Source organism: Netta rufina (genome assembly GCF_964035555.1).
Source record: "Netta rufina genome assembly, chromosome: 23".
Taxonomy (NCBI): domain Eukaryota; kingdom Metazoa; phylum Chordata; class Aves; order Anseriformes; family Anatidae; genus Netta; species Netta rufina.
Genome location: NC_140147.1, coordinates 7,080,920 through 7,211,819, shown reverse-complemented (window position 1 = coordinate 7,211,819; position 130,900 = coordinate 7,080,920). Strand labels below are relative to the sequence as shown.

Below are 130,900 nucleotides of genomic sequence, written 5' to 3'. Positions count from 1 at the left end.
AGGGGAGGCCTCATGGCAGCCTACAGCTTCCTCACAAGAGTGAGCAGAGGGCGCGTGTTGATCTGTTCTTTCTAGGGAGAGCAACAGAACCTGAGGGAATGGCATGGGGCTGCGTTCATGCTGGATATCAGGAAAATGTTCCTTACTGAGAGGGTGGTTTGATGCTAGCACAGGCTCCCCAGGGGAGTGATCACAGAACCAAGCCTTCCAGAGTTCAAGAAGCATTTAGACAATGATCTCAGACTTATGGTTTGATTCTGGGGAGATTCTGTGTGGAGTCAAGAGTTGTATTCGAAAATCTTAGTGAGTCCTTCCAACTCAAGATATTCTATGACTCTATAATTCTATAATTCTATGAGATGCTTGCCTTTTGACAGATCAGAGCCAAAGTTCAAGGCAGCAGTCCATTAGGGATTGGCAGAAAGCACTCATGATTCACTCATTTGGTATATTTTATTTAAAATTGTTATCAGCTGCAATAGCAACTACTTCCTCTCCTCTGGTGAAATCCTTCCAGGAACAGAGAAATACCCCACTTTCAGTAGAACAGGAATTATATGGAGACGTCCAATGAGTTTCACGCTGAGATATGTGAAGAACAGACACAGAGCATGTGCAACATGTCCACAAATAGTCTGGTTATTGCTGTGTCCATTATAGGCTGGCTCAGTGCACATAAAGCAATCATCAGTCATGGCATGGAAAGGAAAAGGCTATAAACAGGCTGAGTCAGTAGTTACTTCTTTTGACAGTGATTCCTGCATACAATAAGGTTTCTGGGATTAAATTCAGTTCTCATGTTGTCATTAATTCTCTGCAGAGGAAACGTCCATTTGCTCCAGGTGCTCATTAATGTGAATATTATTGACTGAATATTTGTATTCTTGATTAAAATTTATAGATCTGGTTCTGTTATCTGCTATCCTTCCCTTGCCTTTCAGGCTGTTATGAAAGTAAGTATGTGAAAAGAAGACCAAGAGAAAATACTAACTAATGAAGCACAATACACTTTTATTTTACTTACGAAACCAATCATGCCTGTCAAGTCTACTTATGGCCCTAACAATATGTTGTGCTAAGCAAAAATAAAATATTCAGAGCTGTGGAAAAAGCAGTCTATGGGAAATGCATTTTCCATTAATCTACCATAGACAGCTGCAGCATCAAGACTGCTTCAGGCAATGTGAAAAAGCATACGGACAAACAGTAGACATGTCCTCTGTCATGGTGGAACCTCAGCTCTGCTGTTATTTTCATAAACATCAGAGACTCTGAAATAACCTCTGCAGAAGGAAACAAGTCAAATCACAGAATTACTGGAAAGGATCCGTGGTCTCCAGTCCAAGCCCTTGCTCAAATCTGGGCTAAGCCAAAAGCTAGAGCAAGTTACTCAAAGCCTTGCCCAGATGAGATCTGAATTTCCATCTTCAGACAAGAATGGAAATTCATAAGAAGGTATATCTGCAAATTGCAATTTGAGATCATAGCAGGGAATGAAAAAGAGGATGGAAGTGTTGTTTCCCTGTGGAAGTAGTTCCACTGATAGCAAACTATTAGTGATTCCAGTAGTCCCACTGGCATATCCCAGCAGAGGGTATTTTAACAGCACAATGGGCAAGCAGACAGTAATGTGTTTATAGATGACTAAATGTACATAGATAGAGGAAGAAGACAAAACTGAAACTGCAAAATAATGCTTGTGAAAAAAAAAAAAATCAAATGATGACATCTCTAGTATATAATGCATGTGTCAAAATTCTACATCTAGTTGTCTCAGTGACAGAAAGTGGAGTAGAAAAAAGGAGAAAGGTCAACTTAAGAATGGAAGAAGGTCTGTTATTTTCTGGTTCATTGTTCATCGAGAAGAGTCTGACCTTGGCCTTTTGAGAAAGGAGAAAGAATGTACAGGCAATGATTATTTCTTCACCCTCCCAGGTACTGAACTATATAGTTCCTTGGGTTCCACTTTAGAAGACAGATGTAACAATTGCCTTCAGGAATTGTCCCCGAATACCATGACCTTTCAGACATAATAGAGACTGGCCTCACAATAACATTGGCCGACCCTCTCAGCACCCTTGGAGACATCCCATAAGTTCCTATGGACTTGCATATATCCAATTGGCTTGAATGCTACCTAGCTCAATCTTCCAGCGAGAGACACTTTGCTCCCACAGACTCTGCAAGTAGCATTAAGGACATGAGAGGTCTGAGGGTAAACTTTAGTGAAAACTAAGGCAAAGAAGGAACCAAGTACCTCAGCCATTTCCATGTCCACTAGGTCACCTGCCTGATTATGCAATGTGTGTGGTTTCTTTAGCTTTTCTTTAGCTGCCAATGTACTTGCAGAAGTCCATCCTGCTATTCTTCACATCCTTCCGTAGTTACAGCTCCAGCCATGATGGGTCTGATGAAGAGTGCCAGAACAGTATATTTACAAGTCAAGGTTAAAAATATGCCCTGGACCATTGTGTGCGATTGTGTCAGGCTGTCAGGGGTACAAGGCACACTCATTGGAGGAGCATGTGAGATGGAGGAACCTTAACTTGTCAGGCTTTTCTTTTGGTGCTTACTTCCCAGTTCCAAGGCACAGATTAAACAGACCTTAAGAGACTGCGTAACTGGAAAATATGAGTATCTGTGTGACATAACTCCTGATAAAATTAGCACAGTAATGAGGGACTGCATGTAAAGGACATATTGAAACTGTTTACCTAGCTATATAAAATGTGCCATGGAAAAGAAATAGCTTGCCTGCTTCCATGACTCTAGGGATTTACTGATTGATAATTCCTTTCAACACGTAACCAAAGCCAGCTAAGACACCAATGGCAAAAAGACAGTCTCGGAAAGTCTAAACAGAAGACCTCACTACAGAAACAGTTTGCTCTAGAAGGTTAAAAACCCGGAAAGACTATTTGTGCATGGCCAATGGTCCATTCTAAATAGGCTCCTTCAGTTTGATCAGTACACAACAAAGCAAATTTTAGACACCTACTATTGTTTTTACCACTCTCTGCTCCTTTTCTAGAGACAAGTGGCTTTGGCCAGTGTGTTGTAGGGAGATTGTTAGGGTCTGTGGCATCATTCATCAGCCTCAGAGACACCTGTCTGAGGATGAAATGAGCTACAGAGCCTGGATTCTGTTTACTATAGGGACTTGCTGTTGTTAATTGACTGTAGTACCCACAGGAGTGCTTAATGTGGCTGTATTGCTGACATCTATATTTATATCAACAAATCCCTTCTTGAACTACCCAGATTGTTCCATACTGCCCAGTGAGGACCAGTGCAGTCAGTCACAGTCCCACCATCAGAGCACAGGCTCCTCCTTCAAGAGTTACCTACAGCTCCTCAGCACAATCCAACTGCCAATTCATGGCTTGCTCTTGGCTTTGTGGCTATATGCAGAGCATTCATAACCCTGCCTTCCTCCCAGAACCACAGCTCAAAAGCTCACCACACTTTTGCAGACAGGTACAGAGGAATGGGTGATGCTGCCTCACTAAGAGACCCATAGAAGACTACACAACAAAACTAAGGTTCATCTACCCTCTCTGCTCTTTCAGTCCATGCTTCAAGGCCCGGACATGTACTGTCTATCCACGCACGTACTTAGAAAGGTGCCCATATATAGAATACATCCAGGCAGAGTGGGACCAACATTTAGTAGCAGTGATTGTCCCTCCAGAGCCATAGCAGTAACCTCTAGGAACGATATTTCCATGTAGCAGCCAGCCTCTTATTTCAATGGGAATCTGTACCAGAGGGCTGACAACCAGAGCTCTTACACCCAGAAGTAAGAAGGGCTTTGTTTAGCTCCTTGAACGAAGAGACAGACAAAGCAACTAGGTTGTTTTTATTGTGAGGTGAATGTTGACAATGAGGACAGAAGGCTACTTATTGAGCTTTTGTGTTATATTTGTATGATATGTTAGATAACATCTGAGTCTGGGCTGTTTTCTATTGTTCATGAATGTTAATAACCGTTGTGTGTTTTTTTTTTTTTTTCTCTTCTTTTTTTTTTTTTTTTATATTATTATTACTAGCTCCCTTTTTATAGCTATAGAACTACTTTCATTTTAATATTGTATTTAAATTCTGTGCCTTCAAAAAAATTGCTTCAGTATCTGGCATTGTCATTAAAGTAAGGTATTTTGGATGTTTCCCCTGGGTCTGATCCATTTTTTTCCCAAGAAGTTCAAGTAAGCGCCCCTGACCATACTGAGGCAGTTCAAAATGGAGCTATAGCACTTAAGGAATTTAGTAATTTGTTTCTTTTAAAATTCTAGTAGACAGCTAAAGTAGATAAATGCTTTACTCATGAAGTTCAACAGATAAAAACATTGTTCATTTTCATAACTCTTGTTTAAAATACCTCAGAAATCTTTAAGCATGGTTAAAAAATAAAATAAAATAAAATAAAATAAAATAAAATAAAATAAAATAAAATAAAATAAAATAAAATAAAATTAAAATAAAATAAAAAGAGTTAAGCATTAAAATAACACTTAAATGCCAAGTGAAGAAGCAGATACTTCTTATTTTGCTTTATGAACAAAAATGCTTGGCCCACAGCTCCCCAAACAGGGCTGTGATACCCAATGATGATGGCAGCTGTCTCTGAACAGCCTTTGAAGAGCAGCACACAGGCAGGTTAAAGAGCTGCTCCTTTTGGAGAATCCAAAGACACCAGAGAAAAAGTTGCTGAAGACAAAGCTGGCCTAAACAATTGGACCCCAAAACAGACCAACTCCAAATCCAGAGTACTCTGTGCTTCCTATTGTCAAGGGATAAATTGAAATTGGACAGGCAGAATGGTCCTGGGACTGGGCCCCTACTAGGAAAAGGAGGGATCAGCACAGCAGTGGGACAAGCACTAGCACAGACCCATGCAGCCACAGCACTTCCTAACAATGCCACGTAACTCCCCATATTTGCACATATGTTTCCTGCTGAGGCAGCTTGGCCTGGATTAGGTTGATTGCAGTAAGATTAACTCCAGAAAATTATGCTCCATTTTGTGCCTGGGCTTCATCTTCCTGCATTTCAAGCTTCGTCTTCCTGCATATTTCAAGTCACATCACCGAAGGCAAGGACTGTCTTATATTACTTATCTTAAGAATTAAGCACAAGGGAACCCTCATCCAGAAGGAGATCTCCAAGTGCTGCTCCCAGAGAACTGCAATTGCTGAGCTGAAGCTAGCCTAGCAGTGCTCCTGATTTGTGAATATTGCCAAAGAGCAAGGTGAATTCCGCAAAATAAAGTAGAGCTGGTATCTGTTAGACCATTGCCAGGTGAATCTCTAAAGGATATTTTCTAATTATTACTTCCTTCCTGTATTTGTTGTGCCAACTCTAACACTTTCGCACACAGTTGGAATCTTACCAAGGGTGAAATTTGTTGGAAAAGTGGATGAAGTAACGTGGCACCATAACTGCCTGTGGGACTCAAATACTCACCCATCCCTTGCTCTTTTTGGGTTTTGAGGCTGCAGTCATGCATATTCAATGTCAGTTGGCTTTACACTATATTCCTGGAAAAAGTTCATTTTGAAATCACTTTAGATCTTCTGTGATGCAGGAAAGCTTCTCAGCTGTTACCCAGCAGTCTGTAGACACTTCTGTTCTCACAATGGCAAGATCCTGGCTGTAGGGAAGGGATTTCTCCAATAGACAGTCTCCTTACAAGTTGCAAGAAGTAAAGAAAATAGGAGCAGTGCTCCATTTCCCTCTTTTGATTCCTATTTCTAGCTAGGAACAGAGCATACAAACGATCTTCCTTTTAAAATGAAGTGTTGGCATGTTGCTACATACTGCTTTGTGTAGAGCACAGCACTTCCTGCAGTTCATTGTCCTTACTGTGGGTGAAGTCTCACCCTCTTTTTCTTGTTTATCTTGTTACTTGTTCTGCTTTCCTTTGTTTCGCTTTTCTCATGAAGCAGGAATGACATCACTTGCTTTAAGCCTCTGCACTCTAGATGTCCAACTGAGTCATCCTGGAAAGTCAGTGAGAACCATAGAATGGCTCAGGTTGGAAGGGACCTTAAAGGTCATCTAGTTCCAACCCCTGCCCATAGGCAGGGATGCCACCCACTAAATCAGGTTGCCCAGGGCCTCATCCAACCTGGTCTTGAACACCTCCAAGAATGGGACATCCACAACATCACCTGTTCCTGTGCCTCACCACCCATTCAGTGAAAAATTTCCTAACATGTAATATAAATCTATCCTCTTTTAGTTTAAGAATAGTTACCCTTGTCCTGTCATTATCTGATTGAGCAAAAAGTTGCTCACCATTTTTTTATAAGATCCCTTTAAGTACTGGAAAACAGGAATGAGGTTACCCCAGAGCCTTCTTTTCTTTAGACTGATCAGCCCCAGCTCTTTCAGCCTTCGTAGGAGAGGTGCTCCAACCCTCTGATCATCTTCGTGGTCCCCTTTTGGACCCCACTTTAAGACCCACATCTTTCTTGTGCTGGGGTCTCCAGACCTGGATGCAAGACTCCAGGTGGGGCCTCATGAGGGCAGAGCAGAGAGAGACAATCACCTCCCTCCACCTGCTGGCCATGCCTCTCTTGATGCAGCCCAGGACACAGTTGGCCTTCTGGGATGCAAGCGTGCACTGCTGGCTCATGTCAAGCTTCTCAACCACCAGAACCCCCAAATCTCTCTCTGCAGAGCAGCTCCCAATGAGCTCTTCTCCCAGTCTGCACTCATGTCTGGGATTGCCCTGACCCAGGTGCAGTACCTTGCACTTTGACTTGTTGAACCTCATTAGGTTCACATGGACCCGCTTTTCAGGCTTCTCCAGGTCCCTTTGAATGGCATCCCTTCTTTCTTTGTATCAACTGCACCACTCAACTTAGTGTTATCTGCAGACTTGCTCAGAGTGCACTCGATCCCACTGTCTATGTTGTTGATAAAGATATTGAACAGTACCAGCCCCAGCACAGACCGCCAAGTGACACTGCTCATCACTGGTCTTCACTTGGACATTGAACCATTGACCACCACTCTCTGAGTGCAACCTTCAAGCCAATTACTTATCCACCAGATGGTCCACCCGTCAAATCCATCTCTCTCTCAAATTTGGAGATCAAAGAAGTAGATCAGAGAAATCACTCCCAGGATTTCCCTGGATTCTCTCCCAGGAAGTGATTCATCTGACCTAGGTCTTCCTTGGGTTTGGGTAACCGCACTTTTCTGTGAATGTTCACTGCTAAGGGAAGCTCTGAACCAGGCAAAACCCTCAGCTTTGCCCAGCACTTTCACAGTGCATCTAGAGCATCTTCCATTGCATCGCTGTCCCCAGCATCTCTCTTGCAGAAGAGCAGGAAAACCAACAACCACCTTCCTTTATAACTCTGCATTCACACTACTGCTTTAATGTGCCAACCAAGAGTAATGTACCAGGGAGGAGATACGCCAGGGCTCTGGCCCTCCAACCTTCCTCTGTCTCATTGCAAAGGATGATTGAGCCAGGATTGCTACCTCAGAAGAACTTCTCTCAGTCCTTCTAATCCAGCTCCACAAACCAATACTGTCCACCGAAAAACACTGCAAAGCAACAGAGCTTGATCCAGTGAGGAGATACAAAAGCTGAGCGCTATTGTACAGAAAGCTGCTTAGCCTGTAGAGTGGGGGTCTGCTGTCTGGCAAGCTCAAATTTCACCCCATTCCTTAGCTTCCTTCATTACACTCTTATTACATGGCATAAAAAGTCCAATCACCCTTTCTCCATCTTTCTCTCATGCTTACAGTGAGAGGAGCCATGGTCACTGTGTCAGACATTGTCCCTCTATCTTTCTTTCCATGGGAAGCAGGAAACTCTGGAATTTTTCTTGGGTGGGGTGAAGCTGTGGCCAGAAAAGGGAAGGAGATTCTGGCACATGGAAGCAGATTCCTTGACATGGAAAGAATGGCATGTATGAAGAATTGAGCTGGTCCATGGGTTTTGTTGAGTTAGGAAATCTGTGTAATAGCTGTGAACATGAGCTCTTTCCTGATGTCATGGTAATGCTGTGATTCCAAATATATGTGACACAAACACCACCATATGATTGGTGTTGATGCTCTCAGATTATCTGCCAGCCCTCTGTTCTACTTATGCCCCCCTGAAGAGCTTCTACTAAATGTGCAACACTGTTGTGATGCTGGCTTCACCCATGCCTTTTCAAAGGGCAAGAACAAATGATGCTGTCACACAGTGTCTTGACTGATATTAGGTCTAGAAGGAGACTAGATTTTTTTCTTGCATTCTCCGCTGTTCCAAACTAAAGACACTACTTCCAGTTTCCAAAAAAAAAGTTATTGGAAAAAGGAGGGAAGAGTAGAGAGAGCAAGAGGGCAAGGCATAGTACAGCAAGTTTTGCTTGGCTACAGGTTCCAATGTGAACGCAGGAGACTCAGAGCTAACTTGTCTCCATCCTGGAGCTCAAGGACAGTTTTCAGTCCTTTAGCAGAAGCAATTAATCTGAGAAGAAAGGAATCAGTGGAAAGAAAGAGAACGGAGGCACTGGGGACATGTCATCCCATTAGTCGCTCCCTGCTTGTTCTCGCTGCAGATGTAGTTGCTCTGTTGAAAATATCCTATCTACTCCTGGTAGCTGTCCTGTGTGTAGAGAAGCTGTATAAATCATTCAGTAGCATTTTGTTGGTTGGGTTTTCGTCTTACAGCTGAACCCTCTTATTAACTTTTGCTTCACTGGAAATATCTGGACTGCTGACTTTCATACATAACAATTACTGTATTTTGTACTTTGAAACCATAATAGGTAGAAAATCATTATTCAGACAACTAGAGAAACTACAAAACAAGTAAAAATGCATATCCAATATCTGCTTTGCAGTCTGAGTGTCTCCATTTCTAGGGTGTTTTTCAAGATGTCTTCCTGGTGAGAAGTGGGCTCAGACAGACAGCCTAGAGACTAGCCAGACAAAATCTACACATGACTCTTTATAGCAGTTATGCCTGCAGAACTGTGGAGATTTAGAATGGAATATTTTGTGTACTCAGAACCTTCCCAGAGTCACAGAGCTGCCACCCAGCTTTTGCTGGAACTTCTGGTTCACCTCTCAATGCCCATAGTGAAAAGCATGACACTTTGTTCAGTTCTCAAATGGGCTGTGATGGAAAACAGACAGCTGTCACTCAGGCTTCTCTTCCTGAGAGCTACACATGCTCTGACATTTATTTTGTTTCATTGTATATCTTGGTGAAACCTAAAGAATCTAACAAGATGTGCAAATGAAACTGCTAATAGCTAGCTTGTTGTTTTAGACACTCAGGTAATGGACCTTATCTTACAATATCAGGGCAGAGAGTTAAGGACCTGTAGGAACTGCTTTGCTAGAATCCTGTTCTCCTTTCAGGCCTTTTCATGTGGATTATCGTTTCCAGTGTCCCCACAGGCATGAAATAGTCTTTTCATAACTTGATATCCTGACATAATCATGCGGAGACCCCAGCCTGCAACTAGCCATGCCCATGTCAGAATTCTGCTCTATCTTAAGAAATCACAGCTTCAGAACAAATATTTTCAGGAGAAAAAAAAAATGCACAAGGTGCTGCACAAGAAGGATGGAGTTGTCATTAAGGAGGAAAACTCCAGAGAGATTTTCAGCTTCAGTATCTCTGAAATCTATGGATATGTGAACAAGAGAAGAGTCAAGGCAATCTTATTGCTAGACAAGGGCTGTGCTACCTTGCTATGTGTATCAGGTTCACTTTCCATGAGAAGGCAGGGTGCCATCACTTCAGATGTCTTAAAGAACACAGGTGCTGTGGGGATGGATGAATTACACCATTACACTGTTAGCTGTAAAAAATCGTCTGTGTTTGCCTAAGAAAACCTTCCTCTGAGGAGCAATTAGCAAGAAAATACAAAACAATCTGTTTTGTGTTACATGATCATTAGAATTAGAAGAAGGCTTAACAAAGCATGTAAATGACACTGCAAGTAACTGACAGGTCTTTGCTGCATCAAACAATGCCATAGTGAGAGCAGCATTCCTGCAATGATAAAGAACATTGCAAGACTTTTGTGAGACAAGTAATGTTATTCTGTATTTCACTGAATTTCTAATAAGCTATCTACACTTTTGCATGGAGCATTTGCTGACATTTATCCCAAATATTTGCTCCTTGATGTGGCTTCTCAACCTCTAGAGTCATCAATGAGCAAAGCAAATATCCTTCTAGAACACGAAAGGGGCTACTGTTCCAGGTCAGATCACAGAAGGTCAGGGGGTGGAAGGGTGCGTGATGGATTTCAAGCAGCACAAACCACAGTTCTCAGAAAAAAAAATAAAATAAGAAAATCAGACACCATCAGCACCCCCACAAATGTGTGTGAGCTCTCTGCAAAGTCTCTTGCAAAGGAGCATGAACTGACATGAGCCAAGGAGCCTCCCATAGCTCCTCATTCTCAGCAGAGAGCAGGCAATGCAGTTCAGCCTCAGCTGGGAAGAGTTCGTGTAGTGCCCCTTCCCCAAGGCATCAGCTACAGAGGATGAAATAGAGTGTTTCTGCAGAAGACTCAAAACAACCCAGCCTCCAGCTGACATTTCTGGGTGGTAGGTGACCACACATTTCCAAGATGATGATTCTGGAGGTTGCTGGGGTCACCCGTTGGTGGGATGTGTATGGACAGGTTGTTCTCAACCTCATCAATTGCATTCCAGTCTCACCCAGAGAGTGTGTGCTGCTATCAGCAATGTCTGTCTTGGTCAGCACTCTTATTCATTCCATGTGACTTCCTTTGGGAGGAGGCTTGAATGGCACTTGGCCCCCTAGAACACCATCACAATGGAAACTGTGAGGCCATGGCAGAGTCCCTCCTCTGAACTGCAGACCACCCTCCTGGGTGCACAGTTGGCACAACACCCACCTGAACCTCCTCATACCTTCTTCACCTCAGTCTGCGTGGACAAGGACAGAAGCCATTTCCAGTCTGAACAGTATCCTGCAAGGATCACTTTTTTTTTTTTTCTTTTCCTGGCAGGATTCAAAGCTGCTTCCCAAAGAACAAAACCTCCTTGCATCAAAAGTAGTGGAGTGAGCTCTGTCCTTGCTGAACTGCCACTAACACAGCATGGAAATTATAGAGAGGAACATCCATGACAGCACAGCTGTCTCCCTGGGAGGGTGGATAAGAGATCTGAATCATCAGCTGAAAGTACTCGTGTCTTTGCTAACTTAAGCACTTCAGCCAAGTGCCAGAGCAAATCCGGCCATAGAAGCTTTTGTTGGCAGTACAGATGATTCTTATCCTGTCCCAGATGGTAATCTTGAGAGGCAGCAAAGAAGAAGGTTTCACCACAGCTAGCTGCTGCATCCAAGAGCCAGTTGTTTCAGTCTGATCTGCACTATTGCTATTTTATTTATCTTAGGGGGTTACCTGAACATTCAGAAATAGTGCCTCAGTCTCTCAGTAACAGGAGGTTGATCTGTCCCTGTGGTAATCAAAGAGATTAGATTTATATAGGAATTACCCATGTAAAGACATGAGATTAACACCACCTACTTTAGGTGGTGTGAGAAACAGACAAAAAGAACCATGCAGCCATGTGATAAACATCTATCAAAACACTGCATCAGATCAATACATTTGCTTTTTCTGGCTTTGGTGATAAACCACAAAGGTTGAATGTATTTCATGGAGTTTCCTCCATAAGTAGATAGGAAAAAGAGATTTGACATTTCATTAGGTTTACAATAGTAGTATTAAAAATATCACTCTTCTGTACACCTTGTCAATCCCTAATCTGCATTGGAGCTTCCCTCCCACAAAATTCTTTCTGATTCACTCTACTGGCAGTAGGGTGTCAACATTTCATATGCAGTGCAAACGTTTTCCTGCAACAAGCCCATCCTTTGCTCTGACAGAGGGTACAAAAGAGAAGATCAATTCATATTTTATGTCAAACCCCAGCACATCTCACTGAAACCAAAATGGATTTTGTCCAAAAACCATCAGCCTGTGAGCTTCACAGGAAAGTAAATGAAAACGAGGTATGGTTGTGATTCCTTCCCATATGCTCTAATTCCATTAGGCATTTAATTCTGCTCAGATGGTATATCCAGGTGCCATAACATCCTATGCAGTGTGGGCAAGTCAGAGTTAGATCTAACAGGCCTGTACCGAACAGAATGACCACCTAAACCAGGGCACTGGACGCACTCCCTGCTGCTCATGAGCATTTTATCATGAGAGCATTATTATTTAAATAGAATAGAACAGAACAGAACAGTTGGAAGAGACCTACAAAGATCATCTGATTCAACTGTCAGACTACTTCAGAGATGATCAAAAGATAAAATGTATCATTAAGAGAATTATCAAAGTGCCTCTTAATCATGGACAGGCATGGTACATCAACCACCTCCAGGAAGCATGTACAGGGAGTCTTATGAAGTTTCCATGAAGTAAAGAAGTTTTTCCCAATACCTAGTCTGAACCTCACCCAATTTAGCTTTCAGCCATTCCCACACCTGCTATCACTAACTACAAGGGAGAAAAGATGAGCACCTCCTTCTCCATTTTCACTTCTTGGGAGCGATGCAGTCACTCTTCAACCTTCTTTCTTTCAGGGTTGACAAATTCATTGTCTTCAGCCTCGCCTCAAAGGACATGCTTTCCATCCCTTTTACCTGCTTTGTTGCCCTCCTATGGATGCATTTGAGTATCTTAATATCCTTTTTACATTCCGGATCCCTAAACAGCATAAAATACCCAGGGTGAGGCCACAACAATGCTAGCTATAGCAGGAGAATCACCTCTTTTGACCAGCTGGCTATGCTGTGTTTAAAAGTCAGTGAAAGTCAGTATCACCCCAAAAACAACCCTATGCCACCCCAAAATCAGGTTTGCCCTCTTGGCTGCCAGGACACACTCCTGTTGAGCCTGCTGTCAACTGGCACCCCCAGATCCCTTTCAGCTGAGCTGCTCTCCAGACACTCATCTCCTAATTTGTACCTGTATCTGTCCTCACGCCTCCCCAGGTGCAGCACCCATCATTTGCCTTTGTTGAACTTCATTCTGTTGATGATTGTTCAGTGCTCCAATCTACCTAGATCCCTGTGCAAGATGTCTTGTCCCTCTAGGGAGTCAACAGCACCTCTCAGGTTAGTATCACCAGCAAATTTACTAAGGATGCACTCCACTTCTGCATCCAGATCATTAAACATAAAAATGTTCAACATTTTTATCAATCCTAGAATCCTAGAATTGAACCTTGGGGAACACTGCTGGTGACCAGCTACCAGCCAGATGTAACATGATTGACTATGACCTTTTGAGCCCTACCATTGAGTCAGTTCATCACCCAGCCTACCATGTACCTGTTCATCTCACATGGAGACATGCTTCTTGTAAAGCCACTTGTATTTGTGGATCTTCGTTATAAAGACCCTATCTTGATCAGTATTGATCAGTAATGATGCTTTATTTATAAATTCATTACTGTAGTCCATCAATATCCTAGGTGTCCAAAGGTCCCATCTTGGTCAACAGAAGAGGAGTTCTTAATGCAGCAACAGGAGGTGAACAACCAAGCACTCATGGCCAGAATTTGTGAGTGAAGGAACTCTGTCAATCATCTGCTCCCCTTGGAGACACCTGTAGTTCAAACCAAGCCATTCTGACAAGTGCTATGCATCAGTTCACTTTTCTGGAGTAAAACCTGCAAAGTACCAGTAATAAAACAGACATTGATATTTTCCAAAGCTTTTTAGGACATTCCCAGTATCCGTCCCTAAGATAGCACACCAGCCTGGATCTTGTTCTATATAGCCCCACTGTACAGCAAAGTATGCACTTATGAGGGCCCTGGCTGCATCCCACCAATGTTGTCCTTGTTGCACACCTAGCAGGGCCCTTTTTGCAGTTATATGAAGCCCACCTTATTGGTACCACAGGCCCAGCTATGCTATATCCTACCTTTCCCCTCAGCAGGGATTTCCTCCTATTGGACACAAATCATTTAATCCAGTCTAAATAACTACAAAGGAGACATCTTTACCTCATCTAGACCAACTCTATGCTTCCTTTGCTGTCAGTCAAAATCTAGTCACTGAATCTGGAGGATGAGTCATAGATAGCTGAGATACAAGAGATGAATCACATCCTAACTGTGCCTGTTTCTTTCCCTGGTTATGAAGGATAAGTGTGACTGCCTGTGTTGTGTTTCTGCCACAGTTGTCTGAAGTTAGGTGATACGCCTCACTGACTAGAGATGGGGGCAGTAGTGAGACGACCTTGCAGAAGACTAGCTGGCGATGGTCCCAAGGCTGTTTGCCTTCCCCTGGCTCTGCAGAAGCAGCAGGTCCCTACCTGTCCCAGGAGCAAGAAGAAAGGACAGGAGGAAACTGCTCATACTGTGTCGAAGCTGACCCATATCCTTAAAGATCAATGCTGTATCACCCAAGTATTCCATGGCAATAAGCATTGCTTAGTACCAGGGGTGGGTGCAATTCACTGCAAAACTCTACAAGGGAACTGTCAGAGTAAGCCATATGAGGTCCTTTTATGATTACTTGTTAGAAATAGACATATATACATAGTCAGTGGTGTTGGGATGTCCTGGAAATTGCCATTTTAAAGCCACTTTGGCTGAGGTATCTGTGGGTCCAAGTCCAAAGGTTAAAATAGAAGCTTTAATCATCTGCTTTAGAAATTGAAAAAATGAAGCATAAGGACACGTAGTAGATTCGTAAATCCCAATCTGAGGGATTTTGGTTGCAAAAGACATGAAGGCATAAAATTATTATGAAATAAAAGGAGACGTCTGCCATTTTTATGTCTTAGAGACCAGTTGGTAACATACAAGGGACCCAGTCCTTTAGAGAAGTGGGCTCTGTTCTCACCCCCCCAGCCTGACTTACAATTTCCCCCTATTCTTAGAGTTCATCAGCAGACGTCTGGGAGGAGAGGTAGGATTTTCACCTCTGTGAGAAACATAATTGGAAATAGGAATGCATAGCTTGTAGATGGAGAACTGTCCTTGCCTTATCCTGCCTGAGAGGAGTCAGTTACTTGACGGGGGATTTGTAGTGATTTAATACAGGAGAATTTTTGCAACATCCAATTCATTGAATATTTCTCAAAACTCATTTATTTTCCACCTATAGTTTTGGAGTCTTCTTCCCACTGTAAAATGGAAAGATGAAGATGACTGCATTGGTTATATTAAAAATATATTGACCTTAAATTTCTAATTCTACAATGACCAATTTAGAGAAATGTTGTATTTTAATCACTCTTCTCTTCACTATGTCAGAAAAAAAAAAAATCTAGCCACAAATTTTGTCATTGGGAGAAGTGCATGCCAAAATTTTGTCAAATATGTTAAGCTTCATGAAGAGATAATTGTGTATAGCAATAATTGCAGATACTGTTTGAGGAAAGACCTGTGTGGAGAGGGCTGTGGCACAAGAGGAGCCATGAATGCAATGCTTTTGGCAAGAACAGGGGAAAGCAAACAAACAAATTAATAAAGTAAAATCCATCACAGCCTTGTATTCCTTGCAATGGAAACTCTTGGGACTTCAGTTAAAACCTGAATGGCCAATTTATTACAATTTTCTTTGCTATTTGTTTGGGAATTGCAGAATTACAGAATAATGTAGATTGTAAGGGATTTCTGGATGTGATCCAACCAACCTGCCTATAGCAGGGACAGCTTTTAAGTTGTATTAATTTTGAAATTAAATCAGGTTTCTGAGAGTTTGTATGCTGAATATCTTCAAGAATGGAGCCTCTACATCCTCGTTGGGCCCCCCTGCCAGTGCCTGACAAATCCCAGTGTGAAAACTGTTTTCCTGAACCTGGAGACAATCACCCTTATCTGTCTAAGACCTGAGAAAGCAAGTTCTAGCCTGTTGGCTCTTTTACTGGACTTAAAAGTTTGCAAGGAACTTGAAGTAGCTATTGATATCAAAGCCTCTTGCTCCTTCAAAGTCTGTGAAAATCCCAACCAGCCAAACAGCCCATTTTTTCCTCACATTTTGGAGTGTTTATGTTGTTGTTGTTGTTTTTGTTTGTTTGTTTGTTTGTTGTTTGTTTGTTGTTGTTTGTTTGTTTTGTGTGTGTGTGTTTTGTTTGTTTGTTTGTTTCAGTAGAAACTGGATGGCATGCATCCAAATTATTAGTGCCAGTTTTCTTGGTCAGAAAACATTAGCTGGCACTTCTTGCTGTGTTCTCTGGAGATGCCTGATACAGTCCTGAGTCCATGTGCTCTGACTCACTCACTGGAAGAGGCTGGAGGAGCTCTTACAACCAGATGATTTGCAAGCTCCTTCACATTTTTAATTTATCCTATTTGCCTGTGAGCAGGTTTATATGCAAGATCTTTTATAAAGGACCCAGCTTTCTTGAAGTTCTGCTATGTCAGAGAACATCCCATATGACCATACAAACTCAGACTCTGGTGCCTTACCCTCCTTAAAGGCACCAAATGCTTCACACACAATGAGAAAGACCCTTCCGGCTAGCAATAAAGAAAACAGACATTTTGTAGTTCAAGAATATCCAGTCACTCTGAAATCAAATTTGCAGACTCTAGAGTGCGTAGATCCACATGTATGCAGACACAAGGAATGAATGTCCAGGATGACTCCCACAGCATCAGATTGGCTGAGGTTTCATGGGAGCAGAGCAGTGGGCTGGGAGTCAAAACAGGCTCTGCACCATTTTTTCCTGGAGTGGTGGTGCCAACCTCTCTCCCTGTGATAGTTTCTCCTTTTCAGGGAGCCATGGGACCATTTCACATCCATGTTGGTCCAGCTGCAGAAATTGCTTGCATAAGGTCCAGAGCAATTCCTAGTCCACCAGCCATTAGGGAGAGACAGGCAGCATGGCCAAAGCTGCCTAAGAGGATGAAGAGGCTGGTGTCAGAGTGTCACAGTGTCTCTCCTGCTATGAAGTATTTCCTTGAGCCTCTCAGTTCATCCCTGTCTTCTGCTCATTGGCTCTATTCCCTGCTCAGCTCTGGGGCCACTTGTGCAATGGCTCATTTCACACCTGGACAGTCCAGCCTCTTTTCCTACTGAACTCTTCATTCAGCATGGCCTGTGGGAGTTGCATCCCCTCCCTGTACCATCCTCCTTCAACACCATGACCTACTTCCATAGGCTCTTTCACCATGGATCAGAGATATTCATCGCAAATGAGGGGAATTGTCATTGTCTTCCTCAGGTGCAGGCAGAAGATTGAGGCAAAGCCATAGAAAGAGGAAACCTTAAGACTGTCCACTGGCCTTATAGCCCTATGGCTACATGGGAGAAATGTGTGAACCACAATGTTCTTGTCAGGAATGGCATGGCTTCAGCCTGGACACAGATAACTTAGTATGTCAGCTTCATTGGTAGCATCAGAAGCCATTAACTAAGAGGTAATCCTCACAACAAGGAGATATATAGAGAGGGTTGGCCCTTGAAGAAAGGTGGATGGTCAATCTGTCTGAGTTCATGTAGCTCTGACTATCCAAATACTTCTTAGGCTTGTGCCTGACTCTGTCCACAGGACTCTGCAACCATGTGGGCATTAGAAGAGGTGGTATCATTCTTCTCTTCTTCCTCTGAGGATAGTATCACAGTGGTTTCAAGTCACATAAAGGACTCTGTCAAAAAAAATCCTACGTGCTTTGTCCCACAGTGATCTCCCCACTGGCTTTCAGTTTCTTTATCTTACTTGGACCTTGGTTTCTGGTCTCTCCACTAATCCAAGTAGTGATGTCTCTGAGCAGAGGGTGGGGTAGGACAGCACCTTGTTACTGTAAAGGCAGCAGTAATGTTGGAAAAATATTGTACATGAGCAGGTGATAAAGATGAACCATACCATGACACCATGTGGCAGGTCACACAGCACTAGGGGAAAGCCTTAGACTACTCCAAGGGTCACTCTTCTCACATATATTATCTAGCATGCAATGAGAGCTATTTGAACTTTTCCCCTCTATGTAGGATAACTACCACAAGAAAACTCCTAAGCCTTTAATTATCTTCTACAGGCTAAGTGACATGGGTAGATAAAATATTTGTTATAAGGGACTGAGGACTTAACTGGACAAAGTAGATCCAACCATTGACTCTATTGGAATTAGGCAGAGAATTATATAGGACGCACCTTGGTTTCCTGTCCTATATGGACAGTAGATGAGACTGTGTATCAGAGCCAGTTTGTGCAAGGATTTGAGAGTCAAGGTACAGATTGAAGCCAAAAGCAGATGCCTAAAGAAGAGTATGAGAGCAAGACAAGTAAACACAAGTGTTTCCAGGGAACAGACCCAATCCTCCTAAAATTTGTGGCATATGGACTTTCTGAGCCAATGATGGCATCTCTGTGTTTCACAGAATCTCAGAATAGTTGAGGTTGGAAGGGACTTTTTGAGATCATCTGGTCCAGCCATACAGCAGGGGCAGTCCATGTAAGAAGAGTCCAGAAGCTGCTCCATGGTAGGGAAGAGACAGCTCCAGCAAGCTCCACAAGGGACCCACTGCTGGCCAGATCTGTTCCCCTGTGGCTTGTGGAGAGGACCATGGTGGAGCGCATGTTCTTGTGGGAGCTGCTGCCCATGCAGGACCCATGCTGGAGCTCCTGAAGGATGGACCTCATGGTATGGACTCATACTAGAGCAATTCTTGAAGAGCTGCAGTCTACGAGAAGCCCATACACAAGCATAGAATCATAGAAACATAGAATGCTTTGGGTTGGAAGGGACCTTAAAGATCATCAAGTTCCAACCTCTCTGCCACGGCAGGGATACCTCCCACCAGACCAAGCTGCCCAAAGCCCCATCTAACCTGGCCTTGAGCACTTCCAGGGATGGGGCATCCACGGCTTCTCTGGGCAACCTGTTACAGTGCCCCACCACCCTCATAGAGAAAAATTTGTTCCTTATATCTAATCTAAATCTATGCTCTTTTAGATTAAATCCATTACTCCTTGTCCTATCACTACACTTCCTGACAGAGTCCCTCCCCAGCTTTCCTGTAGCCTTCTTTAGGTACTGGAAAACTGCTATAGGATCTCCCTGCAACTTTCTCTTCTCCAGGCTGAACAACAGTCACAGAATATCCTGAGTTGGAAAGGATCCGCAAGAATCATCAGGTCCAACTCCTTCAGTTCGCGAAGGCCAGCAACCCATGGGAGGGACCCCAAACCAGAGGAGGGGAAGAGAGTGGCCATGAAGAAGTGGCAGAGACAAAGCACTATGGACTGACCACAACCCTCATGTTTATGAAATTTGGGGTTTAAATGTAACATAATTAATTACATTGTATATTTTCCATATTATATTAATTACACTTAAAATGCAGACTAAAACCCAAGGCCACAAGAACACAAACTGGGAAACTGAAAAATTTGACCCAATGCAAGCAATTAAATGAAAAAGCTTATTAACCCCAGAATACAAAGCTAAACATTTAATTATGTGTTGAAAAATACACCAGGTTTATTCAAATATTTAAAATCTTCTTAAAATTTCTGCTTGGTTCAATCTGGGTTGAATTTTCTATCAGATGCTTAGATTGATCACACTGTCAAAAATTATATACTTTTGCCTGAGATCTAGGTGATGGTTGTTCATAGCAGGTTACACAGAGTTAGATGTCAATGGAGAACAACTTTTCATATGGCCATATACTGATAGGATGAGGGGAAATGGTTTTAAACTGAAAGAGGTGAGATTTAGATTAGATGTTAGAAGGAAATTCTTCACTCAGAGGGTGGTGAGGCACTGGCACAGGTTGCCCAGAGAGGCTGTGGATGCCCAATCCCTAGAGGTGTTCAAGTTCAGGTTGGAGGGGACCCTGGGCAACCTTATCTAGTGGATGGCATTCCTGCCTATGGCAATGGGGTTGGAACTGTATGGTCTTTCAGGTCCTTCCAACCCAAGCCATTCTATGGTTCTATGATTCTAAGAGATGTAGACATGCTTTGGGGAGTTGGCTCTTCTCTGTTGTGGAATGCAACCACTATGGGAACCAGACATTAGCATGATGATAGGATGTCTAGAAGAAGAGATTATTCTGTAGCACAGGCTATATTTGTCACAGTAGGTATGTGAACCCATATATAAAAATCAGTTGACACATACACAGTTAGGTTTTCTATACAAAGAGTAGATGAACTTTCTTATCCATGCACAAATATGGAACCAAATGGTATCATAGGGTTCTCTTCCACTAGAAAGCTGCTCTGCAAGACTTCACACTTGCTGACATTCAGGAGATAAACAGTAAGATTTTCACTGACACATGTTTCTGTTAGGAACCATTTGATACATCTAGACTGATTACTACAGAGTAAATGGCTCTTTAATCCATCGGCAGTGCTTTGGTTTCTCTCACCCAAACTAAACCTTCTCTAGAGTAACTCTGTGACCCAACTCTGGGTAGGTGCAATATGGTGGCAGGCCAGCAGGTCATCTCAAGAGGGTCTGACTCAAGCCTTGGTGACAGCTGGAACTTAGATTCTTGATTTCTCAACCAGCAAGTCATCCAGGCTAGGAATGATGGGAAAGAGGTGACAAAATGAAGAAGCAATCAGTGGTTTGTTTTACCAGGTACACTGATGCTGCTCTGGCCCCAAGTGTCAAACTGTCCCTGGTACTAACGTAAAAGTAGAAATAACAAGTTTTGCAGCAAGCAAATATGAGCAGTTGTGTGTGGTGCATAGTCTTCCTGTGGGTACAAGATCAATCTACCTCAATGTGCAGTGCTGTAGGAAAAGGGAGTACTTTTTACTGAAACAGTTTATAGAAACAGAGAGGCTTTCAAGCACTAAAACCTCCTGGAATCTCTAGGCGCAACTGCATGCATCTCATGGGGATAAGTCGTACATCTCTCACTAAAGATCCTCCCACTTTCAAGGTTCAACCCAAAGACATGTGGTTTGATCTGGCATAGGAACACTTGTGTAAATAGATTCCTGCACCTTTCACTGAAATATCATCAGAGAATGCAGGTATTCTAGTTTAATCAGCAATGAAAACCAGAAATGTTTCTTCTTGGACTGATGCAAAATATTTTGTTTGATCTGAAACATAGTGTTTGCCTTCTCTATGTCAGGGATGGGAAGGATGCACAAGGAGGAGCTTATTTGCCCCCTTTTTTGACACAATTTACTTTTCACTTAGAATGATTTTTAGATAAAAGTATCATTTGGAGGAAAAAAAAAAGTCATCATTCTGAAAATGTCAGAAATGCTTCTGTTTCAAAATGTCAGGAAAATTGTCATGCTGAGTCTCTGTTCCAAGGGAATATTTTTCTCTTCTCCAGAATCTATAAGAATTTGCTTCTTATTTTTTTTTCACATTTTTTTTTCACATTTCAGGTGTCCAGTCTGAGCCCTGATGTAAGGGAAGCAGCACAACCACCATGCTGGAAAAGAAAGGACCCTGTTATACATGTCACTGCCCTGCCCAGAGCAGGTTGCCTTGGAGCACCTCTACATACTGAACCGGAGAGCACAGGATTTGCTCTGTGCCACCCATAAAGACTAAGAAAATCTGGTGCCAGAAGGACCAGGGACCTTTACCTGTAGACATTTATGTCCCAGTCACAGGAGACCAGCACAAGATGTGTTTCATGAGTGGACACTTGTTGTGCAGGGAAGAAGGCACATGCTGCCTGCATTCTGAAAGGCAGGTCAAGTAACAGGGCCATCAATGTGGAGCAAGTATCTCCACTGTCTGACTGGAAGTGTAGTCCCTAGACTCCAGATCACCTCCATCTCTCTCAGTTGATTGGTAATCTTGCAACAGCAGCCAAGAAGTCCCAGAGAGCAGCAATTTCCCAGCCATGACCTGCAATTCCGCCACCACTTTGCTCCCACCCAGGATGCTGGCTGTTCTAACTCTGATTTTACTGGGTGATATGGTTTCCTTGTATTGGAGATTCATGTGACAAAATTCAGCTTGAGATCTGGGAAGGGGGAATTTATTTAGTTTAGCTCATCTTAGTTGACTCTACCTAGTTTAAATCTCACATCCACACATTCACAGGCACCAAGACACATCTGTCAGGGTGGTCTGGCTAGGATCACTCATCTGAGTTGGAGGACAATTGGCAGTACCATATCCTCAATGTGTCTCTCCTTTCTCCTTGGTGGGCTGGGTTTTGGGCAGGTTTTTCACAGCCTTTAAAAGTAATCAGGCATTGTGGTTACTTCACTGTCCATATATCTCAAAGTTGCTGCCCTTTCTTTGTGCTGCTTCATTTTGGGTATCTTATAGCAGCTGTCTGCCTTCCAGTCAGGATAACAGGAGGAGGAATAGTATATGTAAGGTGTCATACCTTCTTGCTATTCCTGTTGTTGGAGTGTGAGTGATCTGCTGAACTCATTTGCTTGCTCTTTTGATCCAAAAGACACTTTTCTCAGTTTTTACCAGTTTGATCCCTTGGTTATCAGTACAACACCTAGTACGACCTTAATGATTCTGTGATTCTGTGATTCTGTTTGCCCTAGTATTTCTTCTGGTGCTTTCATACACAACTATTTCCATTCATACAGATAAAGCTTAATATTTCTATTACAACTTACTGAATCAGCACTTATTTCACAGCTGCCCATATCCGTCTTTTTCATTGTCTTGTCAGTTAACACTTGACTCATCACAAAAGGGAAAAAAAACTCTTAGGTAGGTTAGAAAGGATGCTGTCATTAGGTCCTTAGAGGAGTTTTGCTATTTGAGTCAAAGCAGATCTTACCGTTTATGTCAAAGTTGATCCCTTCTCTAATTGATGATAACAGGTGACTTCCAAGCACTTGGTTCTGAAGCAACGATTTGTACATTCCAGCAAGTTTTGCCTTCCTGTAAGTGAAAAGCAACACTGCATTCTGTCTGCTCTGTTCCCCAAACTTCTGTTTACAGCTGCCTCTTTTAAACCTTCAGCATTGAGCCTATGTTTTATAGCTGAAAAATAAAATAAAAAAATAAAATAAAATAAAATAAAATAAAATAAATAATAAAAGCTGTAAGCCAAGGTAATCCAACTGTGCCATGCTTTTCAGTTTCCCTCAACAGGAATCTGGGGACTTTTGCTAATCTCTAGAGTTGTTCTGGGGACAACTGAGCTGGTGTCCATAATTTCCTCAGCAATGAAAATAATGAAAACATCACTGGTGCAGGAAAAGCAGTAAAGAAAGGGCTTCTCCGGGCATCTCTGTATAGTTTTGTTATTTTAAATAGTTGCAACACGTGTTAGCTGGGCTGTAACTTACCAGTTGGTATTAGGGGAAGAGTTGTGGAAAGGCAGAGAGAGTGGGTAGACATCATTCAGTCTAAGGCAGCAGTTTAGGGCCTGTGTACACTCAGTAGAGATGGGCACATTGGTAGAGATACTTCACCTCTTCTTGGAGTACTGTCTGTGGCTGTCGTTACACTGTCGACATTTATGTTATAGTTGCTTTGAGCATCTACACATTGAAGTCCATTTGCATGCAGCAATACACAATTAATATGCTACACTGTCTACATTCAGGGGAGTCTAAAGGGTTGCAAACTATCAAGCAAAACCCAAGTGGTTTCAGCAGTCCTGAACAGCTGCCAGTTAGTAAAACTGCTAGGAAAATTCTGTGAGACTGGAAATAAGTATTCTTTGCATGGTAAGGTAAAACAGCTGGAGAAGACAGAAGGAAAAGAGTATTGTATGAAGTAGAGGACCAAATAAATGGAATAACTGCAGTTCTGGAGATCACAGGATCTTTGATTGCTTCTGCACAGGACAACTCAGAGAGCTGTTATCAGCTAACTCTGATGGCTTTTCTTGGATGTGGCTGGAGACTAACATGAATTTGTGTGATTCTGATTTGGTTATTCCAGGGATGACATCCAAGCTGCTGCCAAAGGCAGGAACTGGTGTTACCTTCCTTCACAAAACACTGTTCATCTGATATACAAAGCTCTGTGAAAATGGAGGTCATTTGCAATACTGATGTCCTGGTTTTCCCCTCCCTGTCTCCATCAGCAAATAACCCTATTTGTTCCTGGTTGAACAGACACCCTCCTACTCCTCCGTGCATGCAAATCTTCCTATTTGCATCCTCAGTAAGTCAAAATTTTACACTTGACTCTCAGAAAATTGGACACTAACCTAATGGTATCCTTGGTTGGCCTGTTATATTGTTTCTTAGTATTTTTCAACCATATTCAGAGAAGTTCTCAAATGATTTCATTCAGTGACATCACGGGCTTTCCAGGAAAGGATTCCTCATGTGGAGTGTTTTGGTAATAGTATTTACAGTTAAATATTTAATTTTAAATTTAGCCTGCAGCTTATAGTATCAAAATTTTTGAATTTAGCTTGGATATATGAAAAGCTTCCTCCGTCATTTGAGTGAGTGTCCACATAGATGAACTTTCCTCTCAGGACATCCCAAAGCCCTAAGCTAACTGTTATGACTGTTCCCTTCCAGGCTCTTCCATCCAAAATTATCCTGTCATCCTATGATCTATTAAGCAATCCTATATAGTTGGTAAAATAAACTGTCAGACTTTTTTTTCTAGGGTTTCAAATGCTATCCAGAATTTGCAGGAGCCAAGTGCTAATTAAAGCCAGCCTAATGAGTGCTTTCAGTGAGTACATAAGCAAAACAGGAACTCTGAAACCTGGCAAGTAGAAAATGCAAAAGGACAAAGTGTGCAAAACATGAGTGCTCGACTAAGAATATACTGTGTGTTTGTTTGTTTGTTTGTTTGTTTTTATTATTATTATAAAGTAGCACTCAGAACCAGTCTTAGCATTTCCCATGCAACTGAACCAATGGCACACAGTCAGCCTTTCTGGACCTCTTATTACCCATCCTTGAAACACTCTTCAAGACAGTCCTGATCCTTGGACTAAGGGTACAATGTGGTGCTCCAGGCAGGACATCTAATCCTCTTGCCACCACCAAAGACACTGCCTCTCTCTTTGCCAAAACAAGAGCCACAGGAGCCAAACAGCCAAACAGGCCACACAGGAGCCAAAACAGAAAAAAATATTTGAACATCAATATAGGATTACACTTTTGTCAGTTCTACTACCTGAACTGGCTCCCTGGGGATTGGAAGAGGAGTAGTGCGGAGAAGGGAAGCAACAGTCTGTATGGGAGGAGGGAAAGGGAACAGTACAGCTCTGCTCAGCAGCACCCACTCTGTAGTTGTCTGCTGCATCATCAGACCATACACAGGATACTGAGAAAATCATCTTGTGAGGGTTTCAGGAGTGTCTGGATTGATGCAGCTGTTGGAACAGCAAGAACATTAACTGGAACATTTCCTTCTATTACATGTTTAAGAGTGTTCCAAAGTCCCACACTGAGGTAGGCTGCAGGGGGAGGAGGTCTGTACTTCTCGTTCTTAAGAGGTGAATCACATCATGACTCCCAAATCCCAGCACTCCCAGGCCTCAGCCCATCGTTCAGTCAAATATTCCCAAAAATACTGCATTGCTAATTATTCCCTCCAGAAATGCTACATGAATAATAGTAGGTATTGTCAGGAAAAGGAAAAACCTGTCGAACCAAATACTGGCAGATGACTAAGAGAGGCTTCTGCTGTCCCACATATGCCATCAGTGTGAGAAAAAAGAGCATGCCACCATGAGGAACACTGCCTGACCAGTACATGTCACAACAGGACACTGCTCTGGAGCTTCTCAGAGGAGGACACAATGAGGAAATGCTGGTCTTACCATTACTGAATATGACTCCTAGTATCATTGTCCCTGATGAATCATCAGAAATTAGTGCATGTGCTAATAACATCATCCTTGATGAAGAGTTCAAATACATTTTCTTGCTGTAGCTTTCCTTGTTTTATCAAACAGCTAAATTTGACCCGAGGACATGTGTCACCATCTTCCACAGCTAGTTGCTTGGTCCTGTTGCATTTCAGCTGTTGGAACATGTTGAGCTCGAGTATATGTGACCATTATAACACAGAGCAGTGCATACATGCAGCATGAGGCATCCTGAGTTGGTGCAGTACAGTTCTGGATGACAAAATTAGCATTTTTCCAGCTTTGATCTGGCTTCCTCAACACTGGGGTGAGCATTTGACAATCAGGATGCATACCACCATGATTTCATGGTGGCTGACCATTTTATGGTCAGTACAGGGAGCCTGCTGAAGTAAAGACACTTGGCACAAACTGCACTGCTTAATTTACCCTCTATGTTGATGCAAAGGCACAAACACCTCACTCAGATCTCTAGTGAGAGCACAAGATATCCAAGACCCATTCAGTTTCCAGTCAGTTGGCTAGTTCTGTGGCCTGTAATCCTGACTTGTCTCTTACATCATTCTTACTACCTTGTTCTTGGCTTGATAGGGTTGTTTCCATTAATTTTCCTGAACATACAAAAAAAAAAAATTAGTTTTTTTTTTTTTTACAACTTCTTAGGTTTCTTCCTCAGCAACATTGTGTCATAGGTACTACAAAATTTATGTCAGGAGAAAGGATGGGCTCACAAACAAGGTGAAGGAACTTGTTGGTGATGCAGAATCACTGACAGTAATCTCATGGAGGTGTGCTGAGAAACACTGCCGGAGCACATCACAACACAGAGAGACAGCTGATGAAAACAGCAGTTGAATTTAATTGGCAATGGATGCAGACAATTCTGAAGATCCACAATGGAGTGAAATCTATTAACATGTAGCAGGGGGTAAGGGGATAGTGGTTTTCTGTAATAAGGTATCTTAGTGCTCAGCTGTAGCTCAAATTCAAATGTTGGAATTGCTGGTAGAAGAATAGAGAACAAAACATGCAATTACATGCGTGTCATTGTCTCTTGTGTGTACGTATCTTTGCTGGGTGGAGTTCTGGTACTCTTATTTCAAATGGATAAAAGGTCTTTGAAAGTCAGGACAAAAGATAATCAGGCAATAGAGGACTACAATTGCAGAGAAGACAAAAAGGAAACAATTATTTACCTTCCTGCAATTCAAAGACTAGGGGCGTTTCAGCTGACCTAAACCAACCAAAGGGATATTCCATACCATATGATGTCACACTCAGCAATAAAAGGTGGAAAAAGGAAGAAGAGGGGAGGGATGGGCTCTCTTTGTGAAAACGTCTGTCCTCCCGAACATCAGCTATCTGCATTGAGGCCCTGCTTCAAGGACGTGGTCAAACATCACTCATTTGTGGGAAGTAGAGAGTAATTTCTTTCCTCTGCACTTCCACACAGCCTTTACTTGTTTGGGGGTCTTTTTGTTTGTTTTTTTCCCTTTCCCCTTCCCTTTTCCCTGGTCCCTTTTTTCCCTTTAGTTAAATTGTTTAGTTAATAATAATCTTTCCTTAATAATTATTTTTTCCCTTTAATTAAATTATCGTTATCTCAATCTGTGAGTCGTCCTTTCCTTTACTTATTCCCCTCCTCTTTTAAGGAGGGGGAGTGAGCGAGCAGTTGTGGTGTTCAGCTGCCTAGCATGGTAAAACCACCATACTGCCCACCCTGTCTCAAAAGTTATGGACCATGCCTGGGGAAAAAAAAAAAAAAAAAAAAGAAAAGGAGAGAAGGCTAAATATGATTCCAGTTTACAGGGAAACAAACAAAAGGTGATCTGGACAGCAGGGTTAGAAGTTTCCTCTCCAAAGACTCTCTTGCACTGAAGGCTAGTGAACCACTTGACAGTAGCTATGACTCCTCAACCATGCTTGGATGCTTGGTTTTTCCTTCAACATGTCTGTTCAGGAGAGAGATGAGCTGGGACAGCAGGACATTTTCTGATTTTGCTGCCAAGTCAAAATAAATTATCAAAAAAAAATCTAGTCTTGAAATCCATGAATTACAGAGGCATTGATTAGAGTTAGCTTTTAGAACTCAGTCTTGAAAGGTGGGTTTTCTGAGAAATGCATGATCGATTTTCTTTGTCATGCTGTGTTGTATGAGTAGAACAGCAAAGTATTGGCTGAATGCTGGGAAATGCTAGAAAGGTGTTTGTAACAGGGCATCTTGGCAAGTCACTTCAAGCTGTTCTAAAGACAAACTATCTATCAGCTAGTCATAATGCATTATCTTCTTCCAGTCTGGCAGCAGAACATGTATTTATATTGTACAAAATGAACAGGCAGCATCACAGAGAGTGCAGTAGTAGCAGATACTGGGGGTTTTTAATTCATCTGACAGCATCTTCAACTCAGGCTCTTACTTTTTTTATGGAGGCAAGTCTTTTGGCTGAAATACTGGGCACTTTTCTCCTTAAAATTTGTCTTTCTGGCAATCTGTGAGCAAACTGGATTCAATAAACTTATATCTGATATAATCAGATATAATAAATCAGATATAATCAGATATAATAAACTTATATCTGATTTTTCCACATACAGGAACGGACTTAGTCTCTTCTAACAGGAAATGAAAGAGAACGTTTTGAGACAGAAAGATGAAGGTCAGACCACGAGCAAGATCAAAGACACGATGAAACCATAAAGGTCCTGTGCAGTACCTGTGGGCAGAAAAGTGTAATGCAGCAATTAGCAAAGATAGCACTGCTTAGCTCTTCCTGTGTTTCAAAAGAGCCATCACAATCCTGAGAATGTTGTACCCCAGGGCCCGAAAAGGGAGAGAGCAGCAGCTGAATCATAGCTCTTCTTTGGGGTACATTAGATGGGTAAGCAAAGAAAGGCTGAGCTAGCTAACCTAAAGACAAAGATGACTCAAAACAAACGTATTTGTAGCTCATGGATAGATTCACCCTGGAAATCAAATGTGCCCTGTAATGAGATCAGCGAATGTCCAGAACAGCCTTACCAACAATAAAAAGCACTGCTGGATCAATGGTTTGACAAATAGGACAATGTGACACTGTTCATCTGTGAGCTCTGATACTGAAGAGTTGATCACTGAGATCTCTTTCAACACCACTTCTTTTGATTAGAGAAACAACAGAACAGATTTAATAAGTGTTGTCAAAAGATGCATCTCAACACACCAGTCATAGCTTTGGAAATTTATTTAAGTCCTATCTCCTCTGTGGCATGCTACATATTACTCCTAGTTCTATCAACACTTGACAGAAGCATCTGGATAGATGGACAAAATCTGTATATTTGAATGACTAAAAGTGTGCCACATCTTCAAACATTTAAGTTGTTTGTAAAATATTTGAGAAAATTGATAGGCAGTAGCCCTGCTGAATCCTTGATTTGTTTTACTACAGTTCAGGCATCTCTAAGCATTACTTTCTTCTTTCTTTCTTTCTTTCTTTCTTTCTTTCTTTCTTTCTTTCTTTCTTTCTTTCTTTCTTTCTTTCTTTCTTTCTTTCTTTCTTTCTTTCTTTCTTTCTTTCTTTCTTTCTCTCTTTCTTTCTCTCTTTCTTTCTCTCTTTCTTTCTCTCTTTCTTTCTCTCTTTCTCTCTTTCTCTCTTTCCTTCTTTCCTTCTTTCCTTCTTTCTTTTTCTTCCTTCCTTCCTTCCTTCCTTCCTTCCTTCCTTCCTTCCTTCCTTCCTTCCTTCCTTCCTTCCTTCCTTCCTTCCTTCCTTCCTTCCTTCCTTTCTTTCTTTCTTTTTTTTCCCACTTCTCTGGGCTGATGCAAATCATTTTAACTGCAGAAAGAAAAATGATTTGCCCTACCTGAGCACCCAACACCCAGTGTTTACCCCTTCTCCCAGCTGCAGAAGGATGGGCAACTTTAGCCACCCACGGATCAAAAACAATCAAAAATTTCTCTTCAACTTCTTGGCTGCCTGGTGAGCCAGAATCAAATGAAGCGTTATTTATAGCAAAGATTAAAACAAAGATGTTGAATAGAGTCTTTTTGTTTACAAAGACTTTTTTTTTTTTTTTTATGGTGGTACAAGGGAAGCAAGAACACAAAGACAATCTCCAGAGCACTAATGGCTACTGAAGTGGTGTCTAAATTTGGATATTCTTTCAGTTTCGCTAAGCTAGCTTTGTTGCAGGCTTTGGAGAGGACAGAGCATCATGGAACAGCAAGGACCAGTTGCTTTCTGAGGGCCATTTTCCCCGGAGCTCAGGGTAACCCCAGAAGATATCATCCACTCACCTTCACAGGGTGAAGTCTCGCAGGGTCTGAACACAATGGGCAGAGCTGGGAACTTGTAATTGAGTCCTCCAACAGCCACAGACATAGCAAGTAATGAACTATGTCCAAGCTCCATCCCTGGAGTTCAGTCAGGAACAAAAGGAGAGAGGAGAAGAGATGGGGCTGGAAACAAGGCTTCAACATTTTTTCTTGAGAAAAATTTCATGAGAATCATGATGGATTTTTAGTGCTAACAGTGATAAATTACTGCTTACATTTATATGTCCTAAACTAGCACAAAACCATTTACACAACTCCTGCTAGTAATACATGACTTTGCCCAGCACCTGCTATGATGGGAATGCAGCATATTTTTCATAGAATCATAGAATCATTTAGGTTGGAAAAGACTTCTAAGATCTTCTAGTCCAACCTTCACGGCGCAATCTTTACAGGATCCACAGATGATTCTCACATCTGATCTCCGGGGCATGATTTGTTATATTTTGAATCTGAAAATAAGGACTGTAGTCTCCAGCACCATGGCACAGATTTCCTCCCGTTCTTTGTGTCTTTACAAACCATGTCCTGTGCTCTGGGAGCCTCGTAGGTCAGATTTAGAGAGAATAAACACTCTGAAATGAAAGTGGGTAAAGCCTTGCACAGGACATTTAAGCCTTTGCTAACTGCCCAGCTCAAGCATGAGGCAGAAGACAGTGGAATAGAGTACAGTGGAAGCTGGCACAGCTTTGCTGACAGTCTCACACAAGCTATTAAAACCAGATTTTGCCAAGTAGAAGGAGAGTGTATTCTGACAGGCTCACCAGGGTGGGACCAAAGCAGCCATTTTTTAGAACATACCCTCCTATACGGGACACTGTCATCCAATTCTGCTAAGGAGGGACAGGAAGGAAAATCCTATCTGCTTTACTGAGTGCCTAAGGATTTGCATGCCCGGTATAGAGTGTTTCATATCTTATAAGCTTTCTAGCAACCTGTATCTCCTGCAGAATACTGATATCATCCATAGGGATAGGACTTTGGTGCTTTCAAACATCTGATTTCTGAAGAAGGGTTACAGAAATGTCCAGCTCGAATACACTGGTATCACAAAGACAGCCTACTTTTCTTCTGCAAGAAAGCAACAAGTTTTCTTATCACCAGATCTCCTTCCCAGAAAGGTACTCACTGAAATACTCTCAGAGAATCATGCCCTGCAAAATTATAAAAGCATCCTGATTATAAAAACAGATTGTCAGCAAGCTCCAGGATGTCAGGAAAAATTTTGTTAGCAGAAGATAGAGGGAAAACTACTGTTTCAGAGGAATACTGTACACTATGGAAATCACTTTTACTAGAAGATGAGAAGTCTCCTTGCCTTTTCTGAGAGGATCATGGGAGCAATTATAAAGGTATTAACCTTTATAATGGACGGAGTGGGAAAAACTGTCAGAAAATGTCTTCAAAAATGTCTGCTAAAGCATTGACAGAAGCTAATGCATGCCAGCCTGGGAACTGCAGCCTGGGAACCAGGCTTATGAGTCAAGAGCATCCTTGAAAGGCATAGGTCTTCCTAGGTGTAGATGTGTACCTAAAAACCTGAAGATAACATCAATAAGGGTAAAGTGAAAGAACTGTAACAGCTTATTGTCTGCAAAGGAGAAAATAGTCTGGAAAGTAAAATTTTGTCAGAGAGAATAGAACATCATCATCTATTGTTTGTCTCAGCTGAAACAGAAATTAACAGCCTCAATTGGCTGCTGTAAGAGGTGGTATCCTATATCCTCTTATGACTCTGAGATATAAAACAGATTCATTTTCTATCCAAAATGGAGCCTGTCTCTCTGAGAACTTCCTGTACTGCATGAACTTTTCTTTCTTACAGTATTTGCTAAACAAATTCAAATTTTGCTGGGGATGCCTGGCTGATTCTGAAATCCATGAAGCAGATCATCTTTAAAGGGAGATTTTGTTCATCATTTATTTGGAACCAGTCCTGAGCCAACTTCTGGGCACCATCTCTTCTGAAATTGTTCTGTCTTAATTAGACACTTTTGAGGTCAGTTTTCTTATACACTTTTTAGGTTGATTTAACAGACACACCCTTTCTGGGATTGTTTTGATTACACTTGGTAACAGTAATTTTATGAAACATATATCACAAAATCACAGAATCACAGAACCACAGAATGGTTGAGGTTGGAAGGGACCTATGGAGATCATCTAGCCCAACCTTCATGCTCAGACAGGGTCACCTAGAGCACACTGCACAGGACTAAGGCAAGGCAGGTTTTGAATACCTCCAGAGAACGAGACCCCATGACCTCTATGGACAACCTGTTCCAGCACTTTGTCACCTCAGAGTAAAGAAGTTTTCCCTCATATTCAGCCACTTCCTCTGTTTCAGTTTGTGCCCACTGCTTCTCATCCTATCACTGGACACCACTGAAAAGAGTCTGGTCCATCTTCTTGTAAACCCTCCCTTCAGCTATTTAAACACATTGATAAGATCCCCTCTCAGTCTTCTCTTTTTCAGGCCAAACAGGCCCAGCTCTCTATCTGTCCTCGTACGATAGGTGCTCCAGTCCCCTCATCACCTTTGTAGCGCTCCACCAGACTCACTCTAGTAACTTCTTGTCCTTCTTTGTGCTGGAGAGCCCACCAGAACTGGACACAACACTCAAGATGAGGCCTCACCAGGGCAGAGAAGAGGCATAGGATCACCTCCCTTGGCCTGCTGGCAATACTCTCCCTAACACACCCCAGGATACCGTTGGACCTCTTGGCCACAAGGACACATCACTGGCTCATGGTTAACCTGCTGTCCACCAGGATTCTCAGGTCCTTTTCCACAGAGCTGCTTTCCAGCAGGTCAGCTCCCAACTTGTATTGGTTATGGGGTTACTACTCCCTAGGTGAAGGACCCTGCACTTGAAGAGGAATGTTTTTTGCATTGTCCAGAGTTCTTTTTACTGTTCAACATATTTATTGTCCTTTTAGATGAACCTCTTTAATGATTTTTTGCCCCTCACCAACCCACCTCCACATGCTTCCATCTTTACCAAAAAAAATATAAACAAAATAAGGCATAATATGCCAAGCTCTAATATGAGCACAGTGATCCATGTGTGTGTTTTTAAGTCATTTGAAACACCAAGCACCATTCCCAAAACATTCACCTTTTTTTTTTTTTTTTTTTTTTTTTTTTTCTGGCAGCAGAGACATCTCAAGGAACATTGATCTCCTTTAGACTTCTAGGAACCTTTTTCTCCTCTTGCTTTGAGAGTTCCAGTGAACCTGGTTAGCTTTTAGAGCTGCATTGATGAAAAATATTTCAAATAAATTAAAAAACAACAACAACCAAAAAGAACAACAAGTCTTACTGACTGTAAAGCTCATTCATTAAATACTAAAAAGAGCGATGCGAGTCCAAGGAGTCCAAAATGCTTTCCACAGGTGGGTGAGTCTCATGATGTGCTGTGAAGAGGGCTAATCTCTTGTTCTCCCTTGGTAAGAAAAAAGAGAGGCATTTGGATCCAAATCCGGAGCATACTACAGCAGTAGTGCCAGGAGACATCTTGCTAAGCACTACCACAGAGTTATCAGAAATAAGGACTAGGTAGCTCTGGATACGCCACACACGGTGGCTTGTTCTTTCTGCTCCATGCCTTTGGTTAACATAACTAGGAGACCACTCTCCCATGAAAAATACCTAGCTGTGAACGTTCTCTAAATACATCAGAAGACTCAAGATCTCACCCACACCTTGGTGCAGGGCTGAGGCTTGGACCCTACGTCCCATGTTAGAATGCTTCTTCTCCTCAATGACCTTGTGTCCTTTGCGTTGGGTTTTTCCATCTCATTAACATCCCATAGGAGTAAAACCCAGGTACAGCCTAACCCACAGCCCAAGGAGACACAAAGACACCTCCACAGGATCACTGATGATAAAGGTTGATGCTCTTGGAGACACTTATGGAGATCAGGGGTCTGGGTCAGAGGTGGGGGGTCTGAGAGTCCACTGAGTGGTGTTATAGAGCATTGGGAGACTAGGGAGGGGGAGGAGGTGAGGCTCCCCATATCAGCTTGGGGGAAGTTTAAGCCTCAGTGTATGTGGCCAGAGTACCCCTGCAGTCTGCCTGCTGCTCCAAGGCAATAGCTTGAGGGGTGGCATGCAGGGACACCACATCACAGGTGAGTAACTTTAAGAGAAAAAACAGTATGGAGGCATCTCTCTTAGGTCCTTCCTATACCAGGTGCCATGTGCAGCCCATCTGTTGACATCTGCATCTCAGAGAAATTAGCCTTTGTCTAAACCCAACATAACTGCTATTTGATTTTTATGGTAAATACCATCACTAAAATACTTGCTACAGCTGAAAATTAATACTGAAGCTGGAAATGATGAAGGGCTGTAGAGGAACTGCAAGGTAGGCAAGGAGCTCACCCATACTGTGTCAGTGAAGGTAGAAGGGGAGGTAGCAGACTGGACGTACCTGCCTAGTGTAGCTCTTCAGGGGTGAATGTGGGTAACCATCTCCTTTGATATTGTTCTCTGAAGCATTTCCTTTCAGTGCCTGGTGATGGAGAGACTGTGAAGGGGCTGTTCTAGGTAGGACCCACACAAAGTGGGAAGATGTGGAAAAGGAGGAATCTGAGATCACTATGCAGAGGGCCAGCTAGTGGCCCTGAGAGCCAAGAGGGTTCTCAGGGAATTCTGGACTTCGAGGGCCTGCTTTTCAGGGGACTATTCAGGTGCATATGAGAAATGTGTTACTCCTAAATGGGAACTGTCTGAAATACATGCAAATCTCTACCTTGACAAAGGTACCAAATAGGTCTTGAGTCACACAGGTCTGTGTAGGAATAGAATTGGAATGGAAAATGGTACATGTTGTATTGCAGGAAAAGAATGGAACTAAGGTATGCAGCTGTGGTGGTTTTACCGTGCTGGGCAGCTAAACCCCACAACCGCTCTCTCACTCCCCCTCCTTTAGATGAGGAGGGGGAGAAGTAAAGCAAAGAACAACTCACGGGTTGAGATAAGGATAATTTAATTAAAGGAAAATAATTATAATAATTAAATAAAGACTACCATGAACTAAACAATTTAACTAAGGGGAAGTAAAAGGGAAAAGGGGAAAAAGGGAGGAAAACAAACAAACAAAATAAATGAAAGCTATATGGAAGTGCAGAGGAAAGAAATTACTCTCTACTTCCCACAAATGAGCGATGATTGACCACGTCCTTGAAGCAAGGCCTCAACGCACGCAGCCGGTGTTCGAGAGGAGGACCAACGTCTTCTCAACGAGAGCCCACCCCTCCCCTCTTCTTCCTGTTTCCACCTTTTCTTGCTGAGTGTGACACCACATGGTATGGAATATCCCTTTGATTGGTTTAGGTCAGCTGCCCTAGTGATGTTTCTCTCCTCACTTTTTGCCCACCCCCTAGGAGGGTTAGAGAAAGGCCCAATGCTGTGCCACTGCTGCTCAGCAGTAGACACAACACTGGTGTGATAACACTGCTGTTCCAGCTACAAGTACAGAGTACGGCACTGAATGGGCTGCTGCCGGGAAAGTTAACATTCCAGCCAGACCCAGTACAGCAGCACAGTCACACAAGCTGGATTGCTCATTCTTCTGTTCCCATTAGCACATACATTGTGCCCATCTGTTAACACTTTATTGCACTCTCTTCTTCCATTGCTTCTTTTTTCAGCCCGTACTGCTTCTGCAGCATAGAGGATGTGTTGCCTCCAGAGACTATTAAACGTCCCACCTAATCCTCTTTTCTTTTAAGTCAAAGGGACTGCACTATTCACAGTCAGAACTGAGGAAAAATCCTCCTTTCCTCAGAAGGCCCCTACAGATTGTCTTCACAGTTTGGGTACTAAGTCACCACCTGGATATGTCTTGAATAGTCTTTTTCAGGCTTGCTCTAAGTACCTCTCCACAAGATCCATTCGTATGAAAGTCTGTCAAGAAGGCTCATATGGCTGGGTTAATGATCATTGGATCCTTGTCTTTGAGCGATGCAGTTAAGGATCTCACAGAACTTCACCCCTGCCCCACAAAGTGTTAAGAAGTGTGCATGAGAAATCATATTGCTCTTATTCAGGACATCTGATCCTGCCCGAACAGAATTACCCTAAGCTCCTTCCTATACCTCGTTTTTACTCTTTCAGTTAACACCTGCCATCATGGCAAAACAGGATGGAATGCCTGATGGCATACATGTATATACAAAAATGTTGGATTTAATAAAGAACTAGACATACAACAGGACCTCTGATGCTTATGGCATTTGGATCTTATAACAGAATCTCAGAAAGACTTAAGCTGGTGTGGATCTCTAGAGGTCACTTCACCCAGTCTTCTGATCTGAACAGAACTATCTTCTGTGAGGAATGTTTCAGTAATTCTTGTCAATAGAGGGCTTGAAGGGTAAACCTTGAGTCTCTGATATTTGGGGGGGTTTCAGAATAACTGCTAACTATTGTGACTATTGCATGGGACACTATGCAAGTCTCTGATATACAGCCAAGAGATTAAGGAGAAAGGGAAAGCTGAAGGATGACTAAAAGACAAAGCTTGCATGGGACGCTGCGCAAGTCTCTGACATCCGGCCAAGATGGACAAAGGAGAAGGACAAGGAAAAAGCCTGGGAGGAAGACTACGAGCCTTCAGCACAAGAGGGACCACTGGAGACTGATAACGCATGCGCCAGTGGGAGGATTCCGATTCCGGGAACTAATTATAATAACTCTGCCTTTTCTAGAAGTAGTAACGAATATGTATTAGCCTAGGAGCATAAAAAACAGCCGCCTGATATAACCTGTGTGTGTCTTGGTGGAGCAAAAACTCCCGGCACACCCAGCATTGTTTGCTTACCTCTATTCGTTTAATAAATTGTAAACTTTGTAATCCTATTTGGGACTCAGTCATTTATTACAACTGGGGACTCATCCGGGATGGCTTTGGTTCCTGAATTCTGATTAAATTTAGGAGAGGCACCCCACCATTTGGTGGCTCCTGTTTGGGACTAATGCCATCTTGAACCTGAATAAAAGTAAGCAAAAATTTTGATTTTTTTATGAGCTCCCTTGCCAGCTGCACCACTGTATCTTGCCTGTAATTCTGCGTACGAAGATCCGAATGAAGACCACGGAGTCGTAAGTGTTTAAGGCATATACTATTCGGTTGGGTGGGATTTGGTTGCCTGTGTGTGTAAGAGTGTGGCTGAGATGGAACTTAGTTCCGAAGAAAGTGTGGAGGTCTTATAACTGCGGTTCCAATCTCCTGCAAGGGACTTGGCCAGTGAAGGACCAAATCAATTCCTATAGGATTCATGGGTGGGTGATAGGTCCTAAACCCACTGCAAGACACTCTTACTAAGGTAAAAAAGGGCTGTGGGAATTGCCATAGTAAAATCCCTAGGTGGGTCAAACAAAATTGAAGACCAGGGACCAGAAGAAAGGGAGCAAATTACCAGACATACTACCAGAAAGTCCATTAGGAATAATGATTAGAAATTGGAAGGATAGGGGCCGCAGAAAAGGAAAAAGTAAATTAAAAATGGTCCAGATAGAATGACCAAAGGAGCCTTTAAGACTACATGTCTTTTGGCCTGTTTCTGGATCCTTTGACGACTGGATTTGCCAGGCCTTAAGTATACATGTTAATTCAAAGAAACCTTTTAGGCAGGAAGAACGTGAGTATGCAGGATTACGGATCGGGACTTCACGTCCTTTTCCAGCCTCAATATTTACACTAAAAGCAGACAAGAAATTAGAAGAAGAAGAACAGGAAAAAGAAAAAGATGATAAATGGGAGCCATAGGATAACCTACCACCTCCATATCCTAACAATCCACCCCCGGCGGCTCCCCCTCCAGTGGCCGTGGTATCTACACCAGTACCACTGTTGCCCCTGCCTCCATCACCAACAGCACCGGAATGAGACTCCAGCTGCATGTACGAGAAGTACGACTGCCATATCTGAGAGAGCTTCTCTATATGTGTGGGCTGCTGCAGGGAAAGGTGACTCCATCTCAGACAGAGCCAACACACCCGAGTACCCCTTGGAGGCAATCAGGGAGGCATCGGGTTTGTGGCAATCCCATTAAATACCACAGATGTAAGGAATTTCAAGAAAGAAATGGGGACCCTTTAGATGACCCCCTCGGAGTAGCTGAAAAACTGGACCAATTCCTAGGCCCCAATACTTACACCTGGGAAGAAATACAGTCCTTTTTAAGAATCTTATTTACTGCTGGGGAAAGGGGAATGATTAGGCAAGCTGGAATGAGGATTTGGGAAAGACAGAATCAAGCAGGATCCCTGGGAGACCAAAAATGGCCAAACGTGGATCCCCACTGGGATCATCAACAACCCCAAGGAAGACAGAATATGAGGGATTTGAGAACATTAATCATACAGGGAATAAGGGGAGCAGTTCCCCGAGGGCAAAACATTAATAAAGCATTTAATGAACAACAAGGGAAAGATAAATCTCCAACGGAATGATTGGAGAGATTAAGGAAAAGCCTACAAATGTATTCTGGAATTGACCCGAATACAGTGGCCAGAACTGCACTCCTTACAACACAATTTGTAGCTAACTCCTGGGGGGACATAGGAAGAAAATTAGAAAAGCTGGAAGACTGGCAAAAGAGAGGATTAGAAGAATTACTTAGGGAAGCACAGAAAATATATGTTAGGAGAGATGAGAAAAAAGAAAAAAAGAAAAAAAAAAAAAAAAAGCCAAGATCTTTGTAGCAGCAGTAAGAAGAACTCAGAAAACGATCTCGTCTGGAGAGAGGAGGGAAAAAAGAATAGAGAAAACCCCTAGGGGGCAGCCTTGTCGAGAGAGATTCACAATTCCCGTCTGTTACTATTGCAACAAGGGACATATTCAGAGGAACTGTGGTAAGGGGGAAGAAGATGAGAAAATATTCAAAGAAGAATAGGGGTGTCAGGGGCTATATCTTCTGGGGACATAAACATCAACGGAGCCCTTGATAAAACTATTAATTGGTCCCCATAAAGAGGAAGTTATTTTTTAGTGGACACAGGAGCTGAAAAATCCACTACTCAAAAACTTCCAAAAGGAATAGAAGAAGGGAAGAGTTGTATGTCAGTAATAGGGGAAAAAGGAGAGCCTTTTAAGGTACCTGTCTTGAAAGATGTAGAAGCAGAAACAGAGAAGAAAAATTGTTTTAATGATTTACTTTTGCTCTCTGAAGTGAAGTACAATTTACTAGAAAGGGATTTGATTTTGAGATTAAACTTGAGCATTAAAAGCCAAGGGGACAAATTGCAGATTAAATTATACACTTTAACACAAAAGGATGAAGAAGTAATTAACTCTTCAGTGTGATATAAGGAGGGGGAAATTGGAAAGATAGAAATGGACCTCATAAATGTTCAAATAATGGATCCACATCATCCAATTAGAATCAAACAATACCCCATACCAATGGAGGGTCGAAAAGAATTAAAACCTGTAGTTTAATAAATGGTAAACTTTGATTGTAATCCTATTTGGGACTCAGTCATTTATTACACTTCAAAGATAGAGCAGACCTAACTGGTCTTGTCCAGTCAAATTTTGGAACTCTCTGAAGACTATACCAGCCCTGGCCACCTCCACCAGTGGCTTATGTCCTCTTCATGAACAATACTTTTCCTACGTGCAATCACAATTTCTGTTATTGCAACGTTTGTGAGCTGCTTCTGGTCTTTTTGCTGTGCATCTGTTGAGTTGAGTCTCCATTATGATCCTCCTTTCAGGTAGCTGAAGACAGAAGTTTGGTACTCGCTGACACTTCTTCTCCAGGCTGAATAAACCAGTTCCACCTTGTACATCATGTGTCATTTTACTGTGTTGAATTTTTTAAGATCCCTGTTGACCAATTCCTTCAGCTTATTTAGATATCTCTAAATGGCAGCTCTGTCTTCCCCAGGGTGGACTGCACCACTTCTGAAATGTTCCTGGATCAATGACATGGTTTAGAATCACAGAATCATAGCATATTGCAAGTTATAATCACAGAATCACAGAATCGCAGAATTTCTAGGTTGGAAGAGACCTCAAGATCATCGAGTCCAACACCTGACCTAACACTAATAGTCCCCACTAAACCATATCCCTAAGCTCTACATCTAAACGTCTTTTAAAGACTTCCAGGGATGGTGACTCCACCACTTCCCTGGGCAGCCAGTTCCAATGTCTAACAACCCTTTCGGTAAAGAAGTTCTTCCTAACATCCAACCTAAAACTCTCCTGGCGCAACTTAAGCCCATTCCCCCTCGTCCTGTCACCAGGCACGTGGGAGAACAGACCAACCCCCACCTCTCTACAGGCTCCTTTGAGGTACCTATAGAGAGCAATAAGGTCGCCCCTGAGCCTCCTTTTCTCCAGGCTGAACAAGCCCAGCTCCCTCAGCCGCTGCTCGTAGGACTTGTTCTCCAGGCCCCTCACCAGCTTCGTCGCCCTTCTCTGCACCCGCTCAAGCACCTCGATGTCCTTCTTGTAGCGAGGGGCCCAAAACTGAACACAGTACTCGAGGTGCAGCCTCACCAGAACTGAGTACAGGGGGACGATCACCTCCCTAGCCCTGCTGGTCACACTCTTTCTTATGCAAGCCAGGATGCTGTTGGCCTTCTTGGCCACCTGAGCACACTGCTGACTCATATTCAGCTGACTATCAACCATCACTCCCAGGTCCTTCTCTGCCTGGCAGCTCTCCAACCATTCCTCTCCCAGCCTGTAGCTCTGCTTGGGGTTATTGCGCCCCAGGTGCAGGACCCGGCACTTGGCCTTGTTGAACTTCATGCAGTTGACCTCAGCCCATCGGTGCAGCCTATCCAGATCCTCCTGCAGAGCCTTCCTACCCTCAAGCAGATCGACACACGCACCTAACTTGGTGACATCTGCAAACTTACTGAGGGTGCACTCAATGCCCTCGTCCAGATCATCGATGAAGATATTAAAGAGGACCGGCCCCAGCACCGAGCCCTGGGGGACGCCACTAGTGACTGGCCTCCAACTGGACTTGACTCCATTTACCACGACTCTTTGGGCCCGGCTATCCAGCCAGTTTCTAACCCAACGAAGTGTGCGCCAGTCCAAGCCAAGAACAGCCAGTTTCTTGAGGAGAATGCTGTGGGAAATGGTGTCAAAAGCCTTGCTGAAGTCAAGGTAGACCACATCCACAGCCTTTCCCTCATCCACCCAGCGTGTCACTTTGTCATAGAAGGAGATCAGGTTCGTCAAGCAGGACCTGCCTTTCATAAACCCATGCTGACTGGGCCTGATCGCCTGCTTGCCCTCCAAGTGCTTCTTGATGACTCTCAAGAGAATCTGCTCCATGAGCTTCCCTGGTACTGAGGTCAAACTGACAGGCCTGTAGTTTCCCAGGTCGGTCCTCCAGCCCTTCTTGTAGATGGGTGTCACGTTTGCTAGCTGCCAGTCAACTGGGACCTCCCCCGATAGCCAGGACTGCTGATAAATGATGGATAGTGGCTTGGCCAGCTCCTCTGCCAGTTCTCTCAGTACCCTAGGGTGGATCCCATCCGGCCCCATCGACTTGTGCACATCCAAGTGCCGTACCAGGTCACCAAACAGTTCTTTGTGGATAGTGAGGGCCACATCCTGCTCCCCATCCCCTTCCACCAGCTCAGGGTACTGGGTATCCAGAGAACAACCAGTATTGCCGCTAAAGACTGAGGCGAAGAAGGCATTAAGCACCTCTGCCTTTTCCTCATCTCTTGTAACTAAGTTTCCCCCCGCATCCAGTAAAGGATGGAGATTCTCCTTAGTCCTCCTTTTTGTGTTGATGTATTTATAAAAACGTTTTTTGTTATCTTTAACGGAAGTAGCCAGACTGAGCTCCAGATGAGCTTTGGCCTTTCTAATTTTGTCCCTGCACAGCCTCGCTACATCCTTAAAGTCCTCCCTAGTGGCCTGCCCACTTTTCCAAAGATTATAAACCCTCTTTTTCCTCCTAAGCTCAAGCCACAATTCTCTGTTCAGCCAGGCCGGTCTTCTTCCCCGCCAGCTTGTCTTTGGGCACGTGGGGATAGACCGTTCCTGCGCCATCAAGATTTCCCTCTTGAAGAGCACCCAGCCCTCCTGGACTCTTCTGCCCTTCAGAACCGCCTCCCAAGGGACTCTACCAACCAGTGTCCTTAGCAGCACAAAGAAGGAACCCCACAAGGATCGCCACAAGAAGGAACCCCACAAGGACCGTCAAGCATAATAACTTCTGTCTCCACACAGGACTGCCTAAAAATTAAACCATATATCTAAGAGCATTGTCCAAATCTTCTTGAACTTACAGCAGGCTCAGTGATGTGACCACTTTCCTGGGGAGCCTGTTCCAGTGCCCAACCACCCTCTTGGTGAAGATGTCCAGACTGAACCTCCCCTGTCACGGCACCATGTCATTCCTTCAGGTCCTGTCATTATCCCCAGAGGGCAGAGCTCAGCACCTTCCCCTCTGCTCACCTCGTGAGGGAGCTGCAGGCTGCCATGAGGCCTCCCCTCAGACTGCTCTGCTCTGGGCTGAACAAACCAAGGGAACTCATCCACTCCTCATACATTTCTCTAGACCCCTCACCATTCTTGTTGCCTTCCTTTGGATGCACAGCCGTCTTTTGAACACATCTCTGATTTAAGTCCATATTAACACAGCAGTTGATACTAAAAAGCAAGGTTTGTTCAACAAACCTAGCTCATGCCCAAGTGAAGATACAGTGGTCATCAATTCTAAAACTAGCAGAGTTTTAACCATCTGCTGTAATGAATAAGGTCATGTCCCTGGAGTGGCGGCTACAAGAATCAGTGCTACTGCACAAATTCAACAGGGCTCACTGCAGCAAGGATGTCTTTCTTGCCTGTGTTTTAACAATACGTGACAATAAAGTATGAGATACTGTTGACAACTTTATGAACAGGATCTCTCAGAGTGACAGTAGATGGAATGGAGACAGTTTGCCTCTGAGGCATGTCTTGGGATCATTCCTTGTTTGCTACTGGAAAGGTATCAAATGGTTTTCGAAGACAGCTTGGATGCTCCTCATCAAAAATTCAAAATGGACTGGAGCATTACAGAGGCACGACTGCTCTTGCTCTGGATAAGAAGACACTTGCTGGATCAGAATCAAGACTACATCTCCCTAGATGGCAGGGGAGACACAACAGTCAGGAAAGTGTTTCCCCAAAAATGAGGTCTGCATCTTGTTTCATATGTGCTGATCCTTGGAAATTGAAGCAATTGCACTGTGTCAGTTATGGGGACAGGGTTCTCTAGAAGGTTCTGGAATAGAGATGTGGCACTAGAGGGTGGTGGGTTGTGGTGCGGTACTAAGTTTGCCCAGGTGACCCCTGCGCACAAAAGCTAAGTGGAAACTGTGAACCTGAATGAAACTGCAGACAGAGACGCCACCTCTCCCTGGACTCAGCTCCAGCCTGGAGCCTGCTTCTGTGCGGACTCTCCATAGTCCAAAACCTCCTTCAGGCCACATCCCCCTGCTCCCTGATCATCTCCTCCACGGGCTGCAGCATGGAGATCTGCTCTGCTGTTGTACCCCATGGGCTGCAGGGAGACGGTCGGCTCTACCAGGGACCTGTCCACAGGCTGCAGGGGAACTTCTGCTACAACATCTGGAGCCCCTCCTGCCCTCCTACTGCACTGACCTTGGGGGCTGCAGGGCTGGTTCTCTCTCAGTTTCTCATTCCTCTCTCCCAGCTGCTGCTGCACAGCATTTTCTAGCCTTTCTTAAATATGCTCTCACAGAGGCGCAACCAATGCCTCTCATGACTCAGTTCTGGACAGTGGTGGGTTCCTTTTGGAGTCAGCTCTGATCTGACATTGGGCAGCTTCTAGACTCTTCTTGCAGAGGCCACCCCTGCAGCTCCTCACTACCAAAACCTTGCCACATAAGCCCAATACAGAATGTTACAGCTGGCCTCCTCTCAACAATTTACCAAAGATTTTGGGAGTCTAGGGAGATCCCTAGAGACAGGTTGGAGAGCTGGGCGATCACCAACCGCATGAAGTTCAATAAGAGCAAGTGCCGGGTCCTGCACCTGGGACGGGGAAACCCTGGCTGCATGTACAGACTGGGCGATGAGACGCTGGAGAGCAGCCTGGAAGAGAGGGATCTGGGGGTCGTGGTAGACAGCAAGTTGAATATGAGCCAGCAGTGTGCCCTGGCAGCCAGGAGGGCCAACCGTGTCCTGGGGTGCATCAAGCACGGCATCGCTAGTAGGTCAAGGGAGGTGATTGTCCCGCTCTACTCTGCGCTGGTGCGGCCTCACCTCGAGTACTGTGTGCAGTTCTGGGCACCACAGTATAAAAAGGACATGAAACTGTTGGAAAGTGTCCAGAGGAGGGCTACGAAGATGGTGAAAGGCCTGGAGGGGAAGACGTACGAGGAACGGCTGAGGTCACTGGGCCTGTTCAGCCTGGAGAAGAGGAGACTGAGGGGAGACCTCATCACAGTCTACAACTTCCTCGTAAGGGGGTGTCGAGAGGCAGGAGACCTTTTCTCCATTAACACTAGTGACAGGACCCGCGGGAACGGGGTTAAGCTGAGGCAGGGGAAATTTAGGCTGGACGTCAGGAGGGGGTTCTTCACAGAGAGGGTGGTTGCACACTGGAACAGGCTCCCCAGGGAAGTGGTCACTGCACCGAGCCTGGCTGAATTTAAGAAGAGATTGGACTGTGCACTTAGTCACATGGTCTGAACTTTTGGGTAGACCTGTGCGGTGTCAAGAGTTGGACTTGATGATCCTTAAGGGTCCCTTCCAACTCAGGATATTCTATGATTCTATGATTCTATGATCCCTGCTGACTGGAAGCTGGCCAGTATTACAACCATCTACAAAAAGGGCATGATAAAAGACTGAGGAAACTACAGACCTGTCAGTCTAACCTCAGTCCCTCAGAAAGTTATGGAGAAGATTGTCCTGGGGAATACTGAAAGGCATTTAAAGAATAAAACTGTTACCAAGCATAGCCAACATTGGTTCATGAGCAGAAAGTCCTGCCTCACCCACTTAATGGTGAGGTCACAAATGACAAAGGTCACCCACTTGGTGGATGACAGGAAGGAAAGGTAGTGGATGTAATCTTTCTGGAATTTAATAGGGTCTTTGATACTGGCTCTCACAGCATCCATCTGGACAAATAGTCCGACTGTGAGACAAACAGGTTCATGGCAGGCTGGTTGATGAACTGACTCAATGGTAAGGCTCAAAGGGTCATAGTGAATAGTGCTATGTACAGCTGGTGGCTGGCCACCAGTGGTGTTCCCCAGAGCTCAGTTCAAGGGCCAGTCCTGTTCAACATTTTTATCAATGATCTGGATGCAGGAGTGGAGTGCATCCTTAGTAAATTTGCTGGTGATACTAACCTGGGAGGTACTGTTGACTCCCTAGAGGGACAAGAGGCCTTGCACAGGAATTTAGGTAGATCAGGTGCTTGTGCTTAGTGGTGCGAAATCTATTTGGAGGCCTACAGCTAGTGGTGTCTCCTACAGTCAGTACTGGTTCTGGCTTTGTTCAACTTATTCATCGACCTGGACAATGGAATACAGTGCACCCCTCTGGATGTCATCCTGCACAACATGCTCTAGGTGATCCTGCTTGACAGAGGAGTTGAACTAGATGATTTTCAGAGGTCCCTTCCAACCTCAGCTACTCTGTGATTCTGTGGAGCACTGGACAATCATCAACAGAATGAAGTTCAACAAAGGAAAATGATGGGTGCTGCACCTGGGGAGGCATGAGGACAGCCACAGGTACAAATTAGGAGATGAGTGACTGGAGGGCAGCTCAGCTGAAAGGGATCTGATGATGCTGGTTGACAGCAGGCTCAACAGGAGCCGACAATGTGCCCTGGCAGCCAAGAGGGCAAACCTGATTTTGGGGTGCATTAAACACAGCATAGCCAGCTGGTCAAAAGAGGTGATTCTCCTGCTATAGTTAGCACTGGTGTGGCCTCACCTTAAATATTTTATGCTGTTTAGGGATCCGGAATGTAAAAAGGATAGTAAGGGACTCAAATGCATCCAGAGGAGAGCATCAAAGCACGCAAAAGGGCTGGAATTCCTAGAATCAGTAGGAACTAGTCTAAGTCCTGGTTCTTTCTCCCATGGATATACCATGTATATCACCCCTGGGGATTTTTCATCCCAGGATCCCCCAGATACACTCTCTTGTCGTCTGCCCTCAAGATTATTACAACTGCCTTGATCACAACATTTTTCTGGGGAGAAAAGGGGCACAGCACAATCTGCTCTGCCCTAAGCAACAGGTCTGTGGCCCTCAGTGCTCACCTATCTCCTCAGTAGAACTGGTTCACTACTTGGTGCCTGATCTTCCTCCCACCAGTGTCCCTGGCACAGCCAGTGCCCTCTTACATACACAAACCCTTGGGGCCATGCAACCTCCATGCATCTTCTCCACTGCCAATCCACAGACTACGGAGTATGTGGGCACAGAAAGATCAACTCACACTTTCCCAGGTTAGACTTGGAGCCAGTGTTGTTTGTGTCACAGATCCTGGGGCAATCCCACCAACAGATCTGCAGTCTGTAGACTCAAAGAGTTTCTAATTCCTCTCCAAATATAGCCTAAGGAGTGAAGGGGATGAGGATGTAAGAACTGCAACATTACTGTTTACATTGTGGCTAGATTTTACATTGTGCAAGCTATGACTGAGCTAACCCAGGTAGGGCTTTATTGAGCTTTCCTTCACCATTTCACCATCACCTCTTCTCTAATAACTTCTCCAAGATAAACATTTTCTACTGCAAATTGTCCTGCTTTCAGTTAGGACAGAGTTAATTTTCTTCCTCATAGCTGGTAGAATGCTATGTTTTGGCTTAGGATGAGAAGAGTGCTGATAACACCCCGATGTTTTAATTGTTGCAGAGCAATGCTTATACCAAGCCAAGGACATCTCAGCTTCTTGCTCTGTCCTGCCAACAGGCAGGCTGGGGGTGCAGCAAGAGCTGGGAGGGGACAGACCCAGGACAGGTGACCCAAACTAGCCAAAGGGGTATTCCATACCATTTGACGGCATGCTAAACAATACATAGGGGTGGCTAGCCGGGGGAGAGGGGCTGGACTGCTTGGGGGTAGGCTGGGCATTGGTCAGCAGGTGGTGAGCAATTGCATTGTGCATCACTTGTTTCATACACATTACTATTAGTAGTACTATTATCATCATTATTGTTATTATTGTTATTATTTTCCTGTCTTAATAAACTGTCTTTATCTCAACTCACAGGCTTCACTTTCCCTTTTCTCTCCCCCATCCCAGAGAGGGAGGGGGGAGGGTGAGCGAATGGCTGTGTGGTGTTTAGCTGCCAGCTGGGTTAAACCACAACACAAATGAAGGCCCCAAAGTAGAATTGTCTGTTCCTATTTCAAAAGTGATCAGACACCAGACAGCACCTAAGGCAACAAAACTTCACAACACAAAATCACTCAAGTGGAAAACTACGGTGACCCTTCTTTATTAGCCAAACGTTTTTATTTGTTTCTGAAGCCTGAGATACCCTTTAGGGATGCTAAAGGGATGCTAGCAATGGGAACACCATCGTGTGTAAGCCAATGCCTGTCAAGAATGGGCAACCTTCTTATTCCCAGTTATGCTTCAACATCATCACTGGCGAGGCTTTCCCCAATAGATCCGAGGAATTAAAGACAAGATGAAAAAGACAAGGGACCTCTTTCCTAGGAACAAATTCTTCCTTAATTAGTCATATGGTTCCAAAGACCTTACTGCAACAAAACATGCTGCACAGAGCGCCCATCTGCAATTGTAATTCTGTATTTGCCTTCTCTTCACTCAGGCTATTGAAGCCCACCACCTTGTGGTCACTGTTGTAAAGGCTGCTCTCCACCTTCGCACCTCTGAACAGCCCTTCCTTATTTGTAACAGATCCAGCATTGCATCCCACCTCCTACATTGACTATTGGCACAAAGTACTATTTCCAACCTGCTCCAGCAGTCCCCTAGATTGCTTGCACCCAGCCCTGTGGCACTTCAGCCCCATCAAGATGACTGAGGTTCCTGAAAAGTCTAGTTCATAGCCAAACTTTTGGCTTGACGAAACATCGTTAGTTGCAGTCTTCCCCCTTGTCACAGCATTCTTCATGTCACAGGCCTGAACTCCTCTCAGCAAAGCTGTAATACTAGCAGGTGCCTCCAGGAAGGTCTGTCACTCCCAAGAAAACAGAGCAGAAGAGGATGTAGAGGGGGGTTATATATATATAAAGGGAATATCCCATATAAGGACAATTTTTCCTTCTGCCACAGTCATTGCTAAAGCATAACTCAAATTTTTTGCCACATGTACTCCTTAGTAAACATCCTAACTGTATAGCTGCCATTTTCGCATCAGCATGATCCATCTGTTTTTACCTTCACTTTGAGATTCGCAATGAATTTGTTTTCTGTGGCCAACAGGTCAAGGGAGGTGATTTTCCCCCCTCTGTTCTGCTCTTGCGAGACCCCACCTGGAGAACTGCATTCAGCTCTGGGGCTCCCAGCACAAGAAGGATGGGAATCTATTAGAAGGAGAGCAGAGAAGGGCTCCAAAGATGATCAGAGGGCTGGAGCACCTCTTGTGTGGAGATGGGCTGAGGGAGTTGGGGTTTTTCAGCCTGGAGAAGAGAATGCTCTGGGGAGACCTCACAACAGCCTTCCAGTACTTCAAGGGTGCTACAAGAAATGCAGGGAAAGACTCTTCATCAAGGGTATAGTGATAGAACAAGGGGTAATATTTTTAAAAGGAAAGCGGGTAGATTTGGATTAGATATTTAAAATAAATTCTTTATTATGAGGGTGTTGAGGCCTAGAGAAGCTGTGGATGCCCCTTCCCTAGATGTGTTCAAGGTCAGGCTGCATCCAGCTTCAGGCAATGAGGTCTCATGGGAGGTGTCCCTGCCATGGCAGGGGTAAAGTCCCTTCCAACCCAAAACATTCTGTGATTTTATGATTATTCCAGTGCTAGGAATTTTTATTTATTTTGAGATAGATCTCTAGTTTGATCAGGTAAGCTTGAATGCAAATCTTGCTTTTACAGTTTCTCCTAGTTTAATGTATTTTTCAAATTTGTCTGCTCCATATTCTATCTTCCCTAATGCCATTGGTTATTAATGGGAGTGAATGAAGGACAAATCCATCCAGGCTCCCCTTTGCATGCACCGTCTGCTTTGAGGGTCACCTGGCAGCTTTTCCACCAAGAGCACAGCCAAGTGCTAGAACCAGATGCAGCAACTGACACTGCTGGTGCAGTGATGTGGGATGGAGCTGATCAAAAGACGTGCTGCTAGTTAGTGTCCCTTCTGATGGTCCCTTAGACCATCCTCACTTTCATTCCAGTGCCTCCAGGATGGCTGTCTTCACAAACTTGTATCTTAGAAGTCCTATTATGTGGTTACGCAAACAAACCTGAGATAGTAGATGTCACGGGCAGCAGGGCTACTGGTCTGCTGAGCTGGCTGGCACTGTCCCATCTCCTACAAACCCTCCACTGCATGATGCTCTGCATTGCATTACCCTACAAGTGAGAGTTTCTATGCTCTATGTCAATGGTGAAAACTTTGGGGTACATGATCAAACTCCTTACGTATCCTAAGCAACAAAGACATACTGGGGTAATCAGTCTCACTTGCTACCCCTTTTCGTAGAATCATGAGGCCTTTTTCCTACTCTCAGCCCTTCTCTACGTCCTGGATCATTTATAACATTGTTCTTTTAGCTTTTAAACCTGCAGCTTAATTGCAAGAGTGCTCTGCTATTTGTTGAGACGCTTACCTAACCAACTTTTCATTACCACTCCTATAGCAACACTGAAAACTGTTGTACACCATACATCCCAGTATCAGAGTAGGACACCAAATGACTTCCTCACACCAGCTGTCTGATGTAATGTACTTGTTAATGACCTCATATAAAACTAGCTTTTACCTCTTTCCTTCTGCCACCTGCAAGGAAGAATGAGATTCTTGCAGGGCTACTGAGTATTAAAAAGGAAACACTACTGCTCCTGCAACTTGGGATTCTAAGTCTCACCTGACTGCCTGTATCCCACCAGCTATCACAGAAGCACCTGCTTCTAAATCAATTAAGGGTTTAAAAATCCTAGCTTCTGCCTTTGAGCTACAGCCACAAAAACTGTTCCCAGCATTCTAATCCCTCACAATTCTCTCTGCCCAAAGCAGTTTTGACAGTTTCTGCAGCGTAAGCAGCAGGAGATTTCCTCTCTACAACTATCTTTTCATTCCTCCAGTGCAGGAAATGACAGCTGATGCTAATCCATCAGTGCCTTTATCTCCTGGCACCTGCCAGCTTTCCATGCAACAATTAGCAAGAGCCAGCACAGCAACATCAAATACAGCAGAGATACAAGCACCTGAGATGAGCACAAGCAGTTTAAATGCTTTGGTAATTAAATGCTAAAAGGAGTCTCTATTCCCACAAAGATCGATGTGAAGAAAGGAATAACAAGATGCATGTGCTATTCAGAATTCATCTCTGTGTTCATGCTAATGGTCCTACAACAGCACACTTTTTGGAAGCGTACCAAAGGGTTGTGCGCATTATTCACCCCAAATCTGTACACACCATTCTGACCCTTCCTTTTCATCTTTGTTCTGCTTGTCCTTCAATCTGTCCCCAAATAGCAGCCTCTTTCTCTAGACACAGCAAAACCAAATGTTACAGGGATGCCTGGCTTCAAGGCACCTCCCATCCCAGCCCACAGTAGGGGAAGGTCTCCACAGCAGGAGAGCAGCAGTCCCCCTGCCAGCACCACCAGAGAAGCCACCTCAGTCACCCTCATCCATCACACCCCTGCATGCACTAGAGTTGAGTCTGTAAAGAGCTGAGAGTCCCTGTTCCCTATCCTGGCAAAGAGGCTCTTGCTTAAAGCAGTGAGCAGCTCAGTGTCCATTTAAATGCATGAAAGAAATCTCTCCTCACTTTGTGCTCTTCAGTGACCCTCAGCCCTGCCAGATCACAGTCATGTCCTGCCAGCAGTCACACACAGAGCAGCTGAGCTGTGCATGTACAGGACACATCATCTTAACTGCACACGTTATCACAAAGGCAGCCATCTCCTGCCAGGAGCCTGCAGCTTGGCAGGCACCAGCATTCCCTGAACAATCCTCACGGCCTGGTCCTGCTCCTAAGCCTTCCTGGAGGGATAGTCCACATTTGTGCAACTGCACACATATCCACGATAGAAAGGGGAAGACAGCACTCTGAAAACCTACAGTTGGAGCCAGCTTGCCCCTGAGGAAGGCTGGTCCTCGGGAAAGAGGCCTGGCAGGGTCTTCACAGGTTGCAGGTGGCCATAAGCAGGCCACCCACCTTAGTCAAACACTGGTGGGTCTTGAACTCACCCTGATGGAACATAGCATGCCCAGTGCTTCTGGGCAGGACATTCAGACCATCTAACTAGCCTGCTAAGTCATGAAAAACTATATCATGGTTCAAAGAAGAGTGTATTTGGGGAGGGGTGCCTTGCCTGCAGGGCCTGGCCAGGCAGTACTCTGGGCACAGACATCGGGTTGGGCTTTGCCTGAAACAGGAGACTTTCTCAATTTAGCATACGTATCTCATACCTAAGTATGGATATAGTATATATATCCCTATATCAGCACACCACAGGACAGCCAAGTACCTTTGCAATTCTCCACACCTGTTGCGATCAGAGTCCATGCCTCCTGGAAAAATGCCTTTTTTTTTTCGCTAATATGCAATGAAGGAAGAAGAAAGCCAGACAGCTGGCCCCCAGAGATGGTCTACTCCTGTGCTTTCCTGGACTTCTCCAGCACTGTGCTCCAGAGGAAGCCCAACTGCAAGTCATGCATGAGGGGTTGGGGTATAACCCCTTGCAAGCATAACCCCTTGCAGCACAGAGACCAAGCCCATAGGAAACAACAATAATTTCAAAGTTGCATAAGGAATGAGTGCAATTGCACATTTAAATCATGAATCCTTGAACATTTTAAACACACTCAAGATGACCCAGAATTTCTGATCTGATCTGGGACATTTTAATTGTGCCCTGCAGGAGATAACTTGTATTTGCACACGGGTTCAAGAAGCCAGGGAACCTGCACACCGGAGAGTTGAAGCAAAACACAGGCAATGCCACAGGGTCCAGCCAGGGCACAAGAACTGGAGGTTTTCATAGAACTTCAGTGTGAAGACCTTCTCCCCTGAAGGCACTGCAGGTTTGGGAGTAGGAGGAAGTTGGGAGGAAGAACTGAGTGTGGGAGGCAATTATGGCAGCTGTACCAGACAGATAATAAAGCAGATCATCACAGCAGACAGTACTCAGGTAGAGGAGCTGTCAAGAAGATGTGGACAGTTTCACAACAGAAATAAAGAAAATTCAATGAAGTTCAAAGCCAGGAAACATGCTTCAAGGTTCTAGCCAGGACTGGAAGATCATGGATGCGTACACACACACAGAGAGAGAGCGCTAACTCACTACACTCATATGTATTTATTCTGGTGTCAGCATTTGGATACTACCAACAATCAACTTCCAATTAATCATGGAACTTACTCCAACAGTGAACTGTGAACAGTAGGCACAATAAAGAACAACAAGCTTGTCTCATCTGTTGCTTTTCTGAAGCTACTTAGAAGTTACAGGCAGGCTGATACAGGTCTGGACCCAAGCAGGTCCATAGAAGGAAAGGTGTTTCAAAGGTGATTAAATTGTGTGCACTGTCCACTATGCTCTGGGATATTCAATGGCTATTGGTGCAGAGGAGAAAGAAAGGGTTCATATCCCATTTAGCTCCTTACTGATGATTCATAGACTCATAGAAAAGACCTTTGAGATCATCAAGTTCAACTGTCGGCTTGACCTACCAAGTCCCATCATTAAATCATGTCCCTTAGTGCCATGTCCACGTCTCTTAAATTCCTCCAAGGATGAGGACTCTATTATTTCCCTCAGCAACCTGTTCAAACGCTTGACTATCCTCTCTATGAAGAAATTATTCCTAATAACCGATTTAAACACCCTCTGGCACAACTTGAGGCCATTTCTGAAAAAAAGAGACCATCACAGACCTCAATGCATACTCCTTTCACGTAGTCGTACAGAGTGATGAGGTCTCCCCTCAGCCTCCTCTTCTCAACTACAAATCAAATACTAATCTCTCTCCCCACTGTTCCCTTCAAGGGACATTGTGTATGACCAGTCACACATGGCTGCAACTTCTTAAAGCATAAAGTTTAAGAAAACCCATAGAAATGGTGGTGATCCTGCCTGTGAACTAAACAGACTGTTAAAGCAGAATCTCTCTTTCTCACAGAGGCTGTATACAGAGAAGAAAATATCAGTGTCTTTAAGAAATGTTCTGGTGAGTGCTGGCAGTCTCCACGGAGATGTATGAGGGGCTCTGCAAAACAAACTCTGAACTGTTCTCCTTCTAGCCTGTCCCTTTACATCAGCTCCAAGGGAGAACTGTAGCCAGCCTGCTTTTCTCATCCACACAGCTCAAGTCCAGAAGCTTGGCAGTGCTCATCTGCCACCCACAAGACAGCCCACAGCCCTCACTAGCTGGTCAGGTGGTAACCCTTCCAACTGGTTAGAACCCTAATTAATTTACATGATTAACAAGTCTTTTTGAAACTCCTCTGTTGTTTTTTGTTTGTTTGTTTTGGTTTGTGTTTTTTTTTTTGGTGTGGTTTGAAACACCACACCCACCAATTATTACCTATTTCCACACATCCAAAATTCAGGTATGTCCAAACTTTTCTTATCCACAACTGATTTGCTCCACTAGGAAAAATGTAGTTTTGGAGAGAGAAAAAAAAAAAATCACAAAAGTGTATATTGCCTTGCTTTGTTTTCCACATATAAGCCCTGACTGCTAAGCTTGAAAATGAGAAAGGATCACGTGCTAAGTGAGGAAATTATAGCAGCATATCCTCCTCACATGGAAAGAGCAAGAGAGCACTACATTTCTTACAGTCTGAAAATACTAACAAAACCACTGCTTTCTCTTCCTTTGCACACTGCAGACCTTGCCATTCTCCACCACATACAGATAGCAGTGGAAAGAGGAGAAGAAAGCATTCTGTCTCTTCTCAAAAATGCAAACCACCAGAACTAGAAACAAATAATGGATAGAAATGTGAAAAAAGAACGCAACATTACGTAAGCTATTATTAAGCCACGTACCTATGCTATTTACTTGGCCTTTTTATTCCTTTCCAGTGGTATAATGCCCAATTTGCCTTTCAGCCATTCCTGAGCAAAGTTGTCTGCCCAGAATCCCATCCTAGCTCCAAGCTCTCAGTGCTGATCAACAACAGCTAACACCAACGTCGCTGTCTCATACAGCAAGTTAGAGCTGTTTTTTTTTTTTTATGACTGGCACAACTTCATCCCTTGTTGCTCAGACCCTCAAATTCCTGAGTTCTCATCCTCACAACTCAGTATCCTCAGAAAACTTGGTTGCATGTAACCTACCCATCTGCCAAGACAGTTTCCATTCCCAATCTTGTCCTTCATAAAGGATACAGAACTATCCTAACATTTTGACTTTTTCTTCAATTTAAAAATCTCACTAAGGACCTCATTAAGCACCAGAAGTCCATCCTTCCTGTACAGTCTGCCTTTATTACTGAAATATCATACCTTCCTGTGGTCTTTCAATGCCACCTGTCAGACATTCAAACTTCTCCCCACTCCTACACGTACCAAATGCACTTGAGAAAGCTGCAGGTCATGTCTTCCACTGCTTACTACTGTAGTGTTCATGTAAGGTTAAAAACAATTATCACTCCACCTCTCCAATTAAAAAAAACTATTAGCAGCACTTAGTGCAACACCAGGGTACGGCAGAAACTCCATCTACTTTCCATTTTCTGACATCTGAGGTCAAGGAAACAGTTCAAATTTAATGTAAACTCCAATTCACAAGCTTTGAAACTTCCTGCTAGGGTAATCAGAGGTTATTTCTCCAGTTTCTCCTTTCTCATCCATCTGGAAAGTTCCTGTCCTGGACCAGGACACACTGAAAAAGATAGGCCCCTCCACTGCTGCTGCTGCTCTGAGCCCTGCACACCCACATGTATTCCTGTGCTTAGCATGGGGGGATTGGATGCTGTGAGCCAGCTGCTCATGTTTCAGAGCCTCCTCCATCCATCATACATTTATATTAGGTTAATATTGTTCTATTATCTGAAATGTCAATTCTTGGAGATGCAATACCGGGCAGGACTTAATCTGGTTTTATTGCATTATTTATATTTTAAGGAAGACCTTCAAAATACTTTATCAGTGGTCAGACCCTTCTTGTGTATTCCCAGCAGAGACGGAACTGGGCAACAGGAGCTGAACAAAGGAGCACACCAGCCCCACTAACCCTCACCACCAGGGGATGTGGAAGCCAACAGGAAGAGCAGTTTGCTACTTCTTTTCCCAAGCAGAAGCAACAGCCAACACTGCAGCTGTAGGACACTGCCCAGACATATTTCTCTTTTTTTTTTTCCCCCTTTCATTTGTGAAAGGAAACTACTGTGGGCACAAACACTGCAACACCCTTTTACTTACAACCAAAGCATTGGATTTTAGCATTTGGAGGGATAATGCTATTCCATTGGATCTCCTTCTTGATGACTACAGGTTTCAGACACAGAAAGGCTGTCTGAAGACCGTCACTTACGTAGTTCAAAGTGAAGCTCATCATCAAAAAACCAAAATGGGTTAGTAAATAACTTTTCCTCACTTGGCAGCAACCAGAATCCTCTGCAGAAACCACAGCAGCTCACAAACCTCTTGTGAAGCCATGGCCAACAGGCTGCAGGAGTTCCTCTCAAATCTCCCCTGCTAGGCCAGCCTAGCCTATGCATTGTTTTCATCTTCAGGACTTTGCCTTTGCTACCACCAACTTTTCAACATAAGGGTACCCCATGAGAAGTTGTACAGCCATCAGGTGAAAGTGGATCACGTAAGAAAGCAACATGGCTTCCACCCATTGTCAACATGTATGCCTTAGGCTGCTGTTAGCTCATCTTTGCCATTTTAAGCATTTACTTAGGAAGAGCACAACATGTCTTCAAACTCAGAAAGCCCTCCTGGTCCTGAAGAGGCAGCCCCCCCAAGCTCCAGCACTGGTGTTCACCCTCCCAGCTCTTTGTCATGGAGCCCAATCTCACACATCTTGGGTCACCCGTGAGGCTCCTCACAGTGATAACTCATCGCCTCTAGTTGAGCTTAGACCTTTCAGAGAGGAGCTGAGGGGACTGGGGCACCTGCAATTAAAACCTTATTTGTTCTGTGGTTCTAAGGAGGTCACGATCTAAGAGATTTTATTACATACACACATTTCCCCACAATATTCTGAAGGAAAACCATGTATCTGGTTCAGGAAACACCTTGGAAGAAACTTTACAATTTCCACTTTCTGATATATGGTGCTTTTTCCTGTACTTGTTCCCTACACAACTTTTTTTTTTTTTTTTTTGCCTTGTGATGATGTCCAAAGTGTGAATTTTCAAAAGCTCTGAGAGTGATTACAGGTTACACATTTAAACTAGATCGACAGGTTACAAATAATTCAGTACGCTATCAACAGGAAAACAATCATAATCACCTACTTTGCTTTAGCTTAACCTTTTTTCCCCTCAGCTTAAGGCAGTTCAAGGTTCCCAGTGTTGCAGTGCCACTCTGGCCCAGCACCATGGCAAGACCACAAAAACCTGGCAAATAGAAGTTTGTGGCTATCATGTTAGCTGTCCAAGCCCAGCCTCCACAACCATCCAACAAAATGGCAACACTAACAGATCTCAGCAAGCCAGGATGCTGGTAACTGAGACTCACACAGGAGTATGATCAGCAATGCAGGCCAGGAAAGAAAAATAATTACTAACAAATTTAAATTGAGTAATTTTCCAATTCCACTGCAAATCCCCTCCTGGATGAAGAGCAGGGAGCACAGAATTTCGGAAGTCACCATCAAGACTGCTGCTGGTTCGACTGGAAGCAGCTGCTGCCAGTGTTGCCCCCACAAAAGGCGGTCGCAGTCCTGCTGCTGTCCCACTTCTCTCTTCTGCACATGCTCTGGAACCAACCCAGCAGAACAGGCTGTACTCTGCCTAGGTGTTACCTTTATGGTAGTGAGACTCCCACACTTTCACACTTCAGTGTATTGTCAACTTTTCAGGAGGAAAGCAAAAAACTTTGAATACTTGGCCTCCATACTTCTTGAGACTTTGGTTAAAATCTAAAAGACAATGATTCAACCTTTGCAATTTCTGGGAAGAGGCCAGATCAATTAGCCCATGTTTCCTTAAGGACATTTCTAACACATTTACCCTCATCAATAAGCATTGCATAGACAATGATGTAAGCAAGAATATTAAAAAATATATTTCAGTTTGTAATTCACCAGATGAAAACAAAAGGTCCCATAAAGAGCTGTAAGAACCAGGAGAGTTGAATGTTTCACGACTTGTAAAAAGAAGTGAGAGCTACATGTCATTAAGAATTCCTGCGACAACTGATGAAGTTAAATTGCCAGAGAGAAAAAAAAAAAAAACAACTGATACCATATACCTTAAAGCCTGTCCAGTCCAGTCAAAGAAAGAAAGCAGTGGGGGTTGTGCATCATGTATGCCTTCCCTATAGGAAGAATAGCAAATTTTTACTGACATAAAATTGGCCATATCACTTTCAGAGCAATTTGCACACAGGGAACAAGATGTTCCTAAAAAAGATGAATTCACATCTTAAATATGAATTCATATCTTCAACATATGAATTCATCTTAAAAGGTGAATTCATATCTTACACCCATGCTGTTACTCCTGATAGAGTACTTGTGGTATTCAGCTTACACCACTTCAGAGATATGGGTGCGTTCGTACGGATTCCAACCTGGATATGCTTACACAGGCTTGCATATCGAGCTGGGTTGATTTACACAGCTCCAAATGCACTAGGTTGAAGAAAATCAAGGCAAAATTGGCCTGCATATTTAAATACATATCTTCAGCGTTAATGGTGCAGTGTTTATCACCTGGTAAATCACACACTTGAGAGCATACAAAACAACGGCCCTGAAGAGGGCAATATTCTCTTTACACTTCTCAGCAAACTTTATTCTTCACCTATAACACCTCATTGAATTCTTCACTTTACCATGTCATTCCTCAAACCGTAGCAAGTAACCCGATCAGCCCAAGGCTCACAATGAGAATTATTCCCAGATTAACTGCTGATTCAGTGTATAGTTCACAGCAGAGCAAGGAAGGATTTGCATATTGAATGCATTTTCTCAGCTCTCTCCCCACCTCAGAATGTAATTTACACAGGAGATTCATTTTGAATTCACAGGTCACTTTAGAAAGAGCAGGAATTCACACAAACATACAATGCGTTTATTCATTGTACAGGACAGCAATGGTTCCTTATCTGCAAGCAGCTAGTGATTCCTCCAGGCCTGTCCTTGTTGAAAAAGAACTCTGTTGCCCCAGGAAAGCAACAAGCTGTTATTCGTAAACTACAAGATTTAACCTAAAAGTTTTTTGTAATAGGAAATAGTTGACTGAATATAACTGTTAATCTCACCATCCTCTTCCAAACTTGCCTGCCAGCATGCCACACCAGTTTAGATGTAGCGCTGTGTTCAGAGGACTGCACACAAAAAATGTCGCAACACACCAAATCTAGGTAGTCAAGAAGATTTTGTTTGAAGATGGTTCGAACTGTGTCGAATTTCAGAACTTTCAGATCTTACTGTTTCATTTAATTTGCTTAACATGTCTGTCACGAGATTAACTACAATTCTGCTTTCTCTGTCAAGTCTCCAAAACAGTCTCAGGCCAGCTCCTGAACTTAAAGTGGTAGTAGGTGTTTTTAGGAAGCACTCATTCCTGCTGCTCAGCAAGATGAGCACATTGCATGTAAAAAAAGGATTAACAATGGGAAAAAGAACACCTGAGTAATTCTGGTAATGCCTTCACAACTGAAATGAAAAACAAAGCCAGACTAAACCACATGACATGCCAGAATATTTTTATAAAAGAAATTGTTTACTAAATACAAACATGCACACAGATTCTCACCTCTTGAAAACATATCCATACCAGGACACAGGCCAACTTCCCCCTTAATACCTGAAAACAATCAAATGGACTATTGCAGTATTGTGCTTCACATTAAAGACTGCTATAGTGCATTCTCCCCTTCTCATTCCTCATTGCAGGGTGGGGCGGGGCATACAAACAGGATGTGAAGATGAAGCCAAATTCTTGTTATTCATGTAAGTGCAAGGCAACTCGATCTTGTACTGCTGAAATTTCCCACAGAATTTGGCATTTCACAGGGGAGTAAAATCACAAGATGACAAATTCTAACTTGTTTCCATCATTGCTTTCCAAGCATACCTTCAGAATAAGTGTTGCTCCATGAGAAGTTTCTTCAAGTTAGCTTAAAATGTTTTTCCCTCTGCATAAAGGCTCTCCAAGAAAATACTTAAAGAAAAGCTATTAGAAAAGGTTTTGCTATGACAGCTTAAAATAAAAATTTCCACCCCAGTGAAGTGATTACAAGTTTCTCTGCTTCTCTTCCCCACGTAATTCAAAGAGAATACATCAATGAGGACAAGCAACACATGAGAACACTCAGACCCTTGGAAAACAGCCACAAAATAATGACTTCAAAAGATGTTTATTAGAAAAAATGGACATTACAAAAGGACCAGGTAGGAAACAATTATACAATGCATGTGTTGTTTATATAGTACACTGCATATAAGAAAGAAGACTTCATATACATGTACCAAACCCACCTGGAACTGCTATGCGTGTCACTTCTCGGATCACTTGTCACAACAGGCAGATGCTGGGGTTCTTCTGGAAGATAGCTAATCCAATGTATGTTTTACATTTACTGAAAAAGTATAGATTGTACACAATTTTATTGACACTTAAAACAAGTCTCATGTTTAAGAAATTCTCCAACTTTCTCCCAGATTATGGCATTAAGATACTGTATCTTCTAATTTTTATTTTTTTTAATTGAAGGTAATTTAGATTTCAAGTTCTCATGCTACATTTTTCCCCATGAAAAATAAAACCCTGTTTTCTACACATGGCTCTATCTAGCAAAGCACATCTAAGACTATTTGCTTGGTTAACTAAAGAAGAAGTCCATACTTCACTATCTGTCAGAACAAGGTTCACAAGCAAATGCTTTATAACCCAAATCAGAGAATCGAGATACATATGAGCTAACACTTTTCAGCAGTCCCGCACCATAAAGCAGAGGAAACTCAGCTGAACTCCTAAGACAGAAAAAAAGGCACTGGCAACAAAATAGTTTCCAGCAACAAGCACTGTAGAGACTAATTCTCAATCAGGAAAATGAACAGAGAACCTCACTGAACAAACTGCAGACTGTGTCTGTGTCTCAAAGGACAAAAAATAGTCACTGAATATCCTGAGTTTGAAGAGACCCAACAAGGATCTTGGAGTCCAACTCCCAGCTCCATGCAGGACAACCCAAAAATTAAACCATGTCTGAAAGTATTGTCTAATAGTTAGGGAAAGGCTAAAAATCTCAAATTGTTATCTTTGATATCTTAAAGAAACCCTGTTTCTTCATTTGTTTTGTCATGGTTTTAGCAGCTGTCCATTCAACTTTAAGGACTAGGTCAGAAAAAAAAACACACCAGATTTAAGGGCTTGAATGTTTGTTTATCCCCCTTCCCACGCTTATAAACTTACCTTCTCTGTTGCAGGGCAGCTCTTAGACATAATATAAAGACAAATATTTCTATCAACATTGAAATACTGAGAACAGAGCAAACCATGGCCAGAAGACACACATCACCTAAGTCTTCCCCATTTATGTCTGACTACTGGGACTACATACTAATACCTGTCAGAGTTCACACTGCAAGTCCTTGCTTTAGTGCCCATCACAGTGTCTGTCCTCCACCATCTAAAAATAGACGAGAGTTGAAATAATTACATTTCAAATAAGAGAAAGTTATAACAGAGCACACAGGCCCTCTAATCCTACAGCAAAAAAAAAGAAGCTGGAGGTAAGCAGATATGAATGCACAAACAAAATCTCTTATTATAAATAACGCATATAAAATAGACTTCATAATCCCAGGAAAGACTCTGCTGCCCTTATCATTAATGTGGTAAAGAATTTTATGGAGGTTGCTAGTAATACTAACATGTAAATAGGTAATCAATTCTCACATACATAAACCGTATAAATAAACTGCTGTTAGAACATGTTTAAACAAACTTCAATTAGAAGAAAGTGTTATATTTGTTCTCCTGCCTCTCTGGGAGCGTAAAGCCAAAGGTAAGTGAAACAATGCTTGACATCTGCACTACGTGCCAAATATCTTGAATTACTGAGGTACACTCAGAAAAATCCTTAGCAGTTCAAAATAACTATAACTATTGCATCTGCATAGCCACCTATAAATTAAAATTTAGGTATAATCTAGAAACAAGAAGGAAGAAGGCAGGCAATTGTTACCCAAGTACTACTTCAGCTCACTAAAAGAATGTGACGTTGCTGTTACAGCTGATTTAGGTTATTTTACACTTTAGTCTTTGAATACCAACTTGACTAAGGGTTTTATATGTTTAAATGTATATCCATGTTCCTCAGTTTTAGTCGTAAGGCTTTCTTCTCTTTAAATTCTTTGTATGTTGGAAAAATTTTTAAGCATACAGAATGAGATATCCAAACTACTCCGCAACAGATTCCCCCCCACCCCCCCTTTCAAACTGGCCATTCAAGAGGAGAAATTGTTCAGTTTATGTCAAAGATGCATCAACCTGAATATCCTGCATATGAAATAAAACGCAACAGTTACTTCACCAGTGTCTAGACAGACATTTCATAAAGTTGTGCATTTGTGATATTAGCTGTCACTTGCATGGTTTTTGGTTTTGGTCACTTGCTTTTAAAAAAATCCACTAGGAACAGCAAGGATCTAAAATCAAAAATGAATCTAACATATTCACATGAATGACAAATAACAAGGCTGAAAGAAATCTTATTGCCTACAAAAGCTTTATTTATGATACATGTCAACAAGGTACTACTGCAGGAGGCAATGGAGTTTATCACACTCCACTGAGAGCATCTTCTAAGCCTAATGGCCAAAGCAGTGAAGATGGAACTACTAATTCTGGAGAAATTATCAATTTTGAGATTCAGGAGTTACCTGACATCTCTGATCATGTTGTTTCCCTAAAAAAGGGGGGGGGGGGGGGGATTAAGCCAAAGAAATCTTCTTTTATTGAACGCTAAAGAGATCAAGGCTTGCAGAGCCATATACAAAGCCATGGTTTTGTATATGCAAAGCAGAGGCCAAAGGACTTCAAAGACAAACTCTCACCTCAGATGGATCTTGACCAGCAAATTAACTGTTCCAAAAAAGCAATTTTTGATGGATCAGTCTGCAGGTATAAAGCTCACTCAAATCAAGCTGAACTCTCAGACTAAATGAACTCTTGAGTCTCAAGAAACAATTTGCATAAAAAAATGATTACCGTACTTGAGAATCAAACAGAGCAAAACCCCATAGCCATTAAAGACTTGGTATCATCTTCTCCTGTATTGTTCTGGAAGATGGGAATCGAGTTGCACTCAGGAACCCTAAAAACAGCACTCCAAAGGTGCAAAGACCTCAGTGGAACAGAAGGCGGGTAGAATCAAAGGTGCTTTCAAAGTGCTGTGAAGCACAACCTCAGACATGAGCTAGGGCAGCCATACCTCTGCATTAACCAAGGCTCTCTAAGCAATGTCAGTAGGTTCTGTCAGTATCTATGAACAAAACCAGTGCAAGGAGTAAGAGGACTGACAAACTTACTTATCATAAACATAACATGGGTAGGAGGCTGGAAGCCGAAGTTCTGAGAAGCCATCGTGAAATGGGGAAAGGGTCACAGTCCAAAGGAAAAAATATCACAAAAACATATCAAGAGGTGAAAAGCTGCAAACAAGGCTACTTTTTTTTTTTTTGGTTGGTTAATTTTTTCTTTTTCCTCTTTTTTTTTTTTTTTTTTTTTTTTTTCCCCTCAGGAGCAGGAGATTCCCTCTCAAAGATCTTGAGAGAAACTGCAAGTTTTATTAAAGCTGGCCTATCTCACCTGGTACAGTTACCCGTGGATGTTACCAGGACCCATTTCAACTCAGAAGAGAGCCACAAAAAAGAGCAAACATACTAGCAGAAGGATGGAAATTGAAAGATGAAAATTTGCATTAGCAAACAGCTACAAAGGAATAAGTAGACATTAGTGGTGTTTAATTTTCTAGAATCCATATCATTGCTGGCAGAAGCCTCATTATTGTGGAATTTTAGAAAACATCAAAAATGGCAACTCCATATGAGCATTCTTGCACTAGATCTGGAACTAGATGTGGAACTAGATCTACACGGTGTTCATTACATATGCAGTCACCCCTTCCATCAGGCAAAAAATCAGGTATCTTGCAAATGGAGGGACATGCAAACTGCTTCACATTGAGCAACCTCAGGGCCATATTTCTGCAGTCAAGCACAAGATACATATGACCCACTGCTTTCATGGTTATTTCTACTCTGGCAACAGCTTAGACATTTTTGTGCATGACCTGCCATAACACAGATTTATCAGACCAGAATCATGATAATCCAGCAGACAGCTCAGTTTAGGAGTATCTCAATGGCTCCATGCAGCCTTCCTCTGGAAGCTGGGTCACCCTCTATGTGAGCCTAGCAAAGCAGCAGGTCTATCAGTAGGCACTGAGGTGACTCAGATGTCACCCAAAAACACGTAAGCACATTTTCTTGCAAATATTATAGGCAATTATGGTAACAACTTCCATATTTCACCTCTATTATACGCTAATCAAAGACCCAGCTTCCTAAACACTTAAGTTGAGAAGTACAGAAACTCAAGAAAAAAGTGAAATATTCAGGGCTTTTTTTTTTTTTTTTTTTTTTTGTTTGCAAGGAGAATTAGTTCTATGCTGTAAGGTAAATACGAATCAAGCCTTCTGAAAGAATACTGATGCAGTGCATGATGAACCACAAATGGGCTTGACAGGAACAGAGCTTAAGTCCAGGAAACCTAGAAAACACTTAGAAAAGGAAAAATATTTTTTAAAAATACAACAATAAATACTGAAAAGAAAAATAAAGAATCCTACAATCTCCTGTCATCATTTCTCCACCTTTCAGTTCCTTTTTTTCTTTTTCCCCCCAATGCCACCTGCAAAAGGGACACTGAAGAGATGTCCTCAGCCACTCCAGAACACCCAGAAGCTAGCTGCCTGTACACTCAGCTAAACAGCAGAGACACTGCAATCTGCTACAGCAGTACTGGAATGCCCAAAGTTCTAAATCAGGATACAACTTAAATCTGTGCACGATACCATAAGAAGAAATTAAAAATATTTCAATGAGAAGTTTGCCTGAGCTATTTCTGTTCAAAAAGCACTAGGACAGAATTAGCCTTGATGTAACTGGTGAAGTATAATTTGAATATACTGTGTATTATTTTAACAAGAACATGGTACAGAGCACAAGAAACCAAGATGCAATTGATATTTGTGCTCTTGTAAACCTCCCCTGCAGTTTACTGTTCTTCAAAACATCAGCTTCTGACTAGTGCATCTGTCAATTGAAGAGCAGTTCCATGCTTGAGCCCTACCTGAACTCTTCGCTATTACCCACCATATTTCCACAGGTGGAGATTCATCCACAGGCAAATGCTTATCTTGTGATTTCTTCATAAATTCAAAAACTTCCTGGATACAATTCACTTGACACTATCATACAATATTAGCACACTGCTATACCCACAGAGGCTCTAACACCAGACTGGGTGTAAATGAAGTGCTAGGAATTAAATATATCCAAAAAACCTGCAATCAAACTTTTTCAGTAGTATAAAGACATGTAACTTACCGGCCAGCTCAATTCATATGGCATCATGAACATTCTTCTGGGATTATGTGAGAAAAGATGAGAATGGAAGCTAAAACATTATTAGTAGATAAAATGGACCAGGCACTTACATAATGAAGGTACTAAATTAAAATGTCTCAACTTTTTTTGGAGCTTACTTTCCGATTGTCATTCAGTCAAGTATCATATGTTTTATTTATGCAACCATCAAAAAATGCTTTTACAAAGCCATGCTGTTTTGCTTCTCCTTCCATTCTACCATCACTCATCGACTTCTAGACAGCAGAAGCACACTACACTGGCTGAATTATCAATGACAGAACTGAACCATGAATACAACAAGCAGAGGGTCTGCCTGTTTAATCATGCATTACATCTCAATTTTCATCAGTTACTCTTCTCTCTGCAAGTAACCACAATCATTCCCAGTCTTTTGGTATTAAAGCCTGATAGTAGTTTTTGTTTGTTTGTTTTTCATTTGTTTTGTTTTGTTTTCCAGACACAGATTTTATAGTCTCAATTTGGAACAGAAAAGATTTAGTGCTAACACAAGCAAAGACTCTTTATCAGAAAGTCTGTCTTTGCTTGCAGTCGTGTGGTCTTGTCAGTCCCATGCTTCCCCCTGGAGGTCCTATCACATAACTAAATTGCAGTCCCTCAGTATGCAAAGGATTCATAAATCCAGTATCATCACCTACCAACAAATCCAATACTTGCCAAAATAGAATTATGTGGCTTCCACATTCCTATTCAAGATCCAGCTCAGTATTTGAATGGCATGCATTTTTATATATAAAGAAGTTATACCAGATATATTTGTGCTCTGTAGTATAGTAATTTACTCATTATTGGAAGCTTCATAAAGAATACAAGGTGGCTAAATAGATATGAAATGTAATGTGTTTGCACTTCACTCTTGTAGGACTTCACACTGAATGAAACAAAGCTACAGAAGATAACAGATATAAGTTATTTACTTGGTACTGTTCTGCTGGTTACCAAGATATGAGCAACTTGTCACATTTGAAAGTTCAGATTTCACACTAAGAAAGATATTTACCATATACTCGTAAAGCAGTTTATCACATATCTTTACTAAGAAAGCACGCTCCTCCTAGTGGGAGTAATGAAACCACAGAAGAGGTTAAAGTGGAAATATATAGTCCACAAGCATTCTCTTAAAAAAAAAATACACTAGACTTTTTACCTTAAAAACAATGTGCAACTTTATCAGACTTTTTTCTACCTACCCAACGAATATTGCTGCTACTTTGTCTTCAAATATCAGATTTAGAAAATTTAAGACATACGAACACAGGAAAGAGAGTACATCATCTAATTACACCAGATTTATTGTAATGTGGTTTTGATGCTACGGCATGCAATCCTTCGCCCATGCAAAATTCTCCTTGATTTTCAGAGACTTCACATGTGCTTTTGCTTCAAAAATCTGAAATGACTTTACCTGCCTAACTTATACATCTGAGAAATGTAAGGCATTAAGCACTCTAATAAATTTTACTTTTTGCAATGAGCACATTGTCAGGGAAGAAAGCTGAATCGTTCTGTGAGCAAACAGTCCAAACACGTTCTTCATATACATTATAGGTAGACTTATGTCAAACAGCAAAAACTTCCAGTGTGCTGACTACCAGCTGATTTCACAGCACCAAGTTAAAGCACAGTTATAGAATCATTAAGTTGGAAAAGACCACCAAGATCATCTGGTCCCAGTGCAGAGTTCTGAAACAGTACCAGCAACGGTATGTTCTGGGTCTGCACGAAGCAGGGCAAGTATTGAATTTATACCAGCGAGGCTGCATCAGATGCCACCCAGGCTAGGGCAAGCTTCTTGCAAGCTAGCCAGGAAGATGGTGGTGTGCCCCAAAGAGGGATCCGCACCGTAACAGCAGCTTCACAGGGACCTGAGGTAAAACTTTTACTGTATTTTGGGATGATCGTGTTTAATATAGGGAATGTTCTTCTTCATTGGTGGATAAAAGTGTTAATGATTTATAAAGGTGGGCCTACAAAGGAGCAGTTAAAATTGACTGTAATCTTTTTCCCAAAAATAATTCGCTGTGTTGTCATTCTGCTTTCTTTAAAAATTATTCTGTCCTGTAGTTGCACCTAGTTCTAGGGATATTGCAGGAGACATACGGTGATACCCAGGACACACCTGTGGTTCTCAAAGATACACCTGTGGTCTTTCTCAACACTCACACAAGTATGTGCGTGTACTGAATTTAAACAGACTGTTCAGTTCCAGATACCTGTTGAGGATTATTGAAGGTCATTGAATTAAACAACTATTAGTAAAGATCAAGGAAAAATGAAAATCTAGACCTATCTTTGAATCTGAATGATCACGTCATAGAATCACAGAATCATTAAGGTCGGAAAAGACCTCCACGATCATCTGGTCCAACCATCCCCCTACTACCAATGTCACCCACTAAACCACATCCCTAAGCACAGCATCCAATTTTTCTTTAACCATCCCCAAGGACGGGGGCTCAACCACCTCCTTAGGCAACCTTTTCTAATGCCTGACTCTTTCTGAGAAGAAATTTCTCCTTGTTTCCAACCTTAATTTCCCCTGGCACAACTTGAGGCCATTCCCTCTTGTCCCATCACTGGTTACCTGTGAGAAGAGGCTGAAACCCATCTCACCACAACCTCCCTTCAGGAAGTTGTAGAGAGCAATAAGGTCTCCCCTGAGTCTCCTCTTCTCCAGACTAAATAACCCCAGTTCCCTCTTCCCTCAGCCACTCCTCACAGGATTTGTGTTCCAGGCCCTTCACCAGCTTCGCAGCCCTTCTCTGGACACATTTCAGGGCCTTGATGTAGTGAGGGGCCCAAAACTGAACACAGCCTCACCAGAGCTGAGTACATGAGGACGATCACCTCCCTGGTCCTGCTGGCTGCACTATTCCTGACACAAGCCAGGACGCCGTTGGCCTTCTTGGCCACTTGGGCACACTGCTGGCTCATGTTCAGATGAGCATCAACCAACAGTCCCAGATCCTTTTTCTCTGCACAGCTTTACAGCCACCCTCTCCCAAACCTGTAGTGCTGCATGGGGTTGTTGTGGCCAAAGTGCAGGACCTGGCACTTAGCCATATAGAACCTCATCCCTTGGCCTCTGCCCATTGACCCAACCTGTCCAGGTCCCTCTGCAGGGCCTTCCTACCCTCTGGCAGATCGACGTTTCCCACCAATTTGGTGTTATCTGCAAACTTACTTAGGGTGCACTCAATTCCCTCATCCAAGTCATCAGTACAGATATTAAAGAGGATGGACCCCAGTACTGACCACTGGGGAACATAAAGAAGTTGTCCTTCAAAAAAATGTTGCAATGAACAAGAGCTGCCATATCTTTCTGTTCTTTGGGTGTGATTTCCTGTCTCACCCACAGATCTGTTTCTCTTGCTTTACTCCCTGTTTTTTAGCTGACAGGAACAGCAGTCACTATCTGCAGCATGTATATCCCAGTCCACAACTCATTCTTTCTAGCCTTTTGCCTTCTAGGACTGTCACTTTTTTTTTTTTTTTTTTTTTTTATTACTGTTATTTAACTCAAAGGAAAACTTACAAAGCAAAAACTTGCCAGGTGTTGTCCTCAGCTGGGGAAGCTGTCCATCATTACCAACCTGCTCTTTAAGTGCATCACCTAAAACCATTTTACCCATTTCCCTGTTGTGGTCCTGCTGCTCAATTCTGGGAACATCTCTGTGATTCCCTTGACTTAAACTACTTTCTCGTATGGAATGTCTGCCTGTTTAACACAGTAACACAGCCACACACAACATCAAGGACACAAAAACATGTTTCTAGTTTGTAAATTCAGACTACTGGAAGGATTTCCCTTTCAGAAAGTCAAATACTAATTAATGGGATCCACCACACTTAACCTTTTCCAATTAGTGGGATGAAAGAGCTTGTACAGGTCTTAGTGCTACAGCATCTACTTGGGACCATAGTTCTGGGGATGTACATCAAAAAGCAGTATTCTGGACCTTCTACAGCTATCATTCTCAACCCTATACAAAACCCACAATAAAATCAAGTCAGAAAATAAATGTTATCCTATGTTATCCTCAATGTTATCCTCACTGCCGACTAAGCACTAGCAAAAGAAATGCCTACATTAGAAAGAAGTGTTTCTTAGAAAGAAGTGTTTCTTGCAGTTTACACTGCAATGACAAACTCACAGTATTTGTAAAACCACACCATTAGATACTCATCTATCTAAGATGAGAGGAATTGTTTTTTGGGAGAACTTGCTTCTCACTCTTGATGGTTGGTCAGATGAAGAGTACTGGCAGAGCAAACAGAGGAAAGTGAAAAACCAAGACCAGCTCCTAAACTTGGTAAAAACTCCAGTATTTGGCTGGTGAAGTTTCTTCAAATGAACAGGTCTCAGACAGCAAGTTCAGAGGAAGGTGCCCAATTCAATGGCTAGTGGGAAGGAGCTGTTGTACTACATGGTACAATCCAGAATTGTTAAAAGAATACGACTTCTAGGGTCTTTAGTAAGCCTGCTCTTGTGTTTTACACTTCTTAGGCACACTATCTACCATTTATTTTCCTAATATGCTGGATTCTAAGCTATACCACTTAATATTAATCAACACACATGTATAGTGTTAGAAAGGGTAGAATATGTATCAATTGGCAGAGTATACATCCACAATGCACACCTTCAAAACCAAAAAGCAAAGACACAGTAGGGAGAAACAAGTCACTGTATAACATAACAGCTGGGTATGTAAGAGCAGTAAACAATGCTGCTCACTGCAGTTTCCTTGAAAGCAGGTGGGTAACTAAAGAGGCGAGCACGATGTTCCTGCAGAACTGCAGTAAGGTACAGCTTTACTCACTTCTGAAAACTTTCCCTCACAAGAGAAAGGTGGTACTTCTACAAGTTGAACTGCTCAACACATGCTGCTTTCACGGTGCTACCTTCCAGTGACAACATGAAAATGCAATGCAAACAAACTTGCCATATACCTGAATTAGCCATTTTCACATCTTCACTGATTTGGGAAGGATTTATTCAAAAACTGAAATTTTCTCCTTGAGAATTACATAGAGTCCACTTCACACTGGACAGGACACAGCAGAAGGAAGAAAGTGTCACAATGAGTGGCAGGATCCAACTATCATGGTAACTATCATGGTCCTGTGGGAACTCTCCTGGAGTTACCCAACTTGTGGGTCTCTAGATCGCTCCATATGTACCCCGGAGCTCTCCACAACATGGAATTGGATAATAAGCCAGAAAGGCCGGACACTATTCTCCTGTTTTGTATCTTTAAGAATTACTGCCATTCTCTATGTAAAGAACAAGTTTCCCATTGCTAGTGAGAAATGAGTGTACTCAGCCTTTCTGCAGAATAATTTAGTGGAGAAATTTCCTTGCCAATTCACCTTAACTCTTCCCTCTCCTGCAAACACTGAAAAAAGCCTAAATCAATAGAAAATATTCACACTCAAAATGCTGTAGTTAAAGGCATGTGCTTTCAGTTATAGCTGCTGCTTCATACAAGAGAAGCCTATCAAAAAAAACTGAGCAATTTTTCCTCAATCTGACAAAAAATCTCCACCTTGCAGTAAAAGTAATCACATAAAGCTATATTACCATACCTCAATCCCAATGCATTCAAATTTCTTGCTTTTATATAGTTAGAGAACAGAGAATTCTGAATTTTTATAAAAAGCTTGGCAGAAAATCAGTAAACTAAAAGGAATAGACACTCTAAATATTGCCTCTGAGAAGGATGGTGATTCTAGCTACAGAATTGAATTCTAAGCCATCAGTGTTAGACTCTGTAACACAAGAGCAATGTTTATTATATTTCTGAAATTCAGATTTAGTTAAAAATCCATTATTACTACTTCCTGGTTGAAGGAGTGGGAGGAGCACAGAACACAACACTAAGCGAAAAGCATTTATTGCTACCTGGGTTCCAGCATCCCTTGCGTCAGTCATCTCACTCTATAAATGTCTGATGGCCTCAGGAGGTTCTCAGACTGAAATGCGTAACACAACATAACTGATAGAGCCTATTATGTGTTTCAGAACTAACAAATTTTAAAAAGCAAGTAGTAGAAGGCTCAACCACGCAGGAAAACAGGAATACTAGACAGCAGAACTAGGTGATAAGACAGTTATAATCACAGCGACTAGTAGTTGAACAACTGCATTATTTTTCTTCTGTGCATATAAAAAAAATGCTGCATTTCTGCAGTGCCCTAAGATCTTGTCATATACTCTAAAATCACTTTGAGATACTCAAGTACTAGCACGTTTGTATCTCATCTCAGCAAATTCTATTGATACAGCCAGTCACTTCATGTTCTTTAGCTGTTTCTATTTTAAACCTCAGTTCAGTTGCTAAAATGATTCTTGAAGCTATTTCTAATGAAATTGTGAAAGATCCACATTCAAGCTGCCTCTCACACCTGAACAGCCCTGTGAATTCTGGAAGATGCAGTTTTCACTGCACATATCCTTGCTTGGTCCAGTGAAATAGATTTATTTATGACCTTTAGATTTTACACTGCACACCTTTTGAACACACCCAAAGCACACAGCTGAAGACATCTGTTTGACCTATGAGGAAAGGCTAAAACTATACAACTAGGAGTGAAGCAGAAAATAAAGGGAGTGGGGAGCACATATATTCTCTATAGACCTTAATCAGGTCTTTCTGAAAAAGCCTCAAGTACACTTCGGATGCGGTTCTCAAGAGAACTCACACTGCACCACAGTGCCTATGTTTGCATAAATACAGAAAAAAATAATGGCTCTTTTATTCTTCTTGAAGAGGCATAAAGCAAGTTTTGTGTACAAGAGAGACCACAATATTTATGTCAGAATATAGCCATCCTCACCAATTAATAACTTTTATTGAAAGGGGATCAGCTGTATGTATGCTCTTGAGTTGCTACATTTCCCATCATAGAATGTTCCATAAATCTGACTAGCTAGCACCTAGCTGCAGGACCACTAATGCAAATCACTCTACCCTTCACATATACAGAAGGTAGTAATGCCCAATATGATTTGTGGTAGCCATGGCCATCCTGGCTTTTTTTTGGTCCTCCTTCTGTTGAAGAAGGCCTTTAAGCACTAGATTTAATTAGCTTGTAAAGAAAATAATCCACTGTCTATATGACATCCATGGCCAAACATCACTTACAAAATTTGATCCAACGGCACAAGCTGGATCAAGATAGTTCTAACTTTTTCTGAATTGTCACATTTTGAAACAGGAAAAAAAAAAAAAAAAAAAACACTGAAAAAAGGTTAGATTAGAAGAAGCATTTTGGAGTAATCCAGCACTGGTATGACACAGTAAAGGCTGTATTCTCCCCAGCGGTCTACTCTCCTCTCTCACCAAGTCCTCCAAGACCCCCTTTTTCTAAGTTAAAAATTTTGGTTCACCTAGTTCTTTCTGAGGGCACTAAAATTCTCAGTAGCCTGTTTTGATTACTGATGCAAACTATTAACTGGAAAACAGATCTGTGCAAAGAAACTGCACAAATTAACTGAAGTAGATCCTTTATTTTTTAACATGAAGTCTTTTTTTTTTTTTTTTTTTTTTTTAAAGGCACTGTTCATATAGTGCTGCCAACAAACTTGAAAAATTGGTTACCCATCACTTTAAGGGAATATTTTCTATAAGCAATAATGGAAAGCTTTATAAAAGTATTTCAATGACAATCACTGTGTAAACAAAAGCCCCTCAGTCCACCACAGTCACTGACACCCACCTGCTCCCACACACACCCCCACAAGGGGTTCTCCAAAGATAACATTTATTGCTGTGTAAAGTTTTATGCAGTGTGCTTTGGAAAAAAAAAAAGGCAGAGATCATGCCTGTAATCTCTCTGGGAAGCCTTTGAAACAGCACTTTTTAAGCCTTCACTTGTCCAAGGGAATGCAGCCTTTATTTCTGTCTCAGTATACCAAGGTATGGAAAAGTGTCCTCTACTGACAACATACATGGTCTGTTCTGAAAGTAGTAGGACTCTTTTTTTTTTTTTAAATTATTCATGAGAATAGAACAAGCAATTAGAATTTTTCAAAGTAGCACTCTTCCTCATCTACACACTGCTGCCAACGAGTTTTCCAGTTTTCGTACACCTCCAGGAACACCTGGACCGGAATGCTGTTTAGCTCCCTTGTCACAGCCTCTTGAAGCGCCTCTACCAATGCATGATGCTTCCCCTTGAGCGTCGATTTTATTCGCGGGAACAGAAAAAAGTCTGGCGGGGCCAACTTGGGGCTGAGGCAGCATTGCCACCCTGTGCTGGGCAAGATACTCCACTACGTGGAACGCTGTGTGGCTCAGCGCGTTGTCATGGTGCAGCCGCCAATTGTTGACGATGGCTGGGCAGACACGAGCAATGCGTTTTCACAGTCTTGTGAGGACTTCCACGTAAAAAAACTGCATTAACTGCATGTCGATCAAAAAAGCAAATGAGCATGGACTTTTGCTTGGATTTGCTCATTCATGCTTTCTTGGGGCGCAGGGAAGCAGGGGTGTGCCATTCTGTGCTCTACCGCTTACTCTCCGGGTTGTATTCAGACACCCACATCTCGTCACCGGTCACTACATTGTCCAAAAAGTCGGGCTTCTCATTCACATGATGAAGAAGATCCTCGCAGACCACTTTCCGGTTGGCCTTTTGCTCCTCTGACAACACTCGCAGCACAAACTTCGCGCACACTTTCTTCATGGCTAAGTTTTCTTTCACCATCTCAAAAACTTGGGTTTGAGGAATGCTCAAGTCATCAGCAATCATTCTGATACTCATCCTGCGATCACGGTTCAGTGAATTTTTCACTCATGACACATTTTCGTTGGTCTTGCTGGTTGAAGGGCATCCGGAGCGGTCATCATCTTCCACTCTCTCCCTACCTTCTCGGAACAGCTTGTGCTACTCAAAAACACCCTATCTACCCATGGCAGCATCACCATAGGCCTCCTTAATCATGTCTTGAGTCTCTGGCCGTTTTACCAAGCTTTACACAAAATTTGATCGCGTATCGCTGCTCCAGTAAACACTCCATGATTCTCTGTGACAAGGCATTTCGACAGGTGTTCACAGTACAAGCGACCTGCTCTCTTCAACAGCCAACAGCCGATTTTTCCCAGCATTCCCAATATCCCCCTCCACCGATCCTGCGCGCGCAGACCGCCTCTCGTCCGCCCAGGAAAAAGCCAGTCCTACTACTTTCAGAACAGACCATGTACACAACCCGACCCACATCTCAACTTAATTCTTCATTAAATACATTAATAGGGTTCATATTCAAAGCTTTAAATGCAGAAAAGTGAGGCAAGAATCATTTCTTTTCTTGTATCTTTAAATGGTTCTGAACATAACTTGCCTCTTGCCTATCTGAAAACTCTCCAAGTTAACTTTTCTAGGTAGCTCCATGGCATTGAAAATGCCTACACAATCCAGCATACCAAGACACTGCTCCCCTTTCTCTCCAACACATTCAAAAGTGTTCAGATGGAAGCTCTGATGCTTTTGAGAAGTTAGTAGACAAGAACTAATCCTATCTATTAGCTCTTCTCTATCATGAAGGTGAACATGATTAGCAGCCAGAGAACAGGCTAACCAGTCTGTCTGAAAAACACCAAGCATACAGCTTTGATTTTCTCAACACAGTGCTCACAACAGACTGGAAAGATAAGCTGCAATCAAGTATAGGAGGGTAAAAGTCTAGTTTCAGGATTTCTTTAGTTCAATGCAATTTGCCACAAACATGACAGATGTCAAAAGCACATACACCACCCCATTACAGAAATCGGAGTTGAAATGTCTCAGTGTACTAACACATGCCACTGTAGCCTGAAGTTGTATCTTGTCAAACATGAGGGATTCCCTGTATTTCCAAAGGAAAAAAAACTATGTTGAGGCATCACATGCAAAAGTTCATCCATAAGTTTATTTATAGATTTGTCTCTTCTGTACAAATGATCCACTAACATGGAACACTTGGATCAGGTGATTTTGTTAGGCTTTGGAAAGAAACGTGGAATTGCCTAGCAGACCGCACAGCTGGCTCACAGACTTATAGTGAAGTTATTCTCATTCTCCTGATGTACAATACATAGAACCCACAGAAAGACAACCACAGAACAGTTCATTTTGAATTTAAGAATAATTTATTCCTTTGCACTAAAAAAAATCCACCTTCAGGTGTGCATCCCAACCTTCAGAGCAGAAGTTTCCAGTACATTTCTTACTCAGAGCAAGATCACAGACAAGCTTTGTAACAAAGACCTGGTGAGATCAGTGCAAGCATTTCTCTAAAGTTTATATGAAAGCAGGAAAGATTTTTTTTTCCTTTAACCTAAAGCAGGACCTCTCACAGCATCTGATTATGAGCTGCAGGCTTAAACTTCCTCAGCTTTATCGCTTCTCTACCTTTCCTAGAGGACTAGACCTCTTCTCTATTACCTTCAGAAGAAGAAAAAAAAAACATTTGCTCCTACTCCAACTGCAAACAACCTGAGTGCGCAGTCACAGCCAGCAAGAATGAAAATAGGAATCATGGGGAAGATTGGATACATTTCATGCCTCATGACTGGCAAAGGGGTAAAATAAAGTGATAAATATTAATTAATAGGTTAGACCTGCTATCTCACATGAAAAATCATTCACAGATAAACAAATTGTGAATATGTGAATTGAAATGTGAATGTGAATTTGTGAATGTGAAATTGTGAATATAAACAAAATGTGAATATTTTTTGTCAAGGTGCTCATAAACAGCTTATAAGGCTGGTTTTAGATGGTTATAACCTCTTCCAACTGTTCAAAGCAGAATACTCCACACTGAATGTCTGACCTCATCCAGATTCTCTGGGAAAATCACATTAACTAAGATGGCTTAGCTATTGAGAAAAATAGTATTTCAACATAATGGCATGTTAAATTCTTGCAGATAAGTTGTATACTGGCTTGAGTAGTTGTACATTTTAGAGAAGAAGTAAAATTGTACCTAAAAGTAAAGCGCATTACAATGTTTTTTTCCCAGCTGTGACAATTTCATAGACACAGCTGCACAATGCTGAAAAGGAAGAATTTCCTTCCTGTAATCTCAGTGTTGCTACTGCCAGCACCGAGCAGAATGACAAGGAGGAAAAAGCTCACCAAAAACAATAGGAAGAACAATGCAACTGCAACAAATTTTGTCTGAAAATGCACTTAAAAACATCTGGTTTTATAAAATTCACGTCTGGTCTTATAAAAGCAGACGTGAAACTTAAAGTAGGGTGCCATCCTTTTTGGTGTTCGGTCTATAGGTGCTACCAGGAAAAAGTTCCAGTTTTAAACAGTGAGGTTCTCTCTGAATGATCTCTGCCTCACTCGTTCAATAGACTGAATTTTCAAACTGGTTACTTAAAGTAGGATTCAAGATGGCACTTAACGACATGATTCAAATAATTCTTTAAAAGGAAATAGACCAGTTCCTAACCAGGAATTGGTTAAAAAAAAAAATAGGAAACATCAAAATCACTGCCTGTACAACTTTTATTCAGTTCTGCGTGCATACATCACGATACTGTCTTCAGTTCTACACTTGAACTATTTTTAATCACAGCACTTTTAGTCTACATGGTGTTTCACTTCCCCTATTTCTACAGATATAGAAGCAGCAGAGCAGTGAATTTTAAAAAGCAAAAAGACTGTTCATTGTTAAGATAGCTGAGTGTTCTCCCAAATAAGTTTTGTGATAGGAAAAAATCTAATGTTATTTCTACATGTTCTCTTAAATTCAAGTTAGATATGCATTTTCTGCACGTTCAATTTGTAAAGTCTCAAGGTATGTTTGAATAATGTCATGTAAGCAGGTATAGATGCATTTGATACTCACTCCTTGAAATTAAAATATGCATATAATCACGTCTCTCATAGTCTGCTGTTAAAGTTGAGGGAAGAGGGCTAATTATGTATCCCAGTTACAAAAACACTACATAAAGTTAATGAGCAAAACAGTAAGCTCACTTGTACTAAGGAAGAAAACTGAAGCTGTACTTGAAGTATATGCAAGAAGGGCAGAACTAAAGCTAGGTCTGCTCCTCAATCTTTACTTTTTTTTCTTCATTTAATACAGTTTGTGATTATAGATCAGACATACACTTTGAATCTGTATTTTGCAGTCATAAACCTCACCAGAAGCTGATGTTTCTGCTTTCTGATAGGAATACTGCCTATTGTGTATTCCTACAGTTATCCCTAAATCCCACATATGCAAAAGCTAATTTTTTTTTTTCCCTGTGACAACCTGCCATTTGCTTCAGGCCACCTGTGCATTTTTATGAACTGCTATTACACTTGTTACTATCAGTACTCTATGCGATTATACATCCTAAATAATTCTTAATTAACAGAAGAGATGCTCATTTGTTTAAAATCTTTAGAGTGAAACTACATCAATGACTTGGTGTGATCAAGACTGTCTTCAAATCAAGGTAATCCATGCAAAATTCATCTGGGATTAAGTAAATACTTTTTTTTTTTCCTGAAATCCTTATTGATACCTCTAACTCAACTAGTTAGATTTCTTCAGTATTGGTGTCAGTGCTACAACTGGCACGCTCATCAGTTTCACAGTAAAAAATGATTGAACTAGAAATCCCCTATAGCTTACTAAGCTCTTTTAACTTCTCTGGTCCTTCCAAACTACTGTATTGTGCACTCAGTAAAACAAAGATCTTGATGCAACTGGCTGAGCAAACATGCTATCCTGAGGGACTCAAAGATATCCAAGTATTTTTAAGTTTGATCTGCAATCCTTCCAAAACCTGATCTTCAGCTTTTGACATTTGTCTCTAGTTCACATAATAAACCTTCCACAAAAAAGTTCATTACTAAACTCCAGTGATTTTAACATGGCCAACTACAACTCCCCCTTGGTTTAGTGACAATTCTTTTGCAATGAATGCCTTGTAAGGGTTGTCAGAATCATAAGATTAAAGATCCAAACCTGTGATATGCCAGTTTTTTGTTTTTTGTTTTTTGTTTTTTGTTTTTTTTTCCAAGATAAAGCTTTTGTGTTTTTTTTAAAAAAGACACGAACCTACTTGGACACTTTTACAGCATTTAGACTTCAAAGAAACGTGCTGTAAGTTCTTTACTTTTTCATCATAGGAAAAAAAAAATCTAGCTTTGATTACAGAAAAAAATGTAAGCATTTAAAACCTTTTATGTTTCCAGCATCTCAAAATTAGCATCCATTTTTCTTCTGAAGTCACCTTTATTTTCAAACTAGTTTCAGTTGAAAGAACTTATGCCATACGCCTCTTGACCATGGATGAATTTAAATTCAATCATTACCTTCTGTGCTTGGGAACTCTCCATGGTATTGCAGATTTTCAACAAAATTCCAGTGATCAGGTCTGTGGAGGTCATCTCTTCCCTCCCTCCGCCCCCAAACCCTTTAGTCTTATTGAAGTAAATTAGAAAGAAAGTTGTCTTACCGATAACTCCAAGGTTAATGTCCCTTGCGAACCCCACCTAGCAAGTCGACATCATGACATGTCAGGTCAGCCTCAATCACGCTTCCCTGATAGTCAGGTAAAAGGAAGGAGTTAAAATACAAAATTGACACTTGCACATCTCTGGACATCAGAAAATGTGATGTATTATAGTCTGAACCAAGTTTCAGAGCTTCTGGTAACCTCCAGGTTGTTCAAACATTTCTTCAGAGGGATTCTCCTATTCTAAATTTTCAGAAATTCCTGATCAAATATTGCAGACACACATTGACTGCTTTGTTTGAATGAGAACAAAAATTTAAGATTCTCTTTAAAGCAAGTGATTTTTTTTCCTACTTTACAAATCTTATCAAAGTATGCCAAACTAAGCCACTCAGTTTCAAATTATGTTCTAAGCCGATACATTACATCTAAACAGCTTCATTCAAATTTTAAGTTAACAGAAGCTCCAAGTGTTTTGTTTGTTTTGTTTTTGAAAAGCTAAACAGGAAACACAACTTGGTACACTCTTTCTATAAGGCTCTAAGTTATTTAATTGCTTCACATGAATGACAATCCAATCTGGCAAACTTTCATTATGCAAGTAATCCTCAATCACACAATACTTACACATGATCAAAGATCACTCATAAAAGATTTGTAGGACGGGGCTCTTGTTGTTCCACATATGGGCTAATCTCATAATTTCTAGATTACTATTAAGTCTTGCTAAGAATTAATACATATACATTAGGGTCTACATATAGGCCCAATACATATGCATTAGGCCTAGGTGCCAAACATGCCTTACTAAGGAGTCGAAGCTCAAATTTTTGCTCAATACCTCAAATTTGTTCTCCTGCTAGCCTTATAATAAGAGTGCTTCTGTATAGTTCAAAATACAGAAATGGGCTTTATGTCCAAATGCAGAGGGTACAAAAATGATAGTCACCAAAATCATATGGTGATATTCTACTTAGACTTCTAAGTTTGTTTTGAAAATGCTTTAAGCAATGCAGATATTCTTTCTAATAAAGAGATAATATAAATGATGGGTCCTGAAAACAAACAATGCTACAAAAATAAACTTTTCAAGGCTTTGAAAAATGCAAATTATATTTAATGAATTAGTAAAATTAAAAGCTGAGTTTAGTAAATTGATTTTGTTAATTATGTGCAAGTAATCCTATAACATAATAGCTGTAAAAATCTTTTGCTCAAAAGTTTTGGAATTGCTATAGATCTGGCAACCTACTTTTATTTATAAATCAAACACCTTATCAATACAGACATTTAAGCAACTGCAATAAATGAGTGATCAAATGATTAGTAAAGTCCCATTTCATGGCTCCTCCTCCAATGCAAGCAGGACACTCAAAAGTTTAATATTGGTTTGCAAGTTGAAATCCATTCTCAACATACTTTGTAAGAGGATTTTTGCTAAGTTATACTGAAGAAAAGATCAAAACAGATGCACGAGAGTAAATTTAAATTTATTTTTGCTTTGACTACGTATCAAAATTGTGCCGAGAAGATTCTTCCCTTGAATATCTGTCACCAGGCATAGTAGATTTTTCCACTGTGCTACAGTATTTTTGTTCCATGTTTTTATCAATAATTTTGTTAAGTTCAAGTTCACTGTACACCACTACTTGTCTAAGCCATAGTACACATTACGGATTCAGTGGAGCACTGTTGCAAATTTAAACGGTAAATTTAAGTATCCATCAATCACATAAATTGCAGAACTTGTTATAGCTGGTAAATATAAACTTTTACTGATTTTCATTTTCAGTTATAAGTATAGCTCACTTGTCATACTCAATAAAAATATTAGGATAATTAGTGTTTTTTGGCAGACACAAATACAAGATGTAGCTTTACAATTCTTGATGAAGACATTTTTTTGTTACTTAGTTGTCTTATAAACATTAGAATTGGAGTTTTTCACTCCCTCACCCGCCCCCCTGCTCCCCTTCCCCTTAAGCATGCACTGGGACTTTATCTCTCCTGGGCTAACACTCAAAAGCTGCTGTATATGAGTTACTACCTTTCTTCCAGGACAGACGGTACTTTAGATTTGATTCCAATTAACCTCCCCTAAACCATATTATCCCCTGTACAATGATTAATGAAATACAAATACTTCTTGAAACTACAGGGTTCTGCTCGACACCACAAAATCTATAATTACTATAAATTCATAGTGATAGAACAGCAATCCCTTGTATTAAAACAAAATTACAAGCCAGATCCTTACCACAAGAAAAAGCCTGAAACGCATACCCAGGCAATACCCCTCTGACTTCACTGCTCAAGTAAGGAACAGAGAGGACAGGATTTGGCCCCATTAACTTTATGAAATAAAAAAACAAGAACAAAAAGAAAAGCTTTAACATACTAAAATATTAATTTTGGAAAGCATTTTAAATTACTTAATGACCAATATACTAAGTTGAAAGGAAGAGAGCCTGACAAGGGGGCAAACCCATTTTTGAGAACCAGATATACATCCTAATTTCAATTCAGCTCAAAAGTCAAACCATGCAATTATATACCAGGCCCACAACAATAAAGCGTGGGAAGGCTTTTTTTTTTTTCGCTAACATCCTAACATAATACAGTTAAAAGACACCAGACAGGAATAGAAGACAAAGGGAGGAGTACGACCGTTGAAGTTTAATTTCCCCAATAGTCTGTGTTTATAATGCTGTAATCAGGTATAAGCAATGTATTTGATTTGGATATTTAGAGGTCCAACAATAGTTTTCTTTAGAGAAAGTTTTAATCCTTTTTGTTTCTCTCTTTCTTGAGAAGCAAATGTTCTTCATTGGGGTACAGAATGACTCAGATGCAACAGAAGAATAATGTCATAACTCGCCAGTTAAAATTGACATCTGGGAATGTCCAATACAAGGGTCCATAAAAGCAACACAATACCCCAATAATGTAGCTAGTAGTCTCCACAAAAGATGTATTTTTTAAACAGCCTATGTTACAAGGCATGAGAATTCTACGGCAAATTGTTCATCATGGCAGAACATCAAATTAAAATGTCAAGACAGAATTAGGTAGAATATGGAGAGTATGTTTGTGTTATCTATAGCGAAAAGTTAGTTTACTGTGCCACAGCACCTAATTTGTTAGTTCTTATCCCTACTCAAACACTACCTTAAGTTAAACTAACATGCTTGAGATCAAAACCATTTCCCTACATGTTTGTACACTGAGTAATACAATGGCTGTATTCTAACAGAATACCCTCTAGAGGGACTCCACAAAACATAGCAAAAAGGAACAAAATTAACACTATTGTAGGCTCTGCTTCCTTCTCCACATTACATTAACAAATTATATTTGAATTGGATCTCCATGAATGTTTGGATACATTTCAACAAATAAAAAGCAAAAAAAAAAAAAGATTCAAAGTTAAATGCTGGTAAGTTACTGAACATCAATTAAACAGAGTGCCCTTTGGGCTATCTGTAATTTCTATCTGTAAGTTCAGACTGATGTCCACAGTGCTATGTTGGAAAGCACAAGAAATTTTGCATGAATTTGATCACTCACATAGGCAGTTATACTTTGAAAACAATGTTTTTCGCAAGAATTACCAATGAAATAATGTTTTAGGACACAATTGAATTTGAAATAGGTAATGTTTTGAATAGATTTTTGAGTTTTATTGAAATCTTACATGAACAAGAAATTGGAAATACAATCACATCAAGGAACAAATTGCCACGGCTTTGACGTTTTAAGCCAAACAAATTTTGTAGGGCAGATTTTCAAAAAGGTGTGAAGTTATAACAATTTAAAAACACAGTTAACCTACTTCTAGGAATGCAAAACATACAATCATGTTATTTTCAATACAAGAAAACTTAATTTGTTGTAATTTCTTAAAACTACTAAGACAAAGCACTAGCTTTTACTTTTATGTACAGCATACTCCTATGTAGTCTATCCCAAATCCAAAAAAACTGACCAAAACCAGAGGTTCTGCAAAATCATGATTGAACAGTGTGCCATTCCTGCTTTTAAACTGCTAAAATGAAGCCTAAAATGATAAAAGCATTGAAACCCCTTATGGAGTTCAGGAATTCTGCAAGCCCAATAATGTCCAAGTGCATTTATGAAAAAAGAAAACTAAGAGACTCGAGTATATACACAAGAGTGATTCTTCAGCCCAATACAAATGGCAGCCAATCGCTACTGAAGGATGAAACATTAAGCCAATTTTGTTTTGAAGGATGTAGAGCTATAGCCAATTCTATGTTTCCAAAATTCTCAATCCCTCCTCACTTGTCTACTTCCACTGCTGCCCATAAGTATCCTGATAAAATTCCTGGTTGTCATTATTGTAACCATAGTTACCGGCATAGTCACCACCTTGCTGGAGCGGCTGTTGAGCGATGGGTTGGGAACCCCAGTTCTGCTGGTTGTTGGTCTGACGGCGCTTGGAATCAGGCTGGTTGTACCCATCTGCCTTTCTCTTGCCTCCTACGTTGCCCCCACGGTTGCCCCTGGCTCCACGAGCACCACGTCCTCTCTGCTGCTGTGCGGGACCCCCTCTCCCACCCCTGGCTCCTCTTGGTGGTCCCATGGGTGCCCCCCTCTGTGAATAGCCAGCTCTACCTCTTGGTGGTGGTGCTCCCCGCCCCCTAGGTGGTGGAGGGGCACCTCTCCCACCCCTTCCTCCTCCTCCTCTTCCTCTTATAGCATAGCCATCATCATAGCCGTAATAGGGATCTTCATAGCCACCACGGTAGTCATGATAGTCATAACCATAATAATCATCATAATAATCTTCATAGCCATAGTAATCTGGGGGATAGCCATATCCACCTCTCCCTCCACGGCCTCTGCCTCTAATAGGAGGTGGCATGCGAGGTGGAGGATAGTAATAATAGTCTTCATACCTATTAAGAAAAAAAAAAGTACATTAATTTATCTTGAAAAATCTCCCAAAATAAAGTACATGTTTTCCCTTGTTAATAAACAATACACAACATGGAAAAAAAAAGATTCAGTTTCTTCTGAACTAACTTGTATTTCACAGCAGAATTTCACTCTGCAGTTATTACAGTATTGCAAGAATGAACACTCACGCAGTACTTCTGGAGGCCTGCCTGGCAGCCTGACGTTCTTTCCTTTTCTTATCCGGTGGCTTTGCTAACACTATTTCAATTTCTTCCCCTTCTATTTCTTTTCCATTCATTTCATTCATAGCCTATATAAAAATTAGAAGAAAAATATCAAAGACTGATTTCCATTCCAAAGGAAACTAAAACTTTCTGAAAGAAACCAGTTGGTTGGGCTGTTGCAGACTGAACTATGTTCTGTACTTCATTCTCTGTGCTCCTTGAAAGCATAACATGGAAGAACTCTGTTTAAGTCCCTCTTTGCTCACCATATATTCTGAGGCAGCATTTCTTTAAAGAATATTTTCCTTGTACCATAAGGTAAAGGAATCTCAAGCCATATGGAGCATCATATTTAAGAAGTGATAGTGTTGTCTGATTTTTATGTTCCTAGATTCCCTAAAAATAGTTCAGAGAAATGCTGAGAAAAAGTTCTCACTACAAACACTGACACGAGCATTCAGTGTACTTGCAAGACAGGTAGAACGTGTACATGCACAGGAATATGTTGTTTGTATGCGGTCTTCCTAGCTAGTTGAATGTGCTGCATGAGTGTCTCTGGGGACATCAATTATTTTGATACTCAGCTGACTGAACAATGAAGAGATTTGAGGACACAAACTTAAGGGGGGAAAAAAAAGCAACACTGAAAACTGTTTATCTCAAGTGAGGCAACAATCCTCAAGAAAAAGTAATGGGCAACACACAATTTGCAATTCTTACTTGTATGTACAAGAAGAACTTAATATACATATACAAAGTACAATTAGGCATATGCCTTCCTGTTCTTTGCCTGGACTTATCTACCTCACATTTAATATTTCTGGGTACTAATACATGCATTAACAAAGACTTCAAACATCCTCAAAAACATTAAAGATAGTGGTTTATTTACTTGAAAGGAGCTATGATTCCAGTGCCTACTGTACTTTCAGTGAGCCAATTCCATGCATTCTATATCATAATTCTTTCATTAAAAAACAGATGGCACACCCATACACAAAAATGACCCATAAAATTCACAAAACAGTTTAGTGGCCATAAACTGGAGCCTGACAGGGCAGATGTAATAGTATTCTAGCTTATTTCATAGACGAAATGAAGTAGAGTCGAGCATCTATCTTCTCATGTGCCACAAGAAGTTTCTAGATGCTCAAATGTAAAAAAAGAACATTCAGAAGTAAGACCTAGTGGGATCAAGCTGGAGGTTCTATAAAGACATACTATATTAAAACATGTCAGTAGGTGTCACCAACTTACCCCTCCTGTCATAGAATCAGGCTTCCTTACCTTTTCTTTGACATGGTCTAAGACTATCCAAACTGACTTCTATATCATTAAATGAGTGACATTGATTCTAAATCTAAAGTCAGTGTATCCTAAACCCTATTTTGGTAGGCAGGAAATTTGTAAGCAAATAAATGGTTACCAGATGCTTAATAAGGTTGAGCAAGGAAAGATCCTTTGAACTATGCAACCACAGACACAATATACACCATACCACTCAGACTCCAAGGTGTAAAACACTTCCTCCACTACCCTGTTGCCTCCATGCCCTATTGCTTTCAAAATTAAAAGGAGTAACTTCTATACAATTCAAGCCAATGAAGTGTAATCGGTATAGACTAATGTATCTAAGACCAGTTTAGAAGGTCAAAGACAGACACCTTCAAAACTTACATTAACCACCTCTAATGTTTAAGTTATTTAAAATAAACCTTCTAGGGAGCATGCAGAGTTTGTTGGTGGCTTTTTGCCCCCTCCCTCCCCTTCTTTTAAAATAGTCTACATCAGAGTTGCAAGTACCATTCTTCTCCCTTTCACAAGATACTTTTTGAAATACCCTGCAAGTTCTGTGCAGTATTTGTCATCCCAAGAGCTACACACAGCCTTTAAACAGGGGTCTTTGAGAGACAACTGATACCTTCTGTCAGTGTTTCCTCAGAAAAACTGTCTAGGTTGATTTTTTTTTCCTCTTCTCTAGTCTAATCTTCTGCACTGGTCTATACCTCTTTTCCAGTCTACTTGTAAACGTGCTACAGTTTTGGCAAGTTTCACATCCTCCTAGCTAGTGAAATCATAGGAACAAAATTATTAGTGTTAAAATTCTCACAACGGAAACCCTATTACATGGGCTCTACAAAACATCTTAAGATATTTGTTAATTAAATTTCTGAAAGCATCAGTACATAAACTGCTGACATCTGATTTATTTAGGGAAGAATAACCAACCTACCTTCACTGCTGCACCTCTGTCCTCAAAATGAACAAAAGCATAGTCCTTTAATTTCTTTACTCTTTCCAGCTTCCCAAATTCAGAAAAGGATTTCTCAAGAATTTCTTCCGTAACAGTAGTGGCCAAGTTTCTTACAAATAAAACTTTCACCTAGTACATAGGGAAAACAAAAGCTATAGTCTTTAAATGCCAAACATGAAAGTAAACTAACATTAACCAGTAAGATGTTATTCCTTATTCTATGCATTAAGGATTTTTGTCCAACCCAACAGTAAATTCTGTACCCATTTCCAAAAAAAAAAAAAAAAAAACACAATAGTTTTATGCATTTACCTGTATAAAATTCCTACAACTTCTCTCCTTCCACACTTCCCCTTCATGACCAGAAAGATATCAAGAATATCCAACAATGACTTCCTGCTTCTGGGATGCTACAAGTCCCAGTAAAATTTTAGTAATAGACCTCAAGAGTAGCAAAGAATTATTAGCAAATCTTAGGGAAAAAAGAGCACAATGCTGCACTTCAGCTTCACGTCACTCTGAAAAATAGTCTTAAAAGATATCCACCTAGTAGACATCAGCATAAGCAGAATGTAGAATAACCACGTATATTATTAATTTAAAACATGAACAGAACAGCATGTTCCTAATGTGTTACACAGGCAAGTGATTTACGGTGCTCAGACCATACCAGTTTTGATGGCTTACTATGAAAGTGTCCTCTAACTTCTTCCTTTTCCCCAAAACTAGCACTGCTCAGGTGGACCAACTCTACTGCAGCATAAAAATAATTTCTCCCAAAACAGAAGAGAATTCAAGTCCAGGTTTTACATACCTTTGCCATGACTTCTGGATCAGGTTCCTCTACTGGATCAGCCCACTCCACTGTCACAACATTTCCCCAGACTTTTACTTTCCCACTCATCAGGCGACGCCGAGCTTGTGCTGCTGACTTGTGATCTTCATATTCCAAGAAGCAGAATCCTCGATTCTTCTTTTTATCATCAGGTTGATGATACAAGATTACATCCACCAAACCCTCTGAAAAACATGTCTTTAGTATTGAGCTTTAAAAGGCAAGAAGAAAAACAAAAAATCTAGAGTCTACTCTCTAATGCATTCACTTTTTTTTTGTAGCACACATCCTCTGAACTTAACACCTGAAAGAGATGGGGCAGGGGCACGAGAAACAGGGAGGAGAAAAATACATATCCATCCAATTTACCAAGAAACAGGTTGCCTACTAAATGAAATTTTCCAGAACAAACTTACCTCAAAACTATGTCCCAAAAAACATCAACATGAACAATTCAAACATTGTCAATTTTCTATGTTTTGTTTTACCATTTTTACACTTGGGAAAAGCAGTAACATGTGGCATCTCCCATGTCTCAAGGGCAAGATGGAAAAAATTTCTTCCATCTCTCTCCAAAACAAGAGGAGATAGCAAAATGAATATTCACCTTCTGTTTTCACCACTTCCCTGCAGTACTTAAAAAGAGTAATCCTAAAAAAGAAGCAGTAGGTTAAAACTCTCCTACAGGGCAATAGCAGAAGATCAAGATTTCAACCTCTCAAAGCAGAAGCATCCTTCTTGTGATAAACTAGCTTGTTTTCTTCCTACTTGCTGCAGAAGAACTGGGACAGAAATTAATCTGTTGTTATTTCTACAGTAGCATTCTCTCAAACACTTTTGTATTCCCTCCTCTATCATTCTTCAACATTTGGAGGAACAATGTTTGAGGCTCTCCAGAAACTTATCAGCTGTGAAAGTAGAACCTACTGTAGATCCAGTTACAAATGCAGTCTTCAACACTAACCTAGAATGGATGACAGAATTAGGACTTCCACCACCATCTTTCAGAATTCATTTATGCTGTTACCATCCCAAATTGTAGTCTTATATCAATCATTAAAAGAGCAGTAAAACAGACATTAGTCCCTTTACACTCCACCACAAAGTACACGTGATACATAAATTTTTCTACCAGATATAAACTTGGAAAGTAACTTAGGATTAGATTAAATGATACCTGAGTAAGTCATGTAATAGAGATGCAAGAGAGAGGTTCAATGGTATTTCAGGATCAGTGTGACAAACTTATCATGAAGTCCTTTACCTGTGACTTTACTAAACTCTTCCAATATGTTTTCCTTAGTCTTGTTCTTTGGAATTGACCCAACAAATAATCTGTTGTTTGCCACAGAGATGCATACTCCAAGGTGCTTCCCAGGACGGATTTCATAGTTGTCACACTGAGAAAAGGAACAGCCATTCACTTGCACTACCCGATACAAAGTGGATGAAAAGATCCCGATCCCCAAACCATAAAATCAGCTGTTTCAATATCCGCTATCTTTATACATAGCATATTGAATTCACATTCAATCGAGTATTGCAGTCTTAGAAGTTTTTGTTGTTTCAATGTTCACTTAAGAAATTGATGTACAAGAACAATGTGCAACGTACAAGCTGCATGGGGTAAATTAATTCACCTACTGTTTATCTCAGACTTAAAAGCTATTCCTAGACAATGAATGGTGACTGTTTCCTGTGCTTGGAGTCAACATCAGTCATTGCTGCTGTTACTAAAAAAAAAAAATGCATAGAGTTACAGGTACCATGAGTTCTTTCACTTCAATTGCTTTCTTAAACATTAAGCACATTTGCTTCAAGACACTCTAAATCACTGTGCCATTCCCCCCCCTTTCCACGCTTACAGCAGGGATTTTTTGGGCCCTGTAAGTACTAGGCCTCTATAAATTTACCTTCTGAAGTTTTATTTCAGAAGCTTCCCTTGAAAACCAGGTTATTCCACTTGTTAATCACACTTGTACCCACAGTTGTATTACTCTGAACAACAATCCTGATATATCTTTAAAGGCAGGAAAGTTCAACATTTAAAAAAAAAAATTAAGAATTCAAGCAATCTTTATCTTGGGTAGGATTTTTTCAGACAGGACCTAGTGAGACAGAACTCTGATCGCTAGCCAGCTTCTGAAAAATCTCATATACTTCTGCAGATTTTTCAGCCATTTTTACCCTACGTGTGACTTCGGCATACAGCTAGTAGTGCAATATCCTCAAAAACCTTCATATTCAAGAACTAGAACAACGTTAAGGTACTACAGGCTATCAAATGATCACTTCAAAGACAATTTTTTTTCCCTTCAGATTTTGCTTCAGATACAACAGTGATTCGTATCACTATAAAACTTTGTGTTCAACTGCCATGAACTTAATCTGAATCTGTTTTTCAATGTGTATTTTATAAAGCCATTTTACCTAGAATCAACTCCACTCCCATTGATACCTACACATCAAAAGCAGCAGAACCCCTGATGCAGAGAAGCTAAACTTCAAAATTTCACGTTTATTTTCAGTATTAAAAGAATTCTGCTCTTCCTATCAAGGTTTAGTTTTCTTACAAGGTTTATTACACCCCATTTTCCTTTCTTCCAGTAACCTGTGGAAAATATTTCACCTAAATACAAGTCTGACCCCATTACCAGACAATGTTAAGGCAGAAGATGCATGGGTGAAGGGACTCCAGATACAAGGAATATATTCACAAATTCACTTAATTGGTGTACTGGAAAATGGAGGCCAGTCTTTCATCACTGGTGCATCACTTGATACATCTCCTGTCACTTCAGCATCTTCCCCTTCATCTCCCCCAATCACTAGAAATTTAGAGCAACAACTCTGAGCAGCTTCAACCTAAGAGTTAAGTTTCAGAACACCTTTTTTCTTTCTTCAGTGTCAATAACTCATATCCACCATGTTCAAACACAAATTCAGGAGTAATCCATTTCAAAAACAGTAGACTACATACAAATCTAGTTTTAGGACTATAGTTTGATACACTAAATCAAGCCAGGAGACAATTTAGGAAAGGAATATTATGAGTCCATCAATGAGTGCTTTACAAACACCTCACTATCTAACAGATTCCCAACTTGCTTACAGTTTACACTATCTCATCCAGTCTGAAATAAGTTACTCACCAGTTTGACTGCTTCCTGAGCTGCATCTTTGCTACAAAAGGTAATAAAAGCATAACCTCTGTTTTGACCAGAAAGAGGATCCATCATGAGGCGCAGATCCCAAATTGGACCAGCTTTCTCAAAGAGTGGTACCAATTCATCTTCATACAAGTCTCGAGGAATCTTACCAACAAAAACCTAAGAAGGAAAAGGACACAAAGCTTTTGCAGAAATACAGATTTATTTTTAGTACTTCAAAGTTCCTGGGAAGGGAAGTAAGTAGGTTGCAGCAGAAATCATCACAGCAGAAATGCTGTAGCCTTCACTAGGGACAACGTTATTGTATCTCCTACTAAAGTCTTCCGAAGTCACAGTGTTAGGACTAGATTTTGCATATGGAAATGTGCTTTGTAATTTGTATATAAAAGGCTGTACATCTCCACCAGTGACAAAGACAGCTCTCACCCTGTCATAATTCTGGCAACTAAAGACCTTAGTCAGGTGTCTTGTAATACTCCAGGCCAAGTCTTCCTTGCTCTTGAAATATTTTCATATCATTCCCTAGTCCAATCTTGATTAAGAAGTTAGAGACTGAAAAAAAGATCCTTAATAAGTTACCCCAATGCACAATTTCAACTTTAATATACGCTGTAGTCTTATTTCTACTTGTTTCAGCTTACGCTAGCTGAATGCTATACTTGTCTAAGAAAAAACTGAGAATTCTCATTTTTGTTCCTCATACAGTGATGACTATTAAACTTGGCAAAAGTTTGTTAAATATTTCAGTCTGTTCAGCTGAGATATAACTAAAAAGATTTTTTTTTCTAGTTCCAATATTTACAGATATTTGCTCATTTGATTGTTTTAATCACTAGTGTACCAATTATGGTGCATCCCAAGCATGGCACTACAACAGTTACACTAATTTCTATCCAAGCTGACTTAATAAATATGTAACATTGCTTCTTCTCAGATGTACTCTCGAAAAAGGTTCTAAAACCATTTTAGAACATTGGACATTAAAGTGTGCCTTGTGTTGGTAAACAGTTGTCCATTTTCGCACATCTTGGTTTTAATTGCATCACCTAAGCATTAGTTGGGCCTTCAACTTTCATATTAAAAAAACATCTCATAGAAGTTAACCTCATCCAACTAGGTAAAGCCTTGCCATAGTCTCATCCAGTACCATCTGTGCTGAAGGCTTAGCAGACAATTTCAAAACTGAAGAAACTAAGAATAGCCAGAAAAGCATTGATATGGACAAACCCCACAAGGAGAAGGCAGTGACTGATTCAAGGAAAGCAGAAGGCATGATTTTCTTCCAAAGGAAAGATAGATCATTCACATGTTTCTTTACATTATACAGCTATTGTGCAATTCAGTTACCAGAACATTCCTTTAACATAGCTTAAGCTCCCCACTTCAGTATAAATGCCAACTCGCTATGGTTTATTTGCTACTGAGGAAAGAGAACAGTTTTATTATACTGATCACAAGTTTAAATCCAGATTCAATAGGCCTCCTTTTCAGAAAAATTCAGAAATCCCTGCAATAGATGTTTCCATTGGCATTACCTAGAGCATTTCACTCCAAAACATGTGTGCTTCCATTATAGTATCACTTTCATGTCTTTAAAAATGGCACAAAACAGGAACTCCAACTTGCTATTAAAGACTGCGAAACTGTCAGTTGAGCTGTCCAATCTACCACACTGAAAGCCTCTCCATCCCCCTTTCCTTCTCGTTTCTTTGACTCAGTCTCTTATTACCTCCAAAAACTTGAAACCAGCATCAACTCAACAAGATTGCTACAACAGTTCAGGTAATGTTCTCCAGTAGCTAAGATGATCAACAGAATTAATGATTTCCTTCTCTTACATTCATACTTGACCTATATTCTGGAATAACTTCACATCTGTATCTGAGTAACTAGATGTCTCTATGGAAATAATGACAGGAATTTAACTGAATTTGCCTTGAGCCTGTAAACTTTAATGCATTAACAAACTAAGATCAGACAAACACCAGGTGAACATCTTTCAAGTGTGAGAAGAAACATTAAAAAAAGGTTACTTTAAAAAAAGTTAAAAATTGGTCAACAAGCTTGGAAAGAGATTCTGAAATACTAAAGAATATAAGTAACATGCCTTATTTCATTTTTCAGTTCTACAAGACTGCAACAGAAAAGCTTCAGAAAACAGCATTACTGTTGAAACAAAATAAGAGATCTTGTGTAAGCAAGATGCAACTGCATTGTTTCCATGCTTCTGAGATCACTGACCATTGGGCAATGTCAAGCACAAATACAGGCTGAGTGAAGAATGGGTTGAGAGCAGCCCTGATGAGAAGAACCCATGAATGTTGGTTGATGAGAAGCTCAACATAAATTGTTAATGTGTGTTTGCAGCCCAGAAAGACAACTGTATCCATGGCTGCATCAAAAGCAGCATGACCAGCAGGGCAAGTGTGGTGACTCCCCTTTCACTGCTCTTGTGAGATCCCACCTGGAGCCTGTGTTCAGCTCTGGGGCCCCCAGCACAAAAAGGACATGGACCTGTTAGGAGCCCAGAGGAGGCCACAAAGATGATCAAGGGGCTGTACCACCTCTCATGTGAGGACAGGCTGACCTCACAGCAACCTTCCAGTGCCTAAAGGGGGCTACAGGAAAGCTGGAGCGGGACTCTTTGACAGGGGGTGTGGTGACAAGACATGGGTAATGGCTTTAAACTAAGAGAGCAAGCTTAGTTTAGATATCAAAAAGAAACTCTTTGAGAATAGTGAAGCACTTGAACAGTGTGGATATCCCAGCTCTGGAGGTGTCCAAGGAGCTTCTTCAAAACTTCATCACCCTTTAACAGTGCTCTTCATGTGCTTTGCAGTAAATCATTTCCAAATGGCAAATTTAAGTGCAAATTAATGTAGGCTGCATGACTGCTTCAACCCATCCATATCTACAATCATCATTAAAAATATACTGAAGTAAACAAAATTTAGGGTGGTGCAAGGGCCTTTGAGCCCCAACAGTTTTTCCAGAAGAGCAACATTCCATTTGCATAACACATTCTATAGAAGCTTTTTCTAGTTCAACTCCTGCTGGAGTTATTTTACCATTGGTTCTTACATTAGAAAGTTACTATGTTACCTGATTCTTCCCATTCAATTTATTACAGACAAAAGGAGTTTTAATTGCTCCTACATCCCCACTAAGGCAACATTTTACAGACTACAAGATAGCCTCACAACCCTTCCCTGGCATTATACAAATACTGACCGTGCATCCACAGCATAGCACATGGAATACCAATTTACCTTCAGAAAGCTAGAAGTAATTTTACATTTTTTAAAGACATTCGAAGATTGTGTCCAACATATTTATCCAATAAATTTCAGCTCTGAAAAGGAGCTACATAGCTACTCCTATATAAGGATGTGTTTATGAAACAGCTTATATGCAATTATCTTAGTACGTTATGAAGAAAAAAATCTACTTGCAATATTTTTGAATTTTTATTTAATATCATTGAAAAACACTGAAATAGAAGTCTGAAGTTGAAGTAAGGCTTACTTTACCTGGATATCTGTCAGTAAAACTAAAATCAGTGCAGCAATTGGTATAGACTCAAGTCAGTTACTCCTGCTAGAAGTACTGCACTAATTTCAGGGGTGGGAGGGAAGAACAGGGTACTTTCTTCTTATGCCTATCACAGTAGAGTAGAGAGCTGGTATTTTACAGTTATCAGTGAACAGTGAAGTCTCCTGTTCTTCTAATCATGCCTTAAGATAGTACATTCATTTACACCAACAGCTGAAGGATAGAGATGAAGTCATCAGTCGCTTCCTTATTTCATTTTTTAGTATTAACATTAGTCTGGACAGGCAGTATGCACAGATTTTTATTGTTGTGGTTTTGTTGTTTTTTGTTGTTGTTTTTGTTTTTTAAATGCTGTCTTTTATAAAAGATTACAAAGACTTTTCATTTTTCCTGAGTTTATCAGCCAGCTAAAAGATCTTCTTCCATCAGCACACTGAAAATCACCAGAGAAAACGTATTTGCTTAACAGGTTAAAATATGCAACTCAATCTAATTAGATACTACCCCCATATTAGACACGACAGAAACGTTTGTTTTACCACCCAACATTAAGCAATGAAAACACTGAATGCTTGTCTCATTTGCATGAAAGCATCATCTTGAAGTAATGGACAAATGACTAAAATTCCTTTTGTTCCTCATACTCTTAATAAGCTCCTACTTACAAGCTTTTGCTGCATTGGAAAATAAATATTTATAACATTTACTTTTCTTGTCTGCACTTAATCTCAAAAGTTATTGAAATTACTAAGTAGAAATTACTACTATGTAGGCATCCTCCTATTTTGCTAAGCATCTGGCTTTTAGCCACTTAAGAGTTCCCAATAAGATAACTTAAAATTCTGGTTATTTATACAAAACTACCCTAAGAATACTGGAAAATATTTTTTTCAGCATCACTTGTATATACATGTCAGTGAAATGATAAACTACAACTAGCATGGAGAAGGCAGGCTTAAGAGAACCCTAATGTACAGTCATCAGTTACTACCTTCCCATTTAAGGATCCATTCTATTTTTTCATCCCTTCAAATAACTTTTTTTTTTTTTTTTTACTTCTCAGAATATGCAGTTTTTCTTTTAGAAACCATCCTTCCTGTGACACTAAAGCATCTTCTTGATGGTAAACAAGTTTCAGAATTTACAAGGATGCAAAAATAATCTATGCACTGAAAAACAATAAAGAATTTAACCATTTTCTTTAACCTAATCTGATGGCTCCACAACAACTCCTGTATCAATGGTTAGTGAAAAGAGCATGGTCGAGAGTTTAGAATGAACTACAAAACAACCTGCAAGTGACCAAAGCCTTGCCCTGCAGAGAAGGGCTTGGGGAGTCTGCTAGACATAAGCTTGATATGAGCCAGCAGTGCACACCAGCATTCCAGAAGGACAACTACATCCTGAGCTGCATCAGAAGAGTGGCCAACAGGGAGGTAATCATTCACCTCTGTTCTGCCCGTGAGATCACCCTTGGAAGTACTGTGTCCAGGTGTGGGGACCCCAGCACAAGAAGGATACGGATCTGGTCCAGAGGAGGGCTATGAAGATGGTCAAGGGGCTGGAGCACCTCTCCTACAAAGAAATGCTAAGAAAGCTGGGAATGTTCAGCCTAAGGAAGAGAAGGCTCCAGCGGTACCTCATTGTGGCTTTTTAGTAGTTCAGGGGGGTTTACAGAAAACATGGAGAGTGACTTTTTGCTCAGATAGGACAGGGGGAATGGTTTTAAACTAAGAGGGGAGATTTAGATTAGAGATTAGGAGGAAACTCTTTACTCAGAGGATGGTGAGATACTGGAAAAGGTTGCCCAGAGAAGCTGTGGATGCCCCATCCCTGGAGGTGTTCAAGACCAGGCTGGAGTGGCCCCTGGCCAATCTGATCTACTGGGTGGCATCCCTGCCCATGGCGGGGGTTGGAATTAGGTGATCTCTAAGGTCCCTTCCAACACAAGCCATTTCAATGAAATGCACAGCTCAAGCACTTGCGTAACCAAACTAAAGTCTGCCTGTAGTCTGTTAGCAAGATGCAGGCTCATTCATGACCCTGAATTTCTGGATTTGTGTAGTGACTAGATTGCATCCTTTATATATTAAAAAAATATTGAAAATCCTTCTGAACGTCTTGTCTATCAGAAGAAAAAGCAGAGAAAAAGATCTTATAAATTTTAAAGCAGAAACAAAGCAGCATAATATTGATAAGCAATTGATATCAAATATTGATAATTATCAATATTTTCAGATGCACATGACAAAGCCAGTATAAGCAGAGAAGGAAACATTCATGTAACTGCCTGAATTCTCAAATAAATGCCTCCATAAGTGTCGAAGTACCAACACTTACTGAGTTCACTTTAAGCAAAATGCTTTACATTGAAACAGCAAGTCTTTAAATAGATTTTCTTTTATTAAGTTACATTATTTTCTTCCCCAAGCTTCCACACCTTAACTACTTTGTCTCTGTTGCAGAATCTCATCCCCAAAAGATCCAGCTGCTCTTAAAGCCCACCCACTTGAATACACTGATCAGGCTCACCTATATAATCCTGTCAGCAATTCACTGTGACAATCTGTAAGTGTGAATGTTTGACGTTTGACGTGCCCAACATCCAGTTACTCATCAATACCTCAATTTTACTGCACTATGTTCAAATACACCATGAAAGAGTTAAAATTAGTTACCATGTAAAGAATTCCACTTTAAAAAAAACACACAAATTATTCAATGCATAAATATTTACAGTAAAAAAGACTTGATACATCTGTTGGAAAAAAAAGGTTACTTAGTATTTTCTTGGTTATCAGTAGCAATACTTGGGTATACTTAAAAAGAGGTTTGCCATCATCAGTGACAACTCTTTGGAATTGACATATCTGAGCAGGCAAAAAGCTATGAGAATTTTATTCATTTTGTTTAAAATAAGTTTCCAACACAAAAAAAAAATCACAGTCCTACAGAATACATGTGGTATCTTTGCATATTTTTACCCACAGTATTAGAAGAGAGGCTTTTATACTCCTATATAGGCAAAATTTAAGAGTAAAAATATATATACGCGCGCACAGACCCCACCCCACACTTTGTTCTGGAAAGAAATGTTAATAATATAGTCATTTTTGTTAAAAACAAAAATGGTTTGTCTACCAAATCAGAAGATCACATTTAAAATCTTGATTACTGACCCTCATAGCCCAACAGCAACAGCAAAAGACTAAATTAAATTGCTGGATGCTTCATTAATGCAAGGTGTTGAGCACCTGAACAAGTCAAGCTGAGCAGTAATCAGTCTTAAAACCCTTCAAAATGCCAGCATTAATTTGGTCAAGGTATGATACTTGTAACTGGTTAGCTGGGCTTTGCTACAGACTCTCACGCTGATTCACTGGAGAAGCATTTACATTACCTTACCGGAGTTTCCTCAAGTTAACCTTTCTAGCAAGCTTCAAGAAACTTACAAGTAGAAAAATATATCCCTAATACAATTAAACACAGCCAACTTTTCAGCTTTCTTGTGACTTCCTAAAGAGAATAACCACCACCAATAGGACAAAATACTCAAGTTTCCAATCAAGTATTTTCAATCATTAGACACATTGCAATTAAATAACATGAAAGAAATATTATAATGTAATCACCCTAAGTTGGTTAAATGAACTTCTAAGCAACCCTTATGAATATAAAACTGCAAAAATTTACAAGCTACTTGAACTCTTAGTGTGGTAGTTTCACTATCATACCATGAAAGTATTAAGTATGCTTTTGTATAGATTGAAGTGAAAGCAAATAAACAAATAATTAATACTGAGCTAAGTTGTTCTCTTCAAAATAGGTAGTTGTATTGAATAAAAAAAGTAAAGGTATTGAATAAACATACCCCAAAGTCCTTTCTGCTTTTAGTACATTGCATGAAAATCTTTGTTACTGACACTCAAATTCTATTTAAGTCGTAAACAGTCAAACAATTTTCAGTCATGCTTTTGCCTATACATTCAGCTAATACCTATGTTACATTTTAAGCCATGAACCATAATCTTTAATTTGTATGGTCACGTCCAACAATTTCATCATTTATTTTATATTTTAATAAATTGAACATGGCTTTCCCCTGTATATTCCACCTGCTTCTTCCTCTCAACCTATTCCTCTTCTTTCCTGCAGAATACCAAGGCCTAAGACTGATCAAGACACACAAACACAGAAGCAAACTTTCTTCTACAATGCTTAAAACTTTCCTTTATGATTTCTTTTATTTTCCAGTATATCTAATATATTACTTTGCATAAACATACGAAATAATTAGGTTAGTCTGTATATACTGACCTCTGTTCCAATACCAGGCTGAACACCAGAATATACAGTATCTGGAGGAGGGCCCCCATATTTCCTCTGTCCTGTAGTTACATCCAAAGTGTAACCAGTCCTCTCTAGCAAAGCCTGAAAAAAATTGTCACATTAGTTATATGAAGGAGGGTAGTGGGTTGAAAGTATAAATAATAAGATATCATAAGAAACATTTCCTTATTTGCTTCTTGCCACACTTGATATATACCACAACGTAGATATGGACATACAGAGCCTACCCAAAAGTGTTATGTGGGAAGGGTTAAAAAACAACCACCACAAACAAAATTTATTTCATACTGAGGTCACCAGAAACAACTTGTTTTCCTTTTCCCATTTCACTCTACAAGAACATATGTAGTACCACAAGAACTTCAGAACACCAGGCAATTCTTCTCACCCACTTTGTATTTAGGTTTTGCACAACAGAGAAACTGAGTCTCAGTGTTAGTGTATTAACACACTATCTTGTTGAGATGTCCATCTAGTCTCGTAGTAGCTTTGAGCTTGCAAAAGCTTTAGGGTAAAAAGACAAGTAAGAATTCTCAGATATCATGTTCATGCATTTTGGTAATTGTGTAATCAGGCAGATCTACATTTCAAACAAGTACTCTTTCCAGTCTTTCTTTCATACATTCCTTGAAGCAAAGTATGAATATACTTGTCCAAGAAGTATTAATGCTTCTTAAGTACATTAAAATTACGTCAGCCTATGTACACGTAGTACAAAATAAGTCAGTATTTTCTAAACGTTACCTTGATCTTTGCTTCATCTGGTCCCTTTGTTGATTCCTGTACTTTGCTGCCTTGTTTCTCTCTTTGCCTGTAGGTCTTCATAACTCCACATAAAAATGCACTTTTGTTCTGTAGATACAATTTACAAAATCATTAAATCGTGGGTATGAAAAGCCCTGGAAACGCACCGAATCTTACACTCCATACTGTGAAGCCACTATATCAAGCCAATGCAGTAAACAAAGTATCAAAAGAATCCTCTAGAAAAATAGAACAATTAATTGAACAAGTTTGTAAGACTGGAATTTCAAGTAGTATTTTAACCTCATTTTCTCAATAGCACTCATTTTTATTATCTATCAGCTTTTGTTTTGCACTCAAATATCCACACATTTAGGGCAATTTTTTTTTTTTTTTTTTTTTTTACACAGGCCTGTGATTTGGGTTTGAAACATTAGAATACAGGAACAAAGAATTTCTAAGTTTTAACTCTCCTCCTGCCAGTAGTGCCAGAACACTATTTATACTTATGTGCTCACATTCTTGGAGCTCTCACCTTACCTGTACATGCGACAGGTCACTTTCTTTAAACTGCTGTAATACAGAGAGGGCTCCTTCTTCATTAAATTCCCTAAGAGCATCAATTGCTCTTTCATCAAGATCGACATAAGCTACCAACCCTAAAAGTTAAAGATAAAGAAGTTACAGATTTCTATTAAACTTCATACAAACTAAGAACTATGCAGTCTGCTTTTAAAGTCAAAAAGTTACGTTCCATAACAGTTATACATTTAATATAATTACATATACCTACACAAGCATATGAAAGAATATGAGTACAACAATGAAAAAAGTTAAATTAAAATGTATATACCTAAGCATTAATTGAAGTGCAAGATTACATCCCATGTGTAACAGCTTTCTAATGTTTGAAAATCCAACAGTAAACTCTGGGTCACTTCTAATGATTTGGGCTTTGTTTGTTTGGCATTTACTTTAAGTTTCACACTTCATTCTCTTGAATGGAGCTGTTCTACAGTAAGCTGACATGAACATTACATGTATCCTACAGCACGTAAAAAGTGAGCTACCTAACTGAAGGTTAAACACGAAGCACTACAAAATATTAGTAGAATAATTTATTCACTCTTTCCTCCCAATGTTAAAAAAAAACAAAAATCAGTAAACTTCCTGTGTCTAAAAAATTATATTTTTTAATACTCATTTTGTTGCTCTAAGCAGCTTAAGAGCCAGAATTAAAAAAGGTATTATTTTGAGCCCTGCTGTGTACCCGAAACAGCTAGCATTAATTTTACAGGTACAGACTCCCCCAAGAAACATTGGACCAGTTCTGAAGCACTTTTTCTGTTAAAGGTGTTAAAGGATCTTTACAGGTTATTTTTTCCCTTTTACAATGCACTTGCATAAGCTGTGGAGTGTGAGAACTATAGATATTAACATTTGCACTTTTAAAACCACACACAGCAAAAAATACCAAGAACTCCACATACTTTGCAACAGCTTGATCTCCAGAACACACAATTATTTAGTTACTACTTGATTTCAAAAATGCAAAGTAGTGCCAAGCCCAAGGACTACATTTCAGAAGTGATCCTGCATATTGGAAGGCACCTGTATCTTTCAGGTAAAACCTCAGCAGATTAAAAATCTCAAACTTCAACCCCAAATTTAGCTCTAGTGTCAGAAGTAGTTTTGTTCACTGACAAACCCCTGCACAATACAAGTATCTTCAGTGCATTTAAGGAAGTATGAATATGTGTTTTCAGGTCACTCATGCAATGGAATTATACTAGGTAGTCAGGTTCTGGGCTGAAAAGCTTTTAATTCCCTTGAGAACTCCTCACAACGCAACCTAACATACACATATTAGAGCCCCACAAGTTCCTCTGCCCAGGCATTTACACCTTCTCTCAAACCATCAAGTGCTCATCATCATGACCCATAGTTACAAAGTGCGTATCTAAAAGCTGATAAAGTCTTGATGAAAGCTCACTGTGAATGACTTCCAAAAGACATCATCCACATGATCCAGAATGTCATACTGATGATGGTAAGATATTGGTTTTGAACTGCCTTCATTTAATCAGTGGAATTTTGACTCTTTTCAAGAAAAACTATCATATTGCCACCAAGGCATTCAAGATAAACTCATAAAGCAGTTCTATTGCTTCTTGTACATCTGTTCACAGAACACACTCTAAAGAGGAGAAGGAAGCTTCTGTCTAAAGGACAAAATAATAAGGGTGGACAGGATGCTACAAAAATAAAATAGAAAAAAAAAAAAAACATTGCATATAAAGAAACCTTCTCTATAGCAGTTGCAGAGACCACTTGCTACCAGCAAAGCATTACTCCATTTGCTAGATAGCTTAGTCCTTGATTTTGTTAAAAAAAAAAAAAGTTAGTATCAATCTGAACTTTTCAATGTAGTAACCAGCATGGATTAAAATGTCCACTCAGAACAAGAGAGAACACAAAATCCACAGGCAGACTCAGTTCAAATGTAGTCCCAGGCAAGACAAGCTAGTTGCTTCCCTCACTAGGTCACCTATCCAGCCTTTGAGTGTTTAAGAATCACTGTGAGGAGTTGACAGTAGAAAAGTAAAAGCAAAATGACGATTTGGATTGAAGAAAAAACGTACAGTTTAGTATGTTCAAACATACATCTTTATTAGATAACTAAGAAACTAGTGTTCTGTGCCCTAAAGCAACTAAGATAACACATACAACGCTAAGGATGTGTCAAATACTTAGTCAATGTAAAACCCAATTTGCCTTTAGGGAAGTCAAAGTAGCAAAACATTCAGAGCTACACAGATCAAAACCAATGTATTTTTAAACCTTAATCTGTAAAAATTTGAAAATGGTATGCCCTCACTTTCATAACCAGTCAGAAACAAGAAATGCATATTATACCTGTCTGAAATATTTCATCAAGTCTCTCTGCCACCTTCTGTGGGAGGCCTGCCTCTATCAGTGTCTTGTAGTGTTCTGTGTGAGTTACACTGGAAGTATCCATTGGTTCTTCCTCTTCTTTTAACTGTACCGCATTACCATTCACCTGATTAGCCATTTTATTATGCTGCTGGAAAAAATTCAGGAGCTATATTACAATAAGCCAGAAAAAAAAAAACTAGTTTGTAGGACAATGCATGATTTATCTAAACTAATTTGTATACATGCTGCAAATGACCTCTATCAAGTTTTATTTAATACTTTTTGGATGCAGCTGATCTAAGTTGCAAAATAAAGTACAACCCTTAATACTGCAGAAAATGTACATGGAAGAATTTACTTTTTTTTTTTTTTAAATGTACTTCATGTACATAACAACGTCTACACTTCAGATTGTCAGCAAGTTAACTGTTTACCATAGCAGCTAGAATGTACTGGGATACGATAACATCCTTCAGAGAAGAATCAGAAGAGCTAGTTCTATTTTCAATTCCCATTCCTCTACTTTTAAAACAATCATTTAAAATTCAGCGAACACATAACCCTGCAGGGTAGCTTAATGTATAAAAATGTCAATACTTGTTTGCTAATTTTCACTTTCTTGGCTTGTTGCCATGTCTTCCTTCAAACCCAACATACTGTGTAAGACTAGCCAAACACTTTCTCACACCACTGTCAGAGCTCTGAAAAGGTAGGAAGAGAAAAATTGCACTGACAAGCACATTAAAATTTCAAGCTGCAGAGCTGTTTCCATGCTTTCAGTTTTACTCAAATAAGAGCTCTAAAAATCACAGTACTTTTTTAGAATATATAACTTACTGGTTTAAAAGGAAGCCATGACTGCAGCATCTTCATTTAAAGACTTGCTTTCAGAATTAACAAACTGATTGCAAATATGTGCACTGAAAAATGCACAGCTATGTTCAGACAATTCCAGTGGGCTTTGCCCAATTCATTAAAAACAGTTTCCATTTCTCAATTAGCCAGCCAGCGGATGTTTAGTACTCTCAAATAAAAAGGCTGACAAAAGACAAGTCAACTACCCAGCAGAGAATATTAGGATGATCAATTTAAGTTCAGAAATGAGATGAGCCTCAGGGTTTGAAAGATAAGAAGTAGATGATTAGCAGTGAAATGATAACCAGATAGACATATGCAGCATGGCAAGAGCAATGCAATTAAGTACTGGAATACAGATAAGAAGATTCAAGAACAGTTTTGGTTGTTGGTGGGTTTTTTTTGTGTTTTTTTTTTTTTTGTCAGGGTAGGGGTTAAAAGGTGTTAGACTCTGAAGCCCTAAGCTATTTACTGTGCTGAAAAAGAAAAAAAAGTCTCCAAAGACAATCACACCTACAACAGTCCTTTGTATACCCATCCCTTCTAGATGAGAGCTAGTGAACTTTTTGGAAGATATCCTATGATGACTTGCAAGCTCAAGCAAGAAAAAAAGTTTTCCTTCAGACAGAAAAGTAATGATTTTTACTAAGACTGTCTTGCCTTGAAGGGCAATTTTAAAGAGAGATAATACAGCCTCATGTTGTTTCTTTAGCAGTTGTCACTTCTTTATGTGATTAACAAAGAACGGATACAAAGTCTTTTATAGCTACATGGCATATATAGATGCATCCTGTTTCTTGACCCAGAGAAATTGCTTTCTAACCAATTCAGTTTGCTTCAAAACAAAGTTGCTTAAAAGCAACCATGAATATAGCCTAACTACAAAATAAAAAAATGCTACCTGAGGACTACAGTAATGCTTACCTAACATTACAAGTGTTAACTAAGCACTCCAAGCACGAACTGAAAAACAGGTTTCTATAGGTATGCATACAAAAATCATGGAAAGAAGAAAAAAAATCAACCATGTCTGCTTGATAGACTGCCACTGTAGTAACTCAAATTTGAAACCGTACCGGGCAAAAGGGGTTTAGTTAAACTGAAAATGCTTCAGGTCAATCATTCTAAATCCCTCTTCTCAAAAGTGAGGATGATACAAAAAATACACACGCAGATTTTTGTTTTCACCTCCTATTTGCCTTATAAAAATCTGTTACTTACACACACACACAAACAAGAATTGTGAAGCTAAGCAAAGACATTAACACAGAAGTGTTTAAAACAATTACAAGTGACTTATGCTGCCTGAAAATTTGCCTTTTTTGTCAAACAAGAGTGTTTACAAGTGGCACATTCCCATAAATTTAGCACTGCTGAACACATTCTCGGACTTGCCTATAACTGAACAAAAGGCTGACAATGATACCATGTCAGGTAGAAACCCCTTATCTGCAGTTCAATAACTCATACCCATGATATACAAGATTTGCAGCCTAATGTATCTACCTTCATCACAAAACTGTGTGGAGCTGTATCTAATGCCTAAGCATCAGATTACTACACAGCACCACAGCTGATCAAATTATTTTCTAATTAGGTTTTTAGACAACATAAATTAAATCTTTGCATGTTAATTCACTTTTTGCTTAAGAACTAGTATCCTTGTGAAGAACTAAATTCAAACGTATTCTGTGTTCACCAGCCATTAAAGTTCAGTTTAGCTGTTCAAATTTCAGCAATTTCCTGTCCCAAAAACTTAACTTAAAAAGACTTTCTTAAAGAAATTTTCTCTGGGAAGTTTTTGAAGTGACATAGCTGTCAGCATATTTGGGTCCCACCAGTATCCAGAAGAAATGTATTTTTCACAGTTATAGTAAGAAGTTCCCTGCTGGCTTCACAAGCTGGGCCAGAAATCTGAGGTTAGGAGGACTTCACACATCCTGTGTGATTACCAACAAGCAAAATTACATCTCTTACACCACTGAAATCCTAACTTCAAGTTCCTCAGAGATGCATGAGTGAAAGTCATAACTGTAGTCATCTTTTTCAAAATCACTTTGCTCTCCTGCTAGAGAGCATCAGCTACATGTAGCCATCAAGTTGTTTTGTTTTTTTTATTGACTTAATTAGTAAGGAAAACACAGAATGATTTTAACAACACTTTTTATTCTCCTCTAAAAGATTTTAAAAGCATATTAAAGAAAGAGGAGCATTATCTATGTTTGTATATGCAGTGTTATCCACGTGGCTCAGCCCACCCAAGCCACACAGAAAAGCACATGCATGCAGGTAAAAGTGACAAATACTTTACTCTGATATACGTTAAATAACTCAAAGAAAAGATGGAGACTGGTTGAATTGCAAAGATTTTAAGTGTTGATTATAAGCAAAGAATTATGTGTATTAGTATGTGTGGGATATGCATTTGTTTTTAAAAACATGCAAAAAAGGATGAATTTAAAACTGCATACACAAAAACAGGCTTACCGAATAAGCAGCAGTAAATACATATTGTGGGCAACTTTACAAATGCAAGGAAAGTTCCAGTGACACCTGAAACAATGCATAGCTTCACCTTCTCAGAGCTGAAGAACTGTGTGTGCAAGTGGGGGGTGCTGCGAAGGTTGTCTTGTTTTAAACTTCACACAATTGTTGACACATCATTGTCAACAATGTTTTTCTGAAGTCCATGAACACTCAACTATATCAGAGGTACTTTTAAGCCATCTACTATCTTTCACTTGGAATTTCTGGATCCTGCATCTCAAAAGACAAATCTACCAAGTGACTAGACTGTTTTTCTTTTAAGCATATTGACAAGTGAAAGGTTTAAAAACTACAGATGTTTCTCAATTAGCCAGAAACAAGCTTATTTTCATGCCTAAAACAAATAAAATAAAATGGCTCATATTTATTTTTTTCCCTTTGGAAAAGAAAATCTAACTCAACGCACACCTGAGCCCGGCAGCATACAGTTTCTTGAAAACAGAAGCTTAGCCTGAGAACAACAATCACTGGAACAGCCACGAGGTTACTATTTCCTGTATTTCATACCACTCCTCCAACAGAGGTTGCCACCCACAGACTAAGTATAACTCTAGCCAATTAAGTATAACTGCAGTCTAGTTAACTGCAAAAGTGTTTAGTAACAGCTTAAATGAGCAGAAATAGCAACTTCTGGCAGAAGAAAAATACTGTAAACTACCATAACCAACTTCACGGTGATTATCAATACTGTTTTCAGCCTTCTGCAATGTAACTCCTGATTTCATGAAGTTACTGAACTGTACTTGTTTAGCTCAGGTGCACTGGAAGCATAACTAAGTCGTGCATAAAACTGCACCAAAGTAATTCCAAATTGCTTATGTTACTATTCCTGCTATAGAATACATTATTTGTAAGCCAGTAGTATCTGTAGAATCTATAAGAAATTAAAAATAGCATTGGGATAGCATTGGGGTTTTACTTTTTTTTGAAAGTTTGTTTGTTTAAGTGAACCATAGGAAAATGTAATAGCCACTATGAAGGTGTCTTATGCTTCAAGAAGATTCTTGCCAAAACAGGAAGAGAAGAAGCACACAAGCAAGTGGAAGGTAAGAACTCACACTAAAAATACTGAACTGGGAGCTTATTAAAACCTCACTTGTTCATAAAAAGGGAGCATACCAGTAACTTTTATATGAAAGCACTATTGCCATTTCTTTTGTACCATAGTTTATTCAACCACAGAAAGTACATTTTTACAGCTTAATCATGATATGTTTATCAGCATTAATTATGAGAAGATTTGTTTTGAAGTTATCGTCCCCTGAAAAACTTTTACATATTAGCCAGTTTCCAGACCAGTATTTCAGTGGCAGACAACCTCTACAATAATGAGTAGTTAGCACCCTCATCCCTCCAGCACTGAGTTCTCAGCCCTTCCCAATCCATAAACCTATGGAATGAAAAAAAAAAAAAAACAAAAAACGGAGAACCTCCATCATGATGCTGACCAAAAGACTAGCACAGCCCCGACAGAAACTATGCTTCATCTACACAAATGTAAGCAACCTCCCCATCAAGAGATAACTTTACCACAGAGGACAGCAATGCGCACATCTGTGCCATTAAAATACAGCTGCATGAGTAACTACAACATGTTGCTAACCCGAAGTATAAAGCCTCACACATCCTCGTTTTTAACTGGAGTAGGTCATCTGGTAGGTTGGGCTGTACAGAACAACATTCATGGCACTCCAGTTCAAAGTAACATTTCAACAAAAGTGAGCATTGTTCTCATGAGTTTATCCTCAAGGAATTTTTCAGACCTTTGTCTAAGGAAGAAGGAAACATTGCTTCTCCTGACAAAACTACTAAGTTCAGCGTTAGCAGGAGGCTCAAGTATTATACCAAAACAATCGTATTTTGACAGAAAACAGAATCACTACTGCTGGGATCCTCTAGCATAGTGTAAGGGGCCAAGAGAATCCACGCAACTTTTTTCAGAGTCATCTAGCACAGCTTGTGCATATGATGAACCACATTCAAAAATCGATAGGTAAGTAGGTTGTTAAGACCCCGTAACTGGAGCCACATTTACAAAATGAAAATAACAACAACATATTTCAAGATATCTAAGGAAAACTTCTGCAGTTTTGGTAAAGACCTCTCTTAAAAGATCGTTATAAGAAAAACAACGTCCTAGCGACACACTTCTGAAGAGTTTCTCCTTCACAGCATTAGCTGAGTGGCACTCTGAGAGTATTAAAGAGTGCACCCGAGAGCTCCGAGTGCAAGGCAGTTCTCATTCCCCACAGCCCGCTATATCGCAACAACCGCTACCCCAGAACCGGAGCGTGCCGCGGCACCGACGGGTTTTCTGTCAAGGCCTCCTTCAGCCTCCCTCCCACATCCCGGCCGTCAGGGCGCCTCAACCCTGAAAACTTCGACGGCCAGGAGGGGACGGGAAGGACCCTGCCCGCGCAAGGGACACGCCGCAGCCAACCTCGGCAGGGGCGCAGCGGGGGCAGCCTCCGCCCGCCATCGCGCCGTGCCTCCCGGGCAGGGCCCGGGCCCGGGCCGGGCCACTGCCCCCCCCCCCCCCCCCCCCCCCCGCCAGGCCCGCCCCCAGCGCCAGGGCCCGCGCGCGGCCCGCCCGCTCCTCCCTCCCCCGGGCCCGCCGCGCAGACAGGGCCGCTCCCGGCGCCGCCCCCGCCCCGCTCTCTCCTACGCGGCGCGAGCGCCCCGGGCCCGCCTCCGCCAGCGCCGGGCCTAGCCCGAGCCCGCCCGCCCGCCCCGCTGCCGGCCTCCCCCCCCCGGGAGCCCTCGCCCCCTTTTCGCGGAGCCCCCCCCCGCGCGAGGCGGCCCCCTGGGGACTCACCGGAGCGGGGCCTGCGCGGCGCAGCTCGGGCCCAAGCAGCGACGGCAAATGGCGCGCGCTCCTCCTTCTCCTCATGGACGGCGGCGCGACCCCGGCAACACGCGGGGTTTCCCGGAACTGTTTCCAGGGACCGCTGCTTCACCCACTCAGGACCTCCCGCTCGAGACGGGCGGCCGGGCTCGCCTATAAAAAGCGGGAGGCGGGACCAGGCGTCGCCGCCGGAGGCCAATGAGCGGGAGGCACCGCGACCAATCGCGCGGCGCCTTCAACCCGGCGCGCCGGCAGGGCCGGAGCTGGGAGGATTTAAAGGGGCAGCGCCGCTGCCAGCCGCCGAACAAAGGGAGTGCGGGGAAGGCGCGGGGCTGCCCCGCCCCTGCCGTGCGGCGGTGGTGGGGCTCCGCCCCTGCAGCCCGAGCAGCGGGGCGGGCCCCTGTGAGCGGCGCCCCGCCGAGGTTGGAGGTGGAGGCCCCCAAGGGCGGGAGCGGGGAGGAGGAGGTGGCGGCGGCTGGCGCGGTTCTCCCAGCACGCGTGGTTCTGGTGCCTGGCCCTGCTCAGTAACCTGCGATGAAATGGAGCTTGCTTACTGCGCAAATTGGCTTGGTCAGGCTCTTGGTGGGCGCAGCCTCACAGAATCACACAGAATCGTGTAGGTTGGAAGAGACCTCCAAGATCAGCCAGTCCAACCTCTGACCTAACGCTAACAGTCCCCACTAAACCATATCCCTAAGCTCTACATCTAAACGTCTTTTAAAGACTTCCAGGGATGGTGACTCCACCACTTCCCTGGGCAGCCAGTTCCAATGTCTAACAACCCTTTCGGTAAAGAAGTTCTTCCTAAGATCCAGCCTAAACCTCCCCTGGCGCAACTTAAGCCCATTCCCCCTCGTCCTGTCACCAGGCACGTGGGAGAACAGACCAACCCCCACCTCGCTACAGCCTCCCTTGAGGTACCTATAGAGAGTGATAAGGTCACCCCTGAGCCTCCTTTTCTCCAGGCTGAACAAGCCCAGCTCCCTCAGCCACTCCTGGTAAGACTTGTTCTCCAGACCCCTCACCGGCTTCGTCGCCCTTCTGTGGACTTACTCGAGCACCTCGATGTCCTTCTTGTAGCAAGGGGCCCGAAACTGAACACAGTACTCAAGGTGCGGCCTCACCAGAGCCAAGTACAGGGGGACAATCACTTCCCTAGTCCTGCTGGCCACACTGTGATGCGATAAATAAGCAGTTCTGTAGGAAAACCTCTTGTTGGAGTTGATAGTGTTTCCCCTAGGCCACAAAGTGTTGCAGGGTCTTCCATCTTAGCCCGCAGCTGCACAACACAAAACTGAATTCGTGCTTGGCTGGGTCAAGCTGAGTCCCGGGGCATTGTGTGGAGACAGTCCATCCATCCAGGTGGACAGGCCTTGCACCTGCTAAAGAAACAGCAGTAGCTTTCATACCCTTGGAGAAGGGCCTTTGAACTGTACAACAACAAAACAACTCTTCTGAAGTCTGCGTGCACCCCTACTGCATATTAAGTATGCATATTTCTATCGTTATTAACATGGAGCAGGAATAAAATTGTGTTAGCTGATGTAAATAAAAGGAACTTCTTGGTCCAAAAATCAGAGGCAAACTCAGGTATCAGAGGTGTTCAGTCTATCTTGCTGAACCTGTCTGGTGGCAGGCAGATGTGCTGCTTCTCTTGTGAAATTTGCACTACTTCTAGGGCTTCCAACTCCAGGTCTGGCACTATTGACAGTTCCTTGCTGATTGTAGGGTCCATTGTCATCCGTTCTTTAACAGGATCTGGCACTATTACTTTTTCACTGTAATGTGATGCTTATACTGAAATTATTTCAGTTATAATACTGGTTCCATTAAGCAGTCTAGCTGTTTTTTGTTGTTGTTTTCCCTGGCAAGGTCAATTCATGGGACAATAGTACCAGTATTACACTGGAAAAAATGGTGTGAAAATCATCTACTGTGCGCTGCAGACTGCACATACATAAGCTGTAATGGGGCTGACCAAATTCTGATGTGAAGCAAGATCTGTGTCCTTGTACGTCTGTGGTTATCTGCCTTTGCCACCTGGGTATGGGTGACTTGGGTGAATATCTTTGTCCCCAGCTGAAGATCTCCTTCCATTTCCATGCTTGGATGTTCTTGCCCTCCGTGTTTTAGGGTTTTGCAGTCCCTTATTTCTGTAAGCAAGCTCAGCTCTGCTCTTATCCTCTTGGTGCTTCACTGTTAAAGGCAGCAGGATATCAGAAGAAGGTATCTTCTATTGTATTTTATGTAGTATAATCACTGTTAAAGGCAGCAGGATATCAGAAGAAGGTATCTTCTATTGTATTTTATGTAGTATAAAGGTGCCAGAGCTCCATGCTAATGGTGGAACTCAGACATTTGGCTTACTGACCAAGTTCTGGTAGATCACTCCTGTATATACATGTATGCAGCTACTACCACCCTAGCTTCTGCACCTGCTTTGGCAGAAACTCTTTGTTCTCGTGCTCATACAAAAGCCTCAGCCTAAAATAATCTGAACATGGAATACCTTTAGTCAGGAGCAAATTATGGCCTGAAGGTAGTAAGTTAGTCCAGTGTGAGAAAGGTGAGTATATCCACTAGCAGCCAAAGCAACTTCCCTGCAAACGAGGTGAGGGAAGCACGCTTTTCAGCAGGAAGCAGGCTTTTCAGCAGCTGTATGTATTTACCCTGCCACCTGTTGACATTTTCCTGTTTTCTTACTGCCTGAGGGTTGAGATTTATAGAGACTCAGCCTGTTCCCATCAGTGTACTACTGCTCTTCCAAGCTTGCAGTGAAATTTATTTCCCTATCAGTAGCAAGGTAAAAGAGTTGATTCTGCTGTAGCTTGCATGTGAGCTGTTAACATGTACTGGAAAAGGGATATTTCATATGCTTTAAACTGCTTTAAACTTTTTTTTCTGACCAATTATCAGTGTACCCTTCATTATGTGCCATGCATGATGCATGTGCCTGGCTCCAGGAAACATCTCATAAGCTGGCACTCTGCAAGTAGCTCTTTTGTGTTTGCCCAAGCCTAGACTTCCAGTGAGAGGAGGTTTGCCAAGAAAAAAAAAAAAAAAAGAGAGAGAGAAACCTACAGGCTTCATCTACCACTAAGGAACTTTCTGAAAGTCCCCAGTGTGTTCCGCACCCCATTAAAATAGAGGAATGCTGAGGAAAACTTCTAACTGTGGAGGCTGTGCTGTTTATTTTGCATTGCACAGAGCCAATATCTTTGATTTTGAGGGGGAAAAAAAAAAAGTATTTGATTTGTCTTTAAGATATCTCATCCACTTTGTCTGCTTTGGAGTGGGTAGGACGAGTATGATGAAAGGGCACAGAGAGATCAGACCAAGATTGGACAACCTGGGTAACTTGCATTGAAAATAGCTTTAGAAGAGAGAGAAAGAGTGAGAGTGCAAAGGCAGACAACTTCATTTACTCAATTTATTAAATCCTATGAACATAAGTGGAGTAAGGAGGTCCTGTCAATTCAGTCATAGTTTCAGACTTCTGTCTCTTGACATTTTTGTCCCTGTTATTCAGCCAAAGTTTCTTGTCAACTTCCATCATTTTTGTGCGGGATGGAGCAGGATACAATTCTTGGAAAGTAGCTTCCATGTGCTGCAGCAATAATCACCAGGTTGGTTTTAGCTGAAAAAGTGTTATTCGCTTGCTTCTGCAGTGGTGTTGGGCAATTGACCTACAGGAGCAAGATTAGGACAGAGGATTTGGGGGCAGGGAAGAATATGCATCTCTAAGAAGTGAAGCTTTTTCTTGATGAATCCATGCTGTAGGTGGCTGTTGAATATTAGGATGTTATGGATCGGATCAGTCCTACCCTGAGGAACAATAGAATAAGACGAATGCATCAGTACTAGCAGGAAAGAGAGAAGAACCCCTTCTGTTTGCACCCTTATGCCTGCAGAACAGACGGAAGGGCTATTCATGCCATTAGCCATTCCAGAGCAATCAAGGAAACCCTTAATAAGCCGTTCCATGGCCTGTTACACAGCTGCAGTTTGAAGGTGATCCGAATTAAGCATTCATGATACCAGACACTGTTGGTGAAGCATGCATGAGAACAAACACAATCATCTTAAATGATCTCCGCTTTCCAATAGCTGAAGTACCTCTGCTGGGAGGTCTGTCTCTAAGTCACGGACAGACAGATTTCACATTTACCTCTCTTATGTTTTTAGTAAAGCAACCCAAATACAGTACCTCCACATATCCAAATACAGAACCTCCACAAAACAAGAAAACAAGATGATTTAACATTTCACTATTGCTAAAACGCAGAGGTATTCCTGAAACATTTAGGAAACTCCAGAACCAACTTTTCTACTGGTCAGACACTGCTCAAACTCATTCTCCTTCCCCAGGAAAGAGGGAAATAAATTTCTGCATTTAAATCTGCTTGTAAAATGTTTTAATGAGCAGCAGAATCAGTGCAAGAAAATGGATAAGGTGCTATAGTCAGGACTATAGTACGGTATGACTGCACACCTGAGTTCCAGGGGACTTCAGAAAGTCTGTAAACCTCTCCCAGAGACACAGGAGGAGATGATAGTGGTCCACATCAGAACACTCTTACCATCTCCCAGCAAATCCCGTCTAGCACTAAAAGTGGTAGAGTATTCACTCATGGGCAGAGGCTCTGCGGTTGAGCTATAGGACATATACAAGGCATAGCAGTGTTTCAGTTGTAAAAACATGATGAATTCAGACCATGAGAATGACCCCATATAGTGATTCCTAACACACCTGTCTCTAGGACTTCACACACAGTTCTTCTTCACCTCCTTGGGATGCCAGTGGAACGTGCTCAGAAGACCTTAGAATACAATGTTGGCCTAAAATGTCTTTCAGCTATTCCATAATCCACTGTAGCCATAATGCCAAGAAATTGCTTTTCAATTGTGACATCTCACTAGTGACTCCACGGCTTTTTGGGGAAGCCAACCAGCTCACAGATACAGTAGGAAAAAGAGGATTTTTAAGGGGTTAAGAACTAAGATTGATAGCATACTGTTTGTCATGACACAGTTCTTCCCAGCAGGTTTCATATTGCCAGGGAGGTGGGGAGGGAGAGACACTAATGCTTCTGGCTCAGGTTAATCAGCCCCAGCTACAAAGATGGAACCCTGCAGGCAGCTGTATGCATACCCCACGCACTGCTAACACCACATCCCACAGGCTGAACAAAGCAAGACAATGGCATACTTCACAGTGTGCAGCCTCTCTTCCGCAGTTGGTTATCCAGATTATGTTTTCATTACACAAGAAATCATGGACTTTTCATTAGCACTACAGTTATTTACTCTGGAAATAAGGCATACCACTTTGCTGCAGTGTTTCTCTGTTGGAAGAGTGGCCCAAGGGGGAAAACAGCTGATCGAGGACAAGAAGCTGTGACATGGTCAACCAGCTGGCTCTACGTTTGTCTAAGCACCTTCTATACCAAAGGCTCCCATTTGCCTTCTGCTGTTCCAGAAAAGATGGAGCTAGCTACATAATCCCCTAGTCCAGCTTCATTGCAACACTTGACAGTTTAATTTACTTTAACATAGGGGGGCTTTTTAGCAGTGATAGAAACTACAAGCCTGTTCAGGCAAATTTAACAGGGAAGGCAGTAAAGGTGAGGAAGGAAAGCCTATTTTCTTACTCGTCCATTCTTATTACACACAATCCCCTTCTTTTCAGGGCTCAGTGAAATAAGACCACACTGTTTCAGTAGGTATCTTGCTGATTTCTTGTAAGGAAATCTCATGTGACTGAACCTGTGTACGTTGCACCTTAATCCATCTTTGTTTGAAAGAAGACTTGTATAAGAAACACCTAGAACTACAGAAAGAAAACCACCATTTGGAAAAAAAGTCTTTGGAGAAAGTAACATTTATGTAGAAGTATTTCAGCTGCGTTGCTCCAGAAATTTGCACAACCCCAAGTGAAATCACCATGATTTAGAAGAGTTTTTTTTTTCCATTTGTTTATGGCACTAATTGCTAAGTGCAACAAAAGAACCTTTTATTCACACTCTGCTACTGTAGTAGAGCACTGTCTTCTCCCTGCATGACCACAAATGAGTCTTCTTTAGAAAGTTATTTCTGTGTTAACAAGTCTCTACACACATACCTTTTCACGTTTTTCTACTTTTCTTGCAGTTTTAACAGTAAAGTTAGCACACTAACAACCCATGGACATTTCTTTAAAAATAAATAAATAAATAAAATTGTAAGGTTATATACAGGACTGCCTACTTAAGAACAGAATAACAATGATGGTTTTTGTCTACTTTAGGCTAGACATCAGGAAGAGGCTCTTCACCAAGAGGGTGGTCGCACACTGGAACAGGCTCCCCATGGAAGTAGTCACTGCACCAAGCCTGTCTGAATTAAAGAAGCGTTTGGACTGTGCATTTAGTCACATGGTCTAGAATTTGGGGTAGACCTGCATGGTGCCAGGAGTTGGACTTGATGATCCTTATGGATCCCTTTCAACTCAAGATATTCTGTAATTCTATGACTATACTTTTTCAGAAGAACTATGACGTTTAAAATCACACAGTAGATTTTTTTTTTTAATTAAACAGTTACTGAGCATAAGAGAGAGACTGAGTAGTTTATTTGACATTGTTGCAGACCACAGTACAATAGGACAAATTTGGATCACTTTGGCCAAAGCATACAGTCTTCGATGCTGTTTTACACCATAATAAGTAGTGGCCATACAAGGCAAACAGAACTCAGCAGTAGCGACAGCTTAGTCATCATCTTTAAGCTTCTTGATCTTATATTTATGACGCTCAATTTCTTTCTGCAGTCGCTCTATCTCTTTCTTATGGTGATCGATCTCTTCCTCATGGTGCTTCCTCAAGGCAGCGAGCTGCTCCCTCTCCTTCTCCCTGCAAGAAAGCACGCCACGAGATGCCCGGCAGCTCCCGGTCACGGCAGCGCGCACCCGGGGGCAGCACAGCGCCCCGGCGCCGTGCTAGGAGCGTGTGTGTGTGTGAGGGGGGGGGGCTGGGTGCGGAGGCGAGGCTTCGGCCTCGCACACGGCCGGTGACCGACCGGGCCGGGCCGGGCCGTGCGGGGCGAGGCAGACCCCCGGCAGGCCCGGCCGCACCGGCGCTCACCTGAAGTACCGCTCCTCCTCGGCCGCCTGCTTCTTGCCGAAGGCGCCGCCGGCCTCGCGGATGGCGCCGCCGCCGCCGCCGCCCTTCCCGGCGCCTTTGCCCAGCTCGCCCAGCTGCGAGGAAAGACAGCGGTGAGGGGACGGCGGCCGCGCGACCCCCGCCGCCCCGGCCCGCCGCCCCCACCTGGTCGGCGCCCGAGCCCGAGCTCCAGGCGCGCTGCTGCTGCGCCACCAGAGCCCCGCGCAGGCCGCCCCGCAGCGCCACCGCCGCCGCCATGGCCGCCTGCCCTTGGGCCGCCGCGCGGACGAGTCAGCGGCGCGCGGGGGCGGGGCCGACGCCGCGCCCGGCCCAGGCACGTCGGCGGAGACGGGAGGGAGGGGCCGGAGGGGCCGGGCGCGCCGCCCGCGGCCGCCTGAGGGAGCTCCGCGCGGCCCTGCACCCCCCCCCCCCCGCCGTGCGCGGGGCGGGGCCCGTCGCCATGGCTGTGCCGCGGCGGTCACGTGCCGGGGGGCACCGCCTTCGCCGCTCGGCCTCAGCGTCGCGCTCGGGCGCGCGCGTGTCGTCACGCGGTGCTGGCCATGGCGGCTCCGGGGGAGCGCGGGTCGGGGGGCGCCGCCGAGGAGGCGTTCCTCACCTTCTACAACGAGGTACCGGGCCCTGCCCGCCCCGCTGCCGCCTCGCGGAGACGCTCTCCTGCCAGCGCCGGGGCCTTGGCGGGGCGGCGGCGCCCGCCTGACGGCGGGGGGGGGGCGGCCCGGCCCGGCCGGGAAGGGAAGGGAGGGAGGGGCCGGGGGCGCCGCAGGGGCCGGGCCGGGCCGGGGGGGCCGCGCGGGGCGCAGAGAGTGCACGGCCCTGCTCCTGCTCCTGCCCCTCAGCCTGCGCTGCTCCCCTTGGCCTGTGCGCGACTGGCGTGTGTGGAGCTCAGCATCGCCCACGGAAGGGTGCTGCCGATTTAATGGGGGTTATTTGAAAAAAAAAAAAAAAAAAAAAGGATTAACGTAAAAAAAAAAAAAAAAAAGTAAACTGAACTAAATTAAATAATCGCTGGTCAGAATAAAGCGTTTATATGCTTGCACTGGTGTGAGTAAACGTTTAATGGGCTCTCCTGCGGATGTTAGGTTCAAATTTTGCCGCAGGTATCCGAGGGATCACGATAACAGTGCTGGTGAAGTGTAGGAGTGAAATGAGGTGACAAAGCCACAGCAGTTGAGCGTAAGATATGTAAGAGGTGGACAGAAGTGTTTTTTTATTAATATTATTTATCTTTAAAAGGTAATGTTGAAATCACTGTCATGCTGTAGAATATGCTGAAAAAAATGTCCTGCTGCTGATGCTTGAGTAAAGTAACTACAGGTTTGGGAGATCCAAGAGGTATTATAAATTGTCGCACTGGATGGTAATTGGTATAGTGATCACACAGGAAAGCAGGTGAGCATGTTGTGATAATAAAGTTAATAAAGGTCTCTTCTGCTCTTCAGGTAAAACAAATTGAAAAACGAGACTCTGTTTTAACATCAAAAAACCAAATTGACAGGCTGACCCGCCCCGGATCTTCCTATTTCAACTTGAATCCTTTTGAGGTTAGTCCGAACATTTTATCCTCCTATCTGAACATAGCGTACCAAATCCTAGATCTAACAGGTATTTGTTTCAGTAAAGAAATGAGCATCGTAAAGACATAAATTTCTAAACGTAGATTACAGTGCTGAAGTTTTGTAGAATACAGGAGGGTAGTGCATATGTACTTGCTCTCTTCACTGTTTTATGGCAGGTAGAAACTATTCACATGCTCCTCTTGTTTAATGGCACTGGAAGATTGGGCAGATTAGTGCTAAGTACTTTCTGAATGAGAGTATAACAGCTACAGGTGTTATGCTGTCAGGTTCTTTTCTGACCACTCCTGGTTCAGCATTTACAGGTGTGTCTTTTATTATGGGTGTTCATTCCACTGAACTTGTGTAGTGTATAGAATGATAGCAGGGACTCTTATTTCTTACACTAGTGAGCAATTTTGGAGGAGTTCTTGTAAAACAGGTAACTCCATTGCACATTGTATTGTTTCATTCCAGCTACGGTCAGTTATAAATTAGTTTGAAAGCTTGAGGAAGACAGTTACACTTGGACAACATGGACAGCAAATGTGGACTACATTTAAATTTGATTTCCATGTAAATGTTGCTAAGATTTGTAAGAAGTCTTACTTGCCTTTGTCTTGTACTTCAGCGTTCATTTTTTTCTGTTTTGGCTGAAGTAACCATTGCCAATCAGAATTTTAGTACATTTCACATCCCTGAGTCGTAAGTGTTTTCCTGGCCCACTCTGTAATAGCTGGATAGAAACATTACTGTTACAAAAAAATGTGTATATCCACAGTATTGAGAAAAGTTGCATTTCTGTACCTGCAGGAAATCACTCTGTTTTACATTTGCATTGTATGCAGTAACATTTTTCTGGTTTGGAAAAGAGTATTGTGCGTACAGTTTTCTAACAACTTTTTTATGCTGCATTACTTTTGCTATAACCTACGCTGATGGCTGCTAAGTTAATGTATTTGTTTTCCATTTTCAGTAATAATGATATTTTTATTTCTGTTGGTTTTGCTCATGTAACAGTGATGAAGAATCTGGGAATACGACAATGGTGGAATAAACATTAGTTTTGTGCATTCCTTGGTAATTTTTTCTAAATTAGAAGTTAGGCTAGATGATTTTAGAGGTCTTTTCCAACCTAAATGATTCTATGATTCCGTGAAATGCAACATATTCTGGTGTTCTGGAACAGGATTTTCCTGTGGGTATTCAGAGAATCATGGAATGGTTTGGGTTGGAGGGGACCTTTAAGGATCATCAAGTTCCAACCTCCCTCCCATGGGCAGGTACACCTTCTACCAGACCAGGTTGATCAAAGTCCCATCCAGCCTGGCCTTAACAAATCCAGGGATAGGGCATCCACAGCTTCTCTGGGCAACCTGTTGCAGTGCCTCACCATTCTCATACTAAAGAATTTCTTCTTTGTATCTAATCTAAATCTACCCTCTTTTAGTTTAAAATCATTACTTCTTGTCCTATCACTTCACTACTTGCAGAGTCCCTCTCCTGCTTTCCTGTAGCCCCCCTTTAGGTACTGGAAGGCTGCTGTGAGGTCTCCCCAGAGCCTTCTCTTCTGCAGGCTGAACAACCCCAACTCTTTCAGCCTACCTTCACATGAGAGGTGCTCCAGTCCTCTGATGATCTTCATGGCTTCCTGTTGACCCACTCCAACAGGGCCCCAAAAGCTGAACACAGTACTCTGTGTAGGGTCTCATGAGAGCAGAGTAGACTTCCCTCAACCTGCTGGCCATGCTTCTTTTGGCACAACACAGGTTATATTATTGGCTCATACTCTCTTTTCCGTCCACTGAATGAGCTCCTTCCTGATATTGTCTTCATCTGCTTTTTTTTTTTTTTTTTTTTTTTAAATCTGCTCAGGTGCTTTTCAAAATCCTAATTTAAGGCTGGTTAGCCAGATCAGGATCAGTCAATTTATCATGTTAGTACTTGACTTGGAGAATAAGTCGTGAAGGCCATTTAAAAGTAGACTGTGGCTTTTCTGTGAAAGTGCTTTTCATTTACAGATTGTTAACGTCAGACCAGTGTGCATATGCAGTGAGGAGATTCAGTTGCTACTTAGTGCTTCTTATCAGTAAATTGATTGTCACATCCTTAAAGATCAGTAGATCGTGGGCTTGTTCACAGAGGCAAAACAGTAAGACTCTCCTGTCTTCTTTCAGAATGACAAAATCAGTAAATTCTTACAAAGTAGTGTGTTTCCTGCCTGATGTTCTCAGTTATGCATTGTCTGACAGTGTCCCAAACCACCATGTTCTTCGATTTCTGCTAAGCTAAACAACAGGTCTGACTGAAGGTTTAGTCCAAAGGTGGCTGTTCAGGGATGGCAGATGTCTGCACAACACTTGAGTATGGAAAGTACTGTGGCATAATCAATGGAATGTAGCATTGCTAAAAGCAGAATGTTCCAAACGTGCTTTCTCTTAAAATGTTTCTGTTTTCCTAGGTGAAAATTCATGTCCTGAGAAGCGCTCTGATGGCATGTGTTTTCTGGCATTGTGTCAGTATGCCAATGTTTAAAGCTTGCTGCGAGGAACCTGAAACATGCGGTGTACTGTTAAACTTCCTGTGCTGTTTTGGTCTCTTTAGGTACTGCAGATGGATCCTGATGCCACAGATGAAGAAATAAAGAAAAGGTTTCGGCAGGTATTTGGCTTTAGCATTTGAAGCCTATGGAAGGAGATTAGAAGCTCTGTTAAGATTTTGCGGCTGTGCTTGGGGACGAGGAAGGTGGTAAAATTCTATCTGACAAGTAGCCGTTTTGTGAAAAAATGCGTATAACAATCTTTGTATAAGTAAGGGGAGAGCTGCAGAAGGGTGCCTTGTCCATACATGGTATTCTTCTCTGTAAAATGTGTGACTATGCTAATATAAACTGAAATGCCCTCATATAACCAGTTTATTGAAGTTTACTCCAAAGAAAAGGTCAAAATCTGACAAATTAAGATCTGAGAATATCTTTTTTTTTTTCTCAAATGTATTGTCCTTGATCCAGAAGTTACCTGACTATATATAATTATTATTCCTTTTTTTGGTCATTTTTGATGGTTGGGCTACCTGGGACAGCAGCAGCCCTACTCACTGACTTTTCTTCATTGCTCCATGCAACACAGGAAACATCCCAGATTTGTTCTGCTGCCAAATCTGCAGGAGAAATTTGAGTCAGTACATGCAACAAAAAGATGTGATATTCAGAGGGTTGCATCTTCCCACCTGATAGACATGAAGAACTGACTTTAGACAGGAAGCTGCGCTTGCTGCCTTGTCCGGACAGAGGAACATAATGTGCAAAAGTGGTGATAGGATGTAGCCTACTCTTCATGGGTAATGGGAAGATAACCTATTTTTTGCTGAATTCTCAATTCTGCATATTAATAAACTGGGGCTGTCAGCTTTAGGCAGATAAAATACCACAAATAAATGTTTGTAAAAAAGTGCATGGAATTTTTTATTGAAGAAATCAAAGATATAAGTGCAGAACTTGGAATAGCCAACAGAAGGAGAAAGATACTGGCTATTGCAAATCACAGAGTAAATCAGCACTATGCTCCTCTTGGGGGACAGGGCCTTTTGCCTGTGAAGTAGCAAGTGTTGTGGGTAAAGTTCAGGAAGTAATGTTCTTTGTCACCAGTGTAGCATTGTGAGTGGTTTTGAATGTTACAGTAGGAAAGATGCAGATAAACTAGAGAGTCCGCACATCAGTGGCAAAAATAAAAGGTACAGAAAAAATAATGTCATATGGGGAAATTTTGAAAGAGCTTTTTCATCCTTTGAAAGGGGAAGATGGAGAATGTGTTTTTTCCAGTCCATTTAAGGTTGCACTAAAGATGGTAGCAATCAGTGTCCTATCTCTGAATAGCACAGGAAGAGTACAGGAGGAAGTTTCCTAAATTTTCAGTAAAGGAGCCTAAGGAAAATCTTACCATTCTTTTAAGTAGTTTAATATTTGAATAATGTTAGGAATGCTGGAAAACTTACTGGGAGATACTGAGTGAAAGATAAACTTTGGCTGAGAATGAACTTTGTAGATTTCTTTCTTCTTAAGGCCAACAGGTCACCCTATCATCCCTATGCTACTGCAGCTGAAAGGTGTTTGCGTGGTTCTGTATAACACAAGCCACTTTCTCAGATAGCCTATTTACTACAGGAGTTGTACTTGATTTTCAGTCAGAAATCTTTATAAGCTTTTACTGATGCATACCTCTACATGTTGTCAGCTGACTTGCGTGTATGCAAAGGAATGTGATCCCCTGTGATTACTTCTGTCTGAGACTATTTCTCTGCTCTCACAGAAATCTCTGAAGTAGTCTTTATCTTTTACAATGATCTTGATAGCAAGATCCTTTCTCTCGCAGTTGTCAATATTGGTACATCCAGACAAAAATCAAGATGATGCAGACAGAGCACAGAAGGCATTTGAAGGTAATGCTCTTGACCTCTTCTGGGCTGGTGTGCGAGAGTAGTTGGACTGCTATTTTTCTGTAGCTGGTTTAAATGTGTATAAGGTCTGAAGGCCCCACTGAAGGACAGAAGAATTGCTTTAGAGATGGATGAGGGAACAGATATGTGGGTTGGCATTTCAGCAGCAGAATTTCACTAGGTGGCAGTAATGGCGTTATCAGATCACAATGGGGACAAACATCCATGTGTTTCCAGGATTGTTCAAGAAAAAGCTGTTTAATATGTGCATTAGATTTTGTTAAAAAACATACAGCAGAAATAAGGTGTTAATTTTAGGCATCTGCTTTGCATTAACCGTGAGGATTTATGAACCTTAAACTTAACCTCATGCCTTGTAACTAAATCACTTGGTAGGACTGATGCCTTAACCTTATTAACTCCAGAGGTGTCTGACAGTCTCTGCCATTACTTCACACAAAATCCAATTTGACAAATAATATCGCTCACCTAGATGTATTGAAAAAAAAAAAAAAAAAAAAAAAAAACGCTCCAAAATCTTTGTAAAGAGCAATCTTGTGATGCCTTTTGAATTTGACTACTGGTGCTATTAATGTTGATGCTTTTTGTTAGCTGTGGATAAAGCATACAAGTTGCTGCTAGATCAGGAACAAAAGAAGAGAGCCTTGGATGTGATACAGGCAGGAAAAGAATATGTGGAACATACTGTAAGTATTCCATAGCTAGTCCTTTTTAATTTTATTTATAATTCCATTTTAATTTTATACCTGCTATATGTTTCGGTCATTAAAAGGTGGGCTGAGCAAAATTCATGGTGCATCTGTGCAGGTGGACTCTGAGCAAGTCAAGGCATGAACAAATGTGCTTTGTCCAAGACTGCTGTTAAGCTCAGTGCAGGATAATTCAGTGAAATTCAGTACTTGAAATAATTAGGTCAGACCCCGTGATCTGACCTAAATATTTCTTTTCAAGTCTGTGAATGAATGATGCAGTTCAGATATGTGTAGGTGAAAGAAAATAGGTGCTGACAGCTGGAGACGGAGAGGTTTTGGGGAAAATGGCCTATAAGATAAGGAAAGTAGCTCCGATTGCATTGACCAAGAGGTTAATTGAGTGATATGAGCACACTAAAACACAACAAACTTGAGAAAGAATATGATACAGGAGAACTCAGATACTATAAATCAAGGAACATTTTATATTCTGCTTGTTGTTGTTAGTCTTTCAAATATTACAAAGCAAAATAAACTTCCTGCTGGTTTGAATGGTACATATTGGGTATAAATATATCTTAAAAACAAACTAACTGGAAATGAAACAAAGGAATTGTGTTGGATGAATAGTATCTAATATAGTATTTTTAATTACTGCAGTTCATATGATAGTGATCACGTGTATGTTTATCTGGGCATAAGGCTGTGACGTTTTGATCTGAAATAAATCCAAATCAAGAACTTACTGTCATCTGAAGTTCTTCCTACAGAATACAGAACTACTTAGATACAATTATGGAAGCCCTGTAAAATTTTGTAGATTCTTATTTTCATTCTTAATCTTAAGGTGAAAGAAAAAAAGAAGCAGTTAAAGAAAGATGGAAAACCTCCCAATGTAGAAGAGGATGATCCTGAAGTTGTAAGTTACATTCTGTTCAGAGAGACTGGGGAGTACAAAATGTGTTTTGAGAAATTAAGAATCAAAACTGGTATGCAAGTATTTATTAGACTTGTTAGAGTGTTGCAAATTCTTTTACTTATAGAGAAGAACAAATTAAAAAGTCACTGTAGGAGTTCCATGTGTTGAGAAATATCTAATGTCTTTAAGAAAATAGGATGACTGTAATCTAAAGAGGAAATATATTATGAGACTGTGTAGCTGAGGGTATCCAGTACTTTCCTATGAGCAAGTCTTTATTGCTTGTCCATCACGAAGTGTTTTTGAATTGAATATCTTGTATTCTGAATGCTGGAACTATGACACTCTTTACTGTTAGTAGAGGTATGTATAATAACCCATTGCAGCATGTCTAAAATGGGCTTTTAGTGACAATTTGTGGTAAGAGCTGTTTGGTCTGTTTCTTGCATATAGTGTGTGAGGACAGATTCAGTGTTCTGCAACACATCATTTATGGTGTGACATAATATAGCTGCTCTTAGCTGGTTTCTAGTCTGAAAAAGTCAAGTGGTATTTGAGGCTTTAATAGTCTTAAACATGATTTAGATGTTTCTCAAACAATGAAACACATTAGTCTTACCGTATTCACCCCTTTTTTTCCTACAAAGTGTTTTTTTTTTTCACTTGGTATTGTCACAGTAACCCCAAAGCAGTCTTATTTTCTATTGGTTGTCTGAAGTCTCTTGCTGTTCTTTAATAATGAAAGGATCTTTTGTTTTAAAGTATACTGTTATGTCCCACTGGAAAGTCAGTGCTAGACTTACTAAAACACATTAAGAAGGCCTGCTGGGAAATTACCATCTGTACAGTGACCATTTTTTGTCAAATATCATGACGTTAAAGGACTCAACAGAAGACGTAAAAGAGCTTGAAATGAAAAGTTGTTTAGGCACAGATTCGTGAATACAAATGAAAATGTCACGTTAGTAGTTTTTTCCTAGTGGTGTTGGGGCCAGAATTTAATCAGTAGTGGTTGATAACCTATTCCATGCCTCTGCTATTAACTACAGTCAAGGCAGGATATGAGGCTATGTGAGCACACATATGCTTTACGTTCTTTTTATGCTTGTTATATTCTTAAGTAAAATAGACTTCTCTAACTGTGTTAATGTGCATTATTTTAAGATAAGATTTGTGTTCCACAGTTCAAACAAGCTGTATACAAACAGACAATGAAGCTCTTTGCTGAACTGGAAATTAAGAGAAAAGAAAGAGAAGCTAAAGAAATGCATGAAAGGTATGAGCAGCACTCTGTTCAGTTCAGGGTCTTCTTTTCCCCTCATACTTCCGTGGAGAATATTAGAAATCACAGAATCTGAGAATAGTCTAAGTTGGAACAGGCATTTGGAGGTCGTGTGGTCCAACCTCCTGCTGAAAGCACAGCCTCGAATTGGATTAACAAGGGGGTCCTCTGACACTGAGGCTCGCATACTTCAGTGATGTAGATTCCACCAGTTCACTGAGCATCCTATTGGTTGTAGAGGTCTGTGCATGAGAAATTCAAATAGGAAACTTGCTCTCCAGTATTTAAGACATTGGTATATTTGGTATGTTTAATATTCTGTGGAAGCAAGCCAAAACAGTCAAATGGTGATACACTTCTGCATGTTGTTAGCATGCAAATAATTGATTTTTAATTAAGTGTCAGAAATACTCTGTGCCATGTTGATCCTGAACTACTTTGTGTTTTGATCATGTGTTGCCTCAGTGCTTACTGTGGATGCACTTCATAGAGCAGGGCTTCGTTAGTGGTCAGTGAAGGCAGTCTGGGAGATGGTTACAAGGCACTACTTTGGACTACACATGAAAATTAGGGAGAAAAGTCTGTCTTTCTTACTGTGGATGCTCAAGTGTTTGTTAACACTATATTAATGTGTATGCTCAATCATTTTAGAGACTTACTGCTAGAATTTTGAAGGATTCCAACTTGTTTTGCAAGAGAAGATGACTCTGATTAAATACATGTGTGCTGTCAGTGGTGCCAAACCATCTTCTCTGCTCTCTCCATATTTGAAACAAAATTTTATTTGTTGTGCAATCTTAGTTGTGCGTATTTATCTCTTCTGATAAGCACTTTAATCTGCCAAGAAGTCAGAAGAGCTTTCTGGGACATTTTGAAAGTGTCACTGTGTTTCTTTAATATAGATGCTTGTGGTTCAAAACTTCTTTATGGTTTCCTTTCCAGGAAACGACAGAGGGAAGAAGAAATTGAGGCACAGGAGAAAGCTAAACGAGAGCGAGAATGGCAGAAGAACTTTGAGGTAATCAGCAGGTTAACTCAGGGTCACTTGCTGAATGGGCCTCAGCAATTCTTAGCCATGCTGCTGGAAATTCCCTAGCGAGAAAAAGAGAGACTTGTCTGCAAGTGTTGCAAGATAACTTGCATAGACGCTTAAAATGTTTTGCAGAAGCCTGGGTTTTGTCCTTGTACGGTGAGAAGAGCCCACTGATAGAGCTTTGATACTGGCTTTCCAACAGGTGTATCTTAAATGAAGTTGTATAGTATTTTTCAGCTCTGTCAGCAGCTTAGTCAGAAATTTGAATTACTTCTTACCCCAGGTCACTGGTGATCAGTAAAACTTAATTAAGCAGCTGTTCAACCACTGGTGTTGGATGGTGTTGATACTTTTCAGTCTGGTTGCTAACACTTATGCAATCTATATCTTATGCAGATATTAAAGACCTGAATGTCACTTCTCTTTGCCACTTCCACTCTGTATTCAAGGTTTAAGCGTATCAGAAGTAGCTTTGTGGTTGGTTATCGTGCTGTTATTCTAGGTGTCAAACCTACAGCCTGCCAAAACATTTAATCTAGCCTCTTACCTTGTTACACACCAGGGGTAAAGTTCTGTGACATGGAGGGCTGGGTGGGTATGAAGGAAGTTAGTAGTCATGTGCAGCACCTGCTGAAAAGATGAGCTAGACAGTTCATTTAAACCAAAACCTGATCCCAGGGTATGTTCAAGAGACCTTTTAAGAGCAGGGTGTTTAAGAGAGAAGTGTATGGGCTGGGTTGGCATCCTGTGGAAAGCAGACAGTTGGGATTTTTCCAGAGACACCTCTGGGCAGAGTTTGTCTGTGTCCATATACTATATAATATGGATGGAGGAAGCTGGATATTCTGGAAAACACTGAATGGACTGCAGTTATGTTGAGTGTGCTATGAGGTTTTGTCATGTAATGGCAGACAAAGAAATGCATGTGCCCCTGGTATTCTGCTGGCAGAAGCTCTGTATTCTGTGGCTGTAGTGGCTGGAGAAGTTGGGTGTTGATGCTTTACAGATGCAGCTGAGGAAATGTGAGAAAGTATTACAAGCAAAACAAGCAAATAATGATGGACCAAACAGGAGAGCTGCAGAGCTATTGGTACTGCAGCCCTTAGTACTAGCCAGTACTCAACTACTCCTGGACAGCTGAAGCTCTGCTTTTGCAGAAAAGTATCTTCTCCAGCCTTGCTGGTGACCACTTAATCCATATGAGCAAAAAAAAAATTATCAGAGCTAGGTGCTAACATCCAAAATGGATCATCTGAATCTACAGGCATAAGAATTATTTCTGCTAGCGATCATTGTTGAGGGAAGGTAATTAGAGACAAAATAACACATGATTTCTTAGCTGCTCTTGTATGTGTCCTGACTCAGTATTTGCCTTTACAGTATATCTGAAAGAAATGTGTATGATACAAATGTTATTGCTTGGAATGAAGCTTAAACCTTAAGGAAAAAAAGACTAAATTGATGTTATGCAGGTTTTTTTTTGTTCGTTTGTTTTATTAAAAAAAAAAAAAAAAAAAGGAACCCCAAAGGTGCTTGAGCTGTACCACTGTACTGCTCTTCTGTGGTTTCTTGCTCCTGGTGATTCCGGTCCTTGTCTGCATATTGGATACCTAGTCTGGTTAGGTGTCCTGTCTCTTTATCCTAAAGACCTGTATGATTTGTGTATGTTCTACAGTGTTGCTAAATCCTCATAGGAATATCTCTGAAGCTATTCATAGTCTGCTTTGAGAGCTGAGTCATATCTTGATGCACCATAGAAAAGGAACAAGTTGGAATGTGTTTCCGCCTCCATTGCTCCCAATGCAATTCAGGATACCCTTAGCCTTTTCTGCAGCAAGGGCATGTTGCTTGTGGTCAACTGTGTCCACCAGGACCCTCAGGGCCTTCTCTGCAGAGCTCCTTTGCAGCTGGGTGGTGTCCAACATATATTGGTGCCTGGCGTTGTTCCTCCCCATGGGTAGGACTTTGTACTTCTTGTTGATCTTCATGAAGTTCTTACTGGCCCATTCTACAGCCTGTCGAGGTCCCCCTAGATAGCAGCACCAATCCCCAACGTATTGGGGGGATCCCAGCTCTGTGTTGGTTGCAAACTTAGTGAAAGTGTATTCCATCCTGTCTTTGTAGAATCCTGCACCTGGGAAGGAACAACTGCATGTATTAGTACGGGCTGGGGGGTGATCTGCTGGAGAGGACTCTGTGGAGAAGGACCTGGGGGTCCTGGTGGACGACAGGTTGACTATGAGCTGCCAGCAGTGTGCCCTGGTGGCCAAGAAGGCCAGTGGGATCCTGGTGAGCATAAAAAGGAGCATGGCCAGCAGGTCAAGGGAGGTGATCCTCCCCCTCTACTCTGCCCTGGTCAGGCCTCACCTGGAGTACTGTGTCCAGTTCTGGGCTCCCCGGTACGAAAAAGAAAGGGATCTCCTGGAAAGAGCCCAGCAGAGGGCCACAAAGGTAATACGGGGCCTGGAGCATCTTCCCTATGAGGAAAGGCTGAGAGACCTGGGTCTGTTCAGCCTTGAGAAGAGAAGACTGAGAGGGGATCTTATTAATGTTTACAAATATCTGAAGTGTGGGAGAAAGAGGGATTTGGCCAACCTCTTTTCAGTGCTTTGTGGGGGCAGGACAAGAGGCAATGGTCACAAAATGGAGGACAGGAAGTTCTGCACGAACATGCGAAAGAACTTCTTTACGGTGAGGGTGACGGAGCACTGGAACAGGCTGCCCAGGGAGGTTGTGGAGTCTCCTTCTCTGGAGATACTCGAGGCCTGTCTGGATGCCTACCTGGGCAACCTGCTCTGGGGAACCCCTGCTTTGGCAGCGGGGTTGGACCCAATGATCTCCTGAGGTTCCTTCCAACCCCTACAATTCTGTGACTCCAGATTGCTGGTATTGACCGGCCTTCTCCTGTATGGCTGCAGAGGAAGATGGGAGTGAGAACAGCTATCCTAGCCTGAGCCTGTGTGTAGTACCACTATTCCAGGCACAGATATATTCAGAAGGACCTTGAACATGTGGATTGTACAGTGAAATGAACCATCCCTGGGCTTGTTCAGTCCTACTGTGTAAAACCTTCAGCCTGTAGGGATTGTAGCCTGGGTTTGTGGGGTATGAGTTTATTAATTTATTGAGGGGTTTCTGCTGCTCAGAGGATAGACTGGGAAGAGGAGAAAAGAGAGCACCATAAGAGACCTTTTTTTATTGCATCTTTGTGGTGAAGCCTGTGGCAAAAGTGTGAGAGAAGACAGCAGTATGTTTCCCTTCTCTCTTACTTCTCTCTGCCTCCAAGCTGCAGCACAAAGAGAACTGTCACAAGGATGTGAGAGTAAGAAAATGGTGCATTATGGGCTGACAGATTGGGAACATTCATTGGAGATGATGGTTCTTATTTGCTTTGTACGTCAGAGGACTCTCTAAACTGTAATCAGGACTGCACATTTCAAGCTGGTTGCTTTTGAAACAAGAAAACAGTATGCTACTTACACTGGTGTTCATGAGCTCACTTGTGGTTGTACTGTGCTGCATCTACTGCTCCGGCTCTTTACAATGTCTGTATGTTCTGGCTGCCGGGGTGCTGGGTAAGGGGCAAATTAATCTCTTGAAACTGTTACACAAGGGATGTTTTCTGGATCTTGAACTCCTTAACCCTCTAGTTCCTCTCTGTTTTTCCCAGGAAAGTCGGGATGGTCGTGTGGACAGCTGGAGAAATTTCCAGGCAAATACTAAGGGGAAGAAAGAAAAGAAAAACAGGACCTTCCTGAGACCTCCCAAAGTAAAAATGGAGCAGCGTGAATGATCCTGGCAGCACTGCCCAAGTGCAGATCCTCAGTCCCGTCCCTGCTTTTAAGGACTCATTGGCACCTAGAGTAAGAATTGCTTTTTAGTAGACTGTTTCCAGTACAATTAATTATTGGTCAAAGTATTTTTTGTACTCTGTCCATTTGAACTAGGGCCATAGTATGAACCCAGCCAGGAACCCGCTACATGTAGAATACTTGGCTTAGGAGTGCCCCGCCATTATTGCTGTCCCATCTGTCTGCTGACCTGCAATTCAGTGTTTTGTACTTTACAGAGATTGTGCTGTTTCACCATATTCATTTCTAGTTTGAGAGCTGAACACAGTGTCAGAAATGTACCTGTCCAGGCGTCATCTTTCTCAGCAAGTCCAGCTTTGGAAAGGTCCAAACTGACTCTGGGAATCTGCTTCCAGCACTGTGCAGTGCAGCTGACCTGCAGTTAAAAGTCCTGCAGCTCCTCACTGAACTGAGTGATGCTTGGAAGGACCCTTCTCCCCAAGATCTGATTTCCAACTGAAAAAAATCCCAGCTCTCAGCCTTTGACTCCTGTTAATCTCAGACCAGTTGGTCACTTTCTGTGAAGGAAAAAATAACGTCTCTCAATTAATAGTTAAGTTGCAATGGTCTGTATGTAAAATAAATTTTTACCCAAAGTAACTGTTCTTTCTGCATGGAATTATTCAAAAATACAATTGCAAGTGTGTGAGTTGAGTGGTGGCCACTGAGATGTTACTCCTGCTCAGCACGAACACTTTCCTTGGTAAGATATGGTGGATTTAAGTTTTAAAATCCTACTTCAGGTGTGCATTTAAGTTTTGAAGAGATTCTGAAGTATTTAAAGGTATTCCAAGTGGAGTATAGTACAGATTCACATGTGCCTGACAATCTCCTCTGGAGACCTGTGGCTGAGTTTAGAGATTCTTCTCTTCTCTCATGATGGCAGTTCCCATACCTGGTCCTGTTGGTAGCTGCCCCCATGAAGATACGGCTTTTCTTTCTCCTCACTGCTCCCTTCACTTGGACTTCATCATCTATACCCTTATCTTCAGTTGAGTTCAATCCTTTGTGCTGTTCTTTGTGCCTAAGGCGCGGTTGAGGTTTCTCTTGAGGAAGATTGGATCCGCTGCCCTTGAAGAGATGTGTCCATTTTCTAAAGTCTCAACCCATAAGTTTTGATTAATAGCGTTCTATTTCTGCATGCTGCAGAGGAGTGACATAAAGTTGCTGTGTTACCATACAGATTTTCCTGCAGAAAATTGCTTTTCTTACAGAAAGTAGCTTCCAAAGAAATAGTGCTTTCTGACAGGGCCCAGGGCTTAGATGAATTTGCTGAAAAGCAGCTGGTGTGTTCTCCACTTGCCTTTGTTTCTTCTTTTCCTCTAATGAACTGGGCTGTGTGACTGAATGTAAAGTGAAACAGCTTTTCCTAATAAAACTAAGGTATTTTGGTGTTTTATACATAAACTATCTCTTAAAACAGTAGAATGTGATTCCTATTTTCTGTGTAAATAGAAGAATACAGTTCTTTTTACCTCATTTGTCCTGCTAGGTTTAACCTGATAAATTGATAGCTCAAGCTGAGCCTCAGGGGTCAAAACACAGCTTAAATAATATGTTGATGACATCTGGGTGACACACAAGAGCCAAACAGTATTTAGCAGTAGACTAAAGTGGGCTGATAGGTATGGGAGACTTTGAACTATGCAGCATGACTGTGTTCAGGCACTGAAATTCGTTTTTGTTGGCATAGCCCATTCCCTCTTTAAGTGGGAACACTTCGGTGGGACACAACTTCTTATAAAGGCAATAGTTACACAAACTTTCTCAGGGGAAAATGTTAGTTAACTGTTGTGGTGGTATCTCTGAGACAATTCTGCTTCCTAGATGAACAACTGTAAGAAAGGAATGGTGCTGGGTGGTAACACAGAGAATTAGAGCACTGCTATGTGAGAGACTCCAGCTGGAGCCTCTCACGCAGAGGACATGCTGTCCCTCTAATTTGTCTGGCTCTGGTTCCCCTGTGAAACTACATGTATTTCTAACTTAGAGATTTCTCCAAGTGACTTTTTCTCCCCGAGTCATTACTTTTGATATTGAAATATTGGTCTTTCTGGTAGCATTTCCTTTCATACAGTTTAATGTCTTTGCTGACCCATGGTACAGACCTTTCAGATCTCTACACATTTGTTTTTTTCCAGGTAGCTTACAATGAGCCCCACGAGAACTTAAAATGCTTTTAAGACCCATGTTAAGCTTCTGGTTTTGCTTCTCCGATACGTAGGTGGTTGAG

General features: G+C 41.6%; 3 protein-coding genes across 5 annotated transcripts; 1 reads left to right on the top strand and 2 right to left on the bottom strand.

Moving 5' to 3' along the window:
* Positions 1-79,821: 79,821 nt before the first annotated feature.
* On the bottom strand, positions 79,822-107,815 carry HNRNPR (heterogeneous nuclear ribonucleoprotein R). Of its 3 annotated transcripts, none has more exons than XM_084300562.1 (11): positions 107,693-107,772; positions 101,455-101,623; positions 99,079-99,197; positions 98,539-98,646; positions 97,762-97,875; positions 89,875-90,051; positions 87,987-88,122; positions 86,702-86,907; positions 85,867-86,016; positions 83,598-83,719; positions 79,823-83,408 (listed from the first exon to the last, which is right to left on the bottom strand). In XM_084300562.1, the coding sequence occupies exons 1-11, from the start codon at positions 107,765-107,767 to the stop codon at positions 82,796-82,798; spliced, it is 1,989 nt and encodes a 662-aa protein (XP_084156688.1). In that variant the 5' UTR covers positions 107,768-107,772; the 3' UTR covers positions 79,823-82,795. The 3 variants fall into 3 exon arrangements, with proteins under 3 accessions (XP_084156689.1, XP_084156688.1, XP_084156690.1); XM_084300564.1 differs by having other exon boundaries at positions 79,824-83,408; positions 101,455-101,620; positions 107,693-107,815; XM_084300563.1 differs by lacking the exons at positions 99,079-99,197; positions 101,455-101,623 and having other exon boundaries at positions 79,822-83,408; positions 107,693-107,799.
* A 6,495-nt stretch (positions 107,816-114,310) lies between these two features.
* ATP5IF1 (ATP synthase inhibitory factor subunit 1) lies at positions 114,311-115,187 on the bottom strand. Its single transcript, XM_084300620.1, has 3 exons — positions 115,027-115,187; positions 114,844-114,956; positions 114,311-114,612 (listed from the first exon to the last, which is right to left on the bottom strand). Exons 1-3 carry the CDS (start codon positions 115,117-115,119, stop codon positions 114,471-114,473), a joined length of 348 nt encoding a protein of 115 aa, XP_084156746.1. The 5' UTR covers positions 115,120-115,187; the 3' UTR covers positions 114,311-114,470.
* A 172-nt stretch (positions 115,188-115,359) lies between these two features.
* On the top strand, positions 115,360-129,933 carry DNAJC8 (DnaJ heat shock protein family (Hsp40) member C8). The gene is made up of 9 exons (XM_084300474.1): positions 115,360-115,490; positions 116,322-116,423; positions 119,040-119,096; positions 120,806-120,872; positions 121,482-121,576; positions 122,430-122,501; positions 123,686-123,777; positions 124,726-124,801; positions 128,487-129,933. The coding sequence occupies exons 1-9, from the start codon at positions 115,422-115,424 to the stop codon at positions 128,607-128,609; spliced, it is 753 nt and encodes a 250-aa protein (XP_084156600.1). The 5' UTR covers positions 115,360-115,421; the 3' UTR covers positions 128,610-129,933.
* The last annotated feature ends 967 nt before the right edge of the window (positions 129,934-130,900 follow it).

What these genes read in the sequence shown, in the direction of transcription:
- HNRNPR (XM_084300562.1), bottom strand. Translation starts at nt 107,767, where the DNA reads ATGAGGAGAAGGAGGAGCGCGCGCCATTTGCCGTCGCTGCTTGGGCCC. An exon ending in TGATGAAATATTTCAGACAG is followed by an intron (nt 99,198 to 101,454) that starts GTATAATATGCA and finishes TTTAACTTTTAG; the next exon opens with GGTTGGTAGCTTATGTCGAT. An exon ending in CTCAGGAAGCAGTCAAACTG is followed by an intron (nt 88,123 to 89,874) that starts GTGAGTAACTTA and finishes TCCTTTTCTCAG; the next exon opens with TGTGACAACTATGAAATCCG.
- ATP5IF1 (XM_084300620.1), bottom strand. Translation starts at nt 115,119, where the DNA reads ATGGCGGCGGCGGTGGCGCTGCGGGGCGGCCTGCGCGGGGCTCTGGTG. An exon ending in CGGGCTCGGGCGCCGACCAG is followed by an intron (nt 114,957 to 115,026) that starts GTGGGGGCGGCG and finishes CTTTCCTCGCAG; the next exon opens with CTGGGCGAGCTGGGCAAAGG. An exon ending in GAGGAGGAGCGGTACTTCAG is followed by an intron (nt 114,613 to 114,843) that starts GTGAGCGCCGGT and finishes GCTTTCTTGCAG; the next exon opens with GGAGAAGGAGAGGGAGCAGC.
- DNAJC8 (XM_084300474.1), top strand. Translation starts at nt 115,422, where the DNA reads ATGGCGGCTCCGGGGGAGCGCGGGTCGGGGGGCGCCGCCGAGGAGGCG. An exon ending in AGCACAGAAGGCATTTGAAG is followed by an intron (nt 120,873 to 121,481) that starts GTAATGCTCTTG and finishes GCTTTTTGTTAG; the next exon opens with CTGTGGATAAAGCATACAAG. An exon ending in AAGAGGATGATCCTGAAGTT is followed by an intron (nt 122,502 to 123,685) that starts GTAAGTTACATT and finishes TGTGTTCCACAG; the next exon opens with TTCAAACAAGCTGTATACAA.